The sequence below is a fragment of the Eleutherodactylus coqui genome, chromosome 13 (genome assembly GCF_035609145.1).
Source record: "Eleutherodactylus coqui strain aEleCoq1 chromosome 13, aEleCoq1.hap1, whole genome shotgun sequence".
NCBI classification, from domain to species: domain Eukaryota; kingdom Metazoa; phylum Chordata; class Amphibia; order Anura; family Eleutherodactylidae; genus Eleutherodactylus; species Eleutherodactylus coqui.
In genome coordinates this window covers 73591273-73717185 of record NC_089849.1, presented here as the reverse complement: position 1 = coordinate 73717185, position 125913 = coordinate 73591273, and the positions used below count along the sequence as shown (strand labels likewise).

The window sequence follows — 125913 nt, the reverse complement described above, 5'->3', positions numbered from 1 at the left end:
GCAGAACTAGATGCAGCCAAGTTCGTCGCCCGGGCGTCCGCTGCATCGGTTGCGGCAAGGAGAACTCTCTGGCTGAAAAAGCTGGTCAGCAGATACAGCATCCAAGATGGCCCTAACGAAATTGCCATTCGAAGGAAACAGGCTGTTTGGACCTAAACTGGATGACATGATAAAGGACGCTACAGACGGCAAGAGCACGTCGTTACCACAAATGCCGGCAAGAAAGGAGAAGGTTCCACTAAAAAAGGAAACCATTTGTTGTAGATCCTTTCGGCGTTTTTCATCCCGCCCAGGGTCGGGGCAGTGGTCCTAGTCTACAAGAACCCCGACGGACGCAAAGAGGGGCCCCTCTTTCAAAAACAAGGCAAACTTGGCGATCCCGACCCGGAACATCTAAAACAGCGGGATCAGAGAGCGCGGCATGAGATGCTGCCCCCACCCAGTGTCACCACGGGGGGGGGGCAGGCTCTTCCAATTTCGGGAGACATAGGGGAGGCGCATGAGCAACAAGTGGGTGCAGGAAATTGTGACATCCGGTTACGCAATCGAAGTCACGACTCTCCCTCGGAATGCATTCTGCAGGTCCGGAGTGCCTACCACCCCGGAAGGAGTAGCCAACCGACAGCAGGCAGGGCGGAACCTTCTGGCACAGGGGGTTGTGAAACCGGTACCGGGGGCACAAGAGAGGCAAGGGTTCTATTCGAATCTTTTTTCTTGTACCCAAAAAGGACGGCAGAGTGAGGCCGGTACTGGATTCAAGGAGGTTGAACCAATTCATCAGAACAAAACATTTCCGGATGGAGCCAATCAAGTCCGTGATAACCTCCATGCAACCAGGCGAATTGCGGTCATCAATAGATATCAAGGACGCTTATCTCCATATCCCGATTCGGGAAACACATCAAAAATTCCTTCGTTTCGAAACACAGGGAAGGCATTTTCAGTTTACGGCACTGCCATTCGGCCTGTCTACCTCTCCAAGGGTCTTTACGAAGGTACTAGCAGCAGTGATGGCGCCGCTCCAGGCGGAAGGTATATCAGCCATTCCATACCTGGACGATATACTAATAAAGGCACCGTTGGGGGACGGCAACATCAAAAGTTTACACGTCACGATGAAGATTCTAGAAGAATTCGGCTGGATAGTGAACCGCGAAAAATCATGCCGAATACCGACGCAACACTTGGAGTATTGGGCATGATATTCGATGCCAGCCAGCACCGGGTCCGACTACCTCAAGCAAAGGTAGACAAGCTCCGGCAGGGGGTCCGGTCCCTAATATAGGGGAAACCGTTAACCCTCAGAATGGCTACCCTGGGCCAGATGGGGCAGCATTCGAGGCGGTTCCGTTTGCCCAGTTCCAGTCAAGGAAACTACAACACTTGATATCGGCACGCTGGAATAGGGTCCGGATGACCCTGGAACAGCGAATCCAGATGACCCCTCAACTCCAAAAGTCACTGAAGTGGTGTCGGGGACCTGGGAGACTTCAGGCGGGATGGCCTTTGAGCCCAAGTCGCTGGACAGTAGTGACGACGGACGCCAGCCTTTCAGGTTGGGGCGGAACACTAGGGGACCAGTCGGTTCAAGGAGTGTGGTCTCAAAAAGAGACAAGGCTACAGATTAACATCCTAGAGTTGCGGGCCATCTACCTGACTCTCCGACACTTCGGGCCCAATCTCAAGAGAAAGAAGGTACGCGTTCAAACGGACAGCACCACAGCGGGGCCTATGTCAACCGACAAGGAGGAACAAGGAGCGTGTCGGTAATGAGCAAGGTAACAGGCATACTAGCGTGGGCGGAGAAGCATCTGAGCTCGATGTCCGCAGTCTACATTGCCCGGAATAGAAATAACTGGGTGGCGGATTACCTAAGACAAGAAACAGTGGATCCCGGCGAATGGGGGCTGCACCCAGAAGTATTTCGGACGATATGCCGGAAGTAGGGCTCGCCAGACGTGGACCTCAGGGCGTCCCGACTAAATTACTAGCGACACTCATTTATGTCCCGAGCGCGGGATCCACGAGCAGCGGCAGCGGAGGCGCTGACCATTTCGTGGGAGGAGTACAAGCTCCTATACGTATTTCCACCCATTCCTCTCATACCGAGGATCCTAGGGAACATCAAGCAGGAAGGATGATCAGCAATATTAATAGCACCAGACTGGCCAAGAAGAAGCTGGTACGCGACCATCATAGAAATGCGGCTCGACACACCGTGGCATCCTCCAGAGCAAAGAGACCTGCTATCCCAGGGGCCTTTTTTTCTACACCCAAATTCCAAGTCTCTACATTTGACGGCTTGGCCGTTGAGACCGAGGTGTGGAGGAGGAAGGACTATTCGGAGAAGGTTAGCCAGACTATGATACGGGCCGGAAAACCAGCCTCATCTGCAATTTATTGTAGAGTCTGAGAAGCGCTCCTTCACCTGTGTGAGGAGGGGCGGGTACAACCGATACAATTGTCGGTGGCCGGAATTCTTGCATCCCTACAATCAGGCCTCGAGGTAGGATTGAGGGTAGGCTCGTTAAGGGGACAGGTGTCGGCATTAACGGTACTGTTCCAAAAACCAATCGCAAAGAGGATGGCAGTACGTACATTCCTGCAGGGAGTCGTCCATACGACACCCCTGTTTAAACCCCCGGTCCAAACTTGGGACCTTAATCTCGTGTTGGACACTATGACGGGCCAGCCGTTTGAGCCGCTGAAGGAGATTCATATGAGACTACTGGCCTGGAAGGTGGTATTCCTCGTCGCCATTACGTCAATCCGTAGGTTCTCGGAGCTGGCGGCTTTGTCTCTACAGGCGCCAGATAGGACCGTCCACCCGGACAAAGTAGTGCTGAGGCCATCACCCGAGTTACTACCAAAGGTGGTATCTCTGTTGTCAGACTAATGAAGAAAATTGTCTTGCCTTCTTTTCGTCCAGATCCAGTACAAAAAAAAAAAAAATATATATATAATAATAAATGCTGCACCACCTTGGTCGTGGTAAGGGTGCTAGGATCTATGTGAAAAGAACAAAGACGTTTCGTAGGACCGACACCCTCTTCGCTAGTCCGAAGGGGACCCGAAGGGGCTTGGCAGCCTCAAAAGTCATCCTATCCAAATGGATAAGGTCCCTGATAACAGAGAAGTATCGCACCTCAGGGCGCTTGCCGCCATGTCGGGTTACGGCCCGCTCCACACGGGCGGTAGGGGCTTACCGGGCAGTCCGTCACGGAGCCTCAGCCCTTCAGGAGGGTAAGGCAGCCACCTGGACTTCCTTACATATGTTCTAAAAATTTTATAAGGTCCACACAGCTGCATCATCCGACGCCGCTCTTGGCCGGAAGAGCTTGCAGACGGCGGTCGTTGACCGCACAGCCGAACTCTGAATGCCCACCCAATATATTGTTTTCGGGACTGCTTGTGGACGTCCCATGGTCTAGGCTGTGGCCCCCAATGATACGGACGAGAAACAGATATTTTTGGTATAACTTACCGTAAAATCTCTTTCTCGTCGCGTTCATTGGGGGCCACAGCACCCACCCCTTATTTATTTAGGCGGTTGCTGGAACTTTCTGTTCTTCGGTCATGGTTCGGCAGAAAATTGTGCCAAAGAGGTTGTTTTTGGTATGTATAAAAACATAATATGTATAATCGTACTCCCACTGGCTTCCTACTGCTTGCAGACAGACTAATTAGCTGAGTGCCTGCAGGGGGGATATAGCCAGGTGGGGAGGAGCTAACACTTTTTTGCTTAGTGTCGCCTCCTAGGGCAGTGGCTATATCCCATGGTCTAGGCTGTGGCCCCCAATGAACGCGACGAGAAAGAGATTTTACGGTAAGTTATACCAAAAATATCTGTTTTGTGTTGTAGCCACTGTGGAAAAAAAAAAAAAAAAGAGGAAAAAAAAAACGAGTTGCAAAGTTGAAGACTAACCTGTGAGAAGCAGAAATCCGCTGACAACAAGAACGATCATCTCTTAGACGACCTGTCAAGCATTTGCACCCAACAGATTGTGAAGCTAAAGGTGCTTTTACATAGGACAAACTAGTTTCTATCCCTCTTTATCACACTCCAAGATCATGTGATTGGTCAAAACTGCATCAATTTGCACAACTTAATTACCCTGAAAATTAATAATGCCACTGTTAGCACTACAGGTATATTCTTGTGTCCCAAATCAGGGTCAGTACGCGCTGCTTGTAGAATCACGGCTCTCACTGCATTTGTATAAATCACAAATGATTCCTTTTATTTGTTAACCAGCCTAAAGAACTTATAGTCCTTTAAGACAAATACATTGAAAGTGAGACTAAAGGTCACCTGATTTTGCCTATGCATAATTTGTTACACCGCTTTATTACTGATAAGTGAACTTATCACGTACGGTGACATCGGTCTCTGGGTCTCGTATGCCAACTTTCCGAGGTTCTAAATTAGTAATTTATAAGCATTCCTGAGCTTAGTCAAGGTTTGTATAGATAAATATATGTATAGGTCAAATAGATGATAAAGTATTCAATTTACTGAGCGGTGTACATTTGTAAACTAAAGTCCATAGTTAGGCTTCCTGCAGACAGCCGGGTCGGATCCGGCTGCGAGAATTCTCGCAGCGGGACCCGACCCGAACATCTGCAGAGAGCAGCGTGACACTCACCTGCTCCCGCGGCCCCGGCCCCATGTGCCGGCACATGCGCAGAGCAGAGCCGGCGGCCGGTAAGTGACGTGGCCAAATTGCAGCCGTCTGCATAGAATTGCGTTTGTTAACGCAATCCTATGGCAGCTTCTAGGGGCGGAAATTCCGCCCATCTGCAGGTGGCCTTAGTCTGCCGTCTAGCCACACATTTGTGTAAGCGAAAGTCAATTGCAGCTTTTTCTTCCTCAGGCCTTGCAATGTTCTAAACAAAAAATATCTGAATACGTGTCATGTTACAAATGGAAGGTAAATATGAGATGGTGTTCAACAGACACTATGGTTTCTGTCACACCACAAAATCTTCATGGTCTGGCATTTTCTCTATGAGGCTATATATATATATATATATATATATATATATGTCTTGTCCCATGTGAAAACGGTTAACCCAGTTTGGAGCTTTATACAATCTTGGTCATTGCCATGGAGAGGCATTATATCAATCACAGCTGTCATGGACAGAAGCTGAAGGGTTACTTATGGCTTCTGCACAGATTCATGTAAAGCATCTCCTGTATGAATGTAAGAGAAAACCTACTTATTTTTGTTATAATAGCTAGCTAATCTATTTTGCTATATACTTAGCTATTGCTAAATATAAGGTGTGAAGTTTACTAGCAATGACAGATGCTGAACACTAACTTCTACCTCATTCCACTGCAAAGATATCTTCAGAAACAATGCTGGGTGTCAGATTTATTTATTTTTTTGTGAAACACTGATTTAGTTTTTTCTTTTCAATCCAATTTTGGATACAGGGCTTCCTAGGGGGATTTCTCTTTCTGCCATTATACAATGGCGCCATCTACTGGCTAGAGCCAGTACTGTGGTATGGGAAATGCTGGAGAGGCCCCCCAGCAACAGAGCGGCCAGTAATATACAGTAAGAATACCCTGCCGGACGTCTTCCGACATTGCAGCTGTACAGCCTTCAAATCAGAATGTCTTCAGACATCAGACAGTGGATTAAAAAGGGTTAAGAGAAGACAGCTCTTTTCATCAGATCTAAATTGTCGCCTAAAACACTGATTGCTATAATCTACCAAACAATTAAAAATTGATAGAATGGCTAGGAAAAACCATTCCGCTTACAGACAAAGGACCTAAATGAGGAGTCGGAAGTGTAGTAGAAGGCAACGGTCCTATTGATTTCAGTGGGAGTGAAGCTTTCTACTACACTTCCAGCTCTGACCACTGATGTGGCTCTCCGGTCATGCTGCACTGATGGCGGGCCAGAGATTAGCTGAGTGGTGGGGCTCTTAAGAGGCGGAACCCCAGCAATCAATTATTGTTGACCCATTATGAGGCTGGGTCATCAATAGTTAATGCCTGGAATAACTCTCATAGCTAAAAGATACAACACAACACCACAAAATAAATGAGGGATATTAAATTAGAAATTAATGCTCTCCTGCCCCATCAATGGACGAGGACTACATATTTTAAATTAACAAATAGACCAGATCGCTTGTTAGTATCTAAATTTTGAGACAAGTTAAGTCAATGCAGTCTTTAAATTGTACCTGAGTTTTCATTATGTTTTCTAAAATACAGCAGATCCTCCCTACCCTCTCATTTGCTGCTGTTTGCACCCTGTTTCATGCCTGTACATTCTGATTTTCAGGTGGTCTTCCCCATTTTCCTGCTGTTTGCAATCCACTTTCAGGGAGGGGCATGTACTAAGCCTACTATTCGGCCAGTAGTTCACTGTCTTGTACTTCCTTGCTCTTACTTTCCATGCTACATTGCAAGGTCTCAGTTCTATTCAGCTAGGAGACAGTATCTGAATGCCCACCCTCTGCTTTCCCGGGATGATTCAGGCATTCAGACACATTCTGGTTAGTAAACCCACTATATTTTGTGCACGGATGCTGTAAGAGAGCGAGAGGCAAAAATTGTGGAGGTTGCTATCACAATGTCTGCAGATCTGTCAGCCTTTAGCCTCTGAGTGCACAGGAACCCCCGATGAATATAGCGCTTTGCCTTGTGGCTAAAGAAACATCCCTGTGTCCTTGTTACTACAGAAGCTGTGTACCTTAAGACAGGGAGACATTTACAGACTGGTTAGGGCAGGATACTGGTGTAGAAAAGTCACAAATTTTAGTGCAAGCCGCACTTGTCCTAGGAACACATGCTTTAACCCCTTAATGACGTGGCCCTTTTTTTCTTCCAGTTTAGTTTTTTCCTCCCCCCTTTTAAAAAATCGTAACTCCTGTATTTAGCCATTGACATCGCTGTATGAGGGCTTATTTTTAATAGTGCTATTTAATGTACCCTATAATGTACTGAAAAACTTCTAAAAAATTCTAAGTGGAGAGAAATGAAAAAAAAAAAACACAACATTTGCGTTAGTACCGTTTTGGAATATATACAACTTTTTGATTGCTTTTTATTGCATTTTTTCCTGGAGAGAGAGTGACCAAAAAGGTGCATTTCAGACGACATTCACCAGGCAGTGTAACTAATGCATTACTTTGATAGATAAGACTTTTACAGACGCAGCGATACCAAATATGTATTTTTGTTTTATTATTTACATTCTTTTATTGTAAATATGTGAAAAGGTTTTTTTGGTTTTTGTTTTTTTAAATAGTAAAAAACTTTATTCTTATTTTAACTTTTTTTTTTTTTTAATCCCCAGAGGGGGACCACAACTTGCGATGCTTTGATCACTCTTGTAGTATGATGTAATGCCATAGCATTACATCATACTGCTATCGGGCAGGCAGTCTATCACGCCACTCCAAGAGCATGGCTTGATAGGCTTTCTGCGAAGATATCCCTGGAGCCTTTCAGAAGGCCCCCAGCTGCCATGACACCCACACAGCTCCCTGCAATCTCATTGCGGGGGGCGATAGGGGACCCCTGAATATCGTTTGGGAGCATTTCAAGGGTTAACAGCTCTGATAAGCTGCTGGGTGTCGGCTATAGTAAACAGCCGGCGCTCTATGAAGAGACAGATTCTGAGATTTATAGCTTGGAAGAGATTATTGCGCAGGATCAGAATCGGGGAGACATTTTCACCCTGCATTTACTGTTTACACGGACCGACAGTCACTTGGTAAACGAGACAGGACTGCAGCCTGTAAACGGGCACAGCGGGGGCAGGACATAGCGGGAGTGGGGAGAGGAGCGTATGTCTGTTTTTTATTCCATTGCACGGGGAACAGTTTTTTTTTTGTTTTTTTTTTTTTTTAAATGCAGAAAAATATAATGACTACCCCATTAAACTTCCAGTCCTTATGACCCCTTAGGTAGGTAGGTAGGTGGCAATATCTGAGGCAATTATATCACCTGTGCAATACTATAAAAATCCTGACCTGTTGCAGGGAAGGATGTTGCGAGGACTGGAGTGTGGAAAACACTGATCTACATTATAGTACACAATGCCAGTCTGCTGCGTCAAAAGCCAACAAGATACCGTAGAATTCTATTAAGAAAGCATGTATTTATTAAGCACTGATACAACTATATGTTCAGTATGTAGTCCGGTTTTGGTACCAGTCCAATAAAAAAAAAAAAAAAAGTGTGATTTTTACAAAAGGGCAACTAAATTAATACAAGCTATGGTGAAACTCTGGTAATGAAGATTAGTTTTGATAAACTTTATTTACTCTAGAGAAGAGAAGGTTACGGGGGAAATTTTTTTATATCATTATGTATATGAGCTCTACAAAAACAAACAAAACGAATTAAATTTGGGACCCAAGAGAAATGCATGGTCTATGCTTACAATTAATAGGGGTGCAACTTCATTCCATAGTTTGGAAGCATTACTGGGACCCGTACCCATCTCTAGTTGTAGCCCCACCACAGCTGTACGAAGCAGCCAGATCTATAGAAACAGCGGAGTGGTCTTCACCATAATTGTTTTTGTAACTCTCATAGAGGCCACTAGGAAATAGCACTACTCCGAAGTCACTAAGGCGACGTTGCTCGCTGTGCTGCTCTGTTTGTATAACTCCCATTGAATTCTATGGGAATTACAGACATGGTGTAGCCTAGTGGTTCTAGTTTCTTTTCATCCTTCCGGCCACCTCATACAGAGCTGTATTACCGTCGTGGCCATTTCTGTCCAAGATAGGAACATCCCTTTAAGAGTTTTTTTGTTTTGCTTTTTTTTTTAATCCTACTGGGCTAAAACCAATTTCTGTAGAATAGATTTAAAACTTCACAACAAAAAAATACAACCCGTTACCGGTAATGTAGCCTGATCGCCATGTGGGGTCAGCAAGGTATTTGGACCATAGATTCAATATGCTACATCAAAGGCAGCCGATTGTCTTGGTGGCAAGTCATGGATACAAGCGCCTCATTCTTTTTTTTCCTGCCATTCTTTTTTTTTTTTTTTTAGTTTTCTATTACGACCGACAATGCAGTACAACGATTGCTATAATTCCAAGTATATGATGTAGATAAACTCATATTTTGTGTCTAGAGATGAGCGAGCGTGCTCGTTTAGGGCAATTATTCGAACGAGCATTGCGTTTTTCGAGTAACTGCCTACTCGGGCAAAAAGATTCGGGAGGCGGCGTGGTGGAGCGGGGGTTAGCAAGGGGGAACAGGGGGGAGCTCTTTCTCCCCCCCCCCCCCCCCCCCACGCAAACCCCAAGGCCCCCAGAATCTTTTCCCCCTGATTAGGCAGTTGCTTGAAAAAAGTGATACTCGCTCCAGTAATTTAACGTTCGCTCATCGCTATTTGTGTCACCATCTTTGAGTAACTCTAACTCAATCTAACGTTGACATGATTGTAACGTTGGCGTCCCCGGGTTTATGTGGATTTTGTTAATTAAGATTGAAAACTTTTTTACGAAACATTAAAAAACTGTTTTATTTAACAGTAACGAGGTCAAGTCTTTACAGAAATGTGCAAGAATTAAAAATGTCTTATTTACACAAGTGTTAAAACTATGTTTTTTGTTTTGGAGATTCTTTCCTCCAGGTATTTGGCCTTCTATGCAGTCACTGACATACAGAACAGAGTCACGTAGAAAGTCATTCATGTATGGGTCAAACATTCCATCGCGGTCCGGGCGCTTGGTTCTTTTTTCAAGGTTTTCTTCAACTAAAAAGAATGAAAAAGCAAATTCATGTCATTTATCTCAAAGTTATTACAAAAACACATTGTCCAATTATATAGTTAAATATCTGACTGACCCCAAACAAATATGGTATTTTAGGCTGAAAAAATAAGCTGCAAACATTAGTGGGTGTTTTAACCCCTTCCCTCCACAGGACGTATGGGTACGTCATGGCTGCGGGGTACTTCCTGCAACTCTATTAATTGTACCCTTACGTCGTGTGGATAGCGCAAGATCATAAGAGATTTCGCGCTGTCCGGCAGTGTAAGCCGGCTGTCAGTGATAGACGGCCTCCCGCTGCAACAGCATGGGTGCATCAGAGATGCGACCCCAGCTGTTAACCCCTTCCCTGCTGCGATCTATGTTGATCGCAGCATGGGAATGGTTCAGGGGGAGTGTGCTCCCTCTGTGACGTCATCAGGCTCTCGCGATGTAATTATAGAGAGCCAGTTGATTGCCATGGTAACAGGACGCCGCCTACAGGCGTCCTGTATTACCATTGCCTGTGATCGCTGTAACAAGCGATAAGACATTGCAGGAGAGAAGTCCTGCAATGCGTTATCATAGCGATCATTGGTTGAACGATGCAAGTCCCCCAGAGGGACACAAATAGTGTAAAAAAAATTAAAAAAAAGATAAAAATAATGTAAAAAAAAAAAAATGTAAAAGAAAAACCTTTTTTGTGCTTTTTCTCATGTTAGCATTAAAAAAATTGAAAAAATAAAATCCCACATATTTGGTATCGTCGTGTCCGTAATGACACGCACAATAAGTTGAACATGCCTTTTAAAACATGCATTTGTCTTTGCATCATCTCAAGAAAGGACCACTCTTCTTCAACCCAAGACCCGTCCCTCGGACAATAAAGCCAGAATTATTGGCACTTACGACACTTGCTCGATACAAATAAGGAATATCCTCAATTACTATTGGGATATCCTGAAACGCGACAAAGACATTATTGATTATCTTCCTGAAAAACCATCTATAACATTCCACCAAGGCCATAATTTAAAAGACCATCTAGTGAAAAGTCACCTCCCTCCCGATGAAAGGCAAATTACTTGGCTTGGTTCCAGCAAGCCCCAAGGTAGCTTTCCATGCCAGGGCTGCCTCGCTTGCCCTTTTATTCTGCGCGGTAACACCTTTAAGTCATCATCTACTAATACAGTTTACTCATGCAGAGACTTCATTAACTGTCGAACACAAAACATAGTCTATCTTGCCACATGTTCTTGCCCCATGAACTATGTGGGCAAGACAATTCGACAATTTTGTCGCAGAATTCTCGATCACCTAGGGAACATCAGACGCCATGAGTCGACCCCCCTAGCAGACCATATGTGGAAATTCCACAATGGTGATACAAAACAACTGAAATTTCAAGGGATTGAAATTATCAGGACTCATGGGCGTCGCGGTGATACGGACAAAAAACTCTTATGCAAAGAGGCAGCATGGATTTTCCGACTGAACACAGTCAATCCCAATGGCTTAAATGAGAATTTGTGTTTCAACTGCTTTTTGTAAGTTTTCTATAGCTAATCTTTCTTTTTCTCCGATTATGCAGCCGGCATCTATCAGTCATTGGCTCTATTATGAGAATACCAATATTATGACTTTATTGTGAATTTATAGTGCTGTGATACACAAAGAAATTCAAAAATTAGCCCATTGCTATGATACGTGATTTTTCTTTGTCATTGCGTTTAGTGAGTAATATCTATTATGCTACGTTCATCGGTTGTTATCTAAACCATCTGATTAATACTCTTATGCTTTATATGCATAACTCTTTGTATATTACGTAGCCTTTAAATAACCATTATGGACATATTGTACTTAAGCATGTATCTTTAAACAAAATTCTTTTTTGTCTTATAATTAACAACCAATACATACTCACTAAATGCATCTTATATAGTCTATGCCGTAGCATCTAATTAAACTACATCATGTATATCCTAGTTTCACTCATATGTATCCTGGACATTGCAGATCACATGACCGCTATTGCCATGGCAATCTACATAGCTTCTAGTAAGCTATTTCCTTGAATGAAGCCGATCATGTGACACATCAGAACGTCATGACGTGCCATATCACATGACCGACGTGATGACGTCACAGCGCTGCGCGCGCATGCGCAGTATCGAATCACCGGTAGCGATCTTTCCTAAGTGAAATCTAAAGATCTATGTACACACACGCGTGATCAGACTATTTGGGAGGCTGCTGCAACACTTGCTCTCACTGACACATTCAGTTTGAACCTAACAGCATACTAAAAACGGACGTCTCTTCTCTCAGATCAATGGAGCCGTCCTAACCCCTCCCACCACAACAGTTGATTGGCTGATTCTTTACACCACCCCCCTTTAGGGGAGGGCTTCTTGGTATATCAGTAACAGCACTCTGGGCTCACAGACATAATGCCTGAGCTCACCATCAGAGCTCCAGGCTCTACCATTTTTGTTATTTTATCTGAATGTGTGTGTGTGTGGTATATAGGTCTCATATCTAGGCAGCAAAGACACCGCTCTGCTTATGCTACTATGCGCTGCCTGAAGAGACCTTGTTAGAATGAATGGGATCTGAAAAAAAGCTCCATTTAGCCTAGAACCTTATCTCATCTCCGATTGGACTAGTTCTAGGCTACTATATATCTGTAGAGCTAACTACATGAACAAGGTGCAGACCACTATTACTTCGCTATTGAGCGACCTTGTTCAAAGATTATTGGACGATGAACTAAGTATGGGTCTTGAATAATCCCCTGCTTTCTAGTTCTGATCCCAATTCAATTCTTTGAGATTAGTTGATGTGCAATATCTCTCTATAATTTAGTATATCTTCTGCACATCTCCTAACTTATCTATATTACCACACTCACAACAATTTGACAGAGACTATTTAACCTCTTGTGTCCCAAAACATGATTGTGGCACTTTCTCTCTCTCTTTTTCTTTTGAGTTTTTAACTCAATGAATTTGTCATATATTATGGCATAACTCATACAATTGCTCCTGATGAACTACCAATAATCTCAGTAGGGAAACGCGTTGAGCAGTAATTATTATTGAGTAGTAATCACTCTTTCACGAGCAGTGATTACTCTTGAGCAGTAATCATTCTTTGACACAAAGAGAGTTTATCCATTCTTCTCTCTTGAGTAATATGAGTTACATATTGAACCATAATTATACAAAGAGAGTCTACTATCCCTCTCAAATGATATGAATTGATACTACTTCGAGCCAAATATTTGAGATACCCACATAGTCTCCTCACTCTATTTAATTGGCTAGGTAACTGTCAATTCCTGCTATCATCAACCAACCCGAATGTGACCACTCTGTATCGCACAATTACAGATGATCGCTACACTGATGCGTGACACTTTTTTCAGTTATTATAGGTACTGTAGGCCCCGTCTTGTTGGCCATTGGATCAATTAATCACAAGTGACGATTAAACCAGTGTGATCATCATACGATCTCTGAGCAACTTTGCTCCAGTACCAAAGTGTCCCCAGACGTGCATAAATCACGTACTGTCTGATGCATCACTAGCGATTCTTCAGTTTCATCTTTATTATAGCCTAGGTTGGGCGATTCCAATTACTCTATATACCCACCTGACTTAATATTCTCTGTCTTCACGTTTGTCTTGTTCTTAGCCCAAGTCATTATTTTATGTTAGTTCTGAATAAAAGTTATATTTTAGTCTGTCTGTCACTGTGAAGGGCTCTAATTTGATTTAGTCAGACAAAGTTCTGCCCCTGTGATTCCCCCGAACATGCCTTTTAACCTTCACGGCAAAAAGTGTGAAAAAAAAAAAACGCTAAAAAAACTAAGGCAAAATGCCAATTTTTAGCATTTTACCTTCCAAAAATACGCAATAGAAGTGATCAAAAACGCCGTATGTACCCCACAATGGTATCAATAAAAACTACAGCTCGTCTCATTAAAAAAAGCCCCCTACAGAGCTCCGTCCATTGAGAAATAAAAAAGTTATAGGACAGATTTAAATGCACCGATTTAGGGGAAAAAAAAAGATTTACAAAAAATGGCTTTTTATTGCGGAAAAGTGGTAAAACCTAAAAAAAGATTAAAAAAAATATATATAGAATTTCGTTATCGTTGTAATCGTACCAGCCCGCAGAAAAAATGTATTGTGTCATTTATGCTGCATGATTAGCGCTGTAAAAAAAATAACCCAAAAAGCTATGACAGAATTGATGCATTTTCTCTCCTTGCCATCATAAAAAAAAAAAAAAAAATAATAAAATTTTACATTATAGCCTATGTACCAAAAATTGGCACCAATACAAACTACAGTTCACCATGCAAAAAACAAGCCCTTATACGGTTGTGTCGACGGAAAAATTTTAAGAAAAGTTACGGCATTTGAAAAATAGAGATGAAAATCTGCCAGAAATTGTTGCGTCCTTAAGCCCAAAATAGGCCATGTCATTAAGGGGTTAAGTATAAAAAAAATGAATAGTTGTCAGTACTCATCTCGCCTCCATTCCCTTTGGACTCTTAACCTCTAGAATGGATCATGTTGGTGCTTGCCCCTTCCAATAGGTGTTTATACGTAGTGGAAACGCTGTGAATTTCCCATAACAAACAATTTTGAAGCAAAATTTGCAGCATTTCCGCATCCAAAAACTTCAAAATCCACAGCGCTGCAGCAGCTGATTTCAGCCTACACCGCACTCCTCATCTCCCAATACTGCGCTCTGCTGCACCCACCAGTACTATTACCGAGCGCCGCTGCCAGTCATGTGATGTGGAAGTGGCATCGCATGAGCGTTGAGTTTTTCGGCCTGAGATCGTGTAGGTGGCCCAAGACTAGTACTTTCCTATATTGCCACCGGGAAAAGTGGGGGGACTAGTAGTCTAAAAGTCATGGTGACTTTAGTCTACATTTAGGATGCATGACTAATGCTGGGATTGCCCTGGTGGCTCTTAGCGGAGTATGGATGTCAGAGTTGAGAAAATGTTGCCCTAGTAAAATTTATGTGGCCTCTCTATTAGAAGCTGCACTCTCAGGTCTCCAAATATGTAGGGATTGCTCATATAATTCCATATTGCAGTTTGTATGATGGACGTGCCATTTCCTCTACTAGCAGTCTCATGGTGCCAAATCCTGTAAATTAGAGGGCTCATCCGGGTGTTAAACAGTTTTTAAAAATAGACCCAATCGATTGAAATAATAAAAGCATTAGTACTTTTCTGTCCTCTTCCCCAGCGCTGCAGCCCCGTGGTCCTCCCAGTGTTTGTTTTGGAATGCCTATCGCAGGGCTGCTAAAACGGTCAGATGCCGACCTGTAGCACAGCGGAAGTAAAGCGTGAATACACGCCCCGCCCACGGTGTCATATGACACTGCCGCTGCGTCACGCTGTACTGCGGCACGTCATTGCGGGAGCTGCACAGCAGATCCGGAGGGGAGTATGGGGTCTTTGGAGTGGGCGCCGTGACGGACTCCGCTGCAGTATTCCGCTTGCAGAGCCTGTCACGGCCATGGGCCTTAACCCTCTAACCAGCCAAATAGGTGATAGAATTTAATTTAAAAAAAAGACATGACTGAACAAAAACAAAAGTCAGGACCATCCGCGATCAAGCCTGTAAGACGTAAACCACTGAACAGACCCTGATGGCCCATTTACATTGAACAATAATAATAGATTCTCGCTGGATCACAAGAATCTGAACGACTGTTGGTCAGTATGAATGCTTGCAGAGACTAACGATAATTCGTAGGCTTGTCATTCATCGTTCAAGTAGAATCATAGAATGGTAGAGTTGGAAGGGACCTCCAGGGTCATCGGGTCCAACCCCCTGCTCAATGCAGGATTCACTAAATCATCCCAGACAGATGTCTGTCCAGCCTTTGTTTGAACACTTCCATTGAAGGAGAACTCACCACCTCCTGTGGTAACCTGTTCCACTCATTGATCACCCTCACTGTCCAAAAGTTTTTCTAATATCTAATTTGTGTCTCCTCCGTTTCAGTTTCATCCCATTGCTTCTAGTCTTTCCTTGTACAAATTAGAATAGATTGTCAAAGACGTCTGACTAGTAGAGATGAGCGAGCGTACTCGGTTCGGGTGTTTTTACACTCGAGCACCGCTTTTTCCGAGTAACTGACTACTCGGACGAAAAGATTCGGGGGGCAGCGTGGTGGAGCGTGAGGGTAGCAGTGGGGAACAGGGGGAAGCTCTCTCTACCCCCCCCCCACTCCCCTCTACAACCCCCCGCTCACCCCCGGCACCCCCCAAATCTTTTCCTCCGAGTTGTCAGTTACTCGGAAAAAGCGGTGCTCGAGTGCGAAAACACCCAAACCGAGTACGCTCGCTCACCTCTACTGACTAGGTAACATGTATTAGTGTTTTTTCTCACCTTCAGCTGAGTAAAGGCTGTGTGCTTCCATCATCATACAGATCATTTGCTGTGGGCAGAAGACAAATAACTATGAGTGCAGTACACACAGTGTGAGGAAAGATGTGCTTACAGATCACTGATATAACACACAGGAAAGGGGAAAAAAAATCTAAACCATCCCATAAAGCAAGAATTCATCCATTTATGTATGTTTTGGTTAATAAACACATCAAATAGACAACATTTTTTTAAGTGCTGCAGATTTTCCCTTTTGCACTTCCAGGCCTCATATCTACGGGCGGGTCAGACTGCGACCCTGCCCGTGGCTGAGGACACTTATTTACCTGTCCCGGTCTTCTTTCTTCTGTACCGCGGGTGCGGTACCGTGCGCATGCACAGTACTTTTTTTAAATTTAAATCCTGCTTTCCCGCGGTATCTGCGGTTCGTCCGCCATTCAATTGTGGAGGAGACACAGATCGGATGGTTTCTATTAACTTCAATGGAAGCCTTCTGTGCGGGATCCGCAGCAAAATGGAGAATGCTGCGATTTGTTTTCTGGACCGCAGCATAAATTACCCATGATGGGCACAATTGCTAATAACGTCTAAAAGCTATACATTACAAACTAAAATGTGCCAAATTCATCACAGCTGGATGGCAAATCGGTCACTTTTAGGACTATAGTTTAAGTTTACATCATTTACTAGTTGACTTAGATTCCACTAATCAGTCAGGAAACGTGTCCAAAAAGGTCTAAAATGCATCATAAATGTCAGCTTTCTGGCGCAATTCGTACCAGAAAACTATCCTATTTTATACGTAAATCTGCACCACCTGTGTCAATCCCCACACCGATTCCATGTGGATTATTCCAGCAGTGCGAGATGAGATTGGTTCAGATCTCAGCCACTTTGCAGATCATTTAAATGCCGCAATGTGCCAAATGGAAGATCCATGGCAGACTCACTGAAGCAGACTAACCTGAAGCGGGCTTAATATGGAGAGTTTTTGTATTGTGAGCTTCCAAATTCGAACCCCTTAAGCACGTAACCCTTTTTTTCCTTCACTTTGTTTTTATCTAAAAAAAATTAAGTCCCATAGAAAACTTAACTTCTGATTGTTTGATTGCCTATACCATATACTGCAATACTTTACCATATACTGCAATACTTTACCATATACTGCAATACTTTACCATATACTGCAATACTTTAATACAATAAAGTAATACAATGCCTGGAGAATACTATGGTATTCTACAGGCATTGTATTAAGATGTGCCACAGGCCCATCATAATGGGTAGAACTATATGGCAGCCCTTCAGAAGGCTCTGGGCCTCCATGACAACTGAATGGCCGCTCGGGATCTTATCGTAGATACCGGAATTCAGATTGGGGCATTTAAAGGGTTAACAGCCACAATTAGAGACCGCTGGTCGCAGCTGTTCCGGGCGAGTCTCAGCTGTCAAAAACACTTTACATCGACTGTTTATGGAAAACCCGCCACCTTTCAATCCTATGATCTTATTTATGGGGGCCTAAACAACTAGTATGTGGTCCTTCACTAGTTTCACATGTTTTGGAGCAACTTTAGCATGTAGGGTAGCTGTATATACAGGTGGAGGGGCAATTTACAGGTTTTCTTCACCTGTTATGCTCTGACGATGCTGAAAGTCCTTGAAATCCGCTGCCAATAAGATCTGAAGAACGTCGGGCTACAAGAAGAAAAGCAGAGAAAGTCATACAAATTGGAATGAACCTATTAAATATGATGAATTATTCCAACGCACTACAAATACCTGCAGTCCAGAAAACAGCAGAGATCGCCCCTGAGACTGGAAATCATGTTGTAGCTCCCGAAGACCCATCACCACCGTGTAATCCAGGACATTCACATGAGTAAAATCCAGGACTACTGGCTGCGGCCATGAATCTGGGAAAAAGAAGAGGACATTACTGAGATGCCTTCAGCAAGAATAGCGGTCAGGTGCGGTGCGCACTGGCATCATGGCTTCTGTCCTAAAGGAGCCATGACAAGTAGAATAGATCTCATACTAATCCTGTAAAATCACGCTGACATATAATGGCAGATTGTGCCAAGAAAATGCCAGTATGAACCGAGCCTAAAATGTACCGTCCACAATATTATATCATCCTAAGACCGCTTTCACATCTGCGTTGGAGCCTCCAGTCAGAGGTCTGTCACAGATCCGGCTCAAAATAGTGGTAGAAAAAGCGCTGCATGCAACTCTTCATCCATCCAAAAGACGGATGGAAAGCGGACGGACCCCATTACAGTCAATGGGGTCCGTCTGGTGCTGTTCAGATCTGTCTAGAGACAAAGGCGTTAGGCTGCAGGCCATTGCCCCAAATGGAGACAGAAAGCAGAACCCGGGGCGCAGATGTGAGACCACCCTAAGATAAATACGTAAATGTTTTACAAAGTTATCCCTAACAAAGTAGGAGGGAGGACAGATCCAATCTGAACACGTGAGTGTTGTATCAATGGCTTTGAGCAGATATTTAACCATAAAAGTCACAAATTTTGCGCACGCTATATTCACACTAAAGTTTGCTAAAATAGTCAGGATTAAGCGGTCTCCACAAATTTATCAGCATTAAAGACAGAAAGTAAGCAAATTCTACAGTAGTGAAAATCTGTTCCTGTCCATAATAGGTGTACCCTGTTTCCTTGAAGATAAACCCTACCCTGATTTTTCAGGACTTTCAAGGAAGCTTAAAATATAAGCCCTACCCCAAAAAAGACCCTAACTTGGCCGCCCACAGAAGATCACTTTTTGGTTACGGGATTCATAAATTCTCCCTCCAGAAAGGGATGTGTCTGATTGGCTATGCAGTGCTCGAGAACCAATCAATGCAGTGCTCAATGAAACAATGCGACCGCTCGGCCTGGGTCATCCCAATGCGACCGCTCGGCCTGGGTCATCCCAATGCGACCGCTCGGCCTGGGTCATCCCAATGCGACCGCTCGGCCTGGGTCATCCCAATGCGACCGCTCGGCCTGGGTCATCGAGTGCTGCATTGATTGGTTCTTTGACCGCTGCTCAGCTAATCACAGCCATCGTGTTGTGGAGGCGAAATTTATGAATTGGTAATGTATGCCGTGGCTCAAGCAATTCATAAATCTCGCCTCCACAACACAATGGCTGTGATTGGTATTTCAACCACTGCTCGGCCTATCAATGCAATGCTTGAGTAACCAATCACAGCCATCCTATTGATTCATCGAGTGCTGCACTGACTGGCTGAGCAGCGCTCGAGAACCAATCAGAGAGATCGCTTCCCGGAGGTGGGATTTATGAATCTTATAACCAGGAAGTGATCTTCTGTGAGTGGCTGAGGACTGCAAGAAGCATGTCGGGGCTCCAGAGAGCAGCGGGAGGGACCTAGACTGAGCCTGCTATGTAAGTATAATAAGGCATCCCATGAAAATAGGACCTAGCGCCTCTTTTGGGGTAAAAATTAATATAAGACAGGGTCGTCTTTGCAGCGAAACAAGGTAGATTTCATCTTCCATTTTCAGAACAATCCAAGATGAGCCAAACGTGATAAAAGGAGTGTCCCTGGCACATTTCACTCAGATAAGCACCTGTTTAACCCCTTCCCGCTGTACATCCTGGGTGGGAAGCAGCTCCCGTGAATGGACATGCTTCTAAGTCCTAAGGATGGTGTTGGCTCAGAAGCTATGTATCAGACATGTTCCTGGCACTGATCTTGTGGGTACTGCAGTAGTACCTGGCAGATCAACATGGCATATATGTGCCATGGAGCTCAATGAAACCCTTGCTCATGATAGATATAGGTCATGTGATATGAACAAGTCCAAAGTATATGTCAATGCAAAATACATCATATCATACAATCAATCATATTAGATGCTAATAGGTATCCCTTACACAAGGTGCGCAGTCATAATTATGTGCCATACAAGATTTGTGACTAAATAAAGCCCAAACTTGGCCAAATAAAGTTATTTCATATAATATTGTTATTTACCTGCAAATGCTATTTCAGAAACAGCATCTCTCAAATATTCCACAGCAGGAAAACTAAGACCACTCATGACCATCAATGTGACACCATTCGGATCGATTACCTGGGAAAGAAAGGGATTTTCTAATATACTTTGTGTATCAATTGCTCGTGGTCTTCAAGATATCTGCTAGCATTCATTCACTAGAAACCTTCATTCATTGTGAATAGTCATGTGACCGACTGACTAGAGTTACTGTACGACTCAGCGGTTCCTTATTAATGACTGCAAGCAGAAAACTTGAAAGCAGAATACCCCTTTAAGCTACAGATATGTGCTCATACCCCCATTAGTCACGTCTTACCTTTACCTTGGGCCTTGCAATTGTAAAGCAAAGGATTATCAGTGAAACAAGGATACCGGCAAGGATCCCATATTGGATTTCCCAGAATGAAAGAAGAAAGGTGACCAGGAATGGTAACAAGTCCATTTCTGAAAGGAGAGTAAATCCGCCAGGTGAAATCTGAGAGGTAACACCTGACTGTCATGTTTTAGGTAAGTACTTTTAGGCCTTATGCCCATATCCGTATTTCAACTTTTTACAACTTCTGCGTTCTGTAGGGCGGTAAGACAGCACCCAAAGAGTCCTGCGAGCCCTGCTGTAACTCTGTATGGCTCCAATATCATACATGTATCATGGTCCCTCAGATGCCACAATACGGAGCTGTCCTACCCTAGAATATGCACCATACAGCGGGACCAGGAGGATCTACTGTGCTGCCATTTCCCCCCCTGACCACTGCTTTGCCAAGTGCATGAGACCTTAAAGACACTCTGTAACCTGGAGAAGGGGTATATTGCCTGGAGTAGTTATTCTCTGCTGACCCTTCCATCAACTGGTTTCGGACCCCGTTTTCTGCCATCCAAGATGTCTGCAGCAATTGTCTATCTACCTAATACACACAGAACACTACTCTTTGATTGGCCAGTGCAGATCCCATGAGCAGCTCTGACCAATCAGAGAGCAGGTATAGTGCATTAGTAGTCTAACACCACCAATGCACTATGGGGATTAGGTAGATTAAAGATGGCATCGACCATTTTTAAACTGCCTAAAACAGGACCGGAAAACAATAGATCAAAAGGGACGGCAGAGAAAACAACTGCAGGTAAAACACCCCCTCCAATCCGGTGACAGAATTGTGTCCCAGAATTCGGAGGGTTGCTTTAAGAGGATCTTCCATTTGAATAGCCAATCAGAGCCGGCGCTCGATTAACCAAATCACAGACATTCAGTGATGTCATTCATTGAATGGCTGTGAATGATCGAGCGCCGGCTCTGATTGGCTGCGCTCGTGATCTAATCACAGTACTCGCTAGCTGGAGAGGGGGTATTCAAAGCCCTGTTACCAGGAAGAGAATGCTGTCAGCGCGGAGGACACAGCAGCCTGCCACAGCGCTGGAGACCAGAGTGAGGGACCGGGATGCCGCTGGCTAGGTGAGTATTGCTGTTTTTTGGGGTGGAGGTGTTTAGGGCTTATATTTCAAGCCATTTCCCTAAAATAAAGGTAGGGCTTATTATCAGGTTAGGTCTCATTTTTGGGGACACATAATAGGGTACAGTCACTGTAAAGATGGGCCGTCAGACAGCTAATAACCATACCGATATGGAGTTTTACTGGAATATGCCACGTGTCGCAAATTGTTAATGGCTGCACATTTTTCTGGATAAACAGCAGTTATACCCACAAAACCGTGCGGTTATTTTGGTTTTTAAATTGATAATCGCAACTTTCAGGTGCTACTTGTGACCGTACCCTTAGGCCATTCCCACACATGCGCTTTTTACCGCAATTACCATGTTGCTTTGAGCACAACGGTAATCGCGGTACAACGCTCCGACTAATTTCAATGCGGCCTTGCAGAAATGCCCTCGACATGATAGGGTGCGCCAAAACCCGCTGTCCGAAAATGAAAGTAAAATCGTGCCAAAATGGCGCAATCAAAGTTGCGGTGTTTTTCCGACCGCGCGTGTGAGTGGCGCCTTACAGTTGTTAAGAAGTAATGTAGTTTAACCAGTTCGCCCAAGAGGCTCACTGAAGGAACCCTATGGCTACTCTGCCTCATCTAGGCTCCTCCAACAATACAATAAGCCTGTCATTGACTCAGTCAACCCTCTTCTGACCCAGTCTACACAGCAAAGCCGATAAGAGGAAATGTCAGTTTACTGTGTGCGCACCAGGTTGTAGGGTAAATACTTGAATGTTTCAAACATTTTTAAATGGAAAGGGACATGAAAACAAAAACATATATTTAGTATTAAAAAATGATTTAAATGTCATTTTTTGATGATGCATTCCCTTTAAGATGATTAATAAATTACATTACCCAGAAGGTTAGAAATCTCTGAGCAGAACTCCAGCTGGTATGAAGTCTTTAGGGGGCACTCGTCATGGGGACAAACATCAATCCAAAATTGCTCACCCTCAGTAGAAAGAAAATGGTCTTCTCTCTAGTGCCACCTAGAGGACTACCCTAGAAGTCAATATCTGACTTTTTTCCTTTTATTACTTACTTTTAACTTTCCACAATGTTTTGCAGATTCCCAAGTCAAACATGGGAGCCACAGCGCAGATGATAACGGCAGCAAGAGCGGCTTTGGGAATGTAGAAGAATAGAGGAGTGAGGTATCCAAGGGAGAACAACACTAGCAGCCCTGTAAAGACATAGAAAGTGAATGCAAATCACCATGGCTTGAACTTTCCAATATCTTTCACATCTTACTATTTTTGTATGTACTTTCTATTCTGCATATTTTTTAGCTTATTTAGTAGCTAGAGAAGGTATACCCAGGCCCAGAATGAAGGGAGCAATGGTGGGAGACTGGCCTAGGTACTGAAGGTGCAATAGGGGGGGAAAAGAGGTATCTAATAAGTTGAGAAAAAAGTATTTTTCTTCAAAAAATATATATATACTACAAAGTTTGTAGAAGAAGTCTATCTTGGTCTATACTGTACTATGATTTATCTTAACCCTTTGCGATCCAATTTTGGATTCAGGGTTTCCTAGGGGGCTTTCTCTTTCTGCCATTACACAATGGCGCCATCTGCTGGCTAGAGCCAGTACTGCAGTATGGGACATGCTGGAGAGGCCCTCCGACAACAGACCGGCCAGTATTATACAGTAAGAATACCCTGCTGGACATCTTCTGACATCGGAGCTGTACAGCCTTCAATCAGAATGTCTTCAGACGTCAGACAGTGGATTGAAAAGGGTTAAATGCAGTAGAACTTTCTATACCATTCTTTAAGCAAAGTCTAGGGGGGACACAAGCAGTGGGTTCCCAGCACATCCTGGCATCCATTACCATCAGGTGAGCTCGGCTGCTTTGCATTTTCCTATACTGTATAATATGGCTATATTGCGAAATGCGCTCTTGTTTTGCGGCCTTCTGCGGACTCACCTGTGAGGATGCCGCCCGCCGGGGTGCACACTCCAGTCTGAGAATTAAGTGCTGTTCTAAATAAAAGGACAAAATCAGAGCAAGAAATCATTGGTTTTAGGATGACTTTATACTCGTGCAAGATTTTCTCACCTCCCAAAGCTTCCCGTTACCGGATATGCGGAGAGGAAGGAACCCAAAAAATTAGTGAGACCTATAAGGAGAAAAAGTGACAAAAATGTACTAATATAAAATGCTAATAAAAGTAGCTTTAGTGGGGCATTCACATCAAGCATAGTCACAATGGGAATACTACTCTACACAATGGGGCCAGAAAGTGCTGAGCGCCTAATTGAGACAGCAAGTTGTGTTGTTCTTGCAACTCAGGAATTAGGCAAGTAGTGTAGCTTGTGCTGCGGTGTCTGTGTAACTCCCATTGACTTCTATGGGAGTTACATACACAGCCTGCTCAGCTGTTTTCGCAATCCCGAACACCACCTTGTACAGGAGCCAAAGCTAGAGAGGGGTGTGGGTCCCAGAGGAGGATGTGACTTTCATGACTTACAGTCTCAGATGGGAGTACCTCTTTAATTGCACATTTATTGATCGCCAAGTACATACATATGAATAAAATTGTCTGTTTCACCGCCATAAGTCTATGGATCCATTATAAACATGACTGGGGCATAAAAGGCAACATTTTCATCTGGATGCCAACTACAAGTGGATATCCTATATATATTGCGCATTTTACTGTACTCTTTTGTGCATTCAGGACATGTTCACACGGGCACAGGACACCCCCCACGCCCTGATTTAAAAGTCTACTAATGAGGTCCAGGTGTGTTATGTCCCCTCGCGCATCCCGTTGCATATTGCATGAGCACCCCCCGTAGTCGTTTGTGGGGCCCTTTGGTGCACACAAAACAGGCATGTTCTAAGTTTTGTGTGAGAAATGTTGTGCAAAAGAAGGGAAATGAGAATGAATCCATTAATATCAATGGGTTCTATCCGATGCGTATTGCACACGCAAATACGTCCCTGTGATGCCACCCCAAGTATAGGTACCCGTAGTTGAGCGGACATTTGCCTCGTTTACACACACATATATACATACATAGATTTTATTAAAATCATCCCTTAATCCCATCGCCTTCACATCACGACCGCCGCTACATGGTCAGCAACAGTTCATACCCCACTGTACAGTCACGGAACAATGGATTATGGCGCTTACCTATCGCTAGCAGCTCCTGATTAGTGTTGATTCTGTAGTTATTCTGAGATGCTGCACAAAAACAAAAACATCTTCAAAATAGTGAAGAAAAACACAATAGAAATCTACATATATTTCTAATTTACTGACAACAGGACTCCTGCGATTTTCCTGGAGTTCTTCCATCCTTACACGTTTCATACACATTTTTTATGACTATTATTGAATCCAGAGTTGGTTAATGCAGCACATTCCCTTTGATCCAGGACTTATTATTGTTACATAATTGATTCTTTGTTAATGGTTAGTATCAGAGGAAACTGATGTTTTACACAATATACCGTAGATACCCGAGTATAAGCCGAGACAATAAGTTTCCCCACAAAAAAACTGGGAAAACTTATTGACTCGAGTATAAGCCGAGCTATACTCAAGTATATACTAGGTAAAAAAAAAAAACCTCCATACTCCCCTCCCAGTCTGTGCGACAAGCAGCTTGAATCCTTCCTGCTGTCATCCCCCGCCGTCCTCTCTGCTTGGCTCTGTCAGTGCTGTGTAAGTAAACGCTGTGATTGGATGGAGCACCAGCCAATCACAGCTGGCGCTCGATCCAATCACAGCTCTTACTTACACAGCACTGACGGCAGGGGATTTGAAAGCTGAGCAGGGGGAATTCTAAAGCAGCTTGATTGGCTGTGAATGATTAAGCACTGGCTGTGATTGGCCGGCGCTCGATCCAATCATAGCTCTTACTTACACAGCGCTAATGGCAGGGGATGAGAGTGGAGAGAATTCAAGCAGCCTGCTGCACTGCCACCGGAGACACAGACGCCGGCTGGGAGGTAAGTATGGAGGGTTTTTTTTTTTTAAGCTTTGCCTGACTCAAGTATAAGCTAAGGGGGGCTTTGTCAGCACAAAAAAATGTGCTGAAAAACTAGGCTTATACTCGAGTATATACAGTACATATTTTCTTAAACAGGCTAACCCATTTGTGACCGCAATACGCCTTTTTAATGGCCTCACTAATTGGCTTTAAGTGAGCTGTAATGAAACGACTGGTGAGCGAATTGACGCTCACCACGTTGTCAGTCACTGCATTTATACGGAACGACTATCATTCTTATTCACTCTTTCGAGCAATTATTTGTATGATTGTCAGCCATATAAAGCCACGCTTAGTTTCAATTTGGTTTTAAGTTTTCCAAAAAAGGAGAAAAAGAAAATATAATTAAAAGCAGACAGACAATGAAACAGAAGACGGGCAAAGGGAAAATTTTGGGTCGTATCAACGAATTGCCACCACCTGGGCCGTTTTGACCAGATTGTTAAGAGGTGTTGGGACCAGTGAATGCATGGGGACAGACACACGGTGACCAGGCTTAGGACACCCCTGACAGACCACCAATAGAAAGGATTGTCATGATCTGAGAAGCTCGAGCAACTCCAATTGTTTCATCGGTTTCATTGTCCGCCATCCAGACACAGGTGGCGCCATCGTTACAACCCTGTGTCTGTTGGAACTATTTTCAGGCGTTTAGCCAAAGGACATTTGGTCTCACAGCTTTCATTACATGTACTGCCTATGACAGCCATCGTAACCTCTATTTGCAGTGGTGTTGTGAACGAAACTGGACTGCTATCGAGTGGAACTGAGTTGTCTTGAAGGAATAAATCCAGATGTAGCTTGGGCACCCAAGACGGCCATGTTTGTGCCAGGAGACCTAGGGGTGAGCGCCTCGATCCTGCCTTTGCTGTGGAGCGGCACACTGCCCACACTGCTGGTGTGATGGTCTGGGGGGCCATCGCATACGACAGTCTGTCACCCCTAGTAGTGGTAGGAGGGACAATGACCGCTCAGCGATATGTTCAGGACATCCTGCAGCCACATGTGTTCCTCTCATGGCGGCTTCCGAGATACATTTCCCAGCAGGATAATGCTCGGCCGCACACACAAGGGGGTCACAGGAATGTCCCCACAACATTGTCACACTTCTGTGGCTGCCCAGTCACCAGATTTATCACCAACAGAACATGTATGGGACCATGTGGGATGCTAACTTTGATAGGCTACGAGTTTGCACAATCTAGATGCTCAGTTACAGCAAATGTGGAGCGATATGTCACATGATACCATACAGAACCTCCATGCCCGCCCATATCACATTCTGTATCCAAGCTAAAAGCGGCACAACAGGGTACTGGAGCCTCCATGCCCACCCATATCACATCTTGTATCCAAGCTAGAGGCGATACAACAGGTTACTAGAGCCTCCATGCCCACCCGTATCACATTTTGTATCCAAGCTAGAGGCGGTACAACAGGGTACTAGAGCCTCCATGCCTGCCTGTATCACATCTTGTATCCAAGCTAGAGGCGGTACAGCAGGGTACTAGAGCCTCCATGCCCGCCTGTATCACATCTTGTATTCAAGCTTGAGGCAGTACAGCAGGGTACTAGAGCCTCCATGCCCACCCATATTACATCTTGTATCCAAGCTAGAGGCGGTACAACAGGGTACTGGAGCCTCCATGCCCACCCATATCACATATTGTATCCAAGCTAGAGGCGATACAACAGGTTACTAAAGCCTCCATGCCTGCCTGTATCATATCTTGTATCCAAGCTAGAGGTGGTACAACAGGGTACTAGAGCCTCCATGCCTGTCCATATCACATATTGTATCCAAGCTAGAGGCGATACAACAGGTTACTAGAGCCTCCATACCCACCCGTATCACATTTTGTATCCAAGCTAGAGAAGGTACAACAGGGTACTAGAGCCTCCATGCCTGCCTGTATCACATCTTGTATCCAAGCTAGAGGCGGTACAGCAGGGTACTAGAGCCTCCATGCCCACCCGTATCACATCTTGTATCCAAGCTAGAGGCGGTACAGCAGAGTACTAGAGCCTCCATGCCCGCCTGTATCACATCTTGTATTCAAGCTAGAGGCAGTACAGCAGGGTACTAGAGCCTCCATGCCCACCCATATTACATCTTGTATCCAAGCTAGAGGCGGTACAACAGGGTACTAGAGCCTCCATGCCTGCCCATATTACATCTTGTATCCAAGCTAGAGGCGGTACAACAGGGTACTAGAGCCTCCATGCCTGCCCATATCACATCTTGTATCCAAGCTGGAGGCGGTACAACAGGGTACTAGAGCCTCCATGCCCGCCTGTATCACATCTTGTATCCAAGCTAGAGGTGGTACAGCAGGGTACTAGAGCCTCCATGCCCACCCGTATCACATCTTGTATCCAAGCTAGAGGCGGTACAGCAGAGTACTAGAGCCTCCATGCCCGCCTGTATCACATCTTGTATTCAAGCTAGAGGCAGTACAGCAGGGTACTAGAGCCTCCATGCCCACCCATATTACATCTTGTATCCAAGCTAGAGGCGGTACAACAGGGTACTAGAGCCTCCATGCCTGCCCATATTACATCTTGTATCCAAGCTAGAGGCGGTACAACAGGGTACTAGAGCCTCCATGCCTGCCCATATCACATCTTGTATCCAAGCTGGAGGCGGTACAACAGGGTACTAGAGCCTCCCTTCAAGGGGTCAGTTTTCCGTAATAAATTCTCCTCTTGCTCTGATATTGTAATCACTTACTTATTTCAACGTTACAATCATACAGAGAAAGTTTAATTCAATTCCGAAAACTCCTTCTAGGGGAGGGATTAATTTTATTTTTTTAACAATGAGTATTATGAGATGGCAAAACAAATAAAGAATTTGCATAGAAAATCTCGCTGTTCCAAAAAGGTGGCACATGTGGAAAACCAACTATCATTTTAGCATCAGCTTCCTCTAATTTTCAAATAATCAATTAGGGAATTCTAAGTTAATAGTGAAGACGCTCTCATTTATCAGCCCCATCGGACACGAGGTACAATAAGCATGTCTGTGCCCCGAACTGCCGGCATTTCAGGCATTGCCATATTAGTGATAAGGGTCTAATCACATTTTTTTTAATACAACATCCATTTTGCAGTAGTCAGATTGCTGATCCCATGTTGCTTACCGAAGGCTCGTGCAATGGCCACACTTTCCAATAATCCCATCAATGGAATGATGAAAAGTCCAGGTCCAATCTCCTGTTAGAGAAATGCGCTCATTATCTATACTGCAAGCTAAAACAGGATATTAGCACTAATAACAATAAAGGAATGCTTTTAACTACTCAGATTTGTGCATTTTACCACCGAGAACCCAAAACACACTAATCTATGTTATCACTACATCCTATAGAAATATGCTGAACATCGCTGCATTCTGACCTATTGAAGTGTCCATACATCTCCAGCTCATCTCCCTACCTGAACCATCTCGCTGAATGACACAGTGTGGTTGTCAGTCTTCTCGGAGAAAGGTGGAAGCTGGAAGCGGGGGAGCCCTTCTGCAGTCTTTCCAGTAAGGATGAAAGGATGTAAACCCATAACATGGAAGGAGTAGGCCACCAGACCTGCGGCGACCACCACTATTGCATTTCGAGCTGTAACAGACAAACGTGTATTAACCCCTTAAGGATATGGGCCTTAATTTTTTCCATTTTTGTCTTTTCTTCCCCCCTTTTAAGAAAAATCATAACTCCTTTATTTATCCATCGCCGTTGCTGTATGAGGGCTTGTTTTTTGCGGGATGAGTTGTATTTTTCAATGGTGCTATTTAATGTACAGTATAATGTACGGAAAAACTTTTAAAAATTTTCAGTGGAGATGGGAAAAAAAAACAATTAAATTCAGCCATCTTTTGCTGCGTCTTCTTTCTATGGCGCACAAACTGCAACAAAAATGACCTGAAAACTTTATTCTATGGGTCATTTTGATTACTACAATACCAAATTTATATAGTTTTTTTTGCTGTACGGCTTCTGTTTATTTTCAGATTAAATGTTTAAAAATAATTTTCTGCCGCCATCTTCTGACCGCCATAACTTTTTCATTTTTTCATAGTTGTGCGCGGTCTCTATTTCTGCGAGACGTCCTGTAGTTTCCGTTGGTACCCTTCTGGAGTACCTACAACTTTTTGATCGCTTTTTATTAGATTTTTTCTTGGAGACAAGGTGACCAAAAAAATTCACAATTTTGGCGCTTTTTTTTTTTCAGCCGACGTTCACCGTGCAGGGTAAATAATGCGTTACTTTGATCGGAGTTTTATGAATGCAGCGATAGCAAATATGTATTTTTCTTTTATTATTTAGATTCTTTTATTATGAATGTGGCAAAAGGTTTTTTTTTTAAAGCTTTTATTACCTTTTATTTTTCTTTAATAATTAGTAAAACTTTTTTAAACTTATATTTACTTTTCTTTTCAGTCCCCACAGGGGACATGAACATGCAATGCCTTGATTGCTCCTGCAGTATGATGTAATGCTATAGCATTACATCATACTGTGATTGGACAGGCATTCTGTCAAGCCATCCCAAAGGCATGGCTTGATAGGCATTCTGCTGTGACAGCCCTTGGACCTTTCATAAGGCACCCAGCTGCCATGACATCTGCATGGCAACCCGCGATCTCATCGTGAGGGGCTGTACGGGACCCAGGAACATCACCCAGGGGATTCAGATCCCACTGTCAGAATAACGGCAGCATTTAAAAGGTTAACAGCTCCGATGAGCTGTGCGGCTTATCGGAGCTGTTGCAGGCAGGTGTCAGCTGTAAAAAACAGCCGGCGCCTGCAATCTCTCTTCATACATACCCCGACGCTGCACGACATAACTGTACATTCTATAGCGTTAAGGGTTTAATGATGTATAAAAGGACCATCCTGTTAACAGATCTGTTCAGCCCTCTCACCTGTTGTCGTTACCCAGACAATGATGTAGCAGAGCCGATAACATCTCGGCATTCCTCTATACACTCTTGGAAAATGTTCTTTCATGAATTTCAATGACATAAGAAAGGCAATACAAAGAAATCCAAGAGCAGCATCGCCAAGTCTAAAAGGATAAAACACAAGATGTGTAGAACTTTATGGAAGAACACTAATTAACATGGAAACTATTGTATAAAAGGATGGTACTAACCGAACGGACGGAAGCTTGTGAAAGGTTTCATAGACTTGTAAGATGAACTGACGAGGAATATCCTTTAAGCCTAGAAGATTCTGAAAGAAACAAGAACAATTCTGCTAATCTCACTGACTAAACAAAAATATATATGTATACTATATGAGCTTATACTGGCATCCATGTAGAACGCATCATTAGCAGATGAATCACCCAATTATACTACTTATTATAGACCCGATCCTTAAACCAGAGGCATCTGACAAGAGTAGAACCTCATACTGCTCAGGTCAAAAGGAATAGATGCCAAAAAAGACCACCAAAAGAAACTTTTTTTGGGGGGGGGGGGGGGGGGGAGAGGAAATTTCCAAGGCCAGTTTTGAACCTGCCCCATGATCCAGATTATAAAATCCCAAGTTACCATTATAAATGCCGCCCTAAAAGGAGTTTCCCATTATTAGAAGTGAAGGCATATTGTTGGAATATGCCACAACTTACTTATCATTAGGGTCTGACTGCCCGGACCTCCACCAATCCTCAGAACGATGACGCCGCGTTCCCTAGTTCTGAGCTATTGCTCCCTCACAGCAAGTGGACGACAGTGCCGCCGTTCACAGCCTCATTCACTCAAAGAGGTATTCCCATCTTAGACACTTATGGCAATATCTATAGGATTACCACTGTGAATGGAGAGGTGGCTATTCATGTGCAGCTCTCTCCATTCACTTCTATGGGAGTGCCAAAACAGTTAGTTGGGTTGAGAAATCCTAAAGAAGTGAATGAAGAGAGCATGCAAGAGCCTTGTCACCAGAGGGACAAGGGATCTCCAATCTGGGACTGACCCCGGCACCTATCAGACAAAATTCTGGACCTTTCTATGGCTACGCCATAAATGTCTAGGATGGAAATACTCTTAAATGATGCCGTGTTACAGTTTTCTACACAGCGAGTGAACACAAACATGGCCTTACAGTGAAAAAGCCGAAGAGACCATTTTTGGTTGAAATTGGTGAGGATTATAAAGGGCACACCCTCTGTAATCAGATTATTACGGAATAACCTAGCAATATACCGCAAGATTTTACGTGAATACCGCTTCTAAAGCTATATTCAGTCGGGCAACAAGATTTTTTATGGCTTCGATACATTTAAAATAAAATATATGCAAATAGTCCGATTTACAAATATCCTACATTTTTGTGCACACAGCTCAAATGCAGACCTGTGTGTCTCCATGGAGATAGATTACAAATAGACTCTGCAGAGTGTACATAGGATTCTCCGTTCTCTCAAAACTGGTGGGAGGGGCCCGGCTCCTGTGCTGTGATCTATATACTGCGGTTAGAACTATGAAATCTGCTCTCTATCTGTAACACACAGAGATAACTTCATCATGTAAGACAACGCCATCATGCCTACCCCAGTAAGGCTGCCTGTACATGGGCAGGTTTGAATTGCGTTCCCCCGCAGCAATAATCCGGCCACGGGGAACGCAGTGAATGCTCTCCATAGCGTTGCTATGGAGAGTGCAGCCCCCCTGTCCGCGAGCGGAGAGTCATTACAATTCTCCGCTCGCGGACGGCAAATTGCAGCATGCTGCGATTTGACACGATTCTCCACGGTTAGCCTATTTGTCAGATAGGCTGACAGCGGAGATCCATCTGCCCGCTCCTGCTCTGGGGCGGCGGCTCCGACGGCGGATGTCCACCACGGGATACCGCAACGCCCGTGGACAGGCAGCCTAACACAGTTGACAACAGGCAGTGGACAGCAAGTTACGAGGAAGGGAGACACCTAATGGGCAGCGCTTTAGAGGTATTTTTCAGCACAAAAATGTAATTTTAGGTAAATAAAAAGTGTATTGCATTTTTGCTAGCTATCATAAAAGCACAAATTGTTTGAAAAGTTAGTGACCATTTAAGTAATATTGAAATAGTTGTAAATCCTATCTTTAGCAAAAAAATAAATAAAACATTTACAGCATAAATGTATATAAAAAACCCCCCCAAAAAACAGACTACCAGATTATAGTAAAGTGATGGAGTGTTTTCATGGGGATATATATACACATGTATATAAAGAAAGCGTTTGCCGTTCCAACATACCTTAACTTGGCTAAAACCGATCGTGACTGCTGCAGCCGAAGTAAAGGCCTTGATCACAGGGTACGAAATAAAGTCCAGGATGAAACCTGAAGTAAAACAGGACTGTTAGTAAATATGTGCAATTGGGCTAAGATTTAAGAAATGTTCTTGAAATCAATGGCAAAAGTTTACCAAACTTCAGCAGTCCCATAGCCAACTGTATACAACCAGACAGGAAAGCTAGAAGAATGGCCAAGGACGCATCTCCAGATGTGTAGACAGACACGAGGAGGGACATAATGGCGGTGGGGCCTAATGTGACATCTTTGGATGTTCCAAACAGGCAATAAATGAAGCAGCCGATGTAGGAGGAATACAGTCCAAACTGCCGAGTGTAAGAAAACATGGGGTTAATATCTGGCTCCAACAAACACACATCTCCTAAAATCGTCCTGACTGCACTTCTACATAATAAAGGGAATAATTGCAGGTCATGTCATATGAAATGATTTTCAGTTCTAGAACTCTGGAGCTCCCTCCAAGAGCTATGGCAGAGACACAATGTGGCAGACCTAGTTAATACATGGAATTCTACATTTTACCTGTAGTGGTCACTCCGGTGGAAATGAGCAGCTGACCATAAATCAAGTGGGAGTCTTACTTTTAGCGGAATCCCCTCTATAGGGTTAGCTGCACACTAGCATATTTTGGGTCTGTCTGTGTAAATCCACGGACAGCGCAAGGCACAATTACAACCTATGGTCCGTGTGAAAAAAAACCCACTCAGGGCATGTCCTATTCTTCATTTCACAGATGCCAATAACTGTGAATGTGCCTTGTCCATTTATATCATACAGCACAAGGACACTGGTTCATGTGCTGCCCAGTGTGAGTTGTGCCCATATCCCTTGAGTGCAAAGCACAGTTACGCAAGTGTGCCCACAGAAGATCACTTCCTGGTTACAGAATTCATGGCTCTGATTGGTTCTCGAGAGCTGCTCAGCCAATCACAGCCATCGCATTGTGGAGGAGGGATTTATGAATTGGCCAAGCCGCGGTATTGACTGGCCAATTCATAAATCCCGCCTCCACAACGCGATGGTAATGATTGGTTCTTCGATCGCTGCTCAGCCAATCAATGCAACGCTCGATGAACCAATCACAGCCATCACATTGGTTCATCAAGTGCTGCATTGATTGGCTGAGTGGCACTGGAGAACCAATCAGAGCCATCGCTTACTGGGAGGTGGGATTTATGAATCCCATAACCAAGAAGTGATCTCCTGTGGGCAGCCGAGAACTGCAAGAAGCGCATCGGAGCTCTGGAAAGCAGCAGCAGGTACCCGGATAGAGCCTATCGCTAGGCCTTTTTTTCAGGGGAGGGCTTATATTTCAAGCCTCCCTAAAAATGCGGAGTAGAGTTTATTTTCAAGGTAGGTCTTGAAAACAGGGTATAAGCTCAATTTTCGTGTCAGGACACCATCAAAGAACCACTTCACTTTATAGACAACCTACCTCAACAGGGAGCCCAGCCACCTCTGCATAGGCAAGTGCCTGCGGTACCACAGTCAGTCCTACGGTAAATCCAGCAATAATGTCAAGCTGCAGCCATTGTATCGAGTACTGAGGTAGCCACCACAGAAAGGGGAACGTATTCTTTAATGCTTCCCAGGAGCAGCACCTGGATAATATTCTGGCACCAACACTCCTGTCTTGCCGGTTACCCGGCCGCTCCATGATTGCAGATGGGGGGGGGGGGGAGGTCACATTATTTACATATTCCTAGTGAGAAAAGAAGAGAAGAGAATAGAAATGCACATAGTAAATGAAGTGCTGATCTTTATTCCTTACTGATTACTGTTTAACCAAGTCAAGTTCTTGTAACTGTAATGCAGGTGTCAGCATTGAAGCGCCACAGGTATATTCTTGCGTCCCGAATTCAGAGGGCTAAGTTATGAGCTGCACCCAGAATCATTGACTTCTCGCAGAAGCGGAACCCTAATACTTAACTTTTACTGCATTTAATTAAAAGATGGGACTTAAGGCCCATTTAGACGGAACGATTTTCGCTAAAACAAAAAACAAAAAAAACCGCTCAAAAGCCGTCTTTTGAGCGATAATCGTTGTGTCTAACTGCACTGACATCTTGCAGTTTTCGTTAAGCCATCGCTCATGGTTGTCTTTCAGCGTGCTGAAAGAGAATGATCAGCCTGATCAGGTATTCACAGCGGGATACAGCTGATATTATTGTTTCAGCTGTATCCTGCTCGTTGCACACAGGCGGGGTATGAAGAACACAGTGGTCCAGCTGTTCTCCATACCCCGCAAGGAGCGCTTGGCTGTTCAACACCCGGGGGCTCCGAGCAGAGAACAACCTGATGCAGAAGACAAGCGGCCCTGCTTGTCTTCTGCATCCCCCAATTAGAGCGCTCAGCAGTATAACAGCCGAGCGCTCCGAGCAGAGAACAGCTGGATGCATCCACCGCTCGGAGCGCAAAGTGATTGCTCAACTTTTGATCGATCACCTTGCTCTGAATGCACACAACGATTATCGCTCAAAAGTCACCCAAAAGACATCTTTTGAGCGATAATCATTTTGTCTAAACCGGGCTTTAAGTGAATTGTGTTTTACTTGTAGCGCTTGAGTTCCTGAATTGCTTAGAATAACCATAATAAATCAACATAAACATACCTAAAGAGTTGACATGTAATACAAGAGGACACACGATTTCACAGTATTCCATAACATTTGATAGCCAAAAAAATAATTACATTTAACGACGTTATCCAGGGCTAAAATATTCATTGAGCTCTCCTTAGGAAAGGTCATCAATACCAAATTGGAGAGGACCTGCTGTTTGGGCCCCCCTGTGATCAGCCATTTGAAGAAGATGCCGTATTTTCCTGGACAGTGATGTCACACAGCCATTTAAAAGTAATGATGAAATGTCCCACCAGCAGGCAGAAATGGTATATCACCTAGCCAATGCTGTGTTGATGCATCATGAGAAGGATTTGAAAACGAAAGTAAAAAAAAAAAAAAAAAAGAAATCTCATCATCAAGATGGTGCCCAAAAAGTATCAGACAGGAAGCTGCACTGCATGGAAGTCGCTGCAATACACAGAGGAGACCTCCAGAGTGCGACAAGCAATCAAGCGAAGGGGGTATGAATGGAAAAATATGTTTTTACCGGAGTGCCCCTTTAGGCCGGCTGCACACGGCCGGATTTGCATTGCGGAATCCAGAGCGGGCGTCTGCAGCACATAACTTCCATAGCATGCTATGAAAAAGCGCTTTTTCCTGCACACGAGCGGAAAGCAATTGCGATTTCCCGCTCACGGAAGAAGAATTGCAACATGCTCAATTTTTGAGCGGATTCTGCGCGAACGACTTTCATGAAATTAATTGACATTGCAGAAAGGTCGCAGATTCCGCATCATTGCTAGGTGATAGCATGGGAAAGGCAGAGGTTTAAAAAAATTAAAATCTGTACTGAGCATGTCTGACGGCGAGCCGGCCGGACCATCCGCAGTACAGAAGGCTGTCTGCACACAAAAAGAAATGCCAGGTAGGTGGGGTCATAGGGTGAGATCCCGCATCCGGAATCCGACCTGGTTATGTGCAGCTGGCCTTAGGCTGCCTATCCACGGGCGATGCTCTGCAGGCGATTTCATGCTTTCTGAAGCTTTCCATAGCGTTGCTATGAAAAGCGCAGAGCCGGCGACCACGTGCGGAGAATCATAGCGATTGTCCGCTCGCGGGATTTAAATCGCGGCATGCTGCGATTTCCTGCGATTCTCCGCAGTGAGCCTATCTATTAGATAGGCTCACTTCGGAGACCTGACAGGACTCCCCCCTCCTCCCCCGCAGCGGAATATCGCTGGCGATATTCCACCTCAGCCGTGGACACGGGGCCTAAAGTGAATGGGAATGAGCTGCTATATCAGGCATAGCCACAACAATATGAATGTCACTGTGCCCGTTTTACAATGCAGAAGTTGCAGCACCCACCTGACTACCTTGGTCTCTTTAATCAGCTGATCGGGAAGGGGTGAGGTGTGCTGCTTGGGACCCCACCAATCTACTATTAATGACCAACCCCAAGGCTAGGTCATCAGAAGACACCTTATATTCTAGTTGTACTCAGTTTACATAAACACCAGGCAGGAAACTCTACAAGGAGGGAGATAATATCTGTGGTTTTAGTATTGTGACATACGGCAATAGAGCGGAGATATTTGCACTCCTTCTTCTAGATATCACACTCACTGCTACGGCTGATATCATCTAACCGCAGCGTCCTGTGAGATACAAGCATGCAGACAACCACTTCACGGACCGCAGCGTATTTCGAAAAGCCTAGTTTCCCAATGAATGAATCTGGAGCATGTAATCCCATTATTTACAGATGGAGACCACAGACGTGTTCCTACATACTGTACAGTCCAATCCCAGCAGATATGTGACCGAGCGGTACGGGCATTTAATTAATTCTGTAACTGCCATAGAGCTGTACTGGGGAGGGGGGGGGGGGGTAGCAGGCTCTTCATGAATTTGGCATCATGCATTAATTTCCTCACCTGTGGGCCTGCAAAAATCCCACCTCTGAGCTTCACTTCTGAAAGTTGTGGAAGAACAGTCTGTAGGTATTGGAAAGCTTTAGAATTGGGGTCTAACGCTTTGACAAATTGCTTAATGAGCCCCAGTTTTATGTGAAGAGGCGGCATTAATATCTTCTCTTGCTTCACAAGTGGTTCCCACTTGCTCTCACCAACCACAAAATCATTCCTCGTTGGCCACTCAACAGTTTCCTAGTGCCTGGCAGTATTCCTACTAACCCATAAACACTTTGTATATCCACCTTGCAATCCCACCAAGAATGGGATCATAGTGAAGCCCCCTATAACATCCCATTGATGTTCCTCGTACTGTAACACCTGAAGGATGGATCGGACATGTCTATAGTCTTCTTTGAGATGCGCTGAGTGAGCACTTGGGATAGAGGGATATGTATTGCTATTATGAAGGAGAACTGCTTTTAAACTTCTGCTAGAACTGTCGATAAAGAGTCGCCACTAGAGATGAGCGAGCGTACTCAGAAAAGCACTACTCGCTTGAGTAATTGGCTTTATCCGAGTATCGCTGTGCTCGGGGCTAAAGATTCGGGTGCCGCGGCGGCTGACAGGTGAGTCGCAGTGGGGAGCAGGGGAGAGCGGGCGGGAGAGAGGGAGAGAAAGATCTCCCCTCCGTTCCTCCCCGCTCTCCCCTGCAGCTCCCCGCTCCGTGCCGGCACCCGAATCTTCAGACCCGAGCACAGCGATACTCGGATAAAGCCAATTACTCGAGCGAGCAGTGCTTTTCCGAGTACGCTCGCTCATCTCTAGTCGCCAGTCATAATACAATTTCTCCAAATAAGCTCCTCACATGAAAAGCGCAGCACCGGGGTCCAAGAGCGGAGAATCATGGCGATTCTCCGCTCGCGGGATCTTAATCGCGGCATGCTGCGGTGAGCCTGTCTATTAGATGGGCTCACCACTGAGACCCGTTAGCTCTCCCCCCTTGGCGGAATATTGCTAGCGATTAGAGATATACTCGCTAAGGCACATTACTCGAGCGAGTAGTGCCTTAGCCGAGTATCTCTCCGCTCGTCTCTAAAGATTCGGGGGCCGGCGGGGGGAGAGCAGAGAGGAACGGAGTGGAGATCTCTCTCCCCCCCGCACCCCCCTGCTCCCCGCCGCAACTCACCTGTCACCCGCGCCGGCCCCCGAACCTTTAGAGACGAGCGGGAGATACTCGGCTAAGGCACTACTCGCTCGAGTAATGTGCCTTAGCGAGTATACTCGCTCATCTCTACTAGCGATGTTCCGCTTCGGCCGTGGACAGGGGGCCTCAGAATAAACCACTGAGAGAATGTTTGATGCCGTTTTCGCTGCTTAGATACCTTGCAGCTTTCATCCAACAGATGCCATTCCTTTAGCCTTGATGTTAAAATCTCTGCGTTTGATTTTGTTAGTCCAAGTTCTCAGATTAACCCTTTCCAATCCACTGTCTGACGTCTGAAGACATTCTGATTGAAGGCTGTACAGCTCCAATGTCGGACGACGTCCGGCAGGGTATTCTTACTGTATATTACTGGCCGTTCTGTTGTCGGGGGCCTCTCCAGCATGTCCCATACTGCAGTACTGGCTCGAGCCAGCAGATGGTGCCATTGTATAATGGCAGAAAGAGAAAACCCCCTAGGAAACCCTGAATCCAAAATTGGATTGCAAAAGGTTAAATCATTTAAGTCTTGGGAAATAAGGTTTGGAATCTGCCTCTTCAGAGAATTCCTCATCTTGCACATTTCTACAATCTGATGAGTCACTATCACTGTCGCCTTCTGTAGGCTGTACAGAAGTTGTTGGCACCTTTGATTCTATGCTTGACTGCTTTGGCACTCAGAAAGACACCACAGACGTGGCAAAAGGAGTCTGGATCAGGTTTGCAGCTTCAAAAAGTTGCCATCACTGAATTAATTAACTCTTAAATGACTGCTACAAATTTTTACTACACAAACCTTCCCTCAAACAAAGAAAAAAAAAAGAAACTGTTATCCATGTATACAAAAGCTTCTGCCCCGCTTTCATATACCAATAAAATACGTAAACCGAACTTCACGGTGAGAAAACCGCAGAAGTGAATGCTCAACAAATCTTAGCTGAGACTAGAGATGAGCGAGCGTACTCGGTTCGGGTGTTTTTGAACTCGAGCACCGCTTTTTCCGAGTAACTGACTACTCGGACGAAAAGATTCGGGGGGCACCGGGGGGCGGAGTGGTGGAGTGGGGGGTAGCAGTGGGGAACAGGGGGGAGCTCTCTCTCTCCCCTCCCCCCCCACTCCCCTCTGCAACCCCCTGCTCACCCCCGGCACCCCCCGAATTTTTTCGTCCGAGTAGTCAGTTACTCGGAAAAAGCGGTGCTCGAGTTCAAAAACACCCGAACCGAGTAGATTCCCTCATCTCTATTTGAGACCAGATTAACTTGATAAAAACAAAAAATTCACTAAAACAAGCAAAAAGTAGTTTTTTGTTGCAGTGTCATCGTTCGCAGTTCCTTTGTCGTTCATGTTATGCCGGCATAAAAATCATCGTCAGCTCGTTCACTTATCATTCAGTTTAAATACCGGTCGTTCTCAGTCACAACAAATGTGAACGATTTCTCGTTTGAACGCGCCAACGATGTATCTGCCCGTATAAACGGGCTGCCCGAGCTAACGATGAAGTCATTCACTTGTTCAAACGCTAATCATCTGGTGTAATTGGACCCAGTGAGGTTATTTAAGGGAAGGCCCCTTTAAGAGCTGGCGGTCTGCAGTATTTTGAGCATGTTTTCCTTTATATAGCTGAGCCTTATGGATACGATACAGAGTCAAAAATTATCAAACTAACGGCGCCCACACACTTGCGATTGCGTTTTTTGTTAACGCGATTGTCAATGGGACTTTCTAATGTTAAAAATGCAACACAACGCAATGCACCAAAAACACAGTTGCGTGTGTTGCATTGCGTTTTCTTTGCAATAGAAAGTCCCATTGACAATCGCGTTAACAAAAAACGCAATCGCAAGTGTGTGGGCGCCCTAAGGCTGGATTCAGACGAACGTATATCACCTCGGTTTTCACGCCGAGCCGATATACGTCATCTCTCTCTGCAGGGGGAGGAGGCTGGAAGAGCCGGGAGCAGTGCTCTGAGCTCCCGCCCCCTCTCTGCTTCCTCTCCACCCCCCTGCACTATTTGCAATGAGGAGAGGTGGGACGGGGGCGGGGCCAATTCTCAAAACTTCGCCCTGTCCCGCCTCCTTTCATTGCAAATAGTGCAGAGGGGCGGAAAGGAGGCAGAGAGGGGGCGAGAGCTCAGTTCCTGTTCCTGGCCCTTCCATCCTCCCCCCCCCCCCCCCCCTGCAGATGAGGACGACGTATATCGTCTCGGCGTGAAAACCCAGCCGATATACGTTCGTGTGAATGCAGCCAAAAAGTGGATCTTAGTAAACATGCAGTTTGGTTAAATGGATTCTGTTATCAGGTCTATACTGGCCAAACCAATAGCAGCATGACCTCAGGTCGGGTAAGCCTATTGCCCCAAGGGGTGTTTTATTCTAAAACACTGCTCAGATTCAGAATAAATGCACTTTGAACTTTGACTTGGAGTTGAGCTCTGAGTCACAGACATGGGCCACACCAGCCTCTCCACACCTGAAGCGTGTAGGCTGACCCTTCTTTGGTGTAAAGGGAGCGAGCTGCGACTCTGTATGCAGTGGGCAGGGAGCTGATGTGGCCCGCCTTTGTGACTCAGAGCTCCAAGCCAAAGTCCAAAGTGCATTTTTTCAGAAACTCTACAGCATTTCAAAATAGAATATCCATGGGGGCAACAGACTTCTCTGTCATGATGCTAGCTGCCTCCACACACTTTTTGGGTGCTCTCCTTAAGGAGAGACGACACCCCCCTGACCCACGTCCCAGGCCTCTTACCAGCCAAACCAGAAACCTACTGTACACTGATGAGGAGCAAAGACCTCGAAACAGATGTCTGTGTATGGATTCTGGCTTGGTTTCCTATTCCCAATCATTGTTATAAAAGACCTGTATAATGAGTCTGACATTGATTTGAAGGAATGCTGCCATCCAATAGGTGGCGCTGCAGAGGTATTGTTCCATCTTCCTTATTTGCATAAATTACCCAGAGGAGCGTGCATGGCCATACAAGACTCCTCACTAGCCTCTCAGGTGTCTTCTCACACCTTATGAGTGCTCTCCTTGGGAGAGACAATGTCATCCCCCAAATCCACTCACCCCCTAGGTGTCTTCACACACTTTTTGGGTGCTCTCCTTAAGGAGAGACAGCACCCCTCTGACCCATATCACGATTCTGGCACTATGAACCTGATGACAGAATCCCTTTAAGCTTAGCAGTAACATTTTACAAGTATTATATGGCATTTTATTGTGGCATTATGTACCAGCTGTACCCCTTAAAACACAAGTTATTTTAAAGGTGTTCTTCAGGAAAACACACACTTATGGGGCCCCCCACTGATCAGTAGAGTGATGGTGTCATGGCACCCAATCAAGGCACAGCAGCCCGTACAGAAGCTTTGTGTCTAGATTACCAATAAATGGGATGTGGCATTCCAGTAGGCAGTGTTGCCCCTTGTTCTGCTGATCAGGGGGTTCCAAGGGTCAGAAAGACCTGAATTGTTTTTTTTACCTTTTTATGGATTACTATGTATGATGAAAAGCTGAGCCACTAGCAATGGTCAGGGATGACGATGTTAATAAGAAAGTCAACATTTTCATTCATCACTGCTAGAACCTTGACTAACCGGTTTATGCTATGTGAAGAATGAGGAAGATCATGATGTCACGGACTTACTTACATCCTGGAGGAACCCGTCCGGTCTCAAAATTTAATCAGAGTGCACCTTTATGTATTAACATATCTGGGGTTGCGTTTTACTCCTATACAAATGACTGCTGCCATTATAGCGGTAGCGTTTATCAACTCCAGTTTGCGGGTTCATTCCCACGTAACAAAAACTACTTGTGGCCGAGACTCCGATCAACCGCGGCAGCCAATGGTGTGGCAGAATCTGCTGCAGAAAGTGCATTGTGTAAAGAGGTATGTCTGATTCTGCTCGGGCTTCTGCACATATGACAGCAGTGAGCACAATAATAGCTCTTCTATAAACCTGCATACACATTCTGAGCCTAAACAGCAGCATGAACCAACCGAGCTCACGTCGATTCCCTAGTAGAGCATCCCGGGGAGCTGATGCCGTACGGGCCGTGTGATTTACCATAAACTGAGTGCTGGCCACAATTATTGCACTTCTCGTTAACTAAACGCAAAAACAGTAAGAATAAGCTTGTACCGTAAAGACCAGGCTCACATGAGACGGTTGGATTTCGCATGCGGGAGGCCTGCAGCGGATTCTGGCAGTGAGCCCGGCCGGTGACCCTACGTTCAGCACTTTACTGTATTGCATATGACCATGGAGGCTCTTTATTTGCATTTCCTGTGCTGTCGCTTAGCGATGACGCGGGTACATACAACGCATACGTAATGTTAATTGAATATGGGCTGCGGGTTGCACGCCTCTGTTGACATCAATGGAGGCCGTCCACACGGAATCCAAGGTAAAACAGAGAATGCTATAGGAAAATTCAAAAATGCACGGCTTTCAGTGCCCGCGTTATACCACGGAATCCGAATTTCATATCTGCTCATGTGATACCGGCCTTAGGAAAGGAGTTGGCAAAACAGTGTAATCATTACACTATGGAACAGATCGCTTACTTACAGAGTGAGCCACTAAAAACCTATCTACAGCCACAAGAAGTTTGCCAGTGTTAATTTTGGAGCTGACCTAATGCCAAGTTGTGCAGGACTGCTGTAGAAGCTGCAAGTACCACTACATACATAACCACATGATATATATAACAGGAACACTAAATGACTAACAAACAGATACAAAGGGAGTGAGGAAGATGGAGTTATTACACACGAGAGGTTCCAACGTGTCATGGCAGCACAGATGGAAACAGCCACAGATGTCATCTCTATAGAATATCCTCACATCAAGACCTGCTGGGAGGTTCTTGACGACTGGGGTTGAGAAACACTTACACCCCTCTGCCAGAGTCAAGTCCAAATGCAGCCTGGCAATCAGGAGATCCACATAGGATAGAAAAATACAGCATGTTCTATTTTTTTTTCAGTGTGACATAAATACGCACGCAAAACACGGAAATTTGAAGGAATGCATTGAAATCAATGCATTCTATTCTCTGCGTATTGGAATCCACTTGGGTGTGATCCCTGCAGCTGTGTAGCGGGTGACGCGTTACGTAAGGACAATGATGATAGAAGTATACATGTGATGGATGGCCCCCCAGTGGGGGAACAGTATGGGGGGTACAGGTGCATGTCATTACTGCAGGGATGAGCTGAGTTTGTCACCAGTCATGCTGTTATAGGGGCATTACATGTCAATGCAATGACAAATCCAGCTCTGCTACATACAGCTGTGCCCTCTGTACAGACATGAGCAGTATTACCTGCAGCACAGTCTCACCTGTCCGCTCCGCACCGACCCGGCACCTCTTCTCTTCTCACAGGGGGCGTGTCCCGGCTCCAGTCACATGACCGTCATGGGGGCAGGCCTCACGGAGGCAGGAAGCGATGCGGGCGCTGCCGGTGTGTCTGTGGCTGCTCTGCGCCGTGCTGGCGACTGATAGCAGGAACGTCCTGCTCATAATCGGTGAGCGACGACCCCCATGAGGGCTGTATACAGAGGGGGGAAGCCGAGCGACGGCTATTCAGTCACCTGATGACACTGTGCATCATGGGAGATGTAGTTTCTGCAGTGGCTGGATGACTGTGGTGTGATAAATGTGTTTCAGTTATTATTTTAGTCACTAGGTGGCGCTGTAAAACGAATGCCAGTAGTGTCTAGTCACGTGACGTTATCACTGCGCACCACTGTGGTGACTTCCAATAGTGAGGCCATAAAAATGTCTGACAGTTATACCCTGGCCTCCAGCTCTGTTCAGTCAGATTTCAGGTGCCCCCCCCCCCTAAATCACAGTGCCCCCACAACATTATCGTGGCCTAATCTGTGAGCGGTCGCTGTAGGCTTCATCCTCTAGGCCTGTGTTTCAGGATTTCCTCAGTATTAGGGCTTATTCACATCGGCGAGAATCTTGCGCAAGTTTTGTGCGTCGCGAAGTGCGCAAAATCCGCACGAATATGACCTCCATTCTTTTGAATGGACTTATTCATATGAGCGACGCCTGAGGGTGGCAATTTCACAGAAGTGGTCTGAGGTGTTTTTGAATAAAAAAACGCTTCACAACCGCGTGAAAAGCGCCCGTTGGCGAGCGCGATATCGCCTTACACAGGGAATGTCGTTATTGTCAGGCCTCGTACGGTGTCACGGGTGTTCTCAGGCCGACCTCACACGGACGTATTTGCGCACGCAATACGCAGGGAGTAGAACACGTTGATTTCAATAGGTTCGTTCTCACGCACATATTTTGGCGCGTGCAGTTCGACCGCGCAAAAATAAGATAGAACATCCTCTGTCTTCCTGCATATAGGTCCCCATTAGGGATGAGCGAGTATACTCGCTAAGACACTACTCGCTCGAGTAATGTGCCTTAGTCGAGTATCTCCCCGCTCGTCCCTAAAGATTCGGGGGCCGCCGCAGCTGACAGGTGAGTTGCGGCGGGGAGCAGGGGAGAGCGGGCGGGAGAGAGGGAGAGAGAGATCTCCCCTCCGCTCCCCCCCCCCCCCTCCACTCCCCCCCCCCCCCCCCCCCTCCACTCCCCGCCCCCGAATCTTTAGGGACGAGCGGGGAGATACTCGGCTAAGGCACATTACTCGAGCGAGTAGTGCCTTAGCGAGTATACTCGCTCATCTCTAGTCCCCATAGAAGTCAATAGGGGGCGCTTAAATGCACGTGAGTACACAAGGAGATGCGTGAAACACTGCGCGATTCCGCTGGAAAAAGAACACAACTAGAACCAACCAGACGAATCATGTTTGCGTCCCGCGCCAAAAAAAATGCCCTGCAAGCACAAAAAGTAAAGTAAAATACACCAAAATGCACGCAAAAAACCTCGTTCATAGCGCAAAAAAGCTGCTATGCCTGCATAATTGCATTTCTGCCCATGTGAAGCCGGCCCTATCCTATGAACACGGCCTGCTGGGGGGACTGGAGTCCGAAAACACTGCTCTAGTATACTGGAATAGCCTCTGCAGTTAGCGCCGTATTAGGCAGCGTTCACACTTCGGGTTTTTTCACGCTAAACACATTTTTTGCTGTTAAAAGTATAAAAACGTATACTTTAACGTGATTTTATAGGAAAAACCTAGACGAAGGTACGGTATATGTCGTCTACGGTACACAGGTTTACCCTTTAATTCGTTTATTTTGCCGTGAACTGTAGCATTGTTGATCACATTGTGCGCATGCGTATTTGTGCACAGATGAGCGTTACATTTTTGCAGAATGAACTGTGCTTTTTTTCTGAGTATATCGGTGTACTTTACTGTACTTTTTGGGTTCGCAAGGTGTACTTATTTGTGCGGGTGACATGGTATGTGGCGGTAAGCGCGAACAATCCCTTTTTTCAGAGTCCATTGACTTCTAAATCTACGTCACGGATGGGCGTGCCATATACTGAGGAATACGGAATGTGTTCACCTTTCTTCTCTCGTTCCCCACATCAGGTGATGACGCCGGCTTTGACAGTGATGTCTACAATAATACCGCCATACAAACCCCGCACCTCAGAGAGCTGGCGAGGAGGAGCGTGATCTTCAGGAACGCCTTCACTTCTGTCAGCAGCTGTTCCCCTAGTCGGGGAGCCATCCTGACCGGTCTGCCGCAGGTGACCTCCTAATCTATAGTGCTCTACACAATGTTCTTCACTTTCTATGCGGTCGGAGACTTCCTCCTGACGTCGAATGGCAGTTGTCAGGGCAAACTAGGATTAGACATGTTGCATTTCAGCATGCCCGATCCTGCTGGGAGATAAGCCACTGTAGGAAATGTCTGGCAGCAGCTCTAAAGGCCGTTTTACACGGAACCATTACACTGGGGAACACGAGTTTTGGTGATATTAGAACTTTTTTAGGGTATTTTGGGGTCCTAGTTTCTGATAATGATATTAGTTTTTCTGCTCAAGGTATGATATATGTCCTTATAAATGTACAGTGACTGTCAATCAAAAGCTGAAGGTAGATGAATCCCAAGAAGCTTGGAACGCAAATAAAACATAAGTTTCTTTATTGAGATGTTGCTGAAACTACATTTCTATGATTTCCTGCGATGAGATGTTTCTGCACATTAGCGCTGGATGTTTCATCAGCAGTCTGCCATCATATGTGCATCCCATCGTCCACAGTCCTGTTCTTCCACAGTCACGAGTAGTCTGCCATCATATGTGTATCCCATCATCAGCAGTCCTGTTCTTCCACGGTCACCAGTAGTCCACCATCATATGTGTATCCCATCGTCCGCAGTCCTGTTCTTCCACGGTCACCAGTAGTCCGCCATCATATGTGTATCCCATCGTCCGCAGTCCTGTTCTTCCACGGTCACCAGTAGTCCGCCATCATATGTGCATCCCATCGTCCGCAGTCCTGTTCTTCCACGGTCACCAGTAGTCCGCCATCATATGTGTATCCCATCGTCCGCAGTCCTGTTCTTCCACGGTCACCAGTAGTCCACCATCATATGTGTATCCCATTGTCTGCAGTCCTGTTCTTCCACGGTCACCAGTAGTCTGCCATCATATGTGTATTCCATCGTCTGCAGTCCTGTTCTTCCACGGTCACCAGTAGTCCGCCATCATATGTGCATCCCATCGTCCGCAGTCCTGTTCTTTCACAGTCACCAGTAGTCCGCCATCATATGTGTATCCCATCGTCTGCAGTCCTGTTCTTCCACGGTCACCAGTAGTCCGCCACCATATGTGTATCCCATCAGCCACAGTCCTGTTCTTCCACAGTCACCAGTAGTCGGCCATCATATGTGCATCCCATCGTCCGCAGTCCTGTTCTACCACGGTCACCAGTAGTCCGCCATCATATGTGCATCCCATGGTCCGCAGTCCTGTTCTTCCACGGTCACCAGTAGTCCGCCATCATATGTGTATCCTATCGTCTGCAGTCCTGTTCTTCCACGGTCACCAGTAGTCCGCTATCATATGTGTATCCCATCGCCTGCAGTCCTGTTCTTCCACGGTCACCAGTAGTCCGCCATCATATGTGCATCCCATCGTCCGCAGTCCTGTTCTTCCACGGTCACCAGTAGTCCGCCATCATATGTGCATCCCATCGTCCGCAGTCATGTTCTTCCACAGTCACCAGTAGTCGGCCATCATATGTGCATCCCATCGTCCACAGTCCTGTTCTTCCACAGTCACCAGTAGTCCGCCATCATATGTGCATCCCATCGTCCGCAGTCCTGTTCTTCCACAGTCACCAGTAGTCCGCCATCATATGTGCATCCCATCGTCCGCAGTCCTGTTCTTCCACGGTCACCAGTAGTCCGCCATCATATGTGCATCCCATCGTCTGCAGTCCTGTTCTTCCACGGTCACCAGTAGTCCGCTATCATATGTGTATCCCATCGTCTGCAGTCCTGTTCTTCCACGGTCACCAGTAGTCCGCCATCATATGTGCATCCCATCGTCCGCAGTCCTGTTCTTCCACGGTCACCAGTAGTCCGCCATCATATGTGCATCCCATCGTCCGCAGTCATGTTCTTCCACGGTCACCAGTAGTCGGCCATCATATGTGCATCCCATCGTCCGCAGTCCTGTTCTTCCACGGTCACCAGTAGTCCGTCATCATATTTGTATCCCATCATCCACAGTCCTGTTCTTCCACGGTCACCAGTAGTCCACCATCATATGTGTATCCCGTCATCTGCAGTCCTGTTTTTCAACGGTCACCAGTAGTCCGCCATTACATGTGTATCCCATCATCTCCAGTCCTGTTCTTCCACGGTCACCAGTAGTCCGCCATCATATGTGCATCCCATCGTCCGCAGTCATGTTCTTCCACGGTCACCAGTAGTCGGCCATCATATGTGCATCCCATCGTCCGCAGTCCTGTTCTTCCACGGTCACCAGTAGTCCGTCATCATATTTGTATCCCATCATCCACAGTCCTGTTCTTCCACGGTCACCAGTAGTCCACCATCATATGTGTATCCCGTCATCTGCAGTCCTGTTTTTCAACGGTCACCAGTAGTCCGCCATTACATGTGTATCCCATCATCTCCAGTCCTGTTCTTCCACGGTCACCAGTAGTCCGCCATCATATGTGCATCCCATCGTCCGCAGTCATGTTCTTCCACGGTCACCAGTAGTCCGCCATCATATGTGTATCCCATCGTCCACAGTCCTGCTCTTCCACGGTCACCAGTAGTCCGCCATCATATGTGTATCCCATCGTCCACAGTCCTGTTCTTCCACGGTCACCAGTAGTCCACCATCATATGTGTATCCCATCGTCCGCAGTCGTGTTCTTCCACGGTCACCAGTAGTCCGCCATCATATGTGTATCCCATCGTCCGCAGTCATGTTCTTCCACGGTCACCAGTAGTCCGCCAACATATGTGTATCCCATCGTCTGTAGTCCTGTTCTTCCGCGGTCACCAATAGTACGCCATTATATGTGTATCCCATCGTCCGCAATCCTGTTCTTACATGGTCACCAGTAGTCTGCAATCATAGGTATATCACATCGTCCGCAGTCATGTTCTTCCACGGTCACCAGTAGTCCGCCATCATATGTGTATCTCATCGTCCACAGTCATATTCTTCCACGGTCACCAGTAGTTGGCCATCACATGTGTATCCCATCATCCACAGTCCTGTTCTGCCATGGTCACCATTAGTCCGCCATCACATGTGTATCCCATCATCCACAGTCCTGTTCTGCCATGGTCACCATTAGTCCGCCATCATATGTGCATCCCATCGTCCACAGTCCTGTTCTTCTACGGTCACCAGTAGTTGGCCATTATATGTGTATCCCATCATCCACAGTCCTGTTCTTCTACGGTCACCAGTAGTTGGCCATTATATGTGTATCCCATCATCCACAGTCCTGTTCTTCTACGGTCACCAGTAGTCCACCATCATATGTGTATCCCATCATCCGCAGTCCTGTTCTTCCACTGTCACCAGTAGTCCACCATCATATGTGTATCCCATCATCCACAGTCCTGTTCTTCCACGGTCACCAGTAGTCCACCATCATGTGTATCCCATCGTCCGCAGTCCTGTTCTTCCACGGTCACCAGTAGTCCACCATCATATGTGTATCCCATCGTCCACAGTCCTGTTCTTCCACGGTCACCAGTAGTCCACCATCATATGTGTATCCCATCGTCCACAGTCCTGTTCTTCCACAGTCACCAGTAGTCCGCCATCATATGTGTATCCTATCGTCTGCAGTCCTGTCCTTCCACGGTCACCAGTAGTCCGCCATCATATGTGTATCCCATCGTCCACAGTCCTGTTCTTCCACAGTCACCAGTAGTCCGCCATCATATGTGTATCCCACTGTCCGCAGTCCTGTTCTTCCACAGTCACCAGTAGTCCGCCATCATTTGTGTATCTCATCGTCCGCAGTCATGTTCTTCCACGGTCCTTACATCCTGGTGAGATCGTTCACCCTGTTCATCACTTACATCACCAAGACAATCTTGAAATCCATCCACAATGCCTGCAGGTCCTGCAATCTGATGCTCATGTTACACCCAAGTGTTTAGGAACAGAAGTGCGCATATTCTCCACAAGTTCACCGGAGTTTGCGGCCTTAGCGTTCCCAAGGAAATGCTTTACCACCCTACAAATCAACGACCGCGCCTCACGGTTCTCCACTGAATCTTGGAGACGCTGGTCTTTCATGAGTTCCCAGATTTGTGGTCCATTGGATTTACCTGCTTTTAGCTCCTCCATGCTCATTGCGGGAAATATCCTACATCTGTAGCCAAAACACCTTCCATTTCTCTTCAACGTCTTCACACTTTGCTTCATCAGCCCAAGTGTGATGCGCAGCGGTGGTGATATGCATCATATGTATTAATAGTAAGCAGATGCTGGTGGGAAAATAAGGGAAACATAACAAAAATACATAATGACAACAGGAATATCTCAAAAACTATTAGTGCTCCTAGAATGGAATGGGTGGGATTTTCAGAATCAGCGGCAGAGAGATGCCCAGGTTAAAGTCTAAAATTCCAGGTACCCTGAAAAAAAGTTGTGTTTTTTTTTTGTTCCCCGGTGTTATTGTTCATTTTATGCACGCATAAAAATCATCGTTGGTTCGTTCGCTAATCGTTCAGTTCTGACACCGATGGTTCAGTCATTCTGATTCACTGAACGAGCCTGTTAAAAAAAATAAACGATTTATCTTTGTGTCCAAACTGACCATCTGAGCAAACTGTGACCTGGTTGGCTCGGGCGGGCGATAATCAACCCGAGTAAAATTACCCTAATCCCTGTTCCTTATTGAATAAAGAAGCCCGACAATATAATCTTAGACTTTACAATGTGTTTCTACGGCCTCATCTAGACTGTGCAGTTCAGTTCTGTTGGTGTCCGGGAGTGCTAAGGAGGACAGTAGCATTGATGAGAGCACGAAGACCCTCACTTGCAGGGTGGTGGCACACTAGTATAACTGAGTTGCGCCCCTGAAAGGTGCAACTTGCAGCAGACAGAACACGGACTCTAGTCTGGGTGCTATCCGGTGTACATGCACACAGCACATTCACATACATGTCCTATTGCTTATGCATGGACGGACAGGAATTGGACTTGCCATGCGTTTTTCATGCTGACTATAGATCTCCGTGAAAAAATGTCCATGTGTATAGACTATATTTGGGCCTTGTAATGTCCGTGGAATTACACGGACTGCACTGGCCCCCAAAATATGTCTGCCACTAGCCATAAGGAAATTTTTAAAGGGGTTGTCCACTTGTAAACTACTGATATCCGCAGAATAGGCCATCAGTGATAGATCTGCCACACAGGACCCCCGTCAATTAGTTGTTTGCTTGGTCAGTGTGTTCATACAATAAGCTGATTTCTGCAGGAAGCAGACAGCTCCGTTCCCACTGCACTGGCCAGACTTGGCATTTTAGGCCAAGTTTTCATTCGCTTCAATGCAAGCTGGGCCTGCAATACCAACTCTGGCCACTGCAGTGGGAACGGAGCTGTCTGCTTCCTGCAGAAATCAGATTAGTGCCTGACAACACAGGACTAGCAAACAGCTGATTAAGAGGACAAAGCTGTAGTTTTTGTTGGTACCATTATAGTTGGTACATATGGCTTTTTTATCACTTTTATCGCCTTTTAGGAGGCAAATGAACAAAAAAAAGGTATTTTGGCCCCGTGTTTTAGCTCTTTTTTGTTCTGAGCAGCATAAAGGCGTGTTTAATTTATGGATGTGATGATACCAAACAGGGTTTTTTTGTCAGTCACAGCCGGCGCCTGCTGCGGATGGTGCGGGCTCTGCTCCTGACCCCGCGCCGTCCATAGGATGTAAGCTTACGTCCATTTGTGGAGCTGCTTCCCACCCAGGACGTTTACGTCTTGTGGCAGGAAGGTGTTAAAGAGAACCTGTCAGGTGGCTTATGGGCCTTTATCTGTGGGCAGCACGGTATAGTGACAGACAAGCGGATTTCAGCAGTCTTCCTTCTCCCTCCTGCGGCTGATTGACTGGTTTCTCCCTGTTACTGTGCATATAGAGAGACCCATCGATCAGCAACCGTGCGTTTTTTGTTTTTGTCTTCACAACCGTGTTTAAGATATACAGCCGGTGCTTTTTTTCGTCTATTTTTTATTGAAAATCCGCCCATTGAAGTCTATGGGGAGTGAGTAAAATGCGGCTGCATCAGGATGTCAGCGGGGTTTGCATTCATTGGTGTTATTTTCTGATAGGCAAAAGACTGATTTTTTTATTTTTTTTTTTTGCCCAGTCGAAAATAAAACCACCAGCCGCAGATAGCGATGCGTTTACATCTGGAGTACATCCTTATTATGGCCGTATACAAATGCGCTCCTGTTGCACTGGCCTTATAGCGCGGGTCACGTGACTTCTGCCCAGGAACAAATATTGAAATATTGTGTGAGTTAAATGATCTTCAGGAATGTTTGGGGGTTTTTTTCTGATTTTTTTTTCAGTTTTTTAATGAAGGATACATAAAAGGCGCCGGGAAGCTTTTCACATTCTCAAAATTCTACTGCCATAGAAATGAGCAGATTAGGCAAGAGAGCGAGCGATTGCACAAGTCGCACCCGTGATGCTTCGATTTCCTGTTTTTCAAGTAAATATCTCATGATGTTTGCAAGGAAGAGGAAAATCGCACTCAACAGCAGATTTATAGACAAGGGTCACGGATCACAAAAATAACCCCCGCTGCTACTGAGCAGTACGGGCTCATGCGTCAATCATCACAGTAGGTGTAGTATCACAATACATACTATTGCACAGCCTGCATCCGGTAGTCAGAGACATGGTGCGGCCATCTTTGTTTGTCCAGACCTGGAGAGTCGCTTTAAATGAGGAGCGGAAGGCAAATGGGTAGAAGGGAATGTGCAATAGAAAATGTCTTCATCAGAGAGAGGTAAACGTATGGTTGAGTTATTTGAAGTTCGCAGTGTTGCTAAAGGCGAATGCACACGGCCGGGTCAGGTTCCGCATGCGGGATTTCACAGCAGAATTCGACCCGGTGACCCTTACGTACCTGTCCGCAGTGTTCTTCATCTGCAACGCAGACGTGCCGGCCGGCATGCCAGCGCAGAAGAACAGTAAAGATGACGCCGCGCCATTACTAGGCGATGACGCGGATTTCGCAGCCCGTACGCAGCTGTTACTACTGATGGGCTGCGGATCGGATGGCTTCTATTGACTTCATTGGAAGCCGTCCGCACGGAATCCACGCAGGAATTGGACATGCTGCGATTTTTTTTTTTCCCTCCGCGAGTGGAAAATGGTAATGGATTTCCGCTCATAGACATGGAAAAGCTATTTTGCATAGCATGTCTATGGGCAGTATTTGCTGCGGGATCTGGAGGCGGACGCCTGCTCCTGATTCCGCAATACAAATACGCTTGTGTGCGTTGGGCCTTAAGGTGTTGTCTAGGATTTTTATTGTTGATGACCTGTCAACAGGAGAGGTCATCAATGGTTGGTCAGCAGGCGGCCTGCCACTCTGGATCCCCACTGATCAGTTGATAAGCGGGCCTGCTTTTAGTGCAGATAGTGCTGTCCATATTGCAGTGGTTTGGTTTGGTATTGCAGGCTCTCCATTGAATGACTGCTGTGCCTGTAGTACTAACCTGTTGACAGTGCTGTCTGCTTCAAGCATTGTCCGCACATATGGTAACCCAGCGATCAGCTGATCAGTGGAGATCCCAAGCAGTAGACCCTCACTGATCAGCTATTAATGACCTATCCTGTGCACAACCCACTTAAAATAAGAGATCACAGTAAAAGTCGGGATATGGCCTTGAAAGGGTGGTACTTTTTTTTGTATTTAACTGTGATTGAAATATTTTAACTGTGGGCTCCAGACTTTTAAAAACTCTTCACGTGTCCAGCCAGTTGATCAATGCCTTAAGCCTGCAAATTTGATGTACTAAGTAATATCAAGGAAGGGCACAAATATTGAGTATAGAAACCTTATGATTGTATTGTTTTTATTTTTTCTTCACATTTTTAATTTCGTATTGTGTTTTTGTGTAACTTTCTCTACATTATATCTGCAGCATCAGAACGGTATTTATGGGCTCCATCAAGATGTGCATCATTTCAACTCGTTTGATGAAGTCAGGAGTTTGCCATTACTGCTCCACCAGGCTGGTATCAGGACAGGTATAAAGTCGCAGTAAACTACAAGCCTTCCTTAAAGAGGATCTGTCATTACAAAAAAAATAAATTCTATACTTATCTATTCCTCCCCTGTCAGTCTACTTACCAGATCTTCACCTCCCTTATCTTCTCCTGTCTCCTGCAGTCCTGGGGGTCACCTCACTTCCAGCTGGCTGATTCCTCCCCTTCCTGTGAGGTTACGTACATTGCCGGCAGTCTCCTTCCTGCCAGCCAATGTACGTTACGTCACAGCTCACAGGCCAGCAGGGGTAGTGGCAATCTACTGCAAAGACTGCTCATGCATGCTGTCTCTGCAATAGATCAGCATTCCTTCCTAGCCAGTGAACGCTACAGCACTGGGACGTGACCTTAACTGACCTGCCGGAAGTGAATGCAAGGAAGGCAGCCTTCATAACAAGCTGGCCACCATGCGGTAAGCTGACCCGGAGCACTGCAGAAGCTCAGTCAGGAGAAGATGTGGTAAGGAGACTGATGGGGAAGAAATAGGTGAGTATGGAAATTTTTTTCCTTTAATGACAAAACGCCCTTAATGAAAATGCCCAAACCTCTAATCCTCTATGCATTCGTTAAAGGTATTATTGGGAAGAAACACGTGGGACCAGAAACGGTTTATCCATTTGACTTCGCATATACGGAAGAGAACAGCTCAGTTCTACAAGTTGGGCGCAACATAACTCGGATTAAACTGTTGGTCAGAAAGTTTTTGCAGAGCGAAGACCAGAGGTGAGAATTATTGGAATAAGCCCCGAGTAACTCCTGCCCCCTTGTAAACGCCATCTAAGGGCTCAGTCACATGGGCGCATCGGCATCCGTACACCGGCACCGATGTGCCCGTGTGAGTGACAGTTAGAAGACGGCCGTACCTGAAGACGGCCGTCTCTCTCCAGCACTGATGAAAGAACACATGACCAGCAATGGTGCCAGTCACATGTTCTTTCCTCCGGCGCTGCAGAGAGACGTCCGTCTTCAGGTACGTCCGTCTCCTTCCTGCAGTAACACGGGCGCCAATGCGCCCGTGTGACTGAGGCCTAAGACTTTCTTGAAGCCATCAGCATTTTTCTCAGAAAAGACCGTTTCACAGATTTACAGATGTTAGGATAAAGAAGGCTTGTTGTTTATGAAGATCGAACCTTTTTCTGCAGATGGAGGGAGCGGCCCTTTGTGTTTTGGGGATTTTACATGGAACAGATTTTCACCATATTTTTACACTTTGCTGATTACTCAGATTCTCCATGCTCCTTATCCATGTGGTTCCTCTACTTTGAACTTTTTCAGTAGTTTAACACAGGAAAACTATCATCTAAATAGTCGCTAAAGCGTACTACCGCCTGCTGTGATGCTTTTACAGAGATTTCTGTTTAATTTTGCAATCCCTGATTTAATTGTTGGGAACATTTACATGGACCCTTCATCAAGTATTTGGGGGCTGTGAAGTTCTTTGGCGGGGTGTATTTGAAATTTCGACTCCTAATCCAACCAACGCACGCTCTGCGGTTGTCGAGTCCACTGACCGCACACAAATATGTGCAGGTGATCTGAACACACGCCACTGCAGTCTCTTGCTGGTTTGACAGTCCATGTTGCAGCGAGCGTCTCTTCGAATATCAAAACCAGCCAGAGACCGTAGCAGCGAGTATTCTTGGTGTGTCAAGTATCACTCGCACGTATTCATATGTTTTCAGTAACCATTGAGCGTTAATTGGAAAGGCAAAATGTTCAAAAAAAGGTGGGAGCCAATCGGCGTTCAGTGGGAGGGGCATGCCGAACAGGTGTACACCTCCCTGTAAAACTGTTTACACCAGAAGATAATGAACCAACCAGCGACTATTTTTAGGTGAGCTGAAACAAAGCAACTAGTGAGCAAATTCTTGCAAGTTGGTGGTCGTGCTTACACATTTGCTATTTAGAGCGATTGTTCGGACAATAGCTGTCCTATGTAAAGCCACCTTAACTCCGGAGCATCCGCTCTATGAACCGGTGCCTAGAACTGAACTGCATATAGGATCAGTGTCAAATGCCTTTGCAAAGTCTGAAAACACAATATCCACTGTTGCCCAGACTTCTGCTCCCTCTCTCATAAAAACAAATCAGGTTTGACAACTTTGTCCCTTGGTAACACCATGCTGGCGATCACTTACAATATTACTTTCTGTAATAATATTCTGCAAATAATCTCTTACGAGCCTCTCAAACATTTAGGTTTTTTTGCAATAAATGTTAAAGGGAACCTGTCACTTTGAGCATGCAATCCAACCTTCAGATTCAGTAGAACTTCTGTTTTATTCATTTTAATATCTGCACATTCTGAGCTTGGCGTCCAGAGGGCGGAGCTATCAGTGACTGACAGCTATGTGTATATACAGGCCAATTACACAGAGCGACAATCGCTCAAAAATCGCTAAAACGACAGCTTTGAGCGATCATTTTTGCATAACTTTAAGTAGCTAATTAGCTACCTAAGAGTAAGGCAGGTGGAGCGGGATACTGCCGCGATAGCTTGGAGAACAATGCAGCTGTTTTGAATATGCAAACAGCTGCATTGTTTTCTGAGCTTTCAGCTAGTATCCTGTTAAGAACTGCCAGCGGGATACCAGCTGAAAGAATGCTATCAGCATGGCCCGCTGAGATATCAGCATGAGGCACTGATAAGGCTCATCACTAATTTCTAGCTGGCTAGAAGTGAGCGATGAACGAACAGTGCACAATGGCCGCGCGTTTACATGCAACGATCAGCGCTCAGAAGATGGCTTTTGAGCGATTATCATTGTGTCTAAATGGGTCTTAATTGGACATACAGAGGTTACTGTCAATCACTGATAGCTCCGCCCATTGGACTGTTCAGCTGAGAATATGCTGAGCTATAAAATACAGGTTATACTGAATCTTTCTCCTTTTAAACTATATATCAATCTGCTCAGCATCTCCTTATCTGTAACAGGATGCCTGCAGGTTCAAGAAGGCAGGTTTGTTTTAAACTTACTGGTCAATAATAACAGGAGGAAAACATGTTATTATTGAACACCAACATTTACTTTATACCAGTCCATTGGCATTAAGACAGTCATTAGAGAATGTCTAAATATTATCAACAGAAGTTTGGAAATAACTGAACTGAGTATTTTGAGAACTCATGGGTGTAAGCCATGGGCTACATTTACTTTTATATATTGTATATTTCACTTAGTTCGGTCCACATCTGTATTTAGAAAATATGTTTGCTTTCCTTCTTTTGTCTTTTTTAGGCCGGCTGTCCATCGGCGTTGCGAAGTCCCGTGGCAGATTTCTGCCGCAGGAGCCGCCGCCAAATCTCCGCCTGTCAGCCCTATCTGATAGGTAGGCTGGCCGCGGAGAATCGGGGCAATTCGCAGCATTATTGTTTGTATCGCTGATGTATGGGAATAGAACTAGTTATATATATTTGCTTCTTTCTTCCTTCCACAGACCTTTCTTCCTCTATGTTGCCTTCCATGACCCTCACCGCTGTGGGCACTCCCAGCCTCAGTACGGCACTTTCTGTGAGAAGTTTGGGAATGGTGAACCTGGTATGGGAAGGATTCCAGACTGGACACCTCAGCATTACACACCTGAACAAGTCAAGGTCGGCTCTGAAAGTTTAGTTTCCTTCCCCTTAATAGCTTTTAGATACTACAGGGAAGATTTATTTAGATGAGAGTTTGAAACACAAGTCTTTAAAGGGGTTGTACCACATACAAGTTATCCCCCTATCTACTGTGAACGGAATGCTAGCCGAGCATGTGTGGTCAGTGCTCAATTATTTCAATGGGACTGACTGAAATAGCCGAGTGGCACCCACTCGTGTATCCCTGCAGTCCAATTGAGAGTGAATGGAGCACTAGTGTGCTTGCGTGACCAGTACTCTGTTCTGTCTCCTCCTCACTGCAGAGGATGCAGTAACCCCACAGTGAGGAGGACAGGAGACATGAGACCCCCCTTCTTGAGATCAGTGGTGGTCTCAGCAGTGAGATCCCCACTGATCAGCAAGTTATTCCTTATCCTGTGGATAGTGGATAGTTTTGCAATTGTGGTGCAACCTCTTTAATATAATCCCTGCTGGCACGTGCCTTTTCATATATTGGGTGCATCTCGGACCATTCCTGAGCGCACACTGCTGGAGTAAATTTCTGGCATACATTGTACATAAATGTGACAGTCTGGGGTAGGCATACCCCCTCTGACAAGCTGTGGCTCTCTTTTTTGAAAAGTGGCATGAGCTGGTGTACATGACAAAAAAAAAATCTCAAATTTTTTTTACACAAGCTAGCCTTGTGCAAAAAATTAGCAACTTTTTTACGCCTGTTTTCTGGACAACATTTTCCTTATACCACCAACTGCGCTAAAAAAAACTAAAGGATCAGTACTTCCCCCTCCTCTGCTGAGGGTGAGGTGTCACTGTTCCGAACTCCTGGCATCATGACTCCCAGGATGATCAGCGCTGATGCCAGTAGAACGGGTGGTGAGGCTGCAGCCTCTAATTGGTTGCAGCAATCAAGTGACTTCTGCCTGGCATCATCTGTCACAACAAACACTGGGACCACAGCGGGACTACAGCACTGGATTGCGGTGGCAGAGGAGGGGTAAATACTGATCCTTTTTTGCTTTTAGTACAGTTCATGATTTAGCGACAATGTTGTCTGGAAACCTGACAACCCCTTTAAATGTGTTGATTACATCAGAAAGTGATCTGGCGTACCCAATGCAAACTGAACAGATGATATCATTATAATTATGCTTTAAAGAACTGATACAAGATTAGGATAAAGCGTGTATTTTTTATTTTTTTTCCCAAAATGGCTCCATCTTGTCCATTGAACTGAATGGGGCAGAGGCATCATACCAGGCACAGTCCATGGACAGGAGGGACACTGATTCTGGAAAATAACATTGATTTGACAAATCAGCTGTCTTGATAGATACATTTTACCTGGTCAAAAAAAACAAATCTCTTTAATGCCCCTCTTCTCCCCAAAGCGGGCAGACAGATGCTGGTGACTGATGTTGCCAGCTTCTGCCCGCCCCTCCATAAAACATCAGTGGCTTATGTCTTTGGAGGTGATTTCAAATGACTGCCTCATGCGTCGTCTATCATCATGACTATCCCTATAACTGTGGTAGCAGAAGACGTTTCATAGAAATGGGGTGTCAAAGCAGAATGTAACTGACTGGAGGCTTACTTAAAGTGTAACTGTACTTTCCAAAAAAGTTTTGATTAGGGAGGGTCCAAGTACTGAGACTGCCACAGACGGCTAGAACAAATCAGGCGAAGCACTCATCCGAGGACTGTTCCTGCTTGCTAGCTGCTCAATAGAAAGTCCAAGGCAGAGCTCAGATAATCGCTTCTGCTGATTCATTCGGTGGGGGTCTCGGCACCCGGACTTTGAACAATCAAAAATATTGATATGTTTCTATGACGTGGCAAAAGGTTTTTGAAAGTACGATTACACTTGAAGCCCAAAAACAGACAAAAGCATTAAACTCATGTAGAAATGAGATATTTTCCCTTAAGTAAAGCATACTGGTTTTGAAAACCCCACTAGTAGATGGCTAACTAATGTAACTTTTATTTTAGGTTCCCTACTTTATTCCAGACACCCCTAGTGCAAGGGCTGATCTGGCTGCCCAGTATACTACAATCGGCCGCATGGACCAAGGTGAGTCACCTGAGAGCTTTCTGATGGGGGGTTCTATAGAAAAATGGTGCAGGTGAAAAAAACCTCATCCAGTCACAAAACGTCTTTAGTATAGATGAGCGAGTATACTCGCTAAAGGCAATTGTTCGAGGGAGCATTGCCTTTAGCGAGTATCTCTCCCGCTCGAGACTAAAGGTTCGGGTGTCGGCAGCGGGCATGGAGCTGTGGGGGAGAGCGGGGCGGAACGGAGGGGAGATCTCTCTCTCCCTCTCCCCCCCCCCCCCCCCGCTCCCTCCTGCTGACTGCTGCTACTCACCGCTCCCTCGTGCCGGCACCCGAACCTTCAGTCTCGAGCGGGGAGATACTCGCTAAAGGCAATGCTCGCTCGAGCAATTACCTTTAGCGAGTATACTCGCTCATCCCTATTCTTTAGCTGTTTTTATACCTTTGAGAAAAAACTTATATATACTAATTGAAATTAGTAGCTTACTATAAGAAATGCGTGTGTTTGTATATGAATATAATAAATATTACACACACAAACGTATGAAACTTGGATCAATGTCTGTCCATATGAAGGGTATTAAATAATCCAAAATTAGATGTAGTCCGTGTCTTGGTATGTAAATTATGAGGCCCCCTTTGTTATGCAAAACACTACATTGTTTTAGTTTTTAAGTGTGTTATATAAGAAGGTCCTTTTTTGTGACATTGTCAGTGACAAGTATTCCAAATTGTTTGAACTCTGTACACCCAAATGTTTGACTTTGAGAGAGTTCGGATAAATGGCATGTTCGAAATGGAGATATCATATTGTGGAACCTCCTGAAGAACTGGCTGTAGTTCAATGTCAGTACAGAGAGAGGTTAGGCTGCCTGTTCACGGCCATTGTGGAGTATCGCTAGTGATATTCCGGGAGCAGGGGAGAGAACTGTCAGTTCTCCGCTGTGAGCCTATCTGACAGATAGGCTCACTGCAGAGAATCGCGGCGAATCACGGCATGCCGCGATTTCAATCCCATGAGCGGAGAATTGCTATGATTCTCCGCTCGTGGACAGGGAGCTGTGCTTTCCATAGCAACGCTATGAAAAGCATGCACTGCGTTATCCGCGGCCGGATTATCTCCATGGATAATACAATGCCCGTGGACAGGCGGCCTTACTCATTGGGCACATGAAGACTCCAGTACTCGTAGACCTGGCACAGATCCATATAGAAGGACAGCACCATGTGAAGACTGCCAAACTGTGCGGATTCAGATGCTGATCGACGGGCGACTGCAGCATAGATCTGAGAAGTGGTTGGAGTCTGAGTCACCCCATGAACAATTATAAACCGATTGTTTGAGGCTAAGTTGTATTCTTGGACCCCCATGCACAGTTAATCCAATTTCAGTGCCAGCAATGACTAACCTGACGTACTTCTATACACAACTGGACACATGAATGGAAAACAGCTGTGTTTTGTGACAAGTCCTGATTCCATCTGGGACAAAGTGATAATCGTCAACATATCTCTTGGCGTTTTGAAGAAAGGGCCTACTCTGCTGTGAGTGCCAAACAGATCCAACTCCTGGAAGTCATGGTTTGGGGGACAGTTGGTTATGACAGTAGGACCGAGTTGGTGGTTGCTGAAGGCACAATAACTGCCCACCAGTATGTGGACAGAGTGGTACACCACCATTTCAAATGTTTTTTTGAACAGGATAATGCCCATTCGCATACTGCACCCCTTGCAAGGTGTCACGGCCTGCGGAGTCCCAAAATATCCCCAATACAGTATGTCTGGGACGCCATGGGTAATGCATTATTATGTCACATATACACCCATCACAACCTGTGTAACAACTGACCACACAAGCCATGCAGGCATGGCGAGAACCCAACGAGATATCCAAACCTTTACTGATTCAATGCCTGGCAGGATCCAAGTGTGTAGAAGTGTTCATGGTGGGCACACGTCTTACTGAAGCCTGAACCAAGTCAGAAACCTTGTCTGATTCACTCCAATTTGCTATCATTCTGGTCACGACTCTCTATATATCCACCATGTTTCATGAAATTCCACCAATTCCTTTTGGATGTAACACGTTCCATTTGCACCGGTGTATAATATTGTATCAATAGTTACAACATTTAATAAACACATTAATTCTCTTCAACAAACTTAACCTCACTTAACCCTAATTAATAAAACCACTTGACATATGTCAGAAGCCCCTTTTAAAAAGCTCGTTTGGTCACCAAGTTAATCACCGATCTTTAGCTGTAACTTAGAACTCTCTTTCCCACAGTCCAGGGGACGTCGCTTCACCACTACTAACAGGTCGCACGTGCCCGCCCTCGGTCATGTGCCAGGCACAGGGGTCATCAGACCTCTTAACATCAAAGGCTACATCTTTAATAGGGATTTCAGTTTTCGGTTCTTTTCTCTCTGACTTGGGAACATACCATTATCAGGACTAAAACTTTTGAGCTTTTATTTCTTGTTAGAACTTGGACTGGATGCTTTCCAATAAAAGTCAGGGAAATAATGCTCCAAATTTGTTTTCCTCTCAAAAGAAATGTTGTTTTTTTTTTTTCTTCATTCCCATTTTTGTTAGAAAAGACGTCTAGCCCCTCTTAAACTCCTCTATAGATTTTGCCATCACCACGTCCTCAGACAGACAGTTCCACAGTCTAACTGCTCTTACAGTAAAGAACCTCCTTCTGTGTTGGTGATGAAACCTGCTTTCTTCCAGACGTAGCGGATGCCCTCTTGTTACCGTCGTGGTCCTGGGTATAAACAGATCCTGGGAGAGATCCTTGTATTGTCCCCTCATGTATTTATACATAGTTATTTGATCAACCCATAACTGTCTTTTTTCCAGGGTAAATAATTCCAATTTGGATAGCCTCTCTGGGTATTCCAGTCCTCTCAGTCCATTTCTTAGTTTAGTTGCCCTTCTTTGAACCCCCTCCAGCACTGCAACATCTTTCCTGAGCCCCGGTGACCAGAACTGTGCGCACTATTCCATGTGAGGCCTGACTAGTGCCTTATATAATGGAAGGATAATGTTCTCGTCCCTCGCCCCTATACCGCTTTTAATGCACCCCAAGACTTTATTAGCTTTTGCAGCAGCTGACTGGCATTGGTTGCTCCAGTTAAACCTACAGTCCACTAGTATCCCCAGATCCTTTTCCATATCACTTTTCTCTAGCAGTACCCCATTTAGTGTATATTGGTGACATCCGTTTCTCCTGCCCATGTGCATAGTCTTACATTTATCAACATTGAACTTCATTTGCCATTTTTCTGCCCAAGCCCCCAGCTTATCCAGGTCCTTTTGTAGCCGTACATTGTCCTCCGTTGTATTAATTATCTTGTATAATTTTGTATCCTCTGCAAATATCGATATTTTGCTGTGCAGCCCCTCTATCAGGTCATTGATAAATATGTTGAACACAATGGGCCCTAATACTGAACCCTGTGGCACCCCGCTAGCGATGGTGGCCCAATCAGAGTACGAACCGTTTATTATCACCCTCTGCTTTCTATCTCTGAGCCAGTTCTTTACCCAGATACACACGTTTTCACCCAGACCGAGCTGTCTCATTTTATATATCAGCCTATTATGCGGCACGGTGTCAAGTGCTTCAGAGAAATCCAGAGATACGAGATCAATAGACTCTCCCAGGTCCAGCCTAGAGCTTACTTCATCGTAGAAGCTGATCAAATTGGTCTGACGTGATCGACCCCTCATGAACCCATGCTGGTGAGGAGTTATACTGTTGTTCTCCTTGAGGTATTCCAGGATGGTGTCTCTCAGAAACCCCTTGAATATTCTTCCAATTATTGAAGTGATACTTACCGGCCTGTAGTTACCAGGCTCTCTTCTTGACCCCTTTTTGTATATTGACAATACGCTAATCCAGTGATACAACCCCGGTCTCAATAGAGTCCCTAAATATAAGAAATAGTGGCCTTTTTATCTGGGCCCAGCGATTTGTCGATTTTAATCTTTTTTTAGCCGACTCTCCTGCGTTAGGCAGGAGATATTAAGGGGGGGGGGGGTCATTTTATCCCCTTGCATCTCGTGTGACCTTTCTTTTTCTCTCGTGAATATACTTCAGAAAAACTATTTAATAGCTTTGCCTTCTCCCCATCATAGCACTGATGCTTTGCCAGTTGGCAGTCTATTTTCCTGTATCTGTAACGCCATAGAAAAATGGAATACTTGACGTTAATGTGAAGCCAATCTATGTGATGCAGTCTATCAGGGAAACAGTAACTGCTGGTATCAACATATTCTAGATTCGTTCTAGCAGTATAAGTGACCTCTGTTGCTCTCAGACATGAGTAAAACAGTCAGAGGTACTCTATTAGTAATAATATCAGAATTGCCTAATTCTATAACTATATTGCTTCTATTTTACATCTACTTGCTTTTAATCCACAGGTATTGGCCTTATTCTTGATGAGCTGCGCAGTGCAGGACATGATAATGACACGCTTGTAATACTTTCCTCTGACAATGGCATTCCTTTCCCCAATGGACGCACAAACCTGTACTGGTCCGGAAGAGCCGAGCCCCTACTCATTTCATCCCCTGGAGAGACCAGATGCACCGGAGAAGTCAGTCAGTCCTTCGCAAGTCTTCTTGGTGAGACAATAGACACATTAATTTTAAATTGATGTGATGTTAATTTAAGGGGTTTTGCAGTATATTCAATAACCTCTGTATGAGTATATATATATATATATATATATATATATATATATATATATATATATATATACACTGTATTAACCCCTTAACGCTCCATGACGTGCAGTTACATCATAGAGGTTAGGGGTTTGTATGGAGGGGTATCGGGAGTCGATCCTCGATCCTGCTTCATACAATGCAGATACTGGCTGTCTCTTACAGCCAAAGCTCCAATCCGCGGCTGATGGGAGCTGTGCCACCAGGCCCAACGATTTGTCAGAATTGTCTGACAGGAACAGCATTTTAATGCCCCAATCGACATTTGTGGGTCCTGAACGACTTCCCGTGATGAGAGGGAAAACTAAAATATGCCCATATAGTAGCATGTTAGCCCTCTTTTGTCAGAGCCACAGCCATTTGGGGTGTGCAGGTTTGTCATGGCCTATGATCACTATTAGAGATGAGCGAACGTGCTCGTTTAGAGCAATTACTCGATCGAGCATCGCTTTTTTTCGAGTAACTGCCTAATCAGGTGAAAAGATGCGGGGGGTTGGGGGGGGGGGGGGGGGGAGAGAGAGGGCCCCCTCCTGCCATCCCCCGCTCCGCCCCCCGAATCTTTTCGCCCGAGTAGGCAGTTACTCGAAAAAAAGCGATGCTCGATCGAGTAATTGTCCTAAACGAGCATGCTCGCTCATCTCTAATTGCTATTGTTAGTGATAACGCATTGCAGTACAGAAGCACTGCAATGCATTATCATAGTGATCATTGCTGTTATGGTTCAAGCCCCCTACAGGGAAACAAAATGTAGTGTAAAAAAACACAGCAAAAGCTTTTTTGCGCACTTATCCGTGTTTGAATTAAACGAAAAAAAATTAAATCCCACATATTTGGTATCTGTAATGACCCTTTAAAATAAATTGAACACACTGTTTAATCTGCACAACAAAAAAACAAGCTGCAAAATGCTTATTTTGTTCATTTTGCTTCCCACAAAAGTGATCAAAAAAGCTGTATGTACCCAAAAATGGTACCAATAAAACTACAACTCGTCACACAAAAAACAAGCCCTCACAGAGCTCCGTGTATGGAAAAATAAGGTTAATGGACTTTGAATGAAACCGTGTAAAAATAATGTCCAAATAAAAAGTTCTTCATTGTGTAAAAAAAAAAAGTTACGGCTTTTGAAAACTGAAATCTCCAAAAAACGTTGCGTCCTTAAGGGGTTTATTGTAGGAGAAGCTTTGGACGTGGATGACCTGCTTGGGCACTGTTATTCAGAAGCATTACTTATTTCTAACTTCTCGTTTGCACAGATATCACTCCTACCGTCCTAGACTGGTTCTCCATCCCATATCCCGACTACAAGATATTTGGTAAGAGCGTAACACTTACCGGAAAATCACTCCTTCCAGCTCTGGCAGCTGAACAGCCGTGGACCACCGTGTTTGGCAGTCAGTCCCATCATGAAATTACTATGTACTATCCCATGAGATCCGTCCAGCACATGCAGTATCTACTTATACACAACCTGAATTTTAAGATGCCCTTCCCCATCGATCAAGATTTTTACATTTCTCCTACATTTCAAGATTTAATGAATAGAACCGTCTCTGGTCAGTCCACAAACTGGTTTAAGACGCTTCATAGCTATTATTATAGAGATCGTTGGGAGCTGTACGACCGCTCCAAAGATCCTAGAGAGGTCCAGAACATTGCTGGAGACCCCGACTACGAGGTTGTGTTGTCCGTTATGCAGGAGATGCTGCAGAAATGGCAGTGGGCCACCTCCGATCCTTGGGTTTGTGCACCGGATGGAGTTCTGGAAGAGAAGTTGGATCCTCAGTGTAGGCCACTTCATAATGAGCTGTAGTCCACTAATTTAAAGGGGTTGTCTCGCGGCAGCAAGTGGGGTTATACACTTCCGTATGGCCATATTAATGCACTTTGTAATATACATCGTGCATTAAATATGAGCCATACAGAAGTTATTCACTTACCTGCTCCGTTGCTAGCGTCCTCGTCTCCATGGTTCCGTCTAAATTCGCTGGCAGCTTGCCTTTTTAGACGCGCTTGCGCAGTCCGGTCTTCTCCTTTCAGCACGAGCCGCTTCAGTGTGCTCACCGCTACAGCTCTTCTGCGCATGCGCAGACGAGCTGTCACTGCTCGGGAGCGCGCTGGAGCGGCCATTCTGTACCATCCTCTGTTAGAGGAAGGTGCAGAGCCGCCCAGCCGAGAAGCCCAGCCCAGCAGCCCAGCCGAGAAGCCGCCCAGCCGTCCAGGTAAGTGATGGGCCGGGGGGGGCTGTCGCTAGGCCGGGGGGGGGGGGGGGCCTGTCGCTGGTCCAGGGGGGCTGCGCCGTCGTTGGCCCGGGGGGGCTGCGCCGTCGCTGGTCCGGGGGGGCTGCGCCGGTTACCTGCTGCCTGGCGGTGGGTGACTGTGTGCCGTGGTCGGCCGCGTTGAATCCAGGGGTCCGGTCGGCGGCTGCGGGGCGTCTGGTTGTCAGGGAGACACAGCTGGTAGCGTCTCGGGAGCGCGCACGTCGGGCTACAGCAAGCGAAGGGAAAAGAGCTGGTGGCCATCTTGGGAAAATTTTTATAAGTTGCTGAAACGCTGGAACTGTAAGTAGAAACCAGCTAGAAAAGTCATTTACAGGGGTAATTAGTAATGTATGCTTAATTAGGGGGACTGGGCAAAAAAAAAAATTCACTGCTTCCTCGAGACAACCCCTTTAAAGCTTTGTGCAACTTGACAATCATTGATTTTTGCATTGTGGACAACGAGTAAACTATCTGATAGTCTTGAAGTGCATTTACACAAGTGATTTTCTTGTAGGATTTCTGTGTGTTGGGAGATGCACAGAACTTGACGGGAAAAGGATCCATTCTTTTTAATGAGTGCATTTCCATGTGTTTTGTTTTTTTTGCTGTTACATTGCTGCGAGAATAAAATTGCAGCATTTGTGATTTTTGGGCAGTTCTGTTACAGAATCACCCAATCTTTCCTAGGGAAGCAGAAAAAAGAAAAAAAACTTGCTCACTTGTACATGCAAGTGCAATGTGTTTTTTCTACCATAGAGAATAATGGGTGATTTGCTTATGCGATTTTAATGCGTGTGAAAATCGCAAATGAACGATGCGAGTGCAATTTTGGGCTGAGTTTTTTGGACTGATATATTGGACTCATCTGTGTAAATGCATCCCTATGGATGCAAGTCTACAGAGTTCTTTTATACATAAATATGCTGCTTTTATCTCTGTGCCATTATTTACCACTATGTTAGCGGTCTTCCACTTTGGAAAATGCGGCCACATATAGGCAGAGCAGATGTGGGTGCCACACATTGTACTGGGCGATTTCAATGCATACTTTCTTATATGTGGCTGAATTTGCAATGTATGTTAAACCGGGTTTCTTTTTTTTTTTTTTTTAAATCTTTGTTCCCCGTGTTCAAATATAATAACAGATCCTATGCTCATCTCTGCCAGGACCCTGCGGCTCCAGTCTGCCCTGAGGCATATGGTTTACAGGCTCCAATTAGCGTTTGTCATAGGCTACTGCAGCCAATCACACACCTTGAGTATTTGTCTGCGATTGGCTGTCCATGAACCCCCTGATGCAGCGCTGCGCCTGCGGGGAGCCGGAAGAGGGCAGGATGTGATCTTTTATTATTTTTGTAGTAGAGCAAAGCGTGATTGTTCTCAGTAAGAGAAACCAAGTAATCTTGTAGATTATTTGGTTTCTCCTACTGAGAACAATCACACCTTATTATTTCTGAGCATGGAGAATACAGGTTAAAGGGGTTTTCCAGGCAGCAGCCACCAGGATTGGAGCGGAGGCGCTGCTCTGGCCCGTCCCGTGTAGCAGGAGGCTCTTACTGGAATCAATGGGAGCTGCACTTGTAATGGTGAGCATCGGCCACTACACAGGGATCAGAGCAGCACCTCTGTTCTGAGCCTGGCGTTTCCTGCCAGGTACTGTCTGGATAACCCCTTTTAAGAAAAAAAAACCTCCAGACATCCCCTTTAACAATGTGTCCTTGTTGTAGGTAGTGAAAGGTAAACTGGTCAATATAATCCCTGTAGGGCCGGGCTACATATTTGGCTATATCTCATGAGTGTAAAACAATAGATTTAGTTATTTTGTTTCTTTAATACAATTAAAATATTTTTCTATTTTCTTATGTTGCTGTGTGTTTTGTTAAAAGATATTTGTGTATATTTACTTATACGGCCATTTCTTACTGCGGTATAAAAGTGACCGATTCTTAATGCATTCAGTTGTATTGAGCGGCCCTTTTGTGCTGCAGATGCAGACCTACACTAGTTATGAGCTGGAGCAGGCTAGAATGTAGAACCAGTTGTGGCATACATTCTGGTAAATCTGATGGGGTCCTCAGCTGTCTATCCATGGCTATTTAGGTCTGGATTTACTCCCTAATGATGTTGTAATAAGCAGAACTGGATGGACGTATGTGACTTTACATAACATTACGTAACATTGATTTTGTGCGTAGGTACACAACTTCTACGGCGCGTACTATACACCAAGATAGGATATGCAATGGATTTTTTCACCAGATCACGTGGAAAAAAATACCCTGCAGTGATTGAACCCATTAAAATCAATGGGCTATATACACAACATATTTAGAAGCGTATTTACACTCGTGTGAATGAACCCCAACTGGTAAAACTCACTCTTGAATGCAAGGAATGGAGCAAAGGGGACTGTGTCACATGGGAAATATACCCAAACCTTGTATAACATGTCTGTCTACCTATGTTGCCTGTACTCATGGTCATTTATAAGCAGGTGTATGTAGAACATCCTGAGATCTAAAAAGTATAAAATAATTGCAATTAAGATATTTTTTAAAACCTAAAATGGTATTTTTATTGATGAACTGTCCTAAGAATAGGTTATCAATAATTGATCAGCTGGGGTCTACCACTCGAGATAATCTAGTGAGAGCTGCGCCTGCAATTACCAGCACTGGCCACTACACAGGGGTTGGAGCAATCTTGCTTCCTCTCCATATCCTGTGCTTTAGTGCTGACAGTGGGAGCCTGAATGGTAGAGGTTCTGAGTCCTGGACCCCAGCCAATCAATTACGGACAACCCATGCTGAGGATAGGTCATCAATAAAAAAAAAAAATAGCCCGGAGAACCCCTTTAAGTACACACGCTCGTTTAAGGCTGATGCTCGATTGAGTATCGGTCTTGTCGAGTAACTGATTACTCAACAGAGCACCATTCGGGGGGGGGGGGGGGTGGCGGGGGGAGAGTGAGAGACCTCTTCCCCCCCCCCCCCCCCCGCATGGTGCTCAGTCTAGTAATCAGTCACTCGAAAAGACCGATGATCGAGCGTCAGCCTTCAACGAGCATGCTCGCTCATCTCTGCAATCTATACATTTAAAAAGGTGTTGTACCAAAAACTCAGTTATCCACAGAATAGGTGATAGAAGTCTGATCGGTGGGTGTTTCACCACGGAGACCCTTACTGATCCCAAAAACGGGGGTCCACCCTCTCCTCCTCTCTACAGGCTCACTGCACCCTCCCACAGTGACATGGAGATAGAAATAGCTGAAGAAGGGTCCTGACATTCAGTCAGCCGCATAGAAATGAATGAATACAAGCTCTCGGATTTTTGCAATACTCCCATTGAAAATTTATGAAGTTGTACCATGCATGTGTCACTGGATTCAATCTCCTCCTCATTGTGGAGGGTGCAGCTAGCCCACAGGGAAGAGTAGGGACAAAGAACCCCCATTCTCAGGAACAGTGGGAGTCTCAACAGCAATTCTTAGTTTTGCTGTGGGACCCCATGAGTTCTCTGTACACCCCGCAAGTGAGATTTTCCAACAGCTCTTTCTTTTGCTATTATTTACAGCTTGACAACCATTGGCTGCAGCCAGTCACATGAAATCACTGACTGTGGTTTATCTTGGACATCCATGTCTGAACTCGCCCCTCAATATTTGCCAAGGGGAAAGAATCAAAAGTTTGGTGAAAAATAGTTAACGAAGAAAAAAAAAGTATTAAAAATTTATTTTATTTATGACATTTCAGCAAGCAAAAGTGGTCTGTAGAAACAAGAGAGGCCATTCAGGAAGGCTGAAAGAGGGGCATGTCAGAAGAAAAAGGAGCATTGAGTTCTGCAGATCTTGTGCTTTTACGGTCTATCCTCCACATATCACGCTCATCATGGACTGGATTATTTACAGTCTTCTGTACCTTTCCACAGTCCGATGAGAGCAACCGGATAATACTAGACATCTAATACTAGTTCTTATTACAGGTTATACAATTAAGACATTACTGCGGTGTTCTCCAACTCCAGTCCTCAGGGACCCCCAACAGGTCATGTTTTCAGGATTTCCTCAGTGTTGCACAGGTGATGTAATTATGGTCGGTCCTCAGACATTGCCACAGGTGTTCTTCCTATGGGCTATTCTAAAAACATGACCTGTGGGGGTCCCTGAGGACTGCAGTTGGGAAAACACTACATTACAGAATACACACTGGATAGTTAGTACTAAAAATGGTGGAGATCTCACCTTGACAACTACTTGCACATTTTTAATTTTAGGTTTTTCCACGAGAGGAATTGCCTGTTTCCTATGGGTCCTTGGATAAAATTGCATGGCACTCATGTGTCATACGGTTGCGATGCAAATTTTCCCATTGAAGTCTATAAGAAACACTTGCAATCCTTTCACGTACATAAAGATCCTATCACAGTTCTAATGGAGGAGATCACAGCTCATCCTCCTGACTGTATACCTGTGGTCTGTAGCTCATTTAGAGGACTATAGAAGGTAATAGTAGTGTGAGGATGGGTAATTCAAGGAGCCATAGACCCGGTTCTTCCAACGCATATAGGCATTTATTTAGAGCAGTCCATCTTTACATGGCAAACAAAAAGTCCATAGACATGTTTCTTACACAATCCTGGCTCAACTAACGAAAGAACTGAACTCCACACTAATTGCTCAGGTGAGCCTTTAGCGGTGAACCCTCCCACAATCCTTTTCAGGAGTCCTATAAAGTCATTCATTTGCTGCTGGTCTGCCTCTACATCCTCAGAGCAGGCACCCCGCTGCAGCTCCACCAGTGCAGGTAAGTGCAGACAAAACAATGCATTTTACGCAAAACATTTCCCTTAGCTGCAGTACATGGTTCCCAGGAAGAGAAAGGGATGGATCAAGCATTAGGTGGCCAGCCTAATGAAAAAAAGCAAAGAAGCATTCACACCCATTCACACAAAAGTGTTGTATAAGTAAAGGAACGCATACATCACAACTAAGGGTATACATGTAATGCTAATAACAAAACAAAGAAAACCTTATACATCTTTACAAGTAGTGTTGCAGAGAATGGTATAGGCTGTGCTGATGCGTCATGGGGTAGGTGTGAAAGATGTTGCTTGATAAGCATCGGACAGGAGGCTGCACTGCATGGAAGTGACTGCAATATATTGGGGAGACTTCCAGAGTGAGACAGGCATGTGGGGTTTTTTTTTAAACCAATTTACCAATGGAAAAAACCAGCTAAAATCTAGAAAGACAAAAAATACATTTAAAATAAAACTTCTGATGCAAGCTCCAGTGCAATAGACTTCGTTACATACTCATTTTAGGCATTTATGACATAGCTACAGGATGTGCTATAAATAGTGATGAGTGAGCATACTCGCTAAGGGCGGTTTCTCGAGCAAGCATTGCCCTTAGCGAGTACCTGCCCGCTCGAGAGAAAAGGTTCGGCTGCTGGCGGGGAGCGGCGGGGGAGAGCGGGGAGGAACAGAGGGGAGATCTCTCTCTCTCCCTCTGCCTCCCCCCCGCAGTTCACCTGTCCCCCGCGCCGGCAGGTACTCACTAAGGGCAATGCTCGCTTGAGCAATTGCCCTTAGCGAGTATGCTCGCTATAAACGCATGTCCCAGAATTCTCAATCTCCTAAGGGGAGGGTCTAAGGTGGGCCCCCATCTATCAGGCATATCCTGCGTATATGTCATACATGCACAATATAAGATTACCCCTTTAAAACCCCGGCCACACAACATTCTTGTTTCGATTCTTTTCCCTTTCATGACAGCAGCATTATTCCCACAGTATGATTGTTGTGACAGCAGATCAAGATCAGTGACCATTTGTAATTGTTCAAACTGTGATTTTCAAGTATACAAAGCAAGAACATTGCAGACGTCCCATACTGCCCTCCTGACAGTATAGAAGTCAATATCCTAAAAACACCATCAATTTAATAGCGGCTTCTGAAGTCTTCAGAATTCCTGAAGTTGGGCAGCAGCATCAAGACCAGGTAATTACAAACTGAAGTCCTATCTGTAGGCCAAGCTTTGAGATTGTCAAAACCTAGAAAAAATATAAATAATCATTAGTGCTTTATATTTGTTCATTTCAGGCAGAGGTATATATTCAGAGGATATCCCAGCAAATACCTCCGCGTAGGGCACTGTACAGGCAAACCATGGAATAAACCTGTATATATATGTATGAGCATACAGATGCTAGTCTGATGGAGGCCAAAAGAATACCCTTGGCCTCCATCAGGTAAATGGGGCCAGTAGATGCATTTGACATTTGTCCTGGGAGCCTTTACTGTGCATATGGCAATATGGACCTGCAAAGGTGCTGTGAATGGAGCCTTGCAATTATTAGATATACAGGAAGAAATTCTGTGAAGTTCTATGGGAGGCGGCTTTTGAAAGTCTATTTAGGCCTTATGTCCACGGGATAATTAATATTTAAAATCCGCAGTGTTTTTCCCGCATGCGGATCCGCGCGCCCCATAGGGATGCATTGGACACCCGCAGGTAGTTAAATACCTGCAGATGTCATTTTTCCCTTCAGGCGCGGATCCGCGTGCGGGAAAAAAACGCGACATGCTCCATTTTAGTGCGGGGCTCCCGCAGGCTTCCATTGAAGCCTATGGAAGCCGTCCGGATCCGCGGAACACCCATACCTGAATTAAAACTTACCTGTCCGGACGCTGCGGATCTTCCCTCCGTTGCGGCCGGATCTTCTTTCTTCGGCCCGGTGGATGTGTCCGGCGCACATCTGCCGGGCCGAAGAAAGAAGATCCGGCCGCGACGGAGGGAAGATCCGCAGCGTCCGGACAGGTGAGTTTAATCTTATTTTCAGCCTCATGTCCTCGGGAAAGAAGGGACCAGCTGTGGGATTCTGCATGGAGAATCCGCGGCGGGCCTGATTTTCCCTGTGGACATGAGGACTTAGTCTATTAGATACAGAAATGTTACTCTAATTGAAAGATCAAGAAAAACAAAAAAACAGGGCAATATATTCAATAAATATCAATTATGTTTAAAAACAAACAGCACTGATAGAGTTCCATACCTTGGTATCGCTTCTGAATGCAAAATTTGAGGTGGGCACTTGATTTACCAGTACTTTCTTGGGAGGGTTGGTTATGCCATATACTTCCACTGATGCCAGCGTAAGGCAGCCTGTTTCACTGTTCATATGTATCACCTCACTAACAAGCGCATTCTAGGACAAAGAACCAGTGTGAGCTCATGGGTATCAGAACATAAAAGTTCATGTAAGTTTCAGGACTATTGCGCAAGTCTTACATTTGCAGCAATAAAGACCACTTGAGTATAATCCATCCTTTCAAAAGTCCATAAACTATCCCCATCGTCCCAGAACAGATCTCCTCGTGCAAAGCCCTCTGGTGTGAGCGCCACCACTAGGTACAGACTATTCCTGCGCGTCTCCTCTGTAGTCATACCAGGTATCTGCATTGAAAGGACATGTATGACAAACATCATTTCCATGAATTCAACTATTAAGCCTACAATTTCACACTCAGTGTATAGGTCATGTTTATGGAAGTCCCATTTAGTCACAATTAGTGTTTTTGCTGCTTAGATACCAGTGAAGCTCCTAGTTTGTTTGTTTTTTAATTTATGAACTCACTTTAGGACAAAAAAAAGAAATGTATTAAAGTTTAACCCTTTCCAATCCACTGTCTGACGTCTGAAGACATTATGATTTAAGGCTCTACAGCTCCGATGTTGGAAGACGCCCGTCGGGGTTCTCTTACTGTATATTGCCAGCCTCTCTGCTATTGGAGTCTATCCAATGTGTCACCTCGTGCAGTACTGGCTTTAGCCAGCAGATAGCGCCGTTGTATAACGGCAGAAAAAAGTAAGCCCCCTAGGAAAACCAGGAAACAAATTGGATTGGAAAGGGTTAAATCCTGACTTCTCGATACTTTCCTGATACCACCGGTGCTCAAGAAGGATGTTGCAGTGCTTGAGGGGGTTCAAAGAAGGGCAACTAAACTAATAAATGGACTGAGAGAACTGGAATACCCAGAGAGGCTATCCAAATTGGGATTATTCACCCTGGAAAAAAGACGGCTAAGGGGTGATCAAATAACTATATATAAATATGAGGGGACAATACAAGGATATCTCCCATGATCTGTTTATACCCAGGACTGTGACTATAACAAGAGGACATCTGCTACGTCTAGAAGAAAGCAGGTTTCATCACCAACACAGAAGGGGGTTCTTTACTGTAAGAGCAGTTAGACTGTGGAACTCTCTGCCTGAGGATAAGTGATGGCAAAATCCATAGAGGAGTTTAAGAGGGGACTAGATGTCTTTCTAGAGCGGAAGGATACTACATGATATAGACATCAGGTGATCAGCAGGTTTGGAGCTCCAGGTCTGACAGTCAGGTAGGAACTATCAAAGGTTGATCGAGGGATTATTCTTTTTTTAATTCAATTCTTTTTTATTGAAAAAGATTCTTTTTCTGGCGTCCAAAGACACCTTCAACATGCATACAGTACAAAACACAGAAAACCCCAAATACCCCTCCCCCTAAGAAACGTATTCCAATAGTCTCTCCTGTACTATCTAAGCACACCGCTGCAGAGTCCTTTGATTGTCCATATTTCCATCCAGGGATTAGTCTGATTGCCATCATGAAGTCGGGAAGGAATTTTCCCCCAAAAGAGCTAATTGGCTTCTGCCTCTTGGGGTTTTTGCCTTCCTCTGGATCAACAAGGAGGTTGAAACAGGCTGAACTAGATGGACATTATCTTCATTCAGCCTAACATACTGTGTTTAAGGGATATATAAACCCATTAGGGTTTACAAATGATTAGATTTCCAGACACCTGAACTTGGCTCTGCCCTGTCCTGCCCCTCCATTGCAAGCAGTGGCAAGGGGTGGAGAGGGGGCGGGAGCTCAGGGTACTAGCCGGGCCCGCAGCTTATATAGGCTGGGCATGAAAACCCGACCAATGTACACCAGTCTGAATAAGCCCATAGCTACATGAGTGCTTGTTTTTTTTTTGCAGGACAAATGGTATTTTTCAAGGATACGTTTTCTTGTGCAATAGAATTTACCGGAAAGCATAAAAAAAAATTCTAAGTGGGGAGAAATGCAAAAAAAAAAATTAAAAAAATACAATCACGACACTTTTTTTTTCTTTTTCAGGGGGAAAGTGGGTTGGGGGGCTTAGATGCATTCACGGTGCAGTAAAAGGACATGTTCTCTTTATTCTGTGGGTCAGTACGATTACCACATTTACAGATACCAAATTTACAGTTTAATGTAGCACAACTCCAAAAAAATATATACCGTATATACTCTAGTATTAGCCAACCCGAGTATAAGCCGAGTCAACAAGTTTTACCACAAAAAACTGAGAAAACTTATTGACTAGAGTATAAGCCGAGCTGTGTCTATGTGACAAGCTGCTTGAATTCTCCCCGCTGTCATCCCCGCCGTTCTCTCTGCTCGTCTCTATCATCTGTCAGCGCTGTGTAAGTAAGCGCTGTGTAAGTAAGCGCTGTGATTGGCTTGAGCATCGGTCAATCACAGCCAGAACTCGATCAAATCACAGCACTGCTTACTTACACAGCACTGATGGCGGGGGACTTGAAAGCTGAGCAGGGAGATGACAGCGGGGAGAATTCTAAAGCAGCTTGCCACTCCCTGCTGTCATCTCCCTGCTTGACTTTCAAATCCCCCGCCATCAGCGCTGTGTAAGTAAGCACTGTGATTGGATCGAGCACCAGCCAGTCACAGCCGGGCCTCGATCATTCACAGCCAATCAGTGAATGTCATTCATTCATTGGCTGTGAATGATTGAGCGCCAGCTGTGATTGGCTGGCGCTCGATCAAATCACAGCGTTGACAGCAGGGGATGACAGAGCCAAGCAGAGAGGACGCTGGGGAATGACAGCAGGTAGAATTCAAGCAGCTTGCCGCATCGCCGCCGGGAACACAGGAATTCAAGCTGCTTGCCACACTACCGCGGGGAACACAGACGCCAGCTGGGAGGGGAGTGTAAAGTTGTTTTTGTTTGTTTTTTTTTAACCCTTCCTTGACTCGAGTATAAAGCCGAGAGGGGCTTTTTTAGCACAAAAAAATTTGCTGAAAAACTAGGCTTATACTCGAGTATATATGGTATATGTTTGATTTCTATTGCCATCTTTTCACCAAGAAGTCAGTGTGCAGCATTCTCTAAGCAGTAGATGTAGAGGCAATGCCAGCTCTGCAACTTCCAATACAGATATATCCCAAAGGTGGCAGCGTGGTGCAGGCTAGTATTCTCATGAGTCTACTATTACTTCTGTCCTCACTGGCACCGAGCACTACACCATAAATCAGATAGATCATTGATATTGTAGCTGGTCTTACCTGTGCAGGCAAAATATAGCCACCTCTAACATGAACATTAATCATATTCATCGGTGCTGGAAGCTTGATCCATTGGCCCTTACTTTGACTTTGTACACCCTAAGAAACAAAAGAAACCTATTTCTTTTCTACCACTTATATTGTAGATAAAGAATTACATATTGTTAACATATACAATTGTACAGGTGGACTGGAAGAGTAACACCTCAATGCAGAGATACTAGACGGCAGTGTTCATGTTTGGCACTGAAGGAAAGGACCGGGCATTCTGAATGGCATAGGACAACACACCTACATATAAAGTAAACAAAGAGTTTTGTAATAAAAACGTTTGCGCTCGTGAAAAATGAAAGAAAATAGCCCAAATTCATTGTCAAATCCGATAAGAAGGAAATCAAGACGGCACTTACTCAGGAGGAGGGGGGTATATGCAATAAGAAGCCCCCTCCTTGAAGTGTCGACTCCTCAAGGAAAACTCCCGCTCGCGGATAAAACTGCCACAGGAGGGTTAGGTCTTCGTTTTTATTATAAGATAATGTTGGCAACGCGTTTCGGTGTGAAGAAACACCTTTCTCAATTGTATTGTATTGGCTTTAGAAAGGTGGTTCTTCACACCGAAACGCGTTGCCAACATTATCTTATAATAAAAACGAAGACCTAACCCTCCTGTGGCAGTTTTATCCGCGACCGGGAGTTTTCCTTGAGGAGTCGACACTTCAAGGAGGGGGCTTCTTGTTTCATACACCCCCCTCCTCCTAAGTGCCGTCTTGATTTCCTTCTTATCGGATTTGACAACGAATTTGGGCTACTTTCTTTCATTTTTCACGAGCGCAAACGTTTTTATTACAAAACTCTGTTTTCTTTCTCTTGGGGCTCGTTCTAACTGTGAGAACCCCCCAAATTTTCGTTGCAATTCTCCTTTCCTGCAAAGGATTCGAAAATGCTAAGATGAATAACCCGCCTCTAATCCCTGGCGCTATCTGAGCTACGGTGTTTTCTACATATAAAGTAAGGTTGATCTGCCAATATAGATCCTCTCTGGGCTAACTGCAATGTATGTATAGTCAGTATGTCCAGAGAAGAATATAGGTTTTAACACTGTTCTATACTATACACCCAAACTACCAATGAGATCACACTTAATATTATATGGCAATGGAAGCAGGTATTTGGTTCAACCAATACACTTTTTGCTAGTAAACCAAGCAAATTATTTCCTAATAACTCCTTTCTAAAGGCTCTACAACAGGCTTTTCCATTATTAACAAAAATATTCCAGTTCCGTGTTTTCACATTTCCCACTGATCAACTAATGCTAAAAAGTTACCAAATTTTTAATACAAATTTAAAGGGAACCGGTCATTACTAGAGATGAGCGAACGTACTCGGATAAGCACTACTCGTCCGAGTAATGTGCTTTATCCGAGTACCTCCCCGCTCGTCCTGAAAGCTGCAGGGGAGAGCCGGGAGGAACGGAGGTAAGATCTTTCTCTCCTTCTCTCCCGCCCGCTGTGCCCCGCTCCCCGCTGCGACTCACCTGTCAGCAGCGGAGCGCCCCGAATCTTTCAGGACGAGCTCAGCGATACTCTGATAAAGCCAATTACTCGGACGAGTAGTGCTTATCCGAGTACCACTTAATGGGGACACAGTGCTGGAATAGAGCACCCAGCAGGGGCGTAACTATAGAGGATGCAGGGGATGTGGTTGCACCCGGGCCCAGGAGCCTTAGGGGGCCCATAGGGCCTCTCTTCTCCATATAAGGAGCCCAGTACTATGAATAAAGCATTATAGTTGGGGGCCCTGTTACAGATTTTGCATTGGGGCCCAGGAGCTTCCAGTTACGCCTCTGGCACCCAGTCAGTATCAAACAGCTTCCTGGACCCCCCGCTCCCTCACCTTTGAGTCCCATAACAGTTTAACAGAGGCAATGTTAATGTTTTTGTCTCATGTGGCTAGTCTTAGCTTCAAGGGGTAATTTTAATGCACTGTAATGGGCCGATTTTATGTTTCTGAACATATTTTGCTTCACAACTTTACCAATGTACAGCGAATGGAAAAAAATGTTTTATATAGGAAGTACTCACAGTTTGAAGAGCATACCATGACCCTGCAGGGAAGTATCCATTTACTTCAGTCTTCCCCTGCTCAAGTACAGGGGTAATCAGCAGTGCATCCCCCCAAAGGAACTGACGGTCAATTGTCCAAGTGTTTTGGTCAGTAGGGAACCTTGGGGGCAAGAAAAATGATCAGGTTCTGATAACTGTGTGTCTGCAAATGATACAATATACAGTTAATGATTAATATATAGAGATTATGTCACACAAGCCTTTCTATAGAACTAGAGTTGACATCCCTGTACACAAGTTCAATTGCCAGAGGTAGAAGAAGAAAAAAGTGGAATTTGAGGACTAAATAAAGTCTTTAGCCTGGACAAAGACAGAATGTGGCAATCGTGTATTCTCAGAAGCGATTGACTGACCATTACCTCCTTTTTTTAATTTTAAAATTTACTGGTGTGTACAAATCCAAAAATAGAAAATAGACTTTTTAAAAAATGGAAGCTTAAAGGGATTGTTGGAACTTTTACTTTCAATGAGCTATCCTCACAACAGGTCATCAATAGTTAATCGGGCGGGGTCTATCGCTCAGGATCCCCAACAGCATCCTGGCCCTCTGTCAGGACTATCTGCTTCCAGCACAATCTGCACTCAACATTGTAGTGACCCAGGAGCTGTGCCTGCAGTGCCAACCTAGGCCACTGTAATACAGACAGCGCTACTGCTTCCAGCACTGACAGTATGCCTCACGATCAGAGGATTGGCAGGGATTCCAAGTAGCAGAGCCCTGCTGATCAACTATTGATAACAGGTCATCAAAAGTAAATGTGCTCGACCACCTCTTTAAATGTTAATAATGCTCCAAAACCACAGTCATGGTATAACTTTCAACATCACTGGGTAACTGACTTTGTATAGGCTGATTAAAGTACCCTTTTTAGGGTCCATCCACACAAGTCAGTTTCTTGCATGTGTCCAGTGGGTCTATTTACATATGCAGGTCTTCGCTCGCAGCGATGCGATAAGACTGCTGCTCCAATGAATAAAGCAGAGCCAACTCTATCTTAATAGCAGGGGGTGGTGGTGGGAGGAGAAAAATTTACCAGTCTCCATACTACTCAAACAGTTTAAAGCCTGGTTGGTGCAGTCCAGAGGGGGACAAGGATCCTCTGACCAGAAGTTGGGACACCCTCCCCCTTCCCCCTCAAGCGACCAACCCTCTGTAAATGGATGACCAAGGCACTGGCCCTCCAGTATCTAGTGGCTAACATGGCTGAGTGTGAGGAATATATAAAACTGCCTAGTTAAGAACCTTATAGATAGTATTTAAAGCCGTTTGCATGGGTTTTAAACAAGAGTAAGCAAAGTACTCAAAAATACCTACTCAAGAAACATTGCCCGAGCGACAGTCTCTCCAGAAGTGTGAGCCTTATGAAACAATGTATACAGATATGGAAGCAAGGAATATCTTATGTGCAAAGCATTTCTTATGGAGGCTTGAGATTCTTTGGAAAACACATATGGCTCTTGTGGCTGAAAGAGAGAACACAGTGCAATAAAATGACTACAATATACAACACAACCTCCATGTGGAGAATGGATGAGCGCTTCTTGTGCCCGTCATCCTTTCTACCACCGGGGTTGGACCACATATACTACACAACAGTCTACAAACGTTACATGTAACAAAAACATATTCATGTTGCTGCAGATGTCACATCGTCAGGAAGTTTCTAGACCTGGACACGCAAAGATTTACGTTTTTGCGTTGCTTTGGTCGCTCTTCCTTGACTGTTGTCCGGCTTAGAACTTGGTACCGGTATTAACCGAGGTAAGTATTTAACCCATTAACCCTTTCCAATCCAATTTGTATTCTGTTTTTCCTAGGGGGACATACTCTTTTTCTGCCGTTATAGAATGGCGCTATCTGCAGGGTAAAGCCAGTACTGCATGAGGTGACAGTCTCCGACAGCAGAGGAGCTGGCAATATACAGTAAGAGAACTCTGACGGGCGTCTTCCAACATCGGAGCTGTACAGTCTTAAATCAGAATGTCTTCAGACGTCAGACAGTGGATTAGAAAGGGTTAAGGACCAAGCACTGTAAATTTACGGAGCTTGGTCCTGAGCTTTAATCCCAGTCGATAGTAAAAATACGGCGGGGATTAAAGTCCCTGCTTCTGCAATCAATTAGAAGCAGGTCGGGTTGTCAGCTGTTAGTCACAGCTAAGAACCCGAAGGAGAAGGCAGAAGGGGTTAAAACCCACTCCTGCCTTCTCCTTTCCCGAGTACACAGCGCTCAATGAGCACTATGTACTAAAAAGTGAAAGTGGAAGTATAACTTCCACTACGTGAGCTGGCAATCACGTGACCGGCAGGATACCCTGGTGCAGCAGAATTGCAGGGTCCTAGAAGACCCTGATTAGCTCTGCCAGTGACTATTGTCACTAGAGAGGGATGTTTTTCCCTGTAACTGGGGCTCCTATGGATGCCCCAGCTACAATGGAAAAGTGTCAAATTAAAAAGAAAGCACATAAGTGTCTCCAAGATGTCTTATGTGACGTCATGGGGGACATAGACAGTAAAAAAAATAGTTACATAAACAAGTAAAACAAAAATTACAGAATAAAATAAAAATATATTCATAAAGAAGAAAATAACCTAAAGCCGACGCCAACCAGAATGGTTGCCGTATACGCCCTGTAATCCAAAACCACACATATTATATATCAAAACGTCCCAAACAAAAGGAGGAACCCATTCATACTTTATCTTAGCGTAAATACAGTAATTTAACTTAAAAGAATAACTATAAATGTTTTAAAAAATCCTCTTTTTTTTTTAGCTTTTTACCCCCAATAAAACTAAAAAAAAAAAAAAAGGAAAAAAAAGTCAGTGAATAAGATATTTAAAAAAATAGCCCTATATATCACAGGTAAAAAAAGGTAGCAAAAATTATTTTGGTAGCTAAAAGGAAAAAAAATTTGAGCAGTTAAACCACCACATGGGTGAAGTCCCTAAAAAGTGTCTATCTGTTTAGGCACAAAACAGCCTGGCCCTTAAGGGGTTAACACATAATAAAACCATTTTGAAACAGGCCTAAACTCCTCTTTTCTGCTTCTCTTTACAAGGGGTTCCTTAAAGTATATAGTTAGTACACTGATTGAAAAATCAGCTTTTGTGAATTAGCCTGCATCAGCTTTTTAGAACATTAATGTGTTAAGCATGTAAGCCGCCGGTAGGGGGTGGGCTTTCCAGAATACAGCGAAGTCCTGAACAAAAGACGCGACTCAAAACCAATCCGTAGCAATGAGATTTTAATTAATTTGGCAGAACCCTTAACCAACCCGAACTCCCCCAGAAAGTTACATACGCTCAGCGGGGAAGCTGAGACTCTTGTGCCATGCAGCGCTGTGCTCTATAATGTGCGCCTTCAATATCCTCCAAGCTTTTGCCCAGCCGCAGGCCGTCTCTAACCAGCCGCTATTACCTTCTATCACCCTGGAAGTAGGAACAATCAGTGAGGATGCTAGGGAAGCACCGGCGGCACAGCACAAGAGCTTACAATCTTATCAACACACCCGTATTCTCCCCTTACACAACACCACTCAACAGATATAAGGCCTTAGTTCTCTGGCTGACCCGGGTCTGGTGGGTACCTTTAGACTTTGTCCGGAACGCAGGAATAGGATTTCATCCAAGAACCATATGAACTCACTGACGCCGCTACTTCTGAGCCCGGTCTGCAATGACCATCTTCTCCGTTAAGATGGTAGTCTGACAAACTCTGGAACAGTCTCTAATGCAGCTCCCCTCACGGTAGGTCCGGTCCTCGTTGGGGTCCTTTTCCCGGTGGATCGCAGTGTCTCTCTCGCTAGCTGCAGTCCTCACCAGCTCATCTCAGCTCGCTCGCACGCACCTAACCGCTTTCCTCTGCTCCTCTCTATGGTCATGATGCACTTCTTTTTTCTCTGTCTCAGTCCAGAGCACAGTGACCTCTTGTGGTCAAAAAACAAAATGACAGTTACAACAGAAACCAGGACATTTACAGCAGGAGGACTGTTTCACCATCTTGCATGCCACCCCACTAGATGTTGCCATCCCCGGCAACCTCCCCCACTCAAACTCATCCTGCGCGTAGCGCTGTGGGGGTACACCAGCGGTGGACCTGGCCGTCCTGCGCAGAGTCATAGGACCAGGGACAGTTGGCACACTCGGTGGATGTGGTTCTGCTGGCTGGGCATCTCTCTCCCTGGGTGGCGAGCTTGTCACGACCGGGGACTCCGACATGGCCGGGACAGGAACTACCCACCATTCATCATCTACCAGGGGTTCCCCAATACTAGGGGTAGGGATAAGCATCTCCTTATCAGCCGCAGGTTGCTGAAAGTGACAGTGTCTCAACATGTTACGGTGGAGGTTCCTTGAGGGTCCCCCAGTCCCCTCGGGCTCAACCTCATACACGGGGATATCAGGATCTACCTTCTGCTTCACTATGTATGGAACCGCCTCCCACCGCCCATCCAATTTTCCGGTTGGCCTCTTGGCTCTGACCATCACACGATCACCTGGAGCATACTCGTCCATCTGCACTGGCCCCGGGTTGGGGTGCACCACTTGTCTCAGGCGCTCACCCACAACCTTATGTATTGCTCTCAGTCGGCGGCGATGGTCTTGCACCCAGGCGGTGGTGCTCCTCGGCGGAGGCTGCCTCGGATCCGGCATGTGAAGATCCTCGATCTCCTGGCCTGCTCTCCCAAACATAAGCATGTGTGGAGAGTAACCAGTGGTATTGTGAACCCTATTGTTGTAGGCCCACATCAGCTCAGGTAAGTACTCTGGCCACTGGGCTTTTTGACTTTCCTCTAGAGTCCGCAGCATCTGTATCAAGGTGCGGTTGAACCACTCACACGCCCCATTCCCTTGTGGATGGTACGGAGTCGTGCGGAAACGTTCGATACCATAGAGCTGATACAGCTCCCTCATCAAAGCACCCTGGAAACATGCCCCCTGATCTGAATGAATTCTCCGCGGACACCCAAACACTTGCATAAAGTGTTTACAGACTGCCTCAGCAGCCGATTCAGCCGTCTGATCTCTGGTGGGCACGGCCACTGCATATTTTGTGAAGTGGTCCGTCATGACCAAACAGTAGGGGTGTCCTGAGGTAGAGTACCCAATCTGTACATAATCAATCAATAAGATTTCCAGGGGGGCGGAAGTCCGGATAGTTTGCACAGGGGCCCGTTGCTCGGGGCTTTTACTCAGCCCGCAGGACCGACATTTCAGACATGCCTCGGTCACCATTTCTCCCAAATCCGGGCAATATACGAAGCGCTGGAGCCATTGGTACGTCTTCGTGCTCCCGAAATGAGCCCCCCTCTCATGGGCTTCTTGAGCGGCAGCTGGTCCCAGTGACATAGGGATGACAACCTGTTGCCGGTGCTGCAGCTCTGACTGTACGTATATGGTCCGGCACAGGAGCCCCTGGTTAATACTCAGCTTATCCCATTGTCTCAGCAACTTCTGACCTTCCTGCGTCAGACTGGCCCGCTCGTCCGGGCGAGGCCAAACCTTAGTTCGGACCCACTCTCTCACTTTCCATAGTTCCGAGCAGCTACTTTGGACTCGCTCCCAATCTCCCAACGTCTTCCCCAACACCATCGGCATCCCTGAAGCCACCCCACTTGAATGTGTCAGATTCTGGAATGGTGGTACTCTGCCGAGGTGTGGAATTTCAGTGTCTTCTAAATCCTCTTCTCCCCTCTTGGTCGGCGACCCCACCGGAACTCGGGAGAGGGCATCGGCGTTGCCGTTCTCCCCCCCTGACCGGAACTGGATGCGGTATTGATACTTGGAAAGGCGGGCTATCCATCGCTGCTCAAGGGCGCCTAGCTTAGCGTTCTCCAAGTGCGCTAGCGGGTTATTGTCCGTCATCACAGTCACTTCTGCACCCGTCAGATACTCTGCGAACTTCTCAGTCATGGCCCAGACCAGCGCCAAAAGCTCCAACCTAAAGGAGCTATAGTTGTCAGGGTTGCGCTCCGACTCCCTTAACGACCTACTGCCATAGGCAATGACCCTCTCACGCCCGTCTTGAACTTGAGATAACACAGCTCCAAGACCATGTAAACTTCCATCCGTGTACAGCAAGAACGGGCTATCAAACTGTGCATAGGCCAGGATTGGGGCGCTGGTCAGAGTTCTTTTCAATGCCTCGAAGGCTTCTTGCTGTCGTGGCCCCCACTCAATGGGGCGATTCCTGGGCCCTCCAGTTGTGCCTCTCAGCAGCTCGTTTAGTGGACCGGCCAGATGAGAGAACTTGGGTATAAATCTCCTGTAATAACCGGCCAGGCCTAGGAACGCTTGTACTTCCCGTAGGGTTCTTGGCTGGGGCCACTTTTGCACGGCCTCCACCTTGCTAGGGGCCGGTTGTACCCCTTCTGGAGTGACCACATGTCCCAGGAACTCTATGCGCTGTTGAAGCAGTTGACACTTTTTGGGCTTGATTTTCAGACCATGATCTTGTAGTCGTCCCAGGACCTGCCGCAGTTTTTTAAGATGATCTTCGAATGAAGTCCCAAACACCACAATGTCATCCAGATATATCAATACTGATTCAAAGTTTAGGTCACCCAGACAGTGCTCCATCAACCGCTGAAACGTCCCTGGAGCGTTGGTCAGTCCGAACGGCATCCTATTGAACTCATATAGTCCCATGGGCAAGATAAAGGCTGTCTTTGCCTTGTCTTTTTCAGCTACTGGCACTTGCCAATATCCACTAGCCAGGTCGAGCGTGGAAAAGTACTTGGCTCGACCCAAGGAGGATAGTGACTCTTCGATCCGTGGAAGAGGATAAGCATCCCGGATGGTTCGGGCATTCAATTTCCGATAATCTACACAGAACCAAAGACTTCCGTCTTTCTTTCGCACCAGGACCACAGGAGCAGCCCACGGGCTTTTACTTTCCTGTATCACCTGGTTTTCCAGCATGCAGGCCACCATATTTTTCACCTTTTGATACATCTTGGGTGGGATTTGCCTGTACCGTTCTCGAACTGGCGCAGCGTCGCGGGTAGGGATTTCATGCTCGATAGCGGTGGCACACCCGAAGTCTTCATCATGCCTTGAGAACGCTTCCTGGTATTCCCATAGCGTGTCTTCCAGAAGCTTTTGTTGCCCCGGGGTCAGAGAGCGGGGATCCACTCCCATCAGAGACATGATCACTCGACCGTTCCACTCAGCTGTTGGGGCCTGTTCTTGCTGGACCTTCACAGCAAAGGTCCAAGCTGACCTCCCATCTGGCTGTAGCGTGAAGCTCCTCCGGTGAATGACACCGCCCTCGGGCACATGAACTTCAGCCAGCAGGGTATTCCCAGGAACGATCGACTCACTGTCCCAGACATTGAGGCAGCGTATAGGCACGCACCCATCTTTCACGGTGACGAGTGCTCGGGCTACCAGCGGGCGGTTCTGCAGTTCTCCCCGTGGAGCAGGTTCGATCAGGACCTCCAGTCCATTCAGTGGCCGCCCAGCTCCCACTGGAAGCATCAAAATTTTCTCCTGGCGTGGTGGAATCTTCACTGGAGCTCTCAGCGGTACTCTCACATGCCCAATAGGACACCCTGACATGAGGCTCTTCTGTAAACTGCAGCTCCTCACCATCTGCTGTAGGACCTTTTGAGTTGGCCGGTGCGTGGTGGTCCGCTGCCAGTATTTAGGCCCTTCCTTGGCATAGAGGTGATGATCGAGGTCTCTCAGCACGTTCATGCCCAGCGTTACATCGAGTCCCTTTCGGGACGGATGATCTACCAGCACGATCCCCTTTTTGCCAATGTCCTGCCCAAACAGCCAGACTCCCATCCAGACGATCCCTTGTACATCCATTGCACCATTATTGGCAGCTGTCAACCGGATAACACTTCCATCTTCCGGTTCCATCATATGCCCGAAGTGTCTCTCGAAAAACTCCAACGGCATCAGGGTGCATTCCGATCCGGTATCCACTAGGCAGTGTACCTTTTGGCCCTCCAGCTCAGCTTCCATAATGGGACTGCTAGCATAGAGATCGCGTTCATTGCGTAGTGGGCTTAGCTCTGAGGGAACTGCCGCAGGATGCCCTGTTACTGCGGCAGTCGGAAGTTTAAAGCCAGCTCAGGTTCCGTCTGTTGGTGGCACTCTCGAGCGATATGGCCATACCGTCGGCAGTTCCAGCAAAGAGGTCCCCTTGATCCCCGCACCCCGGATGGGTCTGGATTAATGGATCCTCGCCCCCGGAACACTCTCTGTGGAGGTGGGCAGGACGATGGGGTCAATCCCGGGGCCCTGGATGAGTCCGCCTTCATCTGGGACACTTCCAGGCGGAGTTCTCTCATTTCTGCTCGTAGGGCCTGGACCACATCCTTCAAGGACTCGGAGTCTTCAAGACCTCCCCGGGCCCCTGTCACTTGGGTGCTACTCACTGCCTTCACACTCACAGCCATGGGCTCTTCTTCTCTCTCTACAGCAGCCCGGTAAACATTATAAAATGTCAGGTCAGCATCTGCCCGGGTCATCTCTTGCAGTTTATCCTGTAAAAATCTATTGGATAGTCCTAGAATAAATTGGTCTCGTAGTAGCCGGTCCACTTCCTTGAAAGCTCCCATGGCCCCTGAATCCCGTCGTTGCACTTCATTCAACACTTCCTGTAGGGCGTTAGAGTATTGTATTAACGTTTCACCCTCTCGCTGGGACCGGTTGAAGAAGCTGCTGCGCAACTGCGCTACCCTGGTTCGCCCTCCCTGTGCCCCCTCCAGCAGGGAGAATATTTTCTCCAAAGTGTCTCTTTCTGACTCGGGCCGTACCATCACGGTCCGTCTAGCGTCGCCTTCCAGGGCCCCCAATGCTATCTCTGCACGCAGCGCATGTATCAAATTACTCAATTTAACTATACTTTGTACCCTTTCGGTCCAGTCCTGCAACCCCATATTTTTACCGTTAAACTTTGGCAAGTGCTGCATTAGTGCTCCAGCCGATAAGTACCCTACTTGGGCTGGTGTGACAGGTACTGGGGCTAGGAATTCTTGTTGCGCAGGGGCACCCCGCCACGTCTCCATCCATGACGATCGCTGTATCCTGCCGAACTACGCCAAATGTAAGCCGCCGGTAGGGGGTGGGCTTTCCAGAATACAGCGAAGTCCTGAACAAAAGACGCGACTCAAAACCAATCCGTAGCAATGAGATTTTAATTAATTTGGCAGAACCCTTAACCAACCCGAACTCCCCCAGAAAGTTACATACGCTCAGCGGGGAAGCTGAGACTCTTGTGCCATGCAGCGCTGTGCTCTATAATGTGCGCCTTCAATATCCTCCAAGCTTTTGCCTAGCCGCAGGCCGTCTCTAACCAGCCGCTATTACCTTCTATCACCCTGGAAGTAGGAACAATCAGTGAGGATGCTAGGGAAGCACCGGCGGCACAGCACAAGAGCTTACAATCTTATCAACACACCCGTATTCTCCCCTTACACAACACCACTCAACAGATATAACAATATATAGCTCACAAGTCAAGGCAAAGTACAGTTGCGTAACGTGTGACTTGTAGATAACCTTAGACAGCTCTACGAGTATAGAGTTCTCTGTGTGTTAGGACTATGTCGGACAGCTCAGTCCCCAGCAGTGCGGCCGGCGGCCATCAGTATGCCTAACTAAACTAGCTAACTACAGGCCTTGTTATTAGTCTCAATCAGTTTGGCGATGCGTGCACGGTTACACCAGAGGCCTTAGTTCTCTGGCTGACCCGGGTCTGGTGGGTACCTTTAGACTTTGTCCGGAACGCAGGAATAGGATTTCATCCAAGAACCATATGAACTCACTGACGCCGCTACTTCTGAGCCCGGTCTGTAATGACCATCTTCTCCGTTAAGATGGTAGTCTGACAAACTCTGGAACAGTCTCTAATGCAGCTCCCCTCACGGTAGGTCCGGTCCTCGTTGGGGTCCTTTTCCCGGTGGATCGCAGTGTCTCTCTCGCTAGCTGCAGTCCTCACCAGCTCATCTCAGCTCGCTCGCACGCACCTAACCGCTTTCCTCTGCTCCTCTCTATGGTCATGATGCACTTCTTTTTTCTCTGTCTCAGTCCAGAGCACAGTGACCTCTTGTGGTCAAAAAACAAAATGACAGTTACAACAGAAACCAGGACATTTACAGCAGGAGGACTGTTTCACCATCTTACAAGCACACTGAAACGGGCATAGCCGGTTTCAGGTCAAACGGTGCTAAAAATTCGGTGCGAACCCAAGTCCGAGGAAGGATATTCTTCATTAGTTTTTTCCTTTGAAACAGCTCAAAAGTACCTATATACTAACTAGGTGACCTAATTTCCAGTTCGGATCGAACTAATACAGACCGATCCGAACTTTCTGCCCAAATTCGGCGAACCAAACTTTTCAAAAGTTCTCTCATCACTAGTGTTAAGTTACACGAACTTTAAAATTAACACAAATAATAAAAAAAAAATAAGACTAAGCGATAAGGTTCAGATATGAACACAAGTATCCTCTTACCCGAGAATTATGATCATTGTGGTTTCTCATGAATGGGTAAAAAGCACCAAGTTGACTCCATCGCACACATAACTCTTCTGTTGTATCCCCAACAAAACCACATATGTCTGCGCCAACCAGAGGGACTCCATACATGTTGAAAAGTAATATAGCTGCAAAAGTGTAACACAATATATCAACACAGAGGAAGGGGAGATTGGAACTTTTATTTTTTTACTAGGGATGATGAAATGGTTTTTAAAGTCTAAATCCTACCGGGTACCGAGTAGTAGAGCTGCTCCCAGGTACTTAGCACATCACCTGTCCAATGACCAGCATAGTGACCATGGCTGGAAAATGTCGATCTAGATATTATGAAGGGACGTTTTCCCCGGATCTTCACCAGGGCACTAGAAGAGGTGTAAAAGTATCAGTCATAGCACAGATTGTAAGGTAGGCGAGAATCTTCTCTGCTCACTTACTAGTGGGATGCTATTGCTTCAGACAGTCCATAGAGATTGTGAAGGTTATAATGGGAGGAGTTATATTGCCGACTTGAAGCGCAGATTGTAGCACGATTTAATGCACCTCCTATTACCCCTGTAAACAGAAAACAAACCACCAACATGGCTCACAGATCGGCATCAAGGTTCGCTAAGGTTCCTTCCCAATAACCAGATTATCGACACCAAAACGCGTGTTTACTTGCTCATTTTGTATGTTGTTCAGTAAATAAGAAGTGCTTTCACTACCGCATCTTGGACCTTCAGCTTTCAACTAGCTTAGAGTGTTGCGCCTTCACCACCAGTATTACATCTTATTCTCCTTCCCTAAACTCAAGCCCACCTTGGTGGAGCATTATCTGGTTGGCAGCACCTCCATCACTCAAAACACTTTTACTCCAGAATCATTTCACCGCTCACTGGGTCTTGCTCCACCCTCCATGTTTCTGTATTTGCTACTTAGATTATAATTATGGCTCACGAGCCTCTATTTCCTTCCAGCATTTCCAGTCCGATTCCAGTCTGGACAAAGAATAAAGCCCCTAGAAGAATTTGTCACTTTTGTTGTAAAACTTGGCACATAGTTAGATCTCAGGCAGATACACAAATGATTAGAGTTGTGTTATTAGATGAACGGTCTTGTCACCTAAGGACCTATAAAAAGGCTTTCAGAGGCTACTTGTGTGTAGAGCTGGTTGACCACTACAAGCCTCTACGATGCAATTAAAAAGATTTTGCCCAGTTGACAGAATTTGAGAGGGGAGCGTTATTTTAATGTGGGAAGCTGGATGGTTGTATCAACAAACTGCCCACTACCTGGGCTGTTCTGATCAAACTGTTAGGAGGTGTTGGGACCAGTGGATGTGTGAGGGCACACACGGTGACTGGGCTCAAGACGCCCTCGACAGGCCACAAGTAGAGATCATTGTCCGATGGCGGTGTGGTGAAGAAATAAACTGAACTCCTACAAAGTGGAACTGGAGTCCCTTTTAACAACAAATCCAGGCAAGGGCGATGGCCATGTTTGTGTCTGGAGACCTAGGGGTGATCACTTTAATCCTACTTTTGCTGTGGAGTGACACACTGCCCCCACTGCTGGTGTGATGGTTTGGGGGGGGGGGTTAGGCCACCCAACAGTGGGTCACCTCTAGTAGTGGTATCCAAGCTAGAGGCGGTACAACAGGGTACTAGAGCCTCCCTCTAGTGTTCAGTTCTCTGCAATAAATTATCTTTTTGTTCTGATATTGTAATCGCTTACTCACAGTATCACAATCACACAGTTTAATTGGATTCTGACAACTTCTTCTAGGGGAGGGATTTTTTTCTATTGTATGAGTCCATATCAGCCAAGAAACACTTGAGTAATTGCCCCTACTGCCCTCCCTATAATCCAGCTCTGATTGTTCTTACGAACCCAACACTCCTCTTGTATTCTTTATTTCCTACATCCCATGTTATTATATGACAATTCACATAAACCCACCATAGTCATACATAGACTGTAAGCGTGATTTTATGCAGGCGGTCAACCAAGGCTCAACTGCCCACTTCAGTAAAGATTAAAGAACCGTGAAAATGTTGATCTTCCAGTTTAGTATCCAATGTATTCTAAATCGTTCACGATTATCCAAACTTACCTGGAACATATGGGGGGTTTTCCAGATTGTTGTCCGGGCAGTTGTCTATAGAACCAGGGACAAAGTTAGACGGCTCATTCATATCCTGTGACAGAAGAATTTAGGAAACTGTAATAAAATGTCATTATACTACTCTGTAAGCCTTCCTGGCTCTAAATAAAGGCGTCAAACCAAAAATAATGTGCAGCATTGCAATATTGATATTGTAGATCACATTAAAACATTAAGAGAATGGAGTGCCACAACAGAAATCCCAACCTATTGTGTTCATAGAAAAGTACCCAAAAATCAAATCCCCGTAGATGTTGTGTGCATAAAGTACAAATATAAAACAGGCAGAATTACTAAACCCTTATGATTCAAGGGAGACCCGAGACGCCAACAGGCCTGATGTAGACTTCAGCGTAAACCGCTTTAGGGCATTCTAAGACCAGTGTGACGCGGGTTCAAGTGCATCTACGCACATATTTACACAATGTGTGTTTAACTGTACTTTTTGAACGTGTAAATTGTGCGTATTTGTGTGTGCAAAAAAACATAAGAATGCTCCCATTTATTGAAATAGGCAATTACCATAATTAGTTCCATATTGCTATTTATGTGTACAGGAAAATAGGGCATTCTTTTTTTTTTTTGCTGTACTTCATACAACACCAGCTTTTGACACACTCTAAGGTAGAATGCCCACGGACGGATTTTCGCTGCAGATTTCGGGGCCAGATACCTGCCACAAATTCTGCAGCAATATCCGTCCATAGACATGCTAGGGTAAAAGATTCTCCGCTGCCCACGAGTGGAAATCAACTGCGATTTTCCACTCGTGGAGGAGAATCGCAGCATGTTCTATTCTGTGCGGAAAATCACACAGACGGCTTCCAATGTAGTCAATGGAAGCAGTCCCGCATCACAGCCCAGCGCCGTCACGGCATGCCCTGCACTGTGCGCGCGCCGGCTCGTTGGCCGAGACACGGCGGATCCGGAGAGGTGAGCATAGGGTCTCTGGGGGGCGCCGGGTTTCATTCCGCTGCGAGATTTCGCAGTTTAAATCCAACCCGGCCGTGGGCATGAGGCCTAGTGCTCCTTTTTCAGGAGTCAATTAAGAGCAAAGGAGCACTGGGGAATGTTTGGTAGGCTTTAAGCATTAACTCCTTAAGGACCAGGCTGTTTTGCACCTTAAGGACCGGACGCTTTTTAGGGATTTTACCCTGGTTTTACTGCCCTGGTTTTTTCCTTTAGCTATCAAAATTATCTTTGCTGCGTTTTTTTTTCTGCGACATATAGGACGATTCTTTTAAAATATCTTTTTCACTGACTTTTTTTTCAATTTTTTTGTTTTATTGGGGATAAAAGGCTAAAAAACATGATTTTTTTAAAAACATTTCTCATTATTTTTTTAAATTAGTATATTTAGACTAAAATAAAGTAGAAGAATGGGTTCCTCTATCTGTTTCGGACATTTTGATATATACTATGTATGGTTTTGGTTTAAAAAGGGCGCATATGGCGACGGTTTGGGGTTATTTTCTTATGTATTTATTGTTTTACTGTGTAATTTTTATTTAATTATGTATGTAATTATGTCTTTTACTATCTACGTCCCCCATGATGTCCTATAAAACCTCTGGGGGACATGCACATGTTTTTGTTTTTTTTTATTTGACACTTTCCCACTGTAGCTGGGGCATCCATAGGAGCCCCAGTTAAGAGGAGAAAACATCCCCTGTAGTGACAGTAGTCACTGGCAGAGCTGGCCAGGGTCTATTGTAACCCTCCAGCTCTGCTGTTGCAGGGAACCCCGGCGTTCACATGACCCCCCCCCCCCCTGCTCATTTTTGGAGTGCACAGTGCTCATTAAGTGCTGTGTACTCGGGGAAGAAAAAAGGCAGAAAGGGTTAAAAACCCCTCTTGCCTTCTTCTCTGGGTTATCAGCTGTCAGTCCTTCCTCTGCTTGATTGCAGAGCAGGAGGCTTAAAGCCCCGCCATAATTTTACTATCAGCGGAGCTTTAAGCCCAGGACCAGGCACGGTATATTTACTCTGCCTGGTCCTTAATGGGTTAAGGAATGGCTGCCACTCCCTGATCTTTGGGCAATCTTTTGGTTCAGAGTTAAGGCCCTTTTACATGGAACAATAATCGTTCAAAAAAATTGTTTAAACAAGCGAAATTTTACGATAATCGTTCAATGTAAATAGTTTGGTTTACATACTGATCGTTAAGTCCTTCTCATTCACTAATACAGCGAAAATGAATGACTGAACGAGCCAACAGTGTTGTGTTTAAACCGGCTGTACGAGCGGACTCTGACATGATAAAGCCCCTTAAGGCACTACAGCCGTCAGCAGCTGCACTCTGGGCATTTATCACATTTGTAGCAGGTCGTAACAACCAGAGGGAACTCTGCAAAGTACTAAAGTACTATACTAAAGACGCTTGTCATGAAGGCGGGTGAACAATTCGGAGACTGCAGTAGTCATTAAAAGTGGTTGTGTTGAATATAGCGCTGCGGAATAAGTTGGTGAAATACAAACAAAGATTATATTTATTATAATATAGAGAAACTACTTGTTTTATCAGGTGTGTTGAGCCATTTAACCCTTTCCAATCCACTGTCTGACGTCTGAAGACATTATGATTTAAGTCTGTACAGCTCCGATGTTGGAAGACGTCCGTCGGGGTTCTCTTACTGTATATTGCCAGCCTCTCTGCTATTGGAGTCTATCCAATGTGTCACCTCATGCAGTACTGGCTTTAGCCAGCAGATAGCGCCGTTGTATACCAGCAGAAAAAGAGTAAGTACCCTAGGAAAACCAGGATAGAAATTGGATTGGAAAGGGTTAAGGCCAGATTTCACATCTGTCCCGGGGGCCTGCAAGTAATTTCACCACCATCCTCGGAGTCAATAAACGATGACACCAGAACCGGCACTTGCAGGAGCCGAATGGTGCTGAGAAGACTCCATTGATTATTATAGATAGGGTCCTTCTTTCATTTCAACAGGCATTTTACGGATGAAACCACGCTGCAGGCTGCGCCATTTAGTCCTGGACAGTCTGCAGAATCTCAACCACAGGCTCAGAATGAACCTCCAACGTAGATCTGTATGCAGCCTTCATTGTTTTCTTTGCAAACAGCTGAAAGTTTGCAAATTAGGTTTATTTCCCACATTTATAATGGGGTGGGGTATCTGGAGCTTTTCAACGTCAGATACACTGTGACGTTTAAATGATATGAAGTGAATCTTGTTTTAACAGATTTGCGGTATAAACTACTGCCATCATTTTTCCAGAATAAAAAACAATGTGATAAGTCAAAAATCTAGTTTTAATACTTACTATCCACATGCCATCAAAAGGAATCTGGTCATGGAAGTTCTTCACCATATCATACCACCAATGAAATGTTTCTGGGTTTGTAAAATCAGGAAACACTGTAAGCCCTGGCCAAACCTGTTAAATTATAGAAAATTATTGATCATTTAGAAAAAATGTAACCAAGTAATTGGACACAGCAGGAGAGGGATGTACTTGATAAGCTACTAAAGGAGATCAAGTCCCATCGGTATGGAAATAAACGGATGAGAGTTTTAGCCATCTTATAGAAACACTATTTAGTCAGGTCTACGTGTACATCCCTTATGACATTGCAGTTTGCAGATTGGCCAGAAGAGGTCAGTAGAGCAGAGTATACATTAGTGACTGCATCCAAGTTCCATTTACAGTAATGTGTTCCTCTAATACACGTGTGCTTATAATGAGCCATTTAGCATTACCTGTTTTTTTCTCTACAACACACAGCGAAATAAGACAAAGTAACAAACTGTAGAAAACCAGAAAACAATATACCTTGCCAACAATAGGCTGGCCAGTTGCATTTTTGATAAAAACACCTCTTTTTAGGCCGTCATCATACGGAGGATAACTACCGCTATCACCTGTACTGCTGATGGCTGGATCCTAAAAAAAAAATTGCACTCCATTAGATGCTAATAGATACATATAGTCACAGCCTGCTATATATATCAATCATACTACTTACCACAATCATCACATATTTATGTCCTTGAGCGTGGAAGTCCTTGACCATGTCAGGATAATCCCCAAAGTGCTTTTTGTCATATGTAAAGTCTCGATATGCATCCATGTAGTCAATGTCATTCCACTGAACATCCTGGAAATCAAGAATAACAACTTTGGCCATTTTTACAAAGTTGGGGAAAAAATGTACTCATTTCACTTGTTTTTTTCCCCCCTCTTAAATTAGGGAGTTAAAAACAGTTACTTTTCCATCGCCATAGCAACATGAGTGGTTGTGTTTTGCAGGACAAACTATATTCTTCAATGGAAACAATGTATTAAAAAAAACTTTTCAAAGTTTCTAACTGGTGTGAAGTGGTTGAGCCGCTTTGTGATGCGGAGGTGGAGGGGTTAATAGTATACATGGCACAGTAGAAATGCAACAAGGTCATATTCTCTTTATTCTGTGGATCAGAAAATTGTAAAAAAACAAAAAAACACACACACCACATATTTCTGGTATTGTTAGCGTTGTGTATATTTTTACCCGGTAGCATTCATCATGTGGGATTAATAATGCAGTTTAATAGAATTAACTTTTCCAGATACTGTGATACCAAATATGCTTTCTTTTTTAGCTTAGATTTTTCATGTTAAAACATTATTTTTCCTAGCTTTTAAGGTTTTGCAATTAAAAAAAAAAAAATGTCATCTCTACAATATACTGCAATACTTTAACATTGGTATATTGGTCTTCTACTGTTATCCTATTAAACCACAGGCACGGCTTAATAGGAAGAAATGGATGCCAGTCCTGGAAGCCTTCACAAGGCAGATGCAGCAATTACCAGCAGCAGCCACTACACAGGGGGCATATCTGTCTGCTTCCGCTCTGTACCCTGTGTGTTGTGGCGCTGACAGTCTCCTTCCCCTTCCGTTGTACAGATGATTGGCCGGAGTCCTGAGTGGTGGACCCCAGCCGATCAACTACTGATGACTTATCCTGAGAATAGGCCATCAATAGCCAGAAACCCCTTTAGTAGCCGATTGCCATGACTCTGCACTCCTGGCAAGTGATAAGCAGCCATGCCCACAATTCAAAGTCACTGAAGCAAGTGCTGGCAAATGCTTTGTCTCTTGCCAACTGCGATCAGCTCCTTACTTCAGTGCCAGAGAGGTGCTTTGCCAGGCTCCGTGCCGGTGTGGCTCGTCACTTGCCAGGAGCGCTGAGCCGCAGCAATCCGCTGTTAAGTTTTAGTGTGTGTCAGAGGACAGGGCAACAAAGCCGCTCTTCTGCCTTATGATTATGCAGGTTCTGGGGCTGCAGGTCGGGGAAGAGGAGGAACGGAGGTAGTAAATTAGCTTGGTTTTGCTTTCCCAGTGGGCAGTGTGCAGCCAGCGCCTCTCCTTGTTGCGCCTGAGACACATTCCCCGCCTATTAAGAGGTTAATTACAAGTGTATTGGAAACCCTTTGTACATTTTTTATATGTGTATCCATAAACAGTACTCCGCACTTTTTATTAAAGGGCCACTATGACAAAAAAAAACATTTTTTTTCCATCCCTGCTCCCTCACTTGATTGCAATATATCAAGGCGACCTCCAGATGGTGACAGGTAGTCATCTCCATGCAGTACAGCCTCCTGTCTGATACTGCTATCTTTTTCACTATTCTATTACATGATCAGCTAGAGGCCATACCATCTCTGCCTGCAGGGAGGCCAGTTTAATGATCATAACATTCGATATCCTTCTAAATAAGATACCGACCATAAGTATACAGCCCAGAGGCCAAATTATCATCTCCTTCATTATTACTGTGTGTCAGGAGCCTCTAATCATCATCAGTAACTGTGATAGGAGTGTCTTTGTCCCCTTCTAATGAGCTTCTGTGGTAGGGTCCATCACACAAGTATTATGCAGACTGCAAAAACGAATTAATTTGAGAACACAAACTGAAGTAGATCTGAACTGGTCAGAAGTGAGATCCCATGGACTAACTAAGGAGAAAGAGGCCAGGCGTTTAAGACAGAAAGGTATACCTAACCAAGGTAACACCAGCTAACATGTATACTGAGGGTTAGCTGCACAGTGAATGAAAAACAAAATTCATTGAAATGACCCTAGAAGTATAAAAAGGGATGATGAAACCTTTCCAAGAATCATCCATAAACAAGTGAATTTTCAACCGAGCCAATAAATCTTAGGTTGAGGAACAATTTCGGAGCCCATGCATCACCGTAATCTGTTTATCATGATGGAGCACATTCTGAAATTGCCAGATGAACAGCTGAGCCACAAATCAGATTACGTGGATATCTTTCAATAAATCCCAGTAGACTGACAGTCAGAGCCACCAAATAACTGTTCCTTTAAGAGCTTGTGGAAATCGTAGTGTTAAAATGTAAAGATGCTTAAAGAAGTCTATAATGTAAGGTTAACCTGATTCTTGATGCCGCGCCGCTATCCTTCACGGAGCTTGGGTTATTAGATCAGGCTTTCAGGCCGCACAACAGACATTGAGCAGTCATCTAACTAAAGACAGAACTCCTTAGGAAAGCATATACAGTGAATGGGAGCATCTTGTACCATCTTACCAAAGGCATAGCAGCTTTGCTCATATTTCTCACAACTTCTCGAGTCATATTGGAAGTTGAATATCCCCATCGGCATATGTGGAATCCCAGGCCCCAAAAAGGAGGCATGAAGGGAAGTCCTGAACAGACAAAGGAGTCATGGTTAATATCCATTATCCCAAATATTAAGACAGTAGGTACTGTATTAACAAGCCAAGCTCAACTCTAGTACAAAACAATCGGTTCTCTGCAATGAGACTTATTTAAACCAAGGATACAAATCAGACCAGCTTTCATGTTCTTTTCATTTCAATGATTAACCCTTTCCAATCCACTGTCTGACGTCTGAAGACATTCTGATTGGAGGCTGTACAGCTCCGAAGTCAGAAAACGTCCGGCAGGGTAATCTTACCGTATATTACTGTTCACTCTGTTGTTGGGGGCCTCTCCAGCATGTCAGATACCGCAGTACTGGCTCTAGCCAGCAGATGGCGGCATTTTATAATGAAAGAAAGAGAAAGCCCCCTAGGAAACCCTGAAACTAAAATTGGAGTGCAAAGGGTTAAAGAATATGGAGCAGATTTAATGAAGGGTTTTCAGACTTTCTTCCTCCTCTTACAGTCGGAGATAGGGAATAGCATAAAATAGCTATTACTTGACCTTCTACTGTGCCTTCGTTATAGTACAGTTTACCCGGTCCCTGCTGAAACGGGAAGCAGTGATGTCACATTAACACTTATGAGTGTTGCAGCCAATCGCTGGTCTCAGTGGTCACATCTTGTTCATGTAGGCATGACTACTGAAGCAGGTGGCTTTAGACTGGAGGTGCAGTGGAAATAGGAATAATGGCCATGTGTTGTGCCAACCTGGACCACGTTTTTCATAAAGCTTGGAGAACTACTTTTTGACTTGTGTATCACACACCAGTCTTAAACTGAAGATTATAAGTTTGAGATGGGCGAAAAATTCATTAACAGGTCTGTGCATATTAAAAAGTTTGGTGCATCTTGGGCTAACCTTAATGACTTTTTTTCTTTCTCCCCACCCTCAAAACAAATTTAAAAAAAAATACATAACTTTTTTCTTTTGCCCATTGACATAGCTCTCTGAGGGCTTGTTTTTTGCAGGGAGTGTTGTATTTTTTTTAATGGTACCATTTAATGTACTGAGACATTTTTTTAAAAAGTTTCTAAAAGAATGAAATGGAGATTTAAAAAAAATGCAATTCAGACATCAGTTTTTTTTCTGTTGTTCCTCTTTTGACAGCCGTAACCTTTTTTATTTTCCTGTTGATATACTTGTGTGAGGGCTCATTTTTGGGAAGTGCTGTAGATTCTATTGGTGGCACTTTGGCGTTCATATAACTTTTTTGATTGCCTTTTATAAAAATTTTAAAAAAAAATTCTCTCTTGGAGACAGGGTGACCAAAAACGCAGCTCTAGTGTTGTACATTTTCTTGTGACGACATGCAGGCTAAATGTGCTACTTTTATAGATCGGACTTTTATGGATGCAGCAATACCACATGTTGTTTTTGTTTTTGATTTTTTTTCAAGTATGAAAAAAGCTTTTTTTAAGCTTATTACCCTTTTTTTTTCTTATGAAACTTACTTTTTTTAGTATAATGCAATATTGCATTAAACAGTGTCCCGACAGGCAGCCTATGATGATGTGCCACAGACATGTCTTGATAGGCAGCCAGGCTACCCTGCCTCCCTACACCATTCCCCAGCTTTGGTCCTAAACTTTGGGAGGAATAGCTTGCATCTCAAGTCACCCGAGCTGCAGTTAGGGGAGAAAACAAAAAAACATCCCTCTAACCTCTCGTCCCTTCAAAGTGAAGAGGATTACTTTATGATCAGTGCTGGTCCGAGCGCTAGAACTCCCACTGATTCCATTCACTTCAATGACAGCGCCAAAAATGACCAAGTTCAAGCCCTTCAGCAATCCTCAGCACTGTAGTGACTGACGTGGCAGTGTCGGAGCCTGCGCAACTTCCACTCCATTCACTCAAGGACCAACTGACTGGATCGGTAGGAGTCCCAGCGGTCGAACCCACACCGATCATAAACTTATCTCCTATTCTGTGCATAGGGAATAACTTTAAAACTTGGCACAACCCCTTCAACACAGAAATGTGATTAATCTGGAAACAAAGTTCCTTCAACGACCAATATATCCAACTTTCCTCGCATGTTGTCTTATTCTTACCAATCACTTCATGATACTGGCGGATCACAGACTTGGGCTCTGGGCCTAAAAACACATAGAAGTCCAAGATGCCTCCTATAGTTCTCCAGGTAAGGGCTGGGGTTGGCTGAAGAAGTACATCTAGACAAAGAAAGGATAGAAAAAAACTGCGTTTAGCCTTAAATAATTGAAAATACTAATAAGAGAACGATGAAGGTATTGTTAAGCAACAGTTTAGTATTTACTCCTCTCCACTATGCATTCAGGGCAGAGATCAGATAGGTCCAACCTGGAATTCACATTTGCACCATCTTCTCTGCCATTTGTATTACAGGCAATTTTGTATTTATTGAGGACAGGTAACATATGTTGCTGATATTACATGATACATAGCAAAACAAAACCAACCATGTAAAGTCATTAGCCAGCCACAAAGACTGGGTTACAAAGGGGGTTTTCCAGGATTAGGGGGGAAAAAAAAGTTGTGTGAATACTAAATGTATGTGAAGATGTGGAATAGCATGAGCAATGCACCTCATGAGCTGAGCTACACAGCTTAGAATCTTCCCAGGCCCAGGGAAAGCCTGATCCTGTGCAAACTCCTGGAGCGCTCCCATTAATGATCCAGCAGAGTGATCCGGAATCACTCTACCCAACGATGAAGTAGACCCCTGGAGCGCTCTCCTCAATGTACTCTATGACCAGTGCAGATAGGAGACAAACAATGTTCAGCTTCCTTCTAAGGACCAAAGTAGCCAGAAGGTACTTAAGAGAAAGAGGAGATGTCCATCAATTCTAGTCTTGCCTTTAATGCTACAGGGCAACTCTAGAGCCTGGAGCTGTGACTAACCCACTGTACAACAGGGATGTAGATATTCATTGCTTATCTACCCCAGAGATGTTACCAAAAACCCATTAACTTCCCTAGCCAATTATGGCAAATAGGCGCTATGCAACTTTATTTGCCACAAATTTGGCTCATCCAATTTAGAAGGAGCAGAGCACAAGTCATTAGGTGTCCCAATTGCTAGCTATAGAGGCATAGAGAGAACATTGGCCATGCCTACTGAAAGACAATTTTCATCAGAGTAAAATATACTTACCCATGGCATTGCTGTTGAGCAGGAAAACCCCATGAGCTGAGCCGTCTTTTTCCAAAGCCAAGTAGAATGGATGAGAACCATACAAATTTGCTTCTTTCTACAAAAGATGAGTAAACTGAACATCTACAGAAAAACTGTGAACATGCCATAGAAAAGCCAAGTGACCAAGTTCCTTGTATTGTCCCTTCAGCAGATCTTAGTCTTGAATTAATCTTTCAATTACTGTGACCTCTCCACCATTAAAGCTCTTCAAAGAAGGAAACAAGCTGTGATATTCCTTCCCCTTCATAATATGTAGCTGAACATTGATCTACGCAGGACTATAATTTGTTCCTACTAGTATTAAGAGCCCAATGTCTCATCTTCCTTACCTGAGGAACGAGATCTCTGTTCCAAAAAGTTAATCGGGACCAATTAGTGTTTAGGTTAATGGAGGTGAGATGCTCCCCCAAACCGTATAGATATTGAGAGGGAAGAGATGTGGAAATCTGTAAAAACTGATCGGCAAACAGAAGTGGAGCCAAGGCAGTATTCACTCTGTATATATAAAAGAAATAAAAAAAAATGTAAGTCACACTTGGAGATGTAGTACCCTCAACAGATTATACATCGTGGACTCAAGGTCTGCCTGTTACTACAGTCCAGTTCAGACCATTTGAGCACTGGAGTTAAAACACATCTAAGAGTTACGTTTTGTGATTTCCACAAGATGTGCATTCAGAAACCCAAGACCTATTATGAAGTTAAAAAAAAAACAAAACAAAAAAATCTATATTAAATTATACTGTATATGTATCTTGAAATCTGCGTTAAAACCTCCGGTCGGAGGTTCTGTCGCAGGTCCGGCTAGAAGTTGGGCAGCTAAACAAAGTGAACAGACCCGATGTTCGATGCTGTTCAGTACCATCCTAAGACGGAGCCATTCGGCCTTGGGGATTTCCCTTTCAGAATGGAGCAGGGAAGCGGAACCTCAAGCACAGATGTGAAACCACTAGGGATGAGCAAGCGTACTCGGAAAAGCACTACTCGCTCGAGTAATTTGCTTTATCCGAGTATCGCTGTGCTCGTCCCTGAAGATTCGGGTGCCGGCACGGAGCGGGGAGCTGCAGGGGAGAGCGGGGAGGAACGGAGGGGAGATCTTTCTCTCCCTCTCTCCCGCCCGCTCTCCCCTGCTCCCCGCTGCGACTCACCTGTCAGCCGCAGCGGCACCCGAATCTTCAGGGACGAGCACAGCGATACTCGGATAAAGCAAATTACTCGAGCGAGTAGTGCTTTTCCGAGTACGCTCGCTCATCTCTAGAAACCACCATAATACAATCTGTAGACCTCAGTTCCATCATCACTAAAGGACTTCTGTATTCCCTCATTGTTGTAACATTTGTGTAACGCACAGCATATATATATATATACAGGCATGGTTTCTGAAAAAGCTTGGAACTATAATTTAGACAATTTGTATGCCTTCAACTTTGTGGTAACCATCTGTGAAGGCTTTATGCAGAAAGCGAAGTCTATAAAGACTTGGATTGAGCATTTCTTGTGTAGGACCTTGAGTGGCCTGCAGAGTGATGTATGTAGAGCACATGCAACAACTTTGCATAAATGCAAAACTACTAATCTGTGTGATTTGGAGCTTTGTTTTTCATTTTCGCACATTAGTTTCTGAAAATAGTAAACAACCACTTACACTTCCTGTCCACTGATCTTTCTTTTCACTACGAGACTGAAGGGGTCGGCGGTCGTTTGGACATCATACTGAGTATTGGTTGCTTTCCCTTTTGCGCATGGAGTTTTTATAGGAACTTCATATCGCCTCTGATTTGGGTCTTTAATCTGAAAAAAAGTTAGTGTTGAATTATATTTTACGCAGTGCATAATATTTGTGCCGTGTGCATAGCAAGAAGTACAGCTAAAAAAAGACAAGCATTGTTTTGCTAACAAGGTGACTATGCAGCTTTGTCATAATTAACCTTTGTAATGTTTGACTAAGAGAGAAGTATCACACATGCTGTAGACTTTGAATTGTTGACTTTGTGGGGGATGCAACACTATGTAATTTCTTGAATTGGAACAATAAAAAACAGAATAGCTTAGAAACGTTACTTGAGTGTTTCCCTTTGTTTTCTTCTCTGATGCATCGAATAATAATTAGGCATACCTGATTGATAAGGCTAGGATACCCCTTGAGTATCACCTAAATTAAGTCATTACTCTATCAAAAAGTAGAATCAAAATACAAATATTACAAAACCCACTAAACAAGAAAAAAAAAAAACACATTGCAAAGTATACTACGTTACGAAACAGTAGGCTTTATAGTAAATAAAATAAAAATCTTATGGGGAAGAGAAGGGAAAATGGCTTTAAACCTCAATGCAAAAATATATTAAAAGATGAACAAAGAAGTATAAATACTCACAGTAAAACGCAGCCGATCATCAGTCTCAAATGAGACGGTAAGCTGTAAAGTCATGATATCACTTGGCATGAAGGTCTTTTTAGATCGAACAAGGGTGGCAGTAAATCCATGTTCTGTTTCTGTTTTATTGGTCAACTTATAGTTTGGGTATGTTGAGGGGAAAAAGCACCATGGCTGTCCAATAGCTAGATGCTTTTTTGCTGGAGAAAAACAGCAACCACGAGCTTCACATTCTTCCTTGCTTACGCCTTTGTCTGGTGCACAGTCAAATCGGCTGGCCGGAGCCACAGCACACGCATCCAACCCCTTCTTAAAAGTGGGGACTGCATGGCCAACTGTGCTGATCCACACGAAGGCACTGAGCACCAACAACCTACTATCAGCCCTCCATTGTCTTCTTCCATAACACCTCAGACCGGTCATCATGAGCCACCTGCAAGAATCCAAATATCAAACCAATTCTCATGCAGCATTCTGGCAGCTCTCCTGACTTGTCCGTACTTGGGTTGATCATTAAATTCCCAGAGCATACTTATAACTGTTGCGCCATTCCTCTTATTCCTTCTGGAAATTTACAGTATGACTAAATTGACAACAGGATATGTCCTGACTAACACTGTCCAACTAGTGTAAGGGACTTGCGTCATTGACAAACAGGTTTGGGGTGGGCTAGCTGGGGCCCACCCAACACCACAAGACAACATTACGTTGTGGTAACTGCAACAGGTTGTATGACACAAAACATTCCCATTTTGCCCCCATCATTTGATTCGTCTTATAGAAAGAGGGAATTTGACGATTTCTCATTGGTCGGTTTATATACGACATATTGCAGTTGGTGTAGTTCACTAAATTGGCCACCAGGGTGCAATAAACCAAAATTAGCTTTTTTTAAATTTTTTTTTTTTTTTTTTTTTACATACGACCTATTGCAGTTACCGTGACTGTTCGTTTTCAGGCCTCATTTTAGTACACAATACAGTGTGCAAAGCAGAATTATATTGTGCACTGCAATATACGGTATCAGTTTGTGCTTGGCAGATTTGTTTTTGCAATGCCACGTGATAAAAGCAGCCATGGTGGGTGTTGACACACGGTAGATTTTACTTTGGATCTACAACAGAATTCACAGCATACGTATTTTGCGCTGCAGATTTTGATGCGCATCCGCTGCAAATTATACCCTTACATTTGAAGGGGTGAAGTCTGCCACCAATCAGCGTCAACATTCGCACCAAGTGTGTGGGTTTTGACATTGAATTTGATGCAGATTTTCAATTGTGGAAAATCTCAACCAAATCTACTACGTGTGAACGATCCATTATCTGTGTTTACATCTGCATCAGAGGCTCAGATCTGGCACAAAATTACAGACCGCATAGTGCCTAAGTGGTTTTCAGAGGAAGGGGACTCAATTTGTAAGGCCTTGGCATCTGTATGACACAGTTGTGGGGTGCTAATGGGCTGCTATGGCACACGAGGGCCTAATAATGGTTATTATGCTATGTAGAAGACTATTAGGTCCAGTCATAATAGTAAACCCTTTTTGTGCCCCATACAGTAAATACCGCTTTGGTGCCCTCACACAGCTGCAGTGCTTTCTTTAGGGCCCCATTCAGCAATATCCCCTTTCTGCCCACACTCTAATAATGCCCTCTGCACAGTAATGCCAGTTTGTGCCCCACATGGTAGTGTCTTTTCTACACCCCTCCAGTAATAAAGTCCTCTTAGGCCCCCATACAGTAGTAGTACAACTTCTAGTGCCCAAACCCAGTATCAGCGCCCTCTTTAATGTTTCATTCAATTGTAATTCCCTTTTGTGACCCCACTCAGCAACAATGCCACCTTTTATGCCCCTGGATAGTAATACCAGCATCTTAAAACATAACCTGCCAAGCCCAATTGAAGAAGGGATATGTGTGAGCTAATTTATTTATTCCTGTGCCATAGACCCTACAAGTTGGGTTCCCTAGCTGCCGATATATACACAGACATATGTACAGGCATGCCGTACTGTGAGAGCACATGCAAGATGCGAGGAGGCTTCTAAGGTCATCCATGCTCCTCTGGGAAATATGCAAATAAGAACAATACCTCTGCAGCGCCACCTATTGGAAGGCAGCATTCCTGCAAGTCAATGTCAAACTTTCTAAACAAGCCTTGTAACAATGACTGGGTTTTTTTTTGCCTTGGCTCACAAATCCCAGGCATTGTTACAAGGCTTGTTTAAAAAGTTTGACATTGACTTGCAGGAATGCTGCCTTCCAATAGGTGGCACTGCAGAGGTTTTGTTCCATCGTCCAATGCCATGCTAAAACTGCATTAAGGCAAACTGAGATGCCGAAGAGCACAAGATAGGTAAGTAGGAATCAGGGTACACACTGCCCATGGAAATGATCATTAGATCTGCCTTTATGTACTTTTACCTATTGTTCTAAAATGCTCTGTCCAGTTACAAACTGTTAGGCTACGTTCACACTAGTGTTTCTCTCCTTCTCTCTCCTCTCTTCCTCTCCCACACATACAATCAAAGCTATAAGCACATATGCCATCCCAGGGCTCACTGATTCCTGTTCTTCACTTGACATAGACAGAACTAAAACAACTCCAAAGAAGAAAGCAAACACCACTAGTGCCCAATGTCCACGGGCGGATTTGATTTGTGGAACCCGCACGAGAGATCCGCAGCTCTAGCCGCCCATAGGGATGCATTAGCATCCGCAAAACAATTTAAGACACGCGGATGTGTTTTTCTCCCAGCGTGCGGATCACACACGCGGGAAGAAATCGCGGCATGCTCCATTTTTCTGCAGATCCTGCAAGGATGGCTTCCCTTGTAGTCAATGGAAGCAGTCTGATCGGCGGCACAGCCACAGCTGTCATTGTGGACATGCTGGGGATTCACGGGGAAGCAGGAGATTTAAAAAAAAACCATTGCACCGCACATGCGTCCAGCACGTTGGCCAGAGCGTATGGACACATCTGCCGTGCTGAAGAAAGAAGACCCGGTCGGCACGGAGGAGACCCACGCTGGATCTGGATAGGTAAGAAAATGTATTTGCCTGCCCATGCCTGCGGACACGGCTGGATGGGATTCAGCAGATGGAATCCGTGCGTGCCCGTGGAAATTGGGCCTAAGGGTTTCTACACGTCCAAGTGCAGTTTGTGGGCTATGAAACTCAGACCGATATTGCATTCTCCAACATGCAATTTACCTGCGGATGTGAGGCGCTTCTTTTTAACCCCTTAAGGACATGGCCTATTTTGGCGTTGAGGACCAAACAATTTTTGGTAGACTTTCATTTCCATTTTTCAAAAGTCATAACTTTTTTATTTTTCCGTCAACGCGGCCGTATAAGGGCTTGTTTTTTGCGTGGCAAACTAGTTTTTATTGCTCCCATTTTTGGGTACATAGACTACATTGTAAAACTTTTATTATTTTTTTTTATGATCGTAAGGAGAGAAAACGCAGCAATTCTGCCATAGTTTTGTTTTTTTTTTAAATCGTTAATTATGGAGCATAAATGACTCACTACATTTTTTTTCTGCGGGCCGGTACGGTTACAACGATACCAAAATTCTTATTTCTTCTTATATTTGTTTTAGGTTTTTCCACTTTTCTGCAATAAAAACCCTTTTTTGTAAAAAAAAAAATTTTTCTAAATCACTGCATTCAAAGTGCTATAACTTTTTTATTTTTCCATGTACGGAGCTCTCTGAGGGCTTATTTTTTGCAAGACGAGCTGTAGTTTTTATTGGTACCATTTTGGGGTACATACTTTTTTAAAATCACTTTTATTGCGGTTTTTGGGAGGCAAAATGCTAAATATTAGTATTTTGCCTCAGTTTTTTAGCGTTTCTTTACGCTTTTTGCTGTGCAGGATAAAAAGCGTGTTCAATTTATTGTACGTGTTACAGATAGGATGATACCAAAAATTGGGGAGGGGGGGGGGGGGGAGTTAATGCTAATATGAGAAAAAGCATCAAAAAAGGTTGTTTTTTTTTACATTTTTATTTTTTGTACATTATTTTAATCTTTTTCTTTTTTTTTACACCATTTTTGTCCCTCTAGGAGACTTACACTGAAGAAGCGATGATTGCTATGATAAGGCATTGCAGGACTTCTCTCCTGCCATGCCTTATCGCTTATTACAGCGATCACAGGCACTGGCAATACAGGATGCCGGTATCTGGCGTCCTGTTACCATGGCAACCAGCGGGCTCTCTGCGATAACATCGCGAGAGCCGGCTGAAGTCACAGAGAGCGCGTGCTCCCTCTGTGAACTCATCTCAATTGCACCCCCGCTGTTGCAGCAGGTGGCTGGCTATCAGTGACAGCCGGCTCCCACTGCCGGATAGTGCGATATCTGTCATGATCTTGGCTTATCCCTATGACGTAAGGGTACGTCACTTTGTAGGAAGTACCCCGCTGCCATAACGTACCCTTACGTCATGGGGAAAGGGGGAAGGGGTTAAAAATGGCTTCGCGGCGGGATTTCTCACAGAATTTCCGCCCGTGCCCGCTGCCATAGGATTACATTAGATAATGCAATCCTATGCACACAGCTGCGATTTGTCCGCGTGAAAACATGCGCAAAAAGACAAATCGCGGCATGTTCTATTTCTGTGCTAGTCTCGCAGAGGCCCGCACAGAAACGTCACTAGTGACAGGTCGGCTCCGCTCTGCGCATGCGCCGGCTGGGCGGCAGCCAGCACATAGATGAGTAGAGCTAAAACCGGGAGCGAGAGAGCCGCTGCTCTCTGCAGTGGCACGGGTCCGCATCCTGCTGTGAGAATTGTCGCAGCGGGATCTGACCTGGCCGTCTGCAGGCGGTCTATGTCAGCGGGATCTGACCTGGCCGTCTGCAGGCGGTCTATGTCATTGGTTTCTTAATCTGCTTTTTTACTATCGCATTAGGCGAAAACCACCCTGAGAGTTCTTCTACAGAACACAAGAGACATAACAGCTACATAAAACAGTAACTCCAGCAGACAAACACACCAAACCTACACCCCTGTAATCTAGACATAGCACAACACCTGACAAACACTGACACCATTAGGCAATCACGGGCCAGGAAGGAGCTCCATGGTAGGCCACCTTTGACCTAATTTGGGATCATATTGACAAAACTGCATCAAGCTGTTGGCCCACTTGGGGAACCTCTTTAGAGAAACAGAGGTTCATGATTGCCATACAGGATAGAGTCCTAAACACAAAAAACTACAGAAAACACATCCTAGAAGACACCACATGACTGATGACACATGCATGCCAACAATGAACAATACAACACATCGCCTCCGGTGGCAGCTCCTGGCACAGACAGATTATTTACACAGACTTAATGAAATAGCAAATATAATCCACCAAGAGGACAAGAACAAACTATCAGACACTCCTATCCCATACTACACATACACTTCACAGACAGTCCTAGAAAACAACACGCACAAACTGTACTACGACAGCCATACTGACCCAACAATCCACCCCAACAGACCCGACATCACACTCATCGAACAAAACCCATCCATCACAGATGTATCCATTCCAAACTCTGTACACTGAACTCGCTCAGGAGAGGAGTGGCCTGCGGAGAATGGATGGGGTAGTTATTGTGCCCGTTAGCCATCTACCACCGGGTTGGACCATATACACTACACTAATGTCTAGAAACTTTTACAGCTAAACAAAATCTTATTTACCTTGCAGCAGAAGGCAGCCGGGATAAAGGCCCTTTTACATGCAACGATTATCGCTTAGATTCACTCACAAGCCATTTTTTGAGTGAATCGTTGTGTGTAAATGTGCCCATGTTTCACTTTTCTGCCGAATGATGATTTTCAGTTCGGCATGAAATCTATCGTGCGGCAGAAGAGCTGATAAGATGGACCACATGCTGTGTTCTGCCTGTGGACCGCTGATTACATTGTCTCAGCAGTCAGCCCTGCGGCAGAACAAATGAAATGTATTCAGAGAACACACCACTTGCTGTTTTCTGAATACCACTCCCAGTGTCTCACTCTACTAATTGGTACTAAGAGGCAATAGTACCAATTAGTAGTTCATGCAAAATGATCACTCAAAAGCCATCACTTTTATTGCGTTTTTTGAGAGATTAGCATTTTGCCTCAGCTTTTTAGCATTTTTTTAAACGCTTTTTGCCGTGCAGGATAAGTTCGTTCAATGTATTGTACGTGTCGTTACGGACGCGTCGATACCAAATATGTGGGATTTTTAATTTTTTATGCTAATATGAGAAAAAGCATAAAAAGGGTTTAACTTTTTTTTTACATTTTTATTTTTTGTACTTTATTTTTCTCTTTTTTTTTTTTTACATAGTCTGTCTCTCTGAGGGACTTTTACTGCAGCACTGCAGATCGCTACGATAAGGCATGGCAGGACTTCTCTCCTGCCATGCCTTTACGCTTACTATGGCGATCACAGGCTATAGCAATACAGGACACCAGTATCTGGCGTCCTGTTGCCATAGCAACCAGCCAGGCTCTCGCGATGTTATCATGAGAGTCGGTTGGAGTCAGTCATTTTGCGGGAAGTACCCCGTTCCCATGCTGTACCCTTACGTCATGGGGCGGGAAGGGGTTAAAGGAGATGGAGAATTGATCCAAGGGTCATTTTAAAGGGACTGGAAATAAAGAATCACCAGGCCCTCCAGTCCTAAGTGGCAAAACCAAATACCATAATGGGGGGCCTATTTAAGTTTTTGCTATGGAGCCCCATCAATATGCCACTGAATCTTAGGCCCATTCCACCTCTTCTCTGAATGGCTATCGCTTCTGTGTGAAATAACAGAAGTGACAATGGGTAGGATCGGGGCCGGTGCCGACACTTGGCAAACATGGGTGGCTGTTGGGTCCCACTGCGTCTATGGAGGGGCCCAGTTTTCACAGCTTCCACCTCTGCTTTGAAGCGGTGGAGAAGCGCATCTGTCAGGAGTCAAGTTAGTACTTTGCGCAAAGTGCCCGATGGCCCGTGTAACTGCAACACGGCTGCCGTCGGCTCTTCTCTGGTTCTTTCTTCTTTGATGTACCGGACAGGAGGAATTGGCAGGGGTACAAAGAGGAGGAATTGACAGGGGTACCGGACTGAAGTTCCAAAGGGGGCCGAGCACTACGTGATGTGGACAGCAGAAGAGGACTATAAAGTAAAGAAGCATTCCAGTAGTGATGAGGCAGCTCATTGTGTGGAATCTAAATGTATAGTCCCAACATATGGGGAGGGGGGGGGGCACAAAGGTGTTTATTACTGTGTGGCCCCTCCTTTCTGAAAGTGGACTAATTATACTGTATGGGGCCCCACACAGTAGACCACTTACTGTATGGGGGCACCATTAGGCCTCATGTCCATTTTTTATCCGGATTTCCGCAGCGGATGCACGGAGAGTCATTAATAATTTCATTTTCTATTGCTTATGGGAGATCGCGGATTGCGTTTTTTTTTACTGCACTGCGGATCATCAGTGCAGAAAAAAAATCCTCAACCCCGCATCCCAGCCTTTTCCCAACCTCCCTAATTGATTCTAACCTTCAAATCTGCAGATCGTAAGCTCCCACAGAGATGAATGGAGCACATCCGCGCGTAATCCGCGGTAAAATGGGGCATGCTGTGATTTATTATCCACTCGTGGCATCCAAAAATCAAATAAAAACAAATCCGCAGGTGTGAAGTGCGGACCCCCAATGCTTCCTATGGGTGGCTTGATTTGCAGCTTTCATGTGCGGGTTCCACGTGTAAATTCCGCAAATCAAATCCCCCCGTGGACATTGGGCCTGAGGGTATATATCCATAGGGCTGTGCAATTCTTTCAGGTGGTTCCATCACAAGGGCTGAAACCAGCATTATGTTGGAACCCGGAACAGAACCATTGTCCTTAGTGAGGCTGATAGCACTTTGGTGTCCGTCTTACAAGGGTTCTGTTCGTTTTCATTATATCTGGAGTGTGGAATAATGTAATCAACTATAGTATTCTATACTGCAATTAAAACAGAAACCAATGGAGCCTTTGTCAAACAGACCCCGGAGTGGAGTCCACTACACTAATGACAGTGAATGGAACCCCCATACAGGATCTCACAGTGTAGTGAAGAACGCTCCCTTAGGCTGGGTTCACATAGGACGGATTTGCCGTGGAAGTTCCGTGCGAAATTTCGCTGCGGCCACTATTCCTGGGATTAGCCAGCTATGTGGACGAGATTTGTCAAAAATCTCGTCCACACAGGGCAGCCAATCCGTCACGGCAAAGCCGGGTGGATCCAGCGCTGTGGTGCAGAATTGACAGCCGCAGCATGGTCAATTATTTTTTTTTCTTTTTTTACCACTGCGGCCTCGTTCCTCTCTATGGGGAGAGAAAGCCGCAGCAGAATGCCAGCGGCCGAACCGCAACCCGCGGCAAAATCCCACGGGTTTTGAAGCTGTGGCTCTCCCACGGTTTTTCGGTACGGCCAAACCGCAAGAATTCCTCTGGAAATCCGCCCCGTGTGAACCCAGCCTGTGTAGAACACTGAGGTTCATCAAGAGTAGTGGTAGGATGGGGATAGTGGGTAGAGAGAAGTTGTAGCTGGAAGTAGTCTTCATGGTAGGATTAAGCCAGAAATAGAAGAAAAGAATATTAATTTCTGGGAATGCAGTGCATTATAATTTCAAGAGGCGCAGTGTTTTATTCATTTTTCAGGGTAGAATGTTTTATTGCTTTATTCATGTCAGGAGACAGTGGGTCATTTCTAGGAGCATAAAATACGGTAGATTATTTTGCATTCATAAAGGCTCAGTGTGGATTATCTTCATCTCAAGGCACGGTTCAGGCCCATTGACACGAAGTGATGATCGTTCAAAAATCGCAAAAAAGCGTTCGTTTGAGCAATCATCGTTGCGTCTAAACGCACGGCCATTGTGCGCTGCTAGCTGATCGTTAAATTCAGGCCAACCTAAAAACTGCTATTCGGCCTTATCAGCAGTATTTTTGATACCATTGTTTCCTGTAGGAGAACAAAGGAACTAAAAGCAGATAAGAGCCCTCGGGCTATTAACTGCTTTCAGCTAAAGGTTTCATTTGCACACTAAGTAGCTACCTAATAGTTTATGCAAAATGATCGCTCAAAGCTGTCACTCAAACTGTCATTTGAGCGATCTTTAAACGATCATCGCTCTGTTTAAACAGGCCTTTATGGTGTGCCAGCAACAATCAGAAAGCGGGACCATTGTGTTGTCTGTCGGCCTGGCCCATGTGACCACACCTTGGGCAGTGTTGAATGCATTTATTTCCTGTAACTGCTGAAGGTCCTTTAGATGTGGTCTGTCAGAAATCCCCGTGGCTCTCTTGTTATTGCAGAGGTTCCCTTGGGTGTCATTTGCCCAGAATCCCTCCACACATATTTCCTGTCATTGCAGAAGTTCTCAGGAAACAAAAGGTATTCCCAACAGATGACACCCAAGGGGGCCCATGCAATGATAGGAGATCCAGAGGGATTTCTGACAGACCACACCTAAAGGACTTTCTGCAGTGACAGGAAAGAGGCATTCAGCTGTGGCCAAGGTACAGATACACGGACCGGGATGACAGATGCCACAGTGGTTCCACTTTCTGCCTGCAGCTGGCATGCCTCAAAAGGTACAGATTATAAGAGGGGACACTGTATTATAGTTTATTTCTAGGGGCACAGTGTACTATAATGTCAGGGAGAAAAGGCAGTAGCACCATGTTCAGGTGAGAGTGTGGTGTTATTATTTTCACTGGAGCCAAAGATGTCTGGAACGCAGACTCCAGAGGCAAGAATTAGCTGGAGAAGTTATGAATGTCTGGAGCAGATGGAGAAGAAAAGGAAGGAGCCCAGAGGACATTACCCATGAGTCACTCAGTGTCATTGTGTATTCTGTCTCCAACTTTGTTACATCCATATTGTGATCACATGTAAAGTCTGCCGTATTTTAGATCGTGAAACTACAACTTTTATTATGGCCGGTCCCACACAAATGAGTCGGATTCCGCATGCGGGAGCCTGCACCTGAATCCAGGTCTGACCCTGCGTCTTCTGTATTGTAGATGTTTGCCTTCAGTCATGCGCAGAACAGATTTTTTTTTTTTTTTTAATATTTGTTTTTCCCACGCCGTTGCTAGGTGATAACACAGATACCTGCAGCTTATCCGCAATGTTACTTGTGGATGAGCTGTGGGTCGGACGGTTTCTATAGACTTCAATGGAAGCAGCCCATACTGATTCCGCACGCAAACATAACATGCTGGGATTTTAAATCTGCTAGCTGAAATCGCAAATCATCTGAGCATTTATGCAAATGTTCTATTTTTTTCAATGGGTGCGGAATACCACGGATCGTCTGTGTGGGTAACTATCGCGGATTCCGCAATCAGGTTGTGTGAAGCCGGCCTATATCTGTACCATTGCTCTCTTCATACTGGGAGCCGTAGTTCCACATCATAAACTATAGCACCTGATGGGTTACCAGGCATGCTTTGATATTCTAAGTGTATCAAAGCATTATTTCAATATAGTATAACAGAAATTGCAATAACCCATATAACAAATTCACCACATTACTTTAACCTTATATTAGGCCGGATTCATATGAGCGTTATGGGATTTGCATATCAGGCGTTGCGTGCGCTAAAAAAAAAAAACTGCAGCCACAGTCCGTACATCGAAATGGCTAATTAGCTTCATATGTTCTATTTCTCCGCACAAATGTGCAGGAAAATAGAACATTCTGCATTTTTTTTTATGCCACAGAATTGCGGACACAAAAAAATATGGGCTTCTGAACTAACCCATTGAAATCATTGGCGTCTATGCACTGCGATGGCACATAGGGTTGTGTAAGTCTGACCTAAACGAGATCTAATAAAAGAGTCAAGCTACATGCACACGGGCGAGAATCTTGCATGAGTTTTGTCCGTTGCGGAATGCCCCAAACTCGCACAAATATGAACTTCATTCTTTTGAATGAACTTATTCACATAAGTGATTTCTTTTTTCCCTCACAGTGAAGCTGCGAGGTTAAAAAAAAACAATTGCTGCATGTCCTATTTTTTGGAGCTCTCTCGGAACACCTCGCCCATTGTTTTTTGCGGGACCTTTAAAGACATCACATGGACCTCGCATACTGTACGTGTGATGTTTCCCATCTAAAACACTTGCGATGGAATGTACTGTTGCAGTTGTACAGCCGCATATGCTGTAACAAACTTCACTAGAGCCCAAGGATGGCTTAGGCGTCCAAAAATCGTCCTGTATAAAGGCACTTTAATGCGCTGTCTGACGCAGCACGGCATGCACACATAGTACATACCCGACTCCTCTTCACTTGTGTCTTATAGCACAAGCTCCATCAGATAAAGTATAAAAGAGCTATAAGCTACCGTAGTAATGGTATGTTGCACGGAGCCCCATGCTGCAGCACACGGAGCGCCTATAGCCTCATAGTACACAACAGGGTCACATGCAGAATACAGCCTCCTGCACAGATCTGCCTTGTACACACAGGGAAGTAATCATGTTGCAAAAACAAACAGATCAGCAACAAATAGTATACATTGTGAACATTGTTTCATTAACAAGTATCAGTGCAATAGATAGAAGTACATAGCATTGCAGATCTACTGATCATTTCCAAGAGGGACAGAGAACAAAGAGCCTCTCCAACAGGACACTGGAGGCTTCTTAACTTTGTGACTGGTCAAAACAAAAGAGCATAAATGTAGTTCCTATAGGACATATACAAGTAATGCATTCTACTACAGCATTAAGTAACAAGTATGGATCTGCAGGTATATAGGAAGAAAGACGGGGACATCAATGATATTATAACTGCCGCCTCTGCTTCCTGATCTCACTCACCCTCCTACTTGCAGCTCTCATCTGACCTCCTAAAAGCTGCTCCTTTAATAAAAGCTGGTCATGTGACTTGTGGACATGTGACAATAGAGGAAGGGACTACTTTTAAGGGAAGTGAGCAACGCAGAAGAATACTGACACTCAGCATTGCACATGTTACTCATTGCAAAAAAAGAAAACTGGGTCATAAGACTGCAGACTCTTCTGTAAGGTCCTGGGCTGATATATGCAACTGCATGAGATTGTCAGGAAGGAATAGTATAGACACAGGAGAAGAGAAGAAACTTCATTTATTGATGGATTTCTCCTTATTTTCTGGCTGTGATGCCATTTATCAGTGCAGTGTCACATGCAAAATCTGTGCACACTAAACAGAATAGAACCCACTGATTTCCAAGGAGCGCGTCTCGGGTACACAATTAGTGCGCTTGCAAAAAAAGAAAGTAGATCCTGCTCTATTTTCCTGTGTTTTGTATAGCAAAGACCCATAGAAGTCTATGGCGGGCTGAAAATATGCAAGGGGATGGGTGTGACACTGCGCAAAACACAGGAAAAAGACGACAGCTGGACATTAGGCTTAAATAACCATTTATTTCCATGGAAAGGGTGTTTCATGCATGCGTGTAAACTGGCTTTGTGTGCAAATATTGTAATGCACTCAACACGCTGATGGTCCTCTTCAAACATCGCTCATGCATATGGCGTGTCATATGATGCGGCCGGCGCGTCATGCGGGGCGGAAGACACCGGATCCGCAGGTAAGTATGGGGTCTCTAAGGGGCGCCATGACAGGCTCCGCCGCGGAATTCCGCGGCGGAGCCCGTCACGGCCGTGTGCAGCCGGCCTAACCCTGTAAAAACGTGTATATATTAAAAAGGGTCTAGAACTTCATAATATATACATATATTATAAGTGCAAATGTTACATAATAAAGTGCAAGGAGTAAATAAGGCCGGATTCCTATGTAGGATTTGCGTTAGTATACATTTCTATTCATTGTTTATCCAATTGTCAGCCGCTTTTTGGTGTGTCTTATACCTTTTTATGTGATTTTAATCAATTTTTGCTAATAAAGATAGTGATTTTACATGATTTGCTGTTTGTTCATACACAATACTGTATTCTATGGATTGGCTCTGGTATTCATAGGTTATATGATATTCATAATGATATATTATCATTTATACAGTATATATATATTAAATGGGATTTCAATGCTCAAGATCATTTTCCCTTTTTATGCAATTTTACAATTGCCTCCCTCAGTTGGTCACAAACTGATTTGCTAGATGGTATTTTTTAAAATGATATAGAAAAGATGATACTTGAAAAAATGATATTTCAATCACACGAGCATATGCCGACTGCGCTTTCACAGCCAGCTGATATACGCTGCCCATCTGATTTCATTGGTTTACAATGCATCTGTTCAGATGGGCGTGTTCCCGCGGCGTTCAGGAACTATCTTCTGGAAGAAAACGGTGGCGGCTCCCATAGACTCCTATGAGAGCCTATTGGAGCTGCCAGAGAAGGGAGGTGGGAGGGAGTTCAGCAGCGTGACTGCCAAACTCCCTCCCCTTGCCAAAAGATAGCAAGGGGGTGGAAAGGGAGGACAGTTTAGCAAAGCTAAACTGTCTCCACCTGCCCAATGGTATCCTGGGCTTGGCGTATGTTCGTCGCACCCAGGCTGTCTGAAGTGGTGCACAATGCACAAAAGGGACATTTGTACCCCCTGTTCACATGATTTTCGGTCGTGCTGTGGCCGTGACACAGCCGACCAAAAATTGCCTACTCTTGTGTGAAAGAGCCCTTAAACAGGAAGTTGAAGTGCAAAGTTAGACCTCTCTCACACGGTCGTAGGCGTTTTTTCAGATGGCACGGGCCCGCTTCCCCATTGCCTCCCCTTCTCTCCCCCTCGCCAGCTCGCCTCCTCTCTCCTTTCCTCCGGCTGTTTGCAATGTGAGTGGGCGGGGCAAAGCTAAGCACCCACCGATTTGTTCCCTGCACAAATGGGAGGGGGCGGAGCAAGGCATAGCCTAGCTCCGCCCCAGCCTTGCCCCGCCCTGTTCCACATCCCCTCCCATTGCAAACAGCCAGGGGAGAGGAGAGAGGAGGAGAGCAGAGGAAGGGAGTTTAGCAGTCACGCTGCTAAACTCCCTCCCACCTCCCTTCTCTGGCTGCTGCCATTGGCTCCCATAGAAGCCCATGCAGTGGCCGATGTATTCTGGCCAGAAAGATAGTTCCAGGACTATCTTTTTAACCTGGCGTGAAAGTGCCTGGCGCTATATTGGCCCGGACGGGCGCTTTTATGTCAAGGGAATACGGCCATGTGATCTGATGAATTGGAATCCAATGCATCAGATTGTAGCGTATATCGGCCGGCCGTGAAAACGGCGACCAATATATGCTTGTGGGAAAGAGCCCTTATTCAAAGTAATTGTCAGGACCAGCAGCTCATGGGTCCCTCATGCTCTCACTGCAGGTCCTGTCACACGGGTGGCTGCCGTGCGGCTCAGGGGAGCCCCGGTCCTCGTCACCTCCACTGGCCGCCGGGTTGCTAGGGACGCGGCGGGTGTTGCCCTGCGTCCTTGGTACCATGGCAACCCCGCATGCTTCTCCTTCTCTGCCTCCTGCAGGGCTGGGGGCGGGTTCCCCAGTGCTGCTGGGTGTACTCAGCTGCTGTCAGACTCCCCTCCCCAATCAGCTGCTGGAGAGGAAGCTCTGACAGCATTTAAACCTGCTTGTGTCTGCTTACCAGTGCCAGTGTTTGGTCTTCCCGCTACACCCGCGTACTTCGTGTTTTGACTCATGTTTTGAATCCTTGTTTTTTGGACTTTACGTTGCCTTTGCCTGACCCTCTTGTACCACATACCCTCTCGTTGCCGACCTGGATAGTGTGACTCGCCTTGCTGTTGTTTTCTCCAGTGTCTGTCTGTTCGTTAGCCCGTGTCCCTCTTCCCTAGTGAGTGTAGGGACCGGAGCCCAGTTGTCGCCCTGGGGCTTACCCCAGGGGGGCAAGTAGGTAGGGACAGGGGTTGGGGGTTTTGTCAGGGACCTCCAGTATCCCAGACCCCGAGTCCTGACAGTAATTAGCTTTATTAATCAATCTCCAAACAATAGTTGGACTATTATGATAGTTGCCAGGGGGTAGATGGACTATTACACAATATAGGATGTTGAAGAACTTGTGTAACTTTTCTGTAAATCATTTTGTTTGAATTCTGAAACTTGCATTCTATAGAGCAATAATTATAGGAAAATATAAAGTTTGGCTAACTGACAAACATGATGAAAAATTTACAATGATTTAAAAAAAACATATGCATTCATAAAAATTGGTAGCTAGACTATTATGAAAAGGGGTAGTGATAAACCGAAACATTAGCTACAATATGAAACTCCATAAATAGTATGTCATTATACAAATCTACTCACCTGTGTTCTACAGGTTATGTATTATGTTTTTTTTTAATGGTTAATGTAAGAAAACTTTTTCTATAGATTTTACCAAAAAAAAAGCCTTGGCTTAGCTTTACTAAATGAGAGATACATTTGGGGAGTGGCAGGGTGCACACCAGGAACAGACATTCTTCTCTTCAGCTTTGCTCCATGGCTCCGCTTATTGATTGATTCATCCTGTCCTGGACTCTAGAGTTAAAGTCTTGGTTGGCAAATTACACATTTCCAACAGTCCAACGAAAATAGGTTCTTTCCAACATACAGTGCCGGTCAAAAGTGTTTGGACACCATGAGCATTCGGAGTTTCAGGGTGAATATTAACGACTAATGTACACGGACGCTGTTTCAATACTGCATGTTAGTAAATACCTGGATGTAACCTCCTAAAAGTAAGCAGTGTTGTTCCTGTGTTTCTAAATATTCCCTCCGCACTAATGTCTAATGTGTTATCTGAACCTTAAACAACTCGAGATCAGCTGTAGAGAGGCGAGATATTTGATAACAAGGACTCAGGATAACTATTGTTATTGTGTGGTCATTAGGAACCAACAAGGTCATGAGGATTTGCAGTTGATGAATCATAAACAATGGTTTTCCTGCTGTGAGTAAGTATGGAATAAGAGGCAAGGGCCATAATCCATGTAAACCACAACAAAGATGGTCTTTCCATTTGTGACATTGCCTGAAAATCTGTGAATCCCAGGCCCACTGTTGCATGTACTATCAATCATTTTCATGAAACTGGGACAAACAAAGATCAAAAGTGGGAGGTCAGAGGTGGCTAAAAAACAGAAGATAAGTCCATTGTGCGGCTCCCCGAACAAGATGGCGACATACTCCTAAAATTCAAGCAGATCTCGACTTGGGCCATGACAAGCAGGTATCTGTGGAAACTATCAAGTGCAGACTTAGGTCAGTTGGTCTCCTTGGTAGAGTTGCTTCTTTCCAGGTAAAACTATTGATAACCCATCCTCAGGATAGATCATCAATAGTTAATCACCAGAGCTCTGCAGCTGATCACCCGGCCCACTGTCAGCGCAGTGGGCCAAACGTCTTGGGGTTCAGACACGAAATGCCATAGCAGGCTTCACTCCCATTGAAATGGGAGCTGAAGCTTGCTATTACACTTCTGGGTCCAACCCCGGTATCAGAAGTGTCAGAAGAGAAATATAAAGCTTCAGCTCCCATTGATTTCCATGGCACTTCATGTCCGGACCGTAATGAGGACGTCTGGTCCATTGCATTGACAGTGGGCTAGGTGATCAGCTGATCCAAAGCTGCAGTTATCCAGTGATTACCTATTGATGATCTATGCTGAGGATAGGTTGGGAATAGTTTTTGCCTGAAAAACCCCTCTAATGTAGTAAATAAAAATAAAAGACTGCAGTGGGTACAGAAACACAAGAATTGGACCACAGAACATTTTTTGGATGGATGAATTCAAATTTGAGGTATTTTGGAGCAAAAGGAATATCTATCTGCCCTGCGTTTGACTATCTCTGTCTGACCCACTGAAATGAATGGAGCTGTGCCGCTCCATTCATTCCAGTGAGACAGATAGTTGAGTATCTGCCTGTGCTATTGAGAGGAATGGAGCCGCTGCTGTACATGTGCGACCAGCCACCCCATTCCCCACTACACTACAGAAATGGGAGACTGTAGCTTGAACTTTGAAATACAGGGGACATGGTTCCCCCATTCTTGGGATTGGTTGGGGTCCTAGCATTCGGACCCCCACCAATCTATCAGTTTTCACCTATCCAGCGGATGGGTGGAAACTGAAAAAATGCCCCACCATCACAGTAGCCTTTTAAACTATTTTTAAGTATTCATGGTATCCAAAGACTTGACTGGCAGTGTATAACAGATACAACAACGATCTGCAGGTGTTTTTCAGAATATAGCATGCAATAAGAAAGAAAATTGCCTATCTGGACTCAAACTAAGTAACAGCAGTTTTCCTCAGCTTCAGTATACACAAATTCAAAGCCACACTTAATTCAGTCTCTATGCCGGTGTCACATCTGCGTTGGAACCGCCGGCAGGAGGTTTTGTTACGGATCCGGATGAAAAAACTGGAAGAAAAAGTGCTGCATGTAACTTTTTCTTCTGGTCCAAAAGCCATGCAGCTGGGCAAAAAGCGGGCAAACCCCATCACAGTCAATGGGGTTCACCCAGCTTTGTTCAGTTTTTTGTCCAGAGCTGGACCTGCTTGGCCACGGAGATTTTAAATGCAACATTTTACAGCGTTTTCAAACACATTCGACTGCATTTTGTAAGGGACCCTATCATTGCATTAAGTGAGCAGACCGTGTTAGAAAATTGCTCAAATGCTTGCCTGAAATCAATGGTGGCATGTTACAGTGTTTAGCACAGCATTTGAAACACTGCACTAAATCCTATTAAAAATGACCTGTCTGAGAGCGGCAAAACCAGGCACTATAAGTATGAAAGTACTGAGCTGTGCCTGATAAAGAATGAAGAGGACTTGACCGCTTCAATCAGCTGATTGGGTTGGGTGCTGGAAGTCGGACCTCCAACCTCTAATCTGATATTAATAGCCTATTGTGAGGATAATCCATCAATATACTAGTCTTGGAAAACTCCTTTAAGCTACACCTTTAGACGTCCTTGTTCCAGGTGCTTCGCTTTCTGTGGAAATGTTCCATGCAGCTAACCCAATAAACTATCTGGTTGTACAACTTTGGTACTGCCAAATCTGACTTGAACCTGCATGTTCAACCTATTAGATGTATTCGTCAATTTATGTAACTAATAGAAAAGTTAACTCCTACATTTAAGCAGAAGCATGTAAAATACGATTTAACATATTTAGGCCCAAGGTCCACAGACGGATTTGATTTGCGGAACCCATGCGGGTGCCTTGCAGTTCAGGCCACCCATAGGGGGAAGCATGGGCGTCCGCACTTCAATTTATTCATGTGGATTTGTTTTTCGGATTATACATGCAGAAAACAAGGTGCAGGATGCTCCATTTCCGTGCGGATTTCATGTGGACGGCCTCCATTGAAGTCAATGGAAGCCGTTAGATCTGCGACCCGTCCACAATTAACATTGCAGATGGGCCACGGACTCTGCAGGAAAGCAGGGGTTTAAAAAAAACAAAACTGTACTGCACGTGTGTGCCGCCTGGCACTTCCGCACACATCGGCAGTACAGAATAAAGAAGACCCAGACAGGTACACAGGGTCCTCGGCCGTGGTCAGGTTCGGATTCCACTGTGGGCTCCTGCACGTGGAATCCGAGCCGCCCGTGGACATGAGGCCTAAATGTGACTTTGAGGAGCCAAATTGTGAGGGCTAAATAACTGGGTCAAAGCATCTTTAAAACAGCAGCTCTTGTGAGGTAGGCAGTGGTTGGTACCTACCAAGAGTGTTCCAACGAAGGACAACTGACAAACTGGTTGAAGAGTCATAGGCACCCAAGGCTTACTGATGTGATTGTGGCACGAAGGCCAGGCTGTCTGGAGCAATCCTACAAAGAGCTACTTGGATCATGAAGCAATGGAAAGTTGCCTAGTCTGATTAAATACATATTTTTACATATCATGTGGACAGCCGGGACATTGGTACCTGAGGAAGACACAGCACCAGGACGTACTATGGGAAGTAGACAAGCTGGCAGAAGCAGCTCTGGCTATATACGGGTCCTGGTAATAATATTGATGTTGCTTTGACACATACCGCCTGCCTGAACGTTGCTGCAGACCAAGTACACCCCTTTCTAACATTGGTACTTAATAGCAGTGGCCTCTTTCAGCAGGATAATCTGCCCTGTCACACTACAAAAAATGTTCATGAATGGTTTAAGGAGTACAACAAGCAGCTCAAGGTGTTGATTCGGTCTCCAAATTCCCCAGATCTCAATCTGTTCAAGCATCTCTGCAATGTACTGAAAAGACAAGTCCGATCCATGGAGATCTCACAACACAAAGACTTAAAGGGGTTGTCCCGCGAAAGCAAGTGGGGTTATACACTTCTGTATGGCCATATTAATGCACTTTGTAATATACATCGTGCATTAAATATGAGCCATACAGAAGTTATTCACTTACCTGTTCCGTTGCTGGCGTCCCCGTCGCCATGGTGCCGTCTAATTTCAGCGTCTAATCACCTGATTAGACGCGCTTGCGCAGTCCGGTCTTCTCCCTGGTGAATGGGGCCGCTCGTGCCGGAGAGCTGGTCCTCGTAGCTCCGCCCCGTCACGTGTGCAGATTCCAGCCAATCAGGAGGCTGGAATTGGCAATGGACCGCACAGAGCCCACGGTGCATCGTGGGTGAAGATCCCGGCGGCCATCTTAGTAAGGTAAGGAAGAAGTCGCCGCAGTGCGGGGATTCGGATAAGTACTAAACGGTTTTTTTTTAACACATGCATTGGGTTTGTCTCGCGCCGAACGGGGGCCTATTGAAAAAAAAAAAAACCCGTTTCAGCGCGGGACAACCCCTTTAAATAGACAATGTTGTTTTAACAAACTGTATAGATTTATAATATAAACAAATAAAAAAAACATTGTAATATATAAGAAAAAAATTAGTTTCTCCACTTTATAAGCCACTTTTTCTTCTTGCTGTCTCCTGCACTGATTACTCACTCTGACATACTGCTAAATATCAGTCTTGAGAGTATCAGCTCCCTGAGAGATCATATTACATGCTGCCTATAGAAAGTGAAAAAATGGGCCTCTACCTGAATTTAAAGAAGCCAAAAATTTTAACAACTGCAAAAAAAGGCCAAATTAAAATTAAAATCGACAATTAGGCCGTAGAATGCGTACGAGTCTTCCTTGGTTCGAAAACTGACCAGGCTGGAGAATCTATGCGAGAGATAAAACGTAGGATAGCATTGGGGCGAAGGGCGATGCTAAACATGGACAAAATCTAGAAAAGCAGGGATATCGGTATAGCAACTAAATGCAGGATAGTGCAAACCACTGTATCCCCCATAGCCATGTATGGATGTGAGAGCTGGACTGCGAAAAAAGCTGATAGAAGGAGGATTGATGCGTTTGAGCTGTGGTGCTGGTGAAAGCTGCTGCGTATGCCCTGGATGGCGAGAGTAACAAACAGAGAAATCCTGAATCATATATATTTTGGCCATGTAATGTGAACGGAGTCGCTAGAAAAATCTATAATGCTTGGACAGATCAGTGGCAAAAGAAGACCTGGAGGCAAAGGACACGATGGCTGATACTGTCAAAGCTGATACTGGCATGGATATCACACAACTGAAAGAAGCAGTGCAAAACCGAAAAACATGGAGGGAGCTCGCCTTTAGGGTCGCCGAGGGTCGTAAATGACTAAACGGCTAACAACCACATAGAACTCTATGAAGAGGGGGGAGGAAAAAGCAGCAAAAAGAGTGCTAGGGAGGCAGATACAGACTAACACAGATGCAGATGCTGAAAGCCCTAATAAGTGTCTTATCGCACTCTGGATTCACAGTTACACTGCTCAGTACTGCTGTATAATGTCCTCCATGCTGTTGCTGCTTCTGAGGGTGTGATACAGAGATATAGAGGAGCAGGATGTCCACTTGTCTAGATGTGCAATGTATAGGAGACATCATAGCAACTAGTTTCAACCCACCAGCTCAGGGAAAACTGGCAATTAGAGACAGAGATACTGCTACTCCTCATGCAGAAATATATGAAAGTTTATTCTGAAAAGCCAACTGAAAAAAAAGGTAAACTTTAAAGTCTGCTAAAATCTAGGTGCCAGATTCCATGGGAGACCTTCAAAGGTCTTGTAGAGGCCATGCCATGCCTCCACAGTTTATAGTGGCTTTAGCGGCATGAGAAGGACACATATAATTAAGAAAGTGGTTTCAGTGTTATGGCTGATCAGTGTATAATTGTAGATAACAAACTAAAAAAATAGATGAACTTAGGGCTAAAATAAATAATAATGATTAGGATTAGAGATGAGCGAGTATACTCGCTAAGGCACATTACTCGAGCGAGTAGTGCCTTAGCCGAGTATCTCCCCGCTCCTCTCTAAAGATTCGGGGGCCGGCGGGGGAGAGCGGGGAGGAACGGAGGGGAGATCTCTCTCTCCCTCTCTCCCCCCCGCTCCCCGCAGCAACTCACCTGTCACCCGCGCCGGCCCCCGAATCTTTAGAGACGAGCGGGGAGATACTCGGTTAAGG

At 45.0% G+C, this 125913-nt stretch overlaps 3 protein-coding genes across 5 annotated transcripts; 1 reads left to right on the top strand and 2 right to left on the bottom strand.

Moving 5' to 3' along the window:
* Positions 1 to 9487: 9487 nt before the first annotated feature.
* Positions 9488 to 44187, bottom strand: SLC26A11 (solute carrier family 26 member 11). Of its 2 annotated transcripts, none has more exons than XM_066586785.1 (18): positions 44018 to 44187; positions 34424 to 34690; positions 33101 to 33293; positions 32930 to 33015; positions 30843 to 30922; positions 30613 to 30755; positions 29130 to 29305; positions 28835 to 28907; positions 24830 to 24880; positions 23746 to 23806; positions 23614 to 23669; positions 22726 to 22866; positions 20521 to 20642; positions 20174 to 20273; positions 17956 to 18089; positions 17805 to 17871; positions 16174 to 16222; positions 9488 to 9749 (listed from the first exon to the last, which is right to left on the bottom strand). In XM_066586785.1, the coding sequence occupies exons 2-17, from the start codon at positions 34643 to 34645 to the stop codon at positions 16176 to 16178; spliced, it is 1752 nt and encodes a 583-aa protein (XP_066442882.1). In that variant the 5' UTR covers positions 34646 to 34690; positions 44018 to 44187; the 3' UTR covers positions 9488 to 9749; positions 16174 to 16175. The 2 variants fall into 2 exon arrangements, with proteins under 2 accessions (XP_066442882.1, XP_066442881.1); XM_066586784.1 differs by having other exon boundaries at positions 20515 to 20642; positions 44018 to 44181.
* On the top strand, positions 44077 to 66992 carry SGSH (N-sulfoglucosamine sulfohydrolase). Of its 2 annotated transcripts, XM_066586786.1 has the most exons (8): positions 44077 to 44203; positions 46177 to 46337; positions 54243 to 54348; positions 54939 to 55089; positions 57808 to 57964; positions 59954 to 60035; positions 64453 to 64656; positions 66015 to 66992. In XM_066586786.1, exons 1-8 carry the CDS (start codon positions 44125 to 44127, stop codon positions 66569 to 66571), a joined length of 1497 nt encoding a protein of 498 aa, XP_066442883.1. In that variant the 5' UTR covers positions 44077 to 44124; the 3' UTR covers positions 66572 to 66992. The 2 variants fall into 2 exon arrangements, with proteins under 2 accessions (XP_066442883.1, XP_066442884.1); XM_066586787.1 differs by lacking the exons at positions 44077 to 44203; positions 46177 to 46337 and adding an exon at positions 52946 to 53098.
* A 4574-nt stretch (positions 66993 to 71566) lies between these two features.
* Positions 71567 to 116351, bottom strand: LOC136587937 (lysosomal alpha-glucosidase-like). Its single transcript, XM_066586778.1, has 20 exons — positions 116293 to 116351; positions 104419 to 104851; positions 103687 to 103832; positions 102371 to 102536; positions 102000 to 102096; positions 100918 to 101037; positions 98729 to 98847; positions 96154 to 96285; positions 95961 to 96071; positions 95451 to 95564; positions 92119 to 92203; positions 90461 to 90578; positions 90255 to 90388; positions 90000 to 90151; positions 80843 to 80991; positions 79486 to 79627; positions 77402 to 77500; positions 74311 to 74475; positions 74075 to 74227; positions 71567 to 73072 (listed from the first exon to the last, which is right to left on the bottom strand). The coding sequence occupies exons 2-20, from the start codon at positions 104842 to 104844 to the stop codon at positions 73010 to 73012; spliced, it is 2691 nt and encodes an 896-aa protein (XP_066442875.1). The 5' UTR covers positions 104845 to 104851; positions 116293 to 116351; the 3' UTR covers positions 71567 to 73009.
* Positions 116352 to 125913: the final 9562 nt, after the last annotated feature.

Excerpts from the sequence above, each read along its gene's own strand:
- SLC26A11 (XM_066586784.1), bottom strand. The coding sequence starts at position 34,645 with ATGGAGCGGCCGGGTAACCGGCAAGACAGGAGTGTTGGTGCCAGAATA. Across the intron at positions 18,090-20,173 it reads TTCTGAAATAGCATTTGCAG|ATTCATGGCCGCAGCCAGTA; the intron begins GTAAATAACAAT and ends TCTTTTTCCCAG. Across the intron at positions 16,223-17,804 it reads GCATCGTCAGAGCATAACAG|CAAATGATCTGTATGATGAT; the intron begins GTGAAGAAAACC and ends TTCTGCCCACAG.
- SGSH (XM_066586786.1), top strand. The coding sequence starts at position 44,125 with ATGCGGGCGCTGCCGGTGTGTCTGTGGCTGCTCTGCGCCGTGCTGGCG. Across the intron at positions 46,338-54,242 it reads TCCTGACCGGTCTGCCGCAG|CATCAGAACGGTATTTATGG; the intron begins GTGACCTCCTAA and ends TTATATCTGCAG. Across the intron at positions 60,036-64,452 it reads AATCGGCCGCATGGACCAAG|GTATTGGCCTTATTCTTGAT; the intron begins GTGAGTCACCTG and ends TTTAATCCACAG.
- LOC136587937 (XM_066586778.1), bottom strand. The coding sequence starts at position 104,844 with ATGATGACCGGTCTGAGGTGTTATGGAAGAAGACAATGGAGGGCTGAT. Across the intron at positions 102,537-103,686 it reads AAGATCAGTGGACAGGAAGT|AGTGAATACTGCCTTGGCTC; the intron begins GTAAGTGGTTGT and ends TTATATATACAG. Across the intron at positions 96,286-98,728 it reads GCAAAGCTGCTATGCCTTTG|GATGTTCAGTGGAATGACAT; the intron begins GTAAGATGGTAC and ends CTTGATTTCCAG.